Raw genomic sequence first — 144179 nt, 5'->3', positions numbered from 1 at the left:
GTCATCACTCCTGCATACATGCCTATCTTCTTCATGACTGAACATCTGCAGCTTCCATTTTTGCAATACAAACGCTACAATTTTCAAAATAAAGGTCATTTTAAAGCAGCTACAAGGAACTTTCCTTTTGTGTTGATTCCTGCGCCCCCTGTGGTCAAAAGTGGTGTGGACACCCCTACGTCATATCTAAAGATCTTGATGGAGCAAGCTTGTGCATTTGAGTTAGTAAGTTTATTTATTACAGCATCTGTTTCTATTTTTCTACTGGGTGCAGCAGGAATGAATGGGAAATGGAATGGGTTTTCGGTTAAATGCCTGGCAAAAGGCCTGTGTTTAACACAAGCTGAAGAGATTGTCACATTTTGTTCAGTAAACACCCTACTATACAAGATTATTAACTGAAATATACTACTGATGAAACAAAATAAGCTGCTATAGTGCCGTTCATACACCTAGGTTATCTCACATGTTGCTACAGCGACCAAAGATTTTCTGTTAGCAGTGGCTGCCATTATGAATAACTATATATAGGCTAAATAACCACTCACTGATGTTTTCATTCGCTTATACAACTCATATAAAGGCATTTTTGTATAAGTGCTCCTGAAACGCCTCGTCAGTAGTCTCACCTCTAATTCTGTGATTTTATGACATTGCACTGTGTGCGTCTAGTTTGGCATGTAAAAATAAATTCAACACAACTGCTCTGTTGTTGTTGTTAACAGTACTGGTTCAGGCATGGGCAAGCTGACCAATCAGAGCAGACTGGAGATTTGGGGGGGGGTGTGTGTATGCACAGAGTGCTTCACACAGAGGGGGAATACAGTGCTGCAACACTGGACAGTAAAGAAAACAGGTGTTTTTTGAGTATGTGAACATTAAAAAAACAAAAACTTGTGATACTTTATGTTTAAACACGTAAGTACTTTACTTTGTACTCCAGGGAGTCTAAGCTTCTACTCCTGCATCTGTGCGGGGCCTCAGTGAAATCACCCAGGAGTACAGTGTCAAAGGTCAAAGGTCAGGGGTCAACAGTGAGCACTCTGGCTGGACAGATCCACTGCACATTAAAGAAAATCACTCTCTACAGGTTAAAGTCGCTTAAATGCATGAGGTCACTCACTCTTCACCTCACACACCCATCCACGCCCCCACTGCACACACACTCATTCCTCCCCCACTGCACATGCACACACACACACACACACACACACACACACACACACACACACACACCTCAATATATGCACACAAAACTGCTTAGTCAGCTCAAATTACCAGAGAGGAGAACAGACTAGGAGCTGTGACACACCAGTATCAGGTTCTCACACACATTTACTGGCTCTGATTAGGGGGTGAGTGGACAGATTGGAGCAGGTGTGGTCATGGTGGATTTTTACATTTAAGATGTATGTTAGTATAGAAGAAGGGACAGTGGTGTGTGTGTGATGCGTGTGTGTGTGTGATGCTCACTTGGTGGAGGCTGTGCACTGCAGGCCGCCGTTGGCAGTCAGGGTCCAATATTTTCCAGCGGCGGTCCTGAAAGCACACTTCCTGTTTTCACGACAGATCTCCACCTGGAACACCTCCTGGTCGCCCTCCTCGTCCTGATTGGCCGACAGGTCCATACCTGGATTAGGTCAGATGATGGGGGGAGGGGTTAGCTAAAAATACAGGCTAGTGGGTCAGTCATGAGTCTACAGAACAGCCATAGAACATGATCCAGATGCACACACACACACACACACACACACACACACATCCTCTGGTCAGGATCAGACGTACTAAATGAGCAACATCAGATGGTTTGGATTAGTAAAGGATTTCACACAGCTGCACACCCACACACACATCTGTCAAAGTCCAGACAGACCCCACTCGAGTTCAAAGGATTAGTCGTCATGGTGGACGGTTGAAAAATCAGGAAAAAAAACCCACAAAGGTCACAAGAATCGTCATGGAGATCAACCCTGAGTGTAGAGCTGAAACAGTTAATGGATCAACACATAAGCAATGCATTGTTTAGTTTATTGAAGTAAGTAAAAGTAAGACTGTGAGTCAATTAAGTTATGAAAACAAACACAAAACACGAAAATGATAGCAATTTGTTAGATTCCTTAATCTTACAGGACTTGCGACATGGAACAATGCAGTAGGACATTTAAGGTTCCCACTCTGAACTTGAAAATGGTCACCTGATGAATATGGTGTCAGCTGTTGAGATGTTGAGTCTGGACATCAGCTCAAAATCCAGGAACCCTTGACTAAAAGTTAGAACTATTGGTTGCAAGCTCCAACAACAAACACTAAAATTATAGTCCAAACAGCTAATGTGCATGCAAGTGTTTGTGTGTGTGTGCATGTGTGTGTGTGTGTGTCTGTGTGAGAGAGACGGAGAGAGTCCATAAACGCCAGACTGTGTGTGTACACAACACCAGACCTCATTAAAATCCCATCAACCCACTTATAAACTTCAGTACAACAAAGAGGTGAACAAACAAGAGGGAACTATAGGATGAAGGCCTACACAACCCTGTAGTGTAACTCTCGCACACAACCAGTCATACACACACTTCGCGCGGCACAATGTGTGCTATTGTATATGATGAGGTCATGGTGTGGACGGCCCTATAGCTGGAGGGCAGAGAGAGAGAGAGAGATGGACTGTGTGTTGGATGGCTGTGTAAATGTGTGCAGAGCGAGACGGGCAGAGAGAAAGAGAGATGTGTTCAAGAAAACAAACCAGTGCACTCATGTGTTCCCCCATCCGCCTCCCTCTTAATGTGTGACCCCCCCTATGTCATTTGTTCCATGTTTCTTTGCTCTCTTACAGCCTCACGACTGGCTACAGTGGTCACATTGGATTTTTTTTGTCTAAAAACGGAAAATTTGGCCAAGATGACGTTGATAATGAAGAATAATATGATCATGTGTGTCAAAATTGGAAGCATGTCTTGTGGTCATGATATCTTTAGCTGAGTGACTGTATGAACATTATTGGAGGGGAGGGTTATGCATTTTTCTTTCTCGTGAGAGGGGTGCTACATTTATGTTTCCTCACACCACATTCACATCCTAATTGATTGATCGGTGTCATAAATAAATGCACTTTCATGTAAAGAGGAAAATATCTGTTTGATGTTTAGTCATAATCAATAGAAACAAGTTGCACCATTGTCAGTTTTGAGAAACACAGAACACACAAGATGTTTATGAATAAAACACACATTAATGTGCTCCCACCTTCACAAATATTAGTTAAAAATGTTGTTAGGTGTGGGACAAATTTACGATACGGCAATATAAGGTGACACTTCTTCTTGAGGTATGATTATCAATACAGTGTTGTTTATCAAATTATACGGCACACTGGAATGGTGGAGCACATTGTTTCATACCAGTGTCAAATTCTGTGAAATTGACAACAATGCAGTGAATAAATCCATAATTCCTGCACTTTTTAGGGGTATTCTGTATTCTTCAGTTAGACAGACACTGATTTATCAGTAGATGATTGTCATTCACTGGTCATGATTATCATAGAATTGCAGCTTTCTATCGAGTTGTATGGAGATCGTATGTTATCATGGGCAATGCATCTTAGATCATATCGCATCATGAGTTACTCTGTGATTCCCGACCCTATTTGTTGTTGTAAAAGTTTATAAGTTGGTCCATAAAGTAATTCATATTGGACCTAGGTGGCAGAAATCACTGTTTACTTACCACTTTTGATTACTTATTACTTTTTATTAGCCATTTTAAGCTATATGGACTTGCAGCACTTTTCCAGTCTACTGACCGCTCAAAGTGCTTTACAACACTTGTCACATTCACACAGTGATGGCAGAACCTGCCATGCAAGATGCCAACCTGCTGCACATCAGGATCAATTTGGCGTTCCGTCTCTTACAGTATTTTTTTCTTAAGTGGACAATCCAAGGAATATATTAATGACTTTTCTTAGCAAGTCAGCAAAATTCAGCCTTACTCCTCAATCATATTTTTATTGTTCACTCCCTAACAGTTTCACAGCACTCTCAGTCAGTATTCTTTTGTCCTTTCACATAACACATGGCCTCTCAGTACAAGCTGTACAATGTTCCTGTCCAACTGAAGCCAAAAATGTTCCTCAGAAGTAACCAAGAAAAGTATTATGTAAGGTGTTGGTCACATTAGAGTTACTGCTCACAATGTGAGTCTGAAAAACAAATTTTAAAAAAAAAGGAAAAACACACTTTAGTCCTCTCCTGTCGAGTGCACAAAGTCAACTCGGGCACTCTGGCCTCTGAACAGATTGAGTTTCTGCAGAAATGTGTGTGGATGCACACGTACCAACGCAGCACACACACACGCTGATGATTGAGAGGGAAAATATAACTGACCATAATGGGAACCACATGGCGTGGAGAGTGGGGGGGCAGATGATGAAATGTGAGTTTAGCTGCAGCAGACAGGAGGGTTTGAAGGCACACATTAGAGGAGGAGAACAGGAGGAAAAATGAGGAGAGAAGAGGGTCAGACTCTGCACGCCTCCGGGACCATCAGTCACATTACTGCACTCTGCTCTAATCCTCGCCGCTTCCTGCTCGGCCAGCGCCGACGCTCGGTACAGTAGCTCGGGAGAGCCCATTTGTAACTGTGGCAGGAGGGAGAGCGTAAAACATCTGCTGCTACCCACCAGGAAGCTTGCTGTGGGATTCCTGACTCACCTACGTCATGAAGAGGCTTATTACACACTGCTACCAAAAGTCTGAGGACAAATGATCTGTGTGATCGCTTCTTTCAAACCAGTCGATCGATCGAGGACTCTGTGCTGTTGATTATCATGATAAAGTTACAAAACCTAAATTAAACATTTGTGATTAGCTCATTTTAAAGAAAAACTATATAAATATAATCTTTTTTGGATGAACTGCTACCAAGGTTGCAGTGAAACCCTTTCTGAGGGTTGGTGACCTTTTGTTGTGGTACGAGATAGACAAAAAGGTGTTGGAAAGCGGATTTTGTTCGGTTCAGATAAAGGCAGGGTAGCCCTTCACCCTGTTTCCAGTCTATAGGTTTATATTTATTATACAGACATTAGGGTGGTATCCATCCTTTCATCCAACTTTGATAAAGAATGCCATCAAGCTCATTTTTCCCATTTTAACCCGTTTGTCTTTTTAGACCTTTTTGCATTAAGACGCGCAATATGTAAATTCAGCTGCTGTCAGTCTCTCATTCAAAACAAAACACGGTTGCCTGGTGTTGCCTCTGACCCGGCCCACTTTACTGAGGGGAGGAGAGCTCAGATATTACTTTTTGAGTTTTGGGGATTCAAATATCCTCACTGTCTGTTTATCAACCTGACTGCAGAAGCGATCTGTGGGGGCGACCTGCAGGTGTAGGGTTACGGTATAGTCTGTGATGCTGACTGCCGACTGGAGGTGAAGGACAAACAAACAAACATTATCTATTGAATGTAACAATACAGAGAGGAGGGAAAAGTAAAGTCAGATCTAGAGTCTCTGGTGAGCGCTCAGTTCAGTGAGAGTTGATCCTGCTCACTAGTTTACAGCTAATGTACAGTAATCTGTGACTCAGGCAGCGATGTTCATATATGAAGTAATGTTTTGCACATCATATTTAGTCCTCATTCCTCACTCTAACCCAGAAGTTACAGCGTCAGACAAACATATGTAAAGCTCCCTTTCCTTGGTTCCTTAACTGTGGATTTCTCCGAGTTTGAACATTGTTGGAAATATTTGGGACGAACTTGATTTTTAAAAACGTAATTTATCCCTGCAACACTACTGCTACAGCTACTAACTCACTCTACAATAATGGAATATGTACAGGATTCAATGTGGAGATCCATTTGTTTCATAAGGAGTTCAGCCTAAAAATAGCCAGAAAAGAGCAACATTTACTTAAATAAATAAATCCAAATATCAACAACAACCAACCAACCAACCCATCACAACTGTGGGATGAAGTGAAAAACTCCACACTAGTCCATTATGATGGGACGAAGGGAAAAAGATGAATATCTACATATGCAAATAAAATTAGAGAGCTACCATACACTGTTTATTCCACAACTGAGCTGCTTTGAATAGATTATCCCCCAAAATGTTTCGCTTTCATCAACTTTCATCAGCTTTCCAAAGAATGAGGCTGATATTTGACTAGCTGTCTGTTGGGAGGAGGAAGTGCTTGTCTCTTCAAGCAGAGGCTTAGTCTCTCATCCCCACCCACCCACACACACACAGCCACAGATTGAAACTGGTCACAAGTTATCACATGGAAAGAAAAATACTGGTGGGTACACACAGACACACACACACACACACACACACACACACACAACATGAAAATACAAGACTGACAGAGACAAAACACCCACCCTGAGGCCTGCAGAGCCTCTGTGACCCAGGGAGAGGCCGGGGTTGCCTGTCAGGGTTCCTCTTTGTGTGTGTGTTCCCAGATATGTCTACACTGATCACTTTGTAAAGCTCGCGGGGTCAGCGGAGGAGGAGTGAAGAGGGTCCGCACTTAAACACACCAAACCACACCAAGAGTAGTGACCACACATACAGAATCCACCCAAACCACACCAAACACACAGCGCACTTGAAAACAACCCCCTCCATCTTCCCATCCACCCCACCCACCGCATTCAGCCTGATGGCGGCAGGCACAGATTGTTGGCCCCGGTTGCTGTGAGCCAGCACCAGAGGCCTGCTGTGAACACACGCGATTGTATCAAGTGCAGTTGCGTGTGTTTGTGTGTGTGTGTGTCTGCTATTGTTCAGCAGGCCTGACCGAGGAGGCGACCAGCTGGGGCACAAACAGGGAGGCAGATCATCGGCCTTTGTTCTGATCCAAACACACACACACACACACACACAATGAGCTAGCCGGCCTACACACTGAATACTGTGCTGACTGTAACACCGCTGCTCGTACAGTATGGACACTCTGATGCTCCCATTTCCTCGGACAAATGAAAAAAAAAATAAAATTAGGTCAGACATGCGAGATTCAGTATTGCGCCTGGGGATGTCCCAAATCTTTTGCTGAATTGATTTCTAACCCAATTCTGTGACCAGTGTGTTGCAAAAATCGACTGAGGAGCATTCGGACTGTGAGTTAGAGGGCATTAGTGAGGAGACACACCCAGAGAGCAGCTAAAGCCTAACCTATAATAAAGTAGACGACATTAAGGAGGAGAGGTTCCCTGGTGCTCCCTTGGCACGCTACGAACACACACAACCACACACACACACAGTGACACACAAACATACTGAGGGTCTTTAAACACATTAAACATTGCAGCCAGTAAAGACTACCAAGGACGCATAAATCCACTGCATCCTTCTTTTTTTTTCCCTTTATCTGATGAGTGAGTGTGTGAGTGTGAGTGTGAGTGTGAGTGTGAGTGTGTGCAGCTGATGTGCAATTCCTCACCCTTTACCCTGCAGCGAACAACACACACCAGCCAAGGTCGGAGCTGTGTGTCTCATGTCTCATTTCCTGCCAGCGATGGGGGGTTGAAGGATACAGAAAGGGTGTCAGGGCCTGAATCATGGCCAGACACAACATGGAGCCACAGTTTCTGTCTCCTCCTCTAACCACACGCGACTCGGTACATGAATCAAAGTCTGATTATGACTGTGATTTAACGTGATGACTGCTTTTGAGCTCGTCTCCAAAACAGCACAGCCACACTCTTCTCAGACCAGTCTAAACTTCACACATCTTTATATGAAATCAGAATCTGAACGCAAACGTTGAGCTGTGACGTCTTAATGTTACTAGCACATTGGTAATACATACTCTAAAATCCCTTTACCTTGAAAATGATCATCAAGTTTTGCAGGTATTTTTAGACCATATATTTTTGGAATATATGGGTTAATATTTTACATTGCAGTATAGAAAAACGCTAATAATCTGTACATTTATCAATAAATAGAGAATATATAATTTGATATATTCAGCAATACAGTACATTATCAAATATCATTATCATTACAATGTTAAATTGACACAAAGAATGAGAAAAAATAGACTGTGAATATGAAGATGTGCATGTATGGAATATATTTCTGATGCCTGGCATTTCACAATCGTGTCGTGTGGCTTTAGTCATGTTTTATCGGACTTGCGGGAACATTCATACCAAGTCTCTTAAATCCAGTTTCCAGATAATAGAGAGGAGGTTAGTCACAGGCTGCAGGCAGAGAAATTCCTGGTACACTTATTTATTTCCCAATCATCATATTTGGAAAAAAAAAAAAAAAAAGGCAGCCCAGTCCCAACAAGGGTTAACAGCTCACCTCACCTTTATGTCTCATGGGCAGATAAGACCATCAGATACAAAGACCAGTCAGCACCCAGTGGCCACACCAGTAGCCAGTGGGAATATGATGGGCTTTCATCCTTTTAGCTGATGAACCAGAGCTCAGTGTCACAGTTTAGGGGCAGAACAGGCCACTTAAAAGGCCATTGAGCTCGGGGCTAACTGACTGATAATTGCGTCTCGTTCCGTATGAGGGTCGTTAAACCGTCTCAGAGAATTTGCGACCATCTCTGTTACCAGGGATGACAAGAGTGGATGTCGAGGACCGGAAACAAGGGGTCAAATTAATGACAATTATGACCGGTCAGAGCAAAAATTAGCACAACGGAAGCGAGAGGACCCGACATGACGACACAGCAGACTGAATTTAATGGATTTACTAAAGGGTTTTGGTAGAAATTCAATCCCGCTTCCCACACAAGAGAAGCACTGTGAGCATGTCGGCCTAATTAAAAGCCTTCCCTCTGGTTATTATTGGATCAGAAAGTAAAGAAGCGCTGATGATGGATGTGGCAAGAAGAAATAAATGACACTAGAGAGTTAAAAAGCTGGTGGTGCTATCAGTTAATGTCCAAAAAGTCATGATAAATGGCTGTGACTTTAGAGTATTATATTATCTTTAACATTGAATCCAATTTGGACCAATAAGGATTATTTAATAATGTCAATTAGAGCAAATTCAAGAAAATGTCTCTTGCTCTGTTTGTGCAGCATGGGTTTCACCCGCTATGGCAATCATTTCCACCTGTTAGGGTAGTTTTTGTGGAAACATTTCTACTTAAAGGACGAGCTGTCTGTAAACACACAGTTACAACTGCAGAAACCCCTCACAAGTACGATCACCAATCCTGAGTCTATCTACTGACAGGACGTCTAAACTGGATTCGATCTCGACTTGACCTTTAAAAATTAAGTGCAAGTCACAAAATCCAGTTATGATTGAGCAAAGCAGCTTTTAGGCCGGCCCACTTGCATCAAAATTCTAACAGTAAAGCCAGCAGACTTCAGCTGCCATCTTGGCTCTGGTCTGAGGGGCAAATAGCAGCTGTTGGTATAAAAAAAAACATGTGGAATCGGTTTAATTCCTCCCAGCATTTAAGCCGCATCACAATGATCCAGTTGTTGGAGGGTTGAACGAGGTCTTCCTCTAAAGACAATTTCTCAGACACAGACAGATTTGGGCAACAGGGACGACACAAGAGCGTCCAAGTGTTCTTCAGATTGGGAACTGACCTCTGATTAAGGGTGTAGCAATGCAACATGTTTCACTTAAAACCCTGATATCTCAGTCAAGGTATCCAACAATAGTGAGTACTGATCTGACATCAGCGCTGTCCTCTTCCCACATCTGTATAAGACCACTGTTTGGGACTCCATGAACTCATCATCATTATTGAAGGTCTAATCAAAGAGTGTCTGCTAAATGCTTCGCCACCGGGTCAAGTAATAGCGGAACAATGATTGATTTATAATGTCATCCACAATAATCCTTTAAAAAATGATGCCCTGTTAATTTTTATTTGCACTTAATCGATTGATTAATCAATTAAGATCAATACTAAAACTGATCCTTAGTTGCGAGCCGAATGTGTTAACACGTGGGTCATTGTTTTATTTGTATTGTGCACACACAAAAACGAATATGCACCACATTTCCACTGCAACTGTCACACTAATCCAGTGAAAATTGGCTCGAACATGCAAAGTTATGCAGTAATACGCCAACAGAGGGGAGAAGATGGCTGCAAGCTGGCAAACATGGATGTCAAAAATGCGCAACGTTGAAGACAAGAAGATAACTTGTTGGTTCTTTCCACCAACAGGGAGCTGGTTCCATGTAACGGTTCAGACACTTACATTTGGACTGTGTGGAACATTTGCATCAAGGGTTAATTGGTCCTGAGCTAACCTGCCAGGGAGACAGTTTTCATAGTGACCAAACTGTGTAATTACGTGATGCACTGTGGCCCAAAAATACTTTTTGCCTCATTTGTAAGGAAAGTTTTGAATTTTTAGTCTCATTCCCAACTTGTTAAATACTGGCCCCTTGGGATGGTAGGTTGGGACGGTCTGCACTCCGAAGTGTCAGTGTTTGACGTGTTGGCAATAAGACTCAAACATTCACTTTCCTTACAAATAGGATCTCTAAGCTGACATTGTGAAAGAAGCAGCTGTAAAAACGGCAGCATCCTCTGCATCACAACCTCAACGACACTCCTCGTTTCACCATCATAAATTTGAACCATTTGGTCCATTAAGTCTAAAAGAGCTGCACAATTAAATCACTTAATCTACACTCAAAAGGTAACTGGGCACTTTTTTGTCTTCAGGCATCACTGAGCAGCTTTCATAAGAATGAACGGAGCTCTGCACTGGACACTGTGTCCAGGTCATATTATACCTGTAATGGAGTCTGTAAAGTTTCTTTCCCAACAGGAGCCAAAAAACTTAGCAGGTTTTCCTTGAACAGAAGTGGGCGTGTCCATTCTACAGATTGTTGTGCAATATCAAACACCCCCCCGTTGATGACACAACCTTGATTACAACAGTTCAACTCAACACTGGTGGGAACACGGGCCATTTCACAGGATAGCATCAAGGTTCCCAGAACCAGAGCTGATTCAATGGTAAAGAGGCTATGTATTTTGGAGAGAAACACTGATGTAAACGTTACTTGTCAACATGAAAACTCCTCAGAGCACCTTTAATGTGTGGATAGATCAGACCATGACAGATACCTGATCAGCTTTATAATGTCAGGAACAGCACTGATATCTATCCGGCCTATTGGAGCGTTTCCACATCTTTGGAGGCAACACATCATACGAGCATCACCCAAGTGACAAGAGCTGCATTTGATGGCTTTTATTGTTGTGACTAATGTTCCTTAAAGTCGGCAGAGCTAAACCGATTCCAGCCATAATGTCTTGCTTAACTCTTAACAGCTACAAAGCCTCATGACATCAAATGAAAATGCAAAAAGGCTGTGAAAAGCAATTGAATGCCAATATCTAACCATAAATTATATGTCTGTTCCAGAGCAGTACGTTTCTGATTCAGGATACTGAAACGCATCCAGCTAGTGTACTAAATGTGATAGTTTTAGTGTTCCAGAGTGAGCAGGATGAGCTGCACTCTACTTAATAAAAAAAATTTTAAAAACATGATCCGATTTAGCAAAATATCTCACGGGCAGCAGTAACGTTTTTTTGTTTGTTTGTTTTTAACCCGGGATTATTAAACTGCAGTTCATCCTCGCATTACAGATGACGTCATCATCTGATTCCAGCACATCGGTTTAGCACTCATGTCTCCATTTCCTGATCCCCTCTTTTATTCAACCTCCACCTTCAAAAAAAAAAAAACGGCCTCCATTTTGTGTCCGGGACTGAGCACCACTTGTGGAGGAAGAGTGACTGAGAGGAAAAGTAGATTAAATATTTTGGTGACGAGTAAACAAGGCAGGGATGGAAAACAAACAGGAAAACAAAAGGATAGACAGATCGGACTTTCTCAAAAGGAGGAAGAAAAGCCACCGAACCGCACGGTGTTCTGCCTGGTGAGCTCTTCTGACCACATGCTAAATATAGATTTAAAGAGCATCAATTACTATATTCCTATCATTCATTACAGCAGACAGTCACTGCCACAGTGTCTCTGCTTCCTCGGGCCTAAATCACACCAGTGACTCTTTGTGCTGACTCAGCGTGATTCACACGCTCACTGGGGCCTTAAATTCAACGTCTTTCAATTAACTAGAACGTGCTTGTTTCCATGTTGACACCCGTCAACCAGATGAGTGATGCCGCTAATAATGACCCGAGACACACAGCGGCCAGCGCCTGGAGGCGGGGGGAGGAGGGGGGAGGGGGAGAGGTGATGGGAGAGAGGAAGGCGTGATGGAGCAAAGGGGTGAAAGGAGGCGATGGAAGGAAGGAAGAAGGCGGAGGGACAAGTTTGTGTCTCGGCCCACTCTGACAGCTGTAAAACAGACACACATGGGCAGAAGTCGCTATCACACACACACAAACAGTGACGTAATGTGAAAAAAACCCCTATGTAAGCCCCCCTGAGCGAGGTCACATGTGTACTTCATCATTACTCATACACAAACCAGTGCATTAACCATGGAGTACCATGGATCTGTCTGGAGCTGCTTTCAAATGATCCAACTTCAGCTTTTGTAGTCAGATTGAAGAAAACACAGTGGAGAGGACCTAAAAATGCTGATGATGGAGTTCTGTTCGATGGCTCATTAAAGTTAATGGTGGTGTGAAATGCTTCAGCGTGGATGAAAGGATCATAAACCTCGACATGTGAGGAACATTTCAGGCGCCAAGTAGCCTCTCTTACAAAACATCTGGATTAATTGTGCCGTTTTTGAGACGTCTCTCCTCTGAGCCGTTCTGCTTCGTGCCAGTTCGGCCTCTCGCCAGTTTAAGGCCGTTTTACATTTGAATGTTGGCACACGTGCACACGGCGCCGCATGTGTGTCGAGAGGGCCGAGGGGCTCTGTGCCCCTTTGTTACACTCTTTTCATGCCAGTTGTCGAGGAAAGTCCAGTGAAAACACTCCCAGCCGGCATGGACAATGCTCAGGGTGCTTTCATCGGCTCTGATTGTCTAACCTGTTCAGATTAGTGTTGCCTTTGAGAAGAGGAGATATTAAATGTGATGGATTAAGCTCCAGTCCGTGATGGTGTGCATCACATACTGGTGCCCTGCGCTTCAATATGTCACAGGCCTCACATGGGTTTGGGGCATTTCCATGCAAAAATCAGGACAAAGCATTGTTTAGGCCATTTACATGTCCTATATCCTACCTTTTAGTGTGTGTTTGTGTGTGTGTGTGTGTGTGTGTGTGTGTGTGTGTGTGTGTGTGTGTGTGTGTGTGTGTGTGTGTGTGTGTGTCTGCTGGAGGGGGGATGCAGTCTGACATTCCATCACTTTAACCCTTCCTCTGCCAGAGGATGACACACCAACAGACTCTCTCTCTCTCACACACAAACACACACACACACACACACACACACACACACCTGTCACCCAAGGTCACACACACTTTGCTGACCACCACCACCACACCCACCTTGCCGGGTGGAGACGTTCCTCTCGTTGGCGGCGGTGAGCACGACCTGCGGGTGGCTCTGCTCCAGCACGAACAGCTCGTCCTTGCCCACGCGCGCGCTCTTGCCGGACTTCATGGTGCCGGAGGGCCCGGAGGGCGCGAGGTACTTGCCGCTACAGTCCCTGAACGCCACCTTGCCGGAGCGGAACTCCAGCGTGTAGCCCGTGCTCTTGTCCGTGGTGGCGACCAGCGCGCCGTCGTTCCGCAGGAAGCGGTTGTCGGAGGTCTGCAGGTGGTAGCGCTGCTCGCGGAACACCAGCGTGATCATGGAGTCCACCCCCCACGGGACGTCCCGGTCGATGGCGATCTCGTCCACCTTGGAGCTCAGGTGCGCGTACCGCTTGCGCGTCATGCTGAAGATGTTCACCTGCGGGTGCATGGCGATGTGCACGCTCCATTTCTCCGCCACAGATGCGGTCTGGGCGAAGCAGATGATCCGGTCCTCGGTGCCGCCCAGGTAGCGGCCGTGCGCCTCGGACTGCAGGGACCAGCGGCCGTCATCATGGGCGGTGATGATGAACCGGCACTCCGGGCCCGGGCTCTCGCTGTCCCCGGTAACGTTCCCGTCCTTGTCGGCGGCGATGTACCGGCCCAGATGTGACTTGAGAGAGAACACGTTCCCGCTGGACTCGTCACTCTGCTCCAGGGTCCAGATCTGCTTCTTCTTCATGCTCGTGGCGGAGGCGTTGATTTTGAAGCCGAAGGTCTCCGCCGTGAGGTATTTGTTCCCGCAGTTGATCAGACCGAACTGGATCTGCAGCATGTCGCTGGTTCCGTTGGACGCGCCGTTGGTTGTCATCGTCGGTTGTGTGCGTGCGCTTGAGCCTCGGACCGGACCGGTTCTGTTCCGTGTGAGAGGGATGAGGGGGGGGCGGTTCTGCAAGTGAGCTCGCGGCTGAAAGGGTGGGATGCTGTGCTGCCTCGCGTGCTTCTCTTTGTTTGGGGAGTGTGTGTGAATGTGTGTGTGTGTAGCTGAGTGGGAGTCTGTGAGCGCGCGCCGCCGGTCCTCAGTGCTCTGCCTGTCTCAGCAGCGCGAGCCCGCCGCCACAGCTGCAGCCTATATAACCATCAGTGACGTTGCACCGCAGGCCACGCCCCTTCGGATGGAGACAAATCTGGGAGCTGAAGTCAACTTTTGTTTCTCCGTTATTTGTCCTTTTAAAATGAAACCCAGCTTCTTCTTGTCGTCTCTCCTATTCTGTTCTCTTTTATTCTTCTCTTCTCGTCCTCCTCTTCCTCTTCTTCTCTTGTTAAACATTCTTCTTCTTTTCTTCTCTTCTGTTGTCTTACTGTCTTCTTCTTCTGCTGTCCTGTTGTCTTATCGTCTTCTTCTTTCTCTGTCTTTCTTTGCTTTCTTGGTTGTTTGGTGCTGCTGATGCACTTTTGTTTTTGAGAAAAAAAAACTGGCAGTTAATTTTGAAGTAAAAAGAAAGTCTTCCTCCTCCTCTTCCGTCTTCTTCTTCTTCTTCTTCTGTCATCTTCTTCTTACTCTTCTCTTTCTTTTTATGTCACCTTCCTCTCCTCCTCTTCCTCCCCTTATTTTCTCTTCTCACCTCAACCATCTTTCTCCCCGCAGTAAAAATCTGCTGTGCCAGTGGTGTAAAGACCAACACTACCTTGGTAGCTGCACAGCTAACTGAGCTAACAGTTGCTACAGGCACCCCCCCAGCACCCTCAGCATCCCCAGATAAGCATCCCCTTTACCCACATTCACGTATAGGTCCTCAGCATCATATCACTCCCACTCATACACACTCTCTCTCTCTTGGACACCGATCAGATGGACTCAGCATTCAAATCATGAGGATGGGCTGTGTGTGTGTGTGTGTGTGTGTGTCCGCACACAAAGCTCCATTCATGGCTCGAGCACGCACAACATCAGAGGGCAGGAAAGGCCCGGTTCCATAAACAAAGAGGCCAAACAGATCACCCTGGCATCTTCTCAGTGTGTGTGCAAGACCGTGCACGCAAACACACACACAAGTATACAGAGTGTGGGGGTCATACCAGCAGCAGCTGCACGCTTTGTGCGTCTCTTTATATCAAAACACACACTCACACAAAGGTCAAAGCAGAAGTGGTCCGTACCTCATTTGTCTCCCGGTGAATGAGTGCTGATCCAATATGGATGACGCTCTGCTGTCTGTCTGTGTGTCTGTAGACAAAGTGAGAGATGAGAGTCGGAGTGATGGTTTAATCCTCCACCTCCATTACATCCCACACATTATTCATGTCTGCGTCACTGAAGGAAGTATCTAAGATATAGGATTAATTTGTGCTAACCAAATGTGAGCCGCAGGACTCAAGTTCAGCTGATGAAGTCTCCTCGAGATCAGTGTTTGAATTGTATTTTTCATCTTTAGCAGAAGAAAACCAGAGCATTCTTTCTCTGTATTATTGCGCCTCTGCTCTATCTGGAGTTGGACAGTTAAACATGAGACAGAAATAAAGCAGAAGTCATTAAAACAAGATGCGTTGATTTCTCTTGTGAATAAATAATATTCATAGATTCTGAGTGGCACAATCATCACGCATCAGGAAATCCTCGCCTTCGCCTGCATGCATGCTGGTGGGTCTGCACAGGGAAAGTAATCTGAGCCTGACTTGTAATCTAATCATAGGTAATCTCTCCCCATCTCTCTCTCTCTCTCTCTCTCTCTCTCTCTCTCTCTCTCTCTCTCTCTCTCTCTCTGTCCTGCAGTCTGATAAATCCAATCTCCAGTCCGAACATCTTCAAACAAATTCAATTTCAATGTAATTTCAGCTCCAGGATCACACAGTAATGAAATCCCCAGACCTGTTCTGATACAGATTCGCTTCTCTGTGTTGTGAAATGTTTGTTTTTGATAGTTACAAAACTGAATTGAACCCTCTCACACCACAAAAACAGCAAAACTGCTTACTCACACAAACCTGCAGCTTTATATCGAGCAGACAAATGTGTGAGTGATATTGATCGTCTCATAGGTCTGGACAGCAAAGCAAATAAGTGTATTTCCTGTCTAAACTTTTCCTTTTAAGGGTGCAATGTGCAAGAATTGGCCACCTGTTGAATTTCTACTCCAAACAAATATGGGGCAGCATATCACCAGAGTGACTGAGAACTGCTGCTAACTGTAATATATACATCCATGACTGCCGTTAGCTTTTTAGCTCAGTTAGCCATGCAGCTAGTTAGACCACTGGAGGAGTCTTGGTATTACATCGTTAGTTCAGGAGCTTTGGATCACAGGAAAAGGAGGTTTTCAGGGCCAGCTGCTAGCTGGTTAGCATGCTAACTTAATTAGCTATCTCTGCAACACAGTGCATGGACGTCTTTGACATAACGTCCAACTGTTATTTCTTCACTTTTTGTTGTTAATTTTAGTTAGAATTTGAAACCAATTGTACAGAGTGCACCTTTAATATATGATTTTAGTCATCCTTAAAGTGGAAATAGACACATTTTCAACCTCCCGGTGTTTGCCTGTGGTATTGTTGTTAGCAACATGGCTATGACTAGCAGCCTGGCTACTGTCCACAGCAAAAAACCATCATAAAGCCAGTGACCTTCAGAAGTAGAGTTAAATAACTGGTCTTTTTAGTAAGCAGGCTGCTTTGGTTACCTACTGATCTAGTAGAAAGAATGCCAGTTTTAAACTCTGAAACGAGGGCATCGCTTTGTATAAAAATGTGGTGAGGACATAAGAAAAAAAATGTGGTCTTCAACATATACCAGTACATATTTTTTGTCTTTTGCAGAGTAGGGCTTCCACACTCATTCCAGCCGTTACACCGTTGCCTGGGGATTGTGGCTGGGGAAAACACTCTCTCTTCATGTTTTGGCTGTGCAATGGCAGATGCACCTGATTTTCAAGGTAACGCGAGTGTCATTTCTGTGGGAAGAATTGATCCCGGTGGGCAGACCAAACATAGAAGAGTCAAAGAGAGGTTTAGGGTCATTTTTCACAGCCATTACATTATGGAATCAGTATTTACTTCAGGATGATAAGTAGAAGCAAATGTGTTTTCTACTGCAGTTTAAAGACAGTGACAAGGCCTCTGCAGCAGACCTTTGTATGCAGAATCACTGCATACTGTTCCTAAAATGGAAGGAGTCAACGATTTAGGATTGATTGACAGGGTCCGGAACGGCGGCGTCAATAAACTCTCTCTGCAAAGAGCAAATCCCTCACATCATCCTGAGCCAACTGCTGCACAAATTAAGAGGTTCCAAATAAATAATTGATTCAGGTTCTTGTTGTTGGATTAACGGACAGGCAACACTCACAGATGGTCCTCTGTGAGTCTGTGTGCTGGTCAGGGGAGGACGTCCTCATTACCAAACCTCCCCAAAACACAATCAACTGGAAGAGTTTGTTTTCCAACTTGCCCACAGAGGGATTCCAACAGCTCTGAACTAACGGGTGTTCAGTCTGTGAGATTCAAACTGAAAGACAAACTCAGCTTTGTTTGTTTTATATACTCATGAACTGGTCCAACGAGACCGATCGGAGACGTGAAGAGCTGAAGGGCAGCTGAGTCAGAGATCTGCAGGTATATACGAATGAACTCACTGCACTGAACCACCGACTCGTCCCTGTTCACCTGCACTTCAGCGAGTGATTCACTGTTCATACTACCACACTGCTGAGCTCCGAGACATTTTGCTGGTTCCAAGCTGGGACATAATGTACAGTGACTCACAGCTGAGGTAACAACAGCTTTATTCCCACACTCTGACCCAAGGGTTCCCGGTTTTGCTGCTTTGTAGTAAAAGCTTTTAAATGCCTAAATAACAGTGGACTCTCATTGGGAAGAATGAGCGCCGAGGACTGTGTTTCCTGCTTTCTGGACATACTGAAAGAATGAAAATGACAAAATAATGTGTAAAATGCAAACAACGTTAGACCAAATAACTTTTTTTTTAATTATTCTTAGAAAACACGATTAATTTGCCCTCCAGCATAAAGTAACGTTCATTTCTTTTTAATTTTTGCAATGTCCTTTTAAAGCCTGTCCATTAGAGAGTCTGTGCCCCCGAGTTTGTCAGCCTGGCGACTGGCATCGACGTGCTGTGCCTTGTGATTAACAGCAAAATTGTTTTGGCAGATTTCACAGATCTTCTTTAAAACTTGACGTATGAAATGTGAATACTTTTCCCAAGGGTGTCTGAAATTTGTTCAAATATTCTTTCTCTCCTCTCCATTTCTCTGAGGAGGACGAGGCAACAGTACAGCAGACTGCACAGCGTAGTCAGGAGTATTGTCACCCCTGGGAAAGGGCGATGAAAGCGAGAGTCTCCCTGGAAAATGGGCAGGATTGGCAAATATGCCAATCAGTCACCAGTGACAGCGCTCCACTGTGATGGGCTACTGGTTTAGTCAGTGATGTGAATCACTATTACAGTTAACGTAAAAGACTCACTGTATAAAAGTGTTGTGACTGCAAAGTGATTCTTAGTGTGTGAGCTGAGCAGAGGGATCTACACACAGCTGTCATCGCAACGATTCACATGAGCTGCAACAACCACAAATAAATGACATAGTGTGTGTGTGTGTGTGTGTGTGTGTGTGTGTGTGTGTGTGTGAGTGCATTCATCTTCATCCTTCCCTCCACACGGGCCCCTCCATTGTTGCAACTTGAAATTAATTTGTGTTTTAATGAAGATGCTCTGTCACGCACGCACGCACACACACACACACACACACACACACACACACACACACACACACACACACACACATACACAGTTACCACTGATTTTGCATCTCCTACAGAGATTTTGACAATGACATAAAATGAGATGCTGTATGATGAAACCACACCAGACACAGATGCATTATAGCCTCTGGAGAGCCATCGCCATAGAAGTCGCACACTGCTGGTCCAAAGAGAGACAGAGGGGAGCTATCTTTGTTCACAAGCCCAGCTTCCAGGGCGGTTGCCATGGAGACCAGCCTCAAATCTCTTGGTCTGCTGCTGCAGCGAGCACACACACACATACTCACACACACACGCACACACACACTGACACACTGACACACTTGCTGCACTCAGAACACCTGCAGACGGCGCAGCACTGCTGCACTGCGTCAGAAGACACACAGTCAACCAATGTCCACCCTCGCCTTACACACACCTCTGAACCGGAGACCAATCAGAGCGTCTTTTTTCCCAGCTGCATTATAACACCCACCAATCAGGGAAACATATCTCCAGATGTGTCTGGAAAAGATAAGCCAACCAGCAGCCAGGCTGTTAGAAGTTTTTAATGAGATGGAAAGTCCAGGGATTTATTATTCCTTTTTTTTTTTTTCAAGGAGGTCTGAGACTGATTACTTTAATGGCCAAAATGTCCTCTTTCTTTGTGTTTAGCTGCGGCTTTGGAGGGATTGTTGCAGCTTTCTTCGTGCCTGTGAAACTTTATTGAGGAACAACAAATATGCATTTGAAGGGAGAAAGAAAACAAAGTGGAAACATCAGCTGAGGAAGAAGAGAACCCAACGAGGGAGGAAGAGTGAATGATGCGAACGTGTGATGCAGAGAGGCGGGGAGTAGCTGCCTGTATCTCCTCTGACCTACATTAACTCTGTCAGCCATTACAACCATGAGCTGAAACTGTAGAGAATACTGAGCGATGAGTATGTGCTCCCTGTCAAAATGTCCTTAGTCAACATATGAGTGTGTTAGATCTAAACCCACAGGAGATCTGGCTCACAGTAGAGTGATTACAGCAAACATGAGGGGTTAAGAGACTCTGTCTCTTTCCCTTACATCTCTGTCTGGCCGTGAAGATCACGTTTCCTCAAAGAAAACATCAGGAGAAGTTCTCTGAAGCCGACCACTTACTGTGGGACATTTTTGTCAAATCTAGTTTAAGTTGTGTAAAAGTTCAATTTTGACACTACGGATCTGGTCTTCTCAGAGATCTGTCCATGAAGATCGAGCGTGTCTATTAATATCAGCTGAAGCATGAGAGAGTCACCTGATGAAGCTAAAAAATGTCCACTTGCAGTCAATAAAAAAACAGGCATAACTAGAGATGAAGAATTTTAATTTAAGACATTCAAACACATCTATTGGCATTAGCTAGCTAACCGGCATGCTAAATTCTCTCTCCCAGTTCAAAGCTTCTGTGCTGGAGGTGTAAACACCAACACTCTCTTTGTAGCTGCGGCACTAACTGAGCTAGCAAGCTAACATTCGCTACAGTCGTGTAAAAAAGATGTATAGTGATTACAAGTTTTGAAGGTTAGGTCTGTAAATCAAATTCAAATCAAATCAAAACTGCTTTCCCATTTCCATTAAGATTGTGAGAATAATAATTGAATTTTTACTCAAGTAATACTGAGTAAACGTTTTTAACGTCTCCCTCAGCTGTACTTTGTGTGTTGTGCTAAGTAGCAAAAAGCATTCTTATACTGCAAACTGAGATGCAGAACATGCTAAACATTACCTGTCGCTGTGAGATTGTTGCATTGTTAGCATGTTGGTGTTAGCTTACAAGAGCTGCTAACATGGCTGTGGTCTCAAGAATAGTGTTGGACCTTTCAGTTAGCATTTAGCTTGTCTTTAATTTGAAATTATGCTTCATCTCTGTAGCTTTAGCATTTCATTTTCTCATTTATTAGCCTTCTAAGGTTTCTTTGCAGCCTACCAATTTATTGTTTCTAGTTCTGTAATCTTTCTATTTATTGTGAATTTCATTTCATTTTTAGTGTTATATCTAAAGGGGCTCTGTGGAACTTCTGTGTTGTGATAGAAGCCAGTCATGTTAGCGGACTCCATTTCTGAACCAACAGCCTTTTTCGTGAAGTGGGGAGCGGCACTAAGATGAGGAACTTGAGAGCATGGATAAAGTCACATCCTTTGGACAGTCCAGCAGCAGCATTTAAGAAATGGCCACCTGTTGAATGCATACTAATAACAGATGGAGGGTGGGGGGGCAGCATATTACAGGAGTAGACACTCACTACTGTAGCTGCCATTAGTTAGTTACCACTAGGACTCCACTTCTTGGACAGGCTGGGGCTCACTGGTCAGCATACTAACTTCCATACATATATTAGTAACACGATACAAAGATGTCATAAAATCTAAATTTTTTTCTAAATTTTATTTCTTCACCTTCAGTTGAAATTTATTTTGATTTTATTAGTTTTTTCAACCGAAATCTTACATTTTGCACATTTGAACAACTTAAACCAATTGTCCAAGGGCTTGAAGGTAACTGATGAGGAAGGTACCATTTTTCTAACCAGTGCACAAGTACCAGATCAACTTATTTGGAAATATAGCTCTAGGTCTTTTTCAAACGTGTTGTGTAACAATGCTGAAAGTGTGAAACGGCTGTATGATCGAATGACTGAGTGAGCTGTGTGTGTGTGTGTGTGTGTGTGTGTGTGTGTGTATGTGTGTGTGTGTGTTTGGTGTCTCTTGCAATCACTAAGGAATGTGTGTGTGTTTGCTTGTGAGCATGTGTGTGCGCACAGCTGCAGCCCTACCAAGGGCCTCCTCTCCACCAACAAAGAGCTGGAAGCTGGAGCCACTGGGGAACACCACGCACTCCCCTCCTCGCCCTCTCCTCCATTCTCAGCACAGCGGTCAGGTTAAAGGTCAACGTGTGTGTGTGTGTGTGTGTGTGTGTGTGTGTGTGTGTGTGTGCGTGTGCGTGTGTGTGTGCTTTGGGGGTGCCTCCAGCCCCTCCACCCTCTCATTGTCATGGCAACAGCAAGGCAGTTGAGCCAAGATCAGCAATCACTGGAGCAACTTCGTGGCTCTGTTTAACACATTATGAAGTGTGTGAGTGTGTAGCTGTGTGTGTGTGTGTGTGTGTGTGTGAGTGTGTGTGTGTGTGTGTGTGTGTGTGTGTGTGTGTGTGTGTGTGTGTGTGTGTGTGTGTGTGTGTGTGTGTGTGATGGGGGCACAATATGCCTGTAGCTGACATAAAGATATAGGTCAGTCAAGAGAAACAGAGCAGTGAGGCGTGACTGGGACACTGCAGGGTGTGTGTTTGTGTGTCGGCGTGTCTCTGTGTGTGTTTGCATGCTAGTGTCATGTATGTCTATATGTTTGTTTCTGTGTGTGTGTCACAAATAAATGACACAGTAGTGTGTGTCTGTGTGTGTGTGTCTGTCTGTGCATGATAGCATGAGGCCAGCTATGTGTGCAACTGTCACATCTCATTTTCAAGTCCCCCATCCCCCCACAGCAGACGCACTGATTTGAGATGTAACGAGACACTGATTTTCCTCTCAAGGTCATGAGAGTGTGTGTGTGTGTGTGTGTGTGTGTGTGTGTGTGTGTGTGTGTGTGTGTGTGTGTGTGGTTGTGTGCATGTGTGTGTGGTTGTGCGAGTGTGTATGCTTGGATTGATCGTGGTGCTTGATTGGCGCCCACAGTACTGACTACAGGGAAACTTGATCAGGATGCCACCAAAAATACCTCTTCCTGCCTCTCAGCGAGGGGCCTGTGACGTCACATCCTGTCCTCATGAATGAGCACTGTTGCTGTGGTCAGTTGGCTGAATGTCCCTCCTTCCTTCCCTCTTACCCTCTTTGTCTCAACACTTTATGCAGCTACTTTGATCCCGGAGGCAGTAAACAGCTGCAGAGTGTTACATGAATCTATTTCTATCCTCTAAAAAGTCTGTTTGTCTGTATAATACGAGACATTAAAACTGCATTACCTGATGTTTAAGCCAAAATAGCCATAAACACAACATCGTCATATAATCTGGCACACTTATAAAGTTATGGCTGCCATTTTTGCAAAAAGTGGCTTCACTACACATCAGGCAGACACATAGACATATTAGCATCATTTTTTTTTAGCTCTGTTTTGGTCTCCACCAGCTCATGAGGGAAATTTCTGGCTTTTTAGCAGTTGCATGCGAAACACTATGCTCACCAGTAAGGCATTAGCTTTGTCTGTCTGTTGAGCAGATAGTACACAAAGAGTTTAATGAGGGCTTTTTTTTGCTGAAATACAACAGTGAGAGTGAATCAGAATGATAGGACTATTGGCTGGAAACACGAAAACAATAGGATGAAAGATGGTTCATTCAGGCAGTCCTCTAATCCATAGTTAATATAAGAATGTCAATCAGAGCATCTTTAAACGTGATCACGTGCAGCAGTGATCCGTAATAGAGGATCTTCTCAAAGATTTTATACATTTGGTCTTTAAAAGTGTCTGGAACAACTCTGTTCAGTGTCTTTATAAACCTCATATAGTGATGATAGTTATTTGTATTTCATTGTACAGAATAAAACAAAAATATATATTATAGCATATGGACAACAATACCTGTAGACAACCTAGTTTTCGGCTCCATAAATTCACCCAAAAATGACAATTCAGTCATTATCTATTCATCTCCATGCTGATGGAAAGTCAGGTGAAGTTTTGTAGTCAACATAACATTTCTGGAGCTTCACAGTAAAACATCATTGTAGTGTTCTCCGGAACAACTGAATTAGATGTGGGAGAATAAAAAAGAAAAAAAAAAAAGAAAGTGGCTCCATACAGGTTAATAATAGTATTATTATAATGGTATTAATAATAGTATAATTCCAAACGCCTCAAGCCCCTGAGATCCCAAAATGATTCAAGTCATCATTTGCACCCATGCTCAGGTAAGTGCTGACACTCTAAGCTCACTAGCTACAGTAAAGCTAGAAAAGGGGTGCAAATAATATCCTCTGAAGTCTATTTGGGGTTTCTGAAGACTGAAGATAAGCTGTGTGGATCTATTTCATCTAAAGGTGTTGTGGACTTCACCAGACTTTCCATCAGCATGGGGGTGAGTAGACAATGAATACTCACCTTTGGGAGAAGTTTCCCCGTAAAGGTGCTTTATGTAGTTTTGGGAATTAGATTTTGATAAAAAGAGAAAGATCTTCATTTGATTGATTGTTTATGCCTAAACAAGCTCTTTGTTTTTCATGACTGAATAAACAAAATAAACAAACTGACCTTAAAGGACGACACAGTTTCATACTGTCTCACTTTGTTTATATGTGGCGGACCCTGCCACCTTTTCTAGCTTCAAACAGTGTTCTGGTGACCTTATTTTCCTCAGAGAACAGCTTGTTTATTTAAAAATACATATTTCTGACTTTGTATTATGACCTCATTAATATTGTCAGCATTGAATTTCCTCTCCAAAACTGCAAGTTGCCCCTTTAATGGTGCACACTGTAACAAACGCTTTGCAAGAATACAGGAATACACCTGCATCTTGTCATCCATACATTAGTGAAATGATTATAAACTATCAAGAACTGTAACTACCACTAGTAGTCTACATAACTTGTTATTTTATTTTACAGTGAAACATGTACTTCTATAACTCTCTTTATAGTAATACTATACTCTCTACTATACTATCTTTTACATTTTGTTATATGTTTTATCATGGCATTTGCTTTAATTTCAATAGATATATATAAGATATATTACATAGCATTATATTGTTATTTTGTGTATACATCTAATATACTGCACATGACATATTATGTATTATTTTTAATGCTTACCAAAAGTACACACCTATATTTATATCTATTTATATAGTTGAGTCATTATGGTTGCCAGTTCACTTGTGTGGGGTGTGTTAATGCACAAACTGTTCCTCTGTTCACTTGTCAATAAAGATTTATTTGATGGTGTTTGATACAGTACTGTGAACTGCTCTCAGGTCTGCTGCCTGTATGTACATTCTGTTCTGTGTCATCAGGGATGGAGTCTAAAGGAGCTCTGTAGCTCCACCCACTGGCTGCAGCGGCAAACTACACCGCTCAGAGCATCCACCTCCTGAGTCAATTACCACTGTCACACACCCACACAGCTACACTGGGAGCAGCACATGTGTATCCACAATGGATCTCTCACACACACACACACACGCACGTGCGCACACACTAACACACACACACACACACACACACACACAGAGGGTACATTTAGTTTAAACTGGCAGGTGTTGCTGGTCATTGCCACCAATTTCCTGTTGTATCCCCTGGGTTCGCCTCTTCCTCTCCCTCCCTCTCTCACCCCCTTTCTTCTTCTCTGTTTCTCGCTCGATCCCTTCCTCTCTCCTCAGCTTTTCATCTCTCGTTCGTTCTCTTCATGGCAATAAGGAGTTTTAGATGCTAATGATATGGCCCCCCCTGACAACAAAGGTTTGGAGGCCCCCTTACAGAGCCTCTTTTGGACACACACACACACACACACACACACACACACACGTCCTCCAGCACAAACACCAGCTGTTCTCTCCTGGCCTCTTATTACACAGACCCTCTGAAAGATTTAGCTGCTCTGGCTTTTTCATTTTACACACACATACAGACAGACACACACTTTTTGTATTAAAAAGTAAGGGCAGACACAGACTCAGAGAGTCCAGGTTTAATCAGTCCAAAACTCTTTTGTAATTTTGAAACTCTTATATCATGACATGTGAATGGATTTGACTGATTTTACAGTAAATTAGTTTTTTTCCTGGTTGGTTTCAAACTCCTGCTGTGAATAATTTATGTTTGAGAAATGATAATGGAAGACAGCATGTGTGTGACAGACACACACCATCTGCTGACACACACACACACACACACACACACACACACACACACACACACACACAGGGGGATCATTAACATCTGGCACAGATGGTCATTTTAAACACATACACTGGACAGTTATTCTTCTGGGTCGAACCAGGGGGTATTCTGGTGTGAGCCCGTTTTGCAGACAGATATAGTTGATCTAACTCATATAAGAGGTTAATAATAAAGCAACTTTTTCTGAAGAGATGTCTGTAGTGTGTTGGCCACCACCTGTGTGATGGGTGCTGCTGTAAGAAAATGGAAACTGAGGAAAACGGCTTGAAAGATCCTTGACAGTCTTATTAGATATGTAAAAAGCATGACGAAATGTTCCATGTCTTAAACATGCGGATACTGGGCTCTCAAGTTAGAGCAACAGCAAAATGCAGAAACTAAAATCTCAGTGGCTCCTTCCTGGGAAAATCTGAATCTAATTGTATTTCACATCATATCTGTAAAAGTTGAAATAGATTGTTAATCAAGAGAAATTCAAGCAATCCCCAAGTGACATTTGGTGAGGTTTAACCCATCAACATGGCTCGGTATACGTAGTGTTATTGCAACATGTACGTAAACCTACGTTAATGATATTCTGATCTGATGTAATGCAGTCCCTGTGTTGTTAGACAGCTGTTACAGGCTGCTGTAACTGCCGAGGCACAGTGCTGTAAGCACGCTTTCTCCCGTCTTCCTCGGGGCTCTGTTGGATTTTGTAGTAACTGCGGTTGTTCTACATTGTCTTTTCTCTAACATAGAACATCTGAGTTTTGTCAAACTGGAAGGATAAAACAGACTTTCCAGTTTCGGTCATAGTTCAGTTTTGACCAATATTGTCAGCTACATTTTAATGTAGTGCTATGATCTGCAATAACTTACACACTGGCATTGGGTCATGTATTCAGCGGGGATGCATAATGTATATCAGGCTACATTAGATTCGACAAGCGCAGGGCCCGAACACTTCCATTAAGGCTGGCAGCATGTATCTTTACAGTTGGTTTGCGCTCTGCTTATTAGAGAGGCGATGAGGATAGGAATTCCCGCTCTGTAACATCTGTCAGATGTAATGTGGGTGCTGACTACAAACGAAACTCATGACATCATAACAATGTTGCGCATTGAAACCTTGTATGATGAAGTAGACATGTATGTGACACGGTGATCCTACCCTCTCACTGAAGTTACATAGTGCAGAAAAAAATTGATGGATGGTGATTATTATACTTATTACAAGACACTGCACCACCAACATTATATTGAAGGTGTTATTTTAAGGTAGCAAATGTACAGAATGTTGTTCAAAGATATATATATAAAAAAACACGTTTTCCTCTGAACTGTTGTTCTTGAATGATCAAATCTTGCACGCGAGCGCATATTGCTGCCTCTCAGTGTGGGTGTAAGTGCGCACACATGTATTTGCCTGCTGCTTTTCCTATTAAAACAAATATTTCAGGGTGTTGTGAGTGTTGTGCCGCCTCTGGTGATGAACAGTGTGTGCTCACTGTCGCTGCTGACTGAAAATGAAAGAGGACTCATCGGGTTTCCCATCAGGGCCAATAAAAAACTTTCCTCTGATTTATTAGTCATTAGATAAAGTGCAGTGCGGTCATACAGTGCTTACGTTTGACACATTATCTGCGTACTGAGCTGAACATAACATCTTTTGTTTCACAGTAAATAACCATCACACTGTAGGTTTTTGTCCCCACTTGTCGACGGTTGCTCAAGCTTCTCTTTGTCGAAGTAAAAAACACACTCAGAATGGGAATCAAGGGATATTACGTTGTTTTTTTCCCCTGTCAAAGTTTTTGCTTTTAATAATTAATGCAAACAGCAACTTCCCCCATTAAACTCCTCCCTGTTTCTCTTCTAAAACGATCCAGATGAGTTTACAGGATTCATCACCGCATGACTGTGCAGGACATGTAGCCGTCCATAATGTATGAACAGGCAGTTCCCTGCTGCAGCGTGTATATGGTGATATAATGTGAAATTAGGTCATGCTAAGGAGCAGGAATTAAAGCCAGGACACGCGCGCATGCACACACACACACACACACACACACACACACACACACACACACACACTCAACATGTTCCATTTCCTTTCAAAAAACAATGTGGTTTCTTCACACACACACACACACACACACACACACACACACACACACACACACACACACACACGAGAACCAGAGATACAAGCAAATTCCTTTTACAGAGAAAAAAAATGGCAGTGTGACTAACCCAGTTATAGTGCGTTACCAAAGAAACGGGGGGAAAACAAGGGAGTAATGGGACTGCTGCTCACTGTCTCTCTCTCTCTCTCTCTCTCTCTCTCTCTCTCTCTCTCACACACACACACACACACACACACACACATACGCACACACACAGGCTATCTCCCTTCTCTTATGTAACAGCTTGCTGGTGCGCTCCAGGTTATCAGTTTACAATCAGATGAGCTGAGAAAGGTGTAGCTCCCACTCTCTCAACCCCCACCTTCCCCAGCCCCTCTCTTCTTCTTATGCATCTTCTTCTTCTTTTTCTTCTTCTTCTTCTCCTCTTGTAATTGTCGCTGAGAGCGCATGAACAGAATCAGAAAGACTTTGCAGAAGCATAGAGAGAAAACTAGACAAGGAGAGATGGAATTAGAGTCTCCTTCAAAGGTAATCCAGTCCTGGTGATTACCTGCAGCCCTCGGCCAATGGCTGCACAGCAAGTCATCTACCTGCAAAAGCCTAATCTCTCTAGTCTGCTACTACTACTATTACTACTACTACTACACACGCACACACTCATACACACACTGTACATTTTCATATCTATGTGAAGAGCCTGGCACTAGCAGGGATATCTGCAACGGACGCTTTCATAAAGAGCTTTTACGGTTGCTCACGCTGGATGTGTTCCCTGCACATCGGCCTCACATTGTGTATCTCGGCTGTGCGGGAATCTAGCTACACACTTTTCATATTCTGTGTGTGTGTGTGCATGGTTACGCAACAGCGCAAAGGAAAACGCGGTGCCTCTTGACCTACATTTTGGGGTTTGGCTCCTCGATCCAGCTGCTCAGGGAATCCCACATCATTAGCTGTAACACACTCACACACACACGCGCGCACACACAGACATCTTCTCATGCTTCATCCTGCCTTTTCTCTTCTAAGCTCCTTTCTCCCTGTATCCTTCTCCTGTGAAACAAACGTATAAAACAGGCTTTTTCCACCTTACAACCCCTGAACAGGAAGTGAGGTGGGGAGGGAAAAGGTCAGGCCAAGGCTTTGTGCAAATCTTCTGGTCAATGCAGAGGGAGAAGAGAAGGTGTGGAGAAAATGGAGGGAAGGAGGGAGGGGTGTTTTATCTGGACGCACTGCCAAACAGGCTTGTTAACCTACACACACACAGATGGTGGAGTTAATTGCCATGCCAGGGAAACATACCAACGTCTAGGAGATGACAGGGAGGGAGCAGAGCGAGTGAATGGAGGCAGAGCGTCTGATAGAAAATGAGAGAAAAAGAGGAGCAGCCCATTCTCGAGGAGGACCGGTCGGCCATTACATCACCTCCTGTTTCCTCTGGGATGTGTGTGTGTGTGTGTGTGTGTGTGTGTGTGTGTGTGTGTGTGTGTGTGTGTGTGTGTGTGTGTGTGTCGGGCTGCTGCAGGCAGGACGGGTGAGGCCAGGGGAGTGACGGCTGTAGTTGGTAGGAGGAGTGGGAAAGAGTCGGCGGAGGATCATGCCAGGCTGCTCTCGTTCTCACCTCATTTCTCCTGCATTTATCTCTCCCTCTCCCCCCATGCTCTCATCTCTCCTTCTTCATCACTGTCTCCCTTTCCCTTTCTTTTAAAAGCCTGGGGGTGGAGGTGAGGTTGTGGGAATGAAATGAGTCAGTGGAGGTCATGCACGCAGACGAGAATCTGCCAGGGGATGAAAGATGCTCAAATTAGAATCTGTTTATTAATTTCCCGGTTCAGAGCAGGACAGCACATTCCTCAGATGAGAAGCGGACAAAGTTCAGCAGAAGAAGACTTTCATTCAGAGTTTGTGTCTCACTTCTGAAACATCACTCCTGAAACATCTCAACAACTGTTTCTAGAATTACCATTAAAATACGTATTATGATCCCCAAGGAACGAATCCTAATGACAGATTAAGTGATCCCCAGATTCTTCCTGTAACACCGCCAGGAAGTTGTCATTTGGGTTTTTATCGACATGTCCCAACAGTCTCTTCTACCACCACCGGCAGGCCGCTAATCCACTAAAATATCTCAACATCTATTAGATGGGTTGTTTTTAAATTTATGGCATTCATGGTACCCAGAGGATGAACCATGTGACTTTGGTGACCTCCTGACTCTTCCTAGCACCGCTAAGGAGGTAATATTTGGGTTTTTAGTTTTTAGTTTCTGGAGGGATTGCCATGAAATTAGATTCACATATTCATGGTGCCAAGAGGATGAATCTTAAACACCACCAGCGTGTCATTTATCCAGTGTAATATCTTAACATCTATTGGATGGACTGGAACATTTGAGGGTAGCATTGGATTTAGATGTTCATGTTCCTCTCAGGATGAATTATAATAACTTTTCCTTAAAGCTGCTGTGTTACTCTTATTAAACTGAATGTTAAATAGCTTTGTATTCCAACAGTAGTCACTATGTAGTCAGCTGTATATGAGAACTTGAAGTAAACATGATCCTCCCCTCTCGCTGAAGTTACACAGAGCAGAGACAAGTGACAGGGGCTGAGACCGAGACAACTATAACCCTGTTACAAGACACTGTACCATCAACATGATTTTAAAGCTGTTACTTTAGGGTAAAAAGGTTACATAATGTTGCTTTAAATAGAGCTTACATCGACACATTAGCTGTTAAGACGGGCTGTGACAACCAGGTTTTGTAAGGAAGTTTATTTTTGAGGCTTCATGTTGGGGCAGAATCAGGCTTTTACATTTATGCAACACTGATATGAAAATTCTCAACTCAGGAAAATTTAAATGTGCAAAACAGGAACTCTTATGCTGAAAAAAAAAAAAAAAAAACAGAAAATGGTATGCTGATGACAGCTAAACAGCCTCACCAGCCCAAAGTTTCCGGTCCTTATGACTAAGATGTACGCTGACAGCGCGGCAGACAAAAGGAAAGATGGTACAAACAGTCTCACTTTGCCCTGAAATGGCCTCCCCCTGCTCCACATCTATGCCACTGTCTGAGCTTGTGTAGTAATGTCTATACCTGACTACTGTTAACCTTATATGGTGCCTTATAGTGAATAAAGAGGAAGTCCCTCTCCCTGTGTAGTGAAAAAAAGAGTGACAGCGTTGTGGTTTTAGTTGGTGGCTATAGGAGGCAGCAAAGAGCAGCATCAGCTGCAGCCCACACAGTGGCTTTTAGCTGTAGGAAGTGGTCTCAGTGCTGATTTTCATTTCAACATCTTCATTACACACACATGACACATACACAAAAAAATAGAGCATTGTTTTATGCTTAATTGTGCACAAAGCTATTAGATAGTAGAACAGGAAGTAGGGACTTTTATTTTGGTGTTTCTAATAATAAAAGAACATAGCTATGTGTTGATCCTGATTGACCTCACTCACACACACACACACACACACACACACACACACACACACACACACACACACACACACACACACACACACTTCATCTTCTGTCCAAGAAGGAAATTAAATATCTTCCTCTGCATTTTCCAGTTACTGAAACACATCTGAAAGAGAAGTGAAATCTCTCGAGCTGTGAATTCCCCTGTAATCACACACACACACACACACACACACACACACACACACACACACACACACACACACACACACACACACACGCACACACACACACACACACACACACACAGTCACTGAAGGACACATGCACATTATAAAAAGACAGAGAGACAGACTGTTCATTGCTGATACATTGACACATAAATAGAAGTACTGTAGGTGCTCACAGATAGGAAAACACACACACATGCACACCTAATGAGACAAACACACACATCTACACACAAGGACACACACTTAATTTCGCAGTCCTCAGGGGGTGAAGCTGATTTCCTTGAGACAGCATCCCATGTGACCAGTCTTGCATTCCTCAGATTGTTGTCATGTGACAAACTTAAAGATCTCCTTTTATGGACGTCAGCGTTAACAGGGGGGCGTGGCTTCACTAATACACTCCTAGGTCAACAAATACACACACATACACAAAGACACATGCACACACACACACACACACACACACACAGGAAGAATGCAATAGCTGTACTCCATAACACCTCACACACTCTTGTCAAATCAAACAGAAATAAGCACAGAGGAAGACAAAGGGGTTGGCAGAGTTTGAAATCACACTGTCCTCCTCCTCCTTGAAGTCACAGGTTCAGCCAGCCTGCTGCTGACAGACAGTTCCTTGGATCACAGCACTGTATCTGCTATCACTGAAAACCAGTTTAACTTCTAGACTGACATCAGTGTTACCATGTAAAATGGGTTGGTGGTAAAGTCACAGCTGCTGAAGATAAAAACAACTATTGTAGTAATAAATTTACTAACAATAAGACAGAATCATGGGTCTTATTTCAACTTAAGTCATCATAAATATCAAAACCAACTGAGAGCATGAATATCATCAATATTACTGATTTGTCATAGAAAATCTTGGATTATTTCTTTCTAGCAAGGGTTGACAGCTTCAAGTCCGAGGCTGAGTTGTTAGCATGGTAGCACGCTTTATTAGTGTGTCATCATAAATTTCACTGTGCTTTCCCTCTTTGAAAATATCATAAAGCTATGCTTTTGTTTGCTGGTTACATGGCTGCAGTCAGAATGTTAAAGAAACACGGAGGACGGGAGCTCCACCTAAAAACATTTTGACAAGTTTGACCTTTTTTTTCACATCTGTTTTGTTAAAGGAATGGTTTGACATTTTAGGAAATACACATATTCTCCTTCTTGCTGAGAGTTAGATGAGAAGGGTGATATAAATCTCATGTCTGCACATGAAGCTATAGCTAGCAGCTGGTTAGCTTAGCTTAGCATGAAATGGAACGGTAACAAAATTCACCCATGCTGTAAAGGAGTCTTGTTGTCATTATGAGTTTGCCATGTGTCCCCAATTACTGTCCTGGTGCTCTGCTAAAATAAGCTCAACTAACTGTCTGCTGCTTCTAACCTCATATTCAACATACAAACATGGAAGTGGTATCAACTTCTGCATATGATTTTGTGCATGTCAAAGGTCTTTAAAGTTAAAAAGCCCAAAGTCGTGTCATACATTTACATAATTCAAGTCTAAATTCTTGGTAGAAGTGAACTGGAAGCTGAAAACAGTGTCGGCTGGCTCAGGCGTGTGCGCGCTGACCAATCACAGCAGACTGGGTATTCAGGAGACGGGGCTGTAAAGAGACAGGGGCCAATACAGAGCAACTCAGGCGGAGGAGATACAGGGCCGCTGCAGTGGACATTAGAGAAGATCAATGTGATTTCTGAGCACTAAAACAGTAGTAACCCAAAACCAAATTATGAACCTGAAAAATCAGCAGAATATGTCTCAACAAGAAAGCAGCAACATATTTATTTAAACGAATGAATCGAACCACTCCTTTAACTGTTCTGTTATACTTTCTGTAAATGTATTCCCCTCTGCAAAAGTCTATATGCTGTTTCATAACTCTTTCCATACTTGACTCATCCATCCAACTTCCACCACCTATTCTGGCCTTGTTTGTGGTGGCAGCTGACTAAGCGTGGCAGCTCCTTCTCCAGAGCCATGGATCCCCAAGGCATTTACAGGCCAGATGTTTCTCTCCAGTGGCTCTCTCCATTGTCCCCTCACGGCTGGACGTGCCTGGAACACCTTAGGGCGTCCAGGAGGGATCAGGACACCTCCCCTGATCCCCTTCAGCTGACTCTTTTCAACACAAAGGAACCCACCTCTTCACCCTCTGCAGGCATATAATGTGCAATGTAGTGGTCAAATTAAGTAAGCTAATGGAATCTACTTGTGAAACATCCAGTACATGCATTTTTTTAATCATAAATCCAGCCACCCCCCCCCCCCCCCACAAAGTCACGCTTTGACACATTACATCATGCTGTACTCATATAACAGTCTGCTGCACAAAAGCAACATGTGCCGCTGCTGCATAGCTCCAAGTGGACTTTGACCGGCCCTTGGCTGTAAAGTGAGGCCAGTGTGCTGCACTAAGCTGAAAGATTGCTGCCACGGGCAATTACGAGGCTTCCAGTCACACACTCCGAGCACACTTATAAATTCAGCAGGTAACAGACAGGAGCGACTGGCTCGGCACATGTTCTCGACTGTGCTAGCTAGGAAAGGATGCTCAATGAGGAGGAGGGGGGAAAAGAGCGAGAAAAGAGAGGGTGATGAATGAGAAAGGAGACAAGAGAATATGTCAGGAAAAATGAAGAGATGACATGTTGTAAACTGAAGAGAAAAGACTGAGAAAGAATTGAAGGGAAAGGTGTGGCAGTGTCTCACGAATCCTCCATAGGCTGCACATTCTCTGCTGCCGGTCTCCGAGAGCCGGCTCCCCACTTCCTCTTTACCACACTTCCTGCCTCTGCTGCTGGCCTATGCCCTTATATGGCAGCCGCCGACAGCCAATCGGCGCAGAGCAGGCAGCTCATTCAAACGGCGAGTGTGAGAGAGATGAGGAGGGTGGGAACTGCAAACAGAAATGAACTGCATCGCACCATACAAAACAATATAGCCCACGAGCACACGCACGCACACACACACACACAAACCTGCTGGCTGGCTTGAAACAAAAAAGAGGTGCTACAATACAACAAAGCAAAGCAACGCATGCAAACTTTACTCAGCATTTCAGGGGCACTGGGTGCATGCTGCAGCGCCGCATTGGAGTTGTTTTTTTAGGTGGCAAATGGAGAGGGGTGGGCTCTCGGTTTCTATGCAGGGGAGAGGAGAGGAGAGGAGAGGAAGATGTAGACAGAGAGGAGAGGAGAGGAAGATGTAGACAGAGAGGAGAGGAGACGAGAGGAGAGGAGAGGAAGATGTAGACAGAGAGGAGAGGAGACGAGAGGAGAGGAGAGGAAGATGTAGACAGAGAGGAGAGGAGGATGTAGACAGAGGTATGATTTGGCAAATGTCTGATGTTCATCAGAATAAGAAGAAAGACAGTGGCAGGAAGAGAATGATACAGAGATATGAAGAAAATGAGGAAATTATTGACAAAGCAGGCAGTCGGCACGAAGGGCTGTAATGTTATATAAGCGACGTCCAAACAGAGCTGACTGCCAAGGACTGCAGACCAAAGTGCATGGGCGTGTGTGTAGGTGGCTGACCTCTCTCAGTGCACTTGGGCTACAGCTGAGGGGGCGGCCATTGGAATAAGGAAGATCAGGAAGTAAAAGCAGGGCCGGGACCAGTCCGTGAGGCTCAAAATCCCCCCCAAGCGAGCCAATCGGGAGGCTGGCAGCTTGTGAAACGAACCAATCTGAGGGGAGGAGCCCTCCCACCAGACAGAGACAGATGGCAGAGGATAGATAAGCCTCCCTGGGTTCGACACCATGCAGGGGGTCAATAAGGAGCGTGTGTGCGTCAGTGGGAGAATTAGATAAAGAGATAGATAAGTCTGTCACTCTTCTGAGCTCGAAGATTTCTTTCATGTGTCACTCCCATCTCCCAAGTCACATGTGTGCTGCAAAGTTTTTCTGACTGTGACCTAAGAGTGTGTGATCGAATATGCAATTCTGTCTTTGCATGCATCAGGATCTCACGATGTGCTGCTCTCAGCTCAGACTTTTCTCCATTCATGGTGAAGGCGATGGAGGCTGTCAAAGTCCCCCGTGTGCACGTCACCTGAACAAAACCTTAAAAGGCACCTCAGACGTTACGCTGAGCCAATGAGAGGACAGATCAGCGGGAGGAAGTGAGGTGGGTGCACAGGAAGGGGAAGAGAAGAAGAAGTGGAGGACAGAGGGCCTGGTGTGTGTTCACGAGACCAGAAAAAAACAACATCCAGCCTCAGGCGCTGCATGTGGTTATTACATCAGTCCGACCACAGAGAAGCTCCTTGTTTGACAATTAAGTCTGAAAACTGGGTTATACACTTCCAGCTCTTGATCAGATGATCAGATTTACCTTTATTAATCACACAGAGTGGCGAGAACCAGCTTTAGACTTTGATCGATTGTTAGCAGAAGACGTTTGACATTTGTGTGCAGCCAGCGCTAAACAAATTACATTTGTTTTTGGAGCTCTGTGCCAGTGGCTGGAGTGAGCCCAACACAAGCTGTGACACAGATTTAAAAAAAAAAAGTAAGTGCCGAGCCTGTAGGTAAAATGTGTTTGCATCCTCGCAACCACATGTGTGTGGTTATCTGATGCCGACGCCATATGAACTCGTCTGGGGACCAAAAAAGAGAGGTGTAAATGATTTGTTAAAATTGTGTGAAGTTTGATGAATGCAGATATACTGGTGAGGGCTAGGTGTGGCCAGTTAACTCTGTGTGTGTGTGTGTGTGTGTGTGTGTGTGTGTGTGTGTGTGTGTGTGTGTGTGTGTGTGTGAAGAAGTGGGGGTTGGAGTTAAGGATCCATTTGGGCCGTAAATGGGAAGCTAATCCAATCGGAGCACGAATAGGCCAGCTGGCAGGCACAACACACACACACACACAGCTGGTGACTGGCCCGTGCCTTGGAGTCAGACTGTCACCACGGCGACCCACGGATCAATGACGCTGCAGTCGACCAATCTATTGGCTTAGGGGAGTGCAAAGAGGAAGGAGGGGGTGAGGCAGGAAGGGGGTGAGGGGAGGACGGTGAATAGGGCTTCCCTCTCTGAAACTATGACCAGTCACAGATGGCAAACAATTGGTCAGCCAGTCACTTTTCAACAGGCTGCAAAGAGCAGAGAGAAAGAAAGAGAGGCAACATGTCATGAAAGAGGAGAGGATGGACATGCCTGCTTAGCAAGACTGGGGAATAGAAGACTGAGGAAAGGAGAGAGAAAGAAGGGGTGTCCCGCCGACAGACAAAGCTTATCCCTGCATCCAAAACTAAATAGTCTGCATTTTAAAGTAAAAGTTCACCTCGTGGTGAAGTATGCTCATTTGCTTTCTGGTGCAACTATTTGCATCGTAACACTAGAAACATCTCAAAGTGAGACTGTTTTCAGTTTTCCTTTTAGAAATGTTTTTGGAACAGAATGCTACAGACCACAGCAGCTTAGCTTAGCATTTAGACTAAAAACAAGGAAACACCTCGCCTGGCCCTGTACAACTGTAACAAAATCTTAAATCATTTATATTGCCCTTTGCATAGTAACACTGGCAATTTTCAGAACTTTATCTTTTAGATGTATTAGTCAAATATAAGGCTTCAGCCCACAGCTAATTAGCTTAGCATAATGACTGAGAACATGAGCAAAAAGTTGTTTAAGGATTATGTCCTGGGCTATTTCTTATTGCAGAGACTGTGGGGAAGGCACTGGCCACAGAATATTCATCCAAAAAACATCCTCCCAAAAAAAATGTATTGTTATTTTCATATGTTTTTTTGAAGATTAAATGAACAACATATAACGTAAGGGCGGCTGTAGCTGCATGTCGAAGTGTCCAGCAGCAACACCCTGCGACCCCATGGAAAGGGATAAGCAGCTATGGATAATGACTTGACATGACATATAATGTATACTGTTTTAGTGGTGGTAGTGGATGGAAATTTCACCTTTTCCCAGACCCAACCTAGCTGTTGTCAACGATCTTTGTGCTTCGCTGATCAGCTGCTTTAATTCTAACAGACACACATGAAAGCAGTTGCAATCTTCTCGGGAAACACTCAGCATAAAGCGAATTGGTGTACTTTACAAAAAGTTTAACTACTCCTTCAAACTTCCTGGCTGTAAGTTACACTTTTACACACACATACAAAGAGTCAAATGAAGCAAGAATGAAACTCCTGCGGGTGACACAAGAGATGCATTTCCAGTATGACATTACATACTTCCCATCATCTTCCTCTTCTCTCTCTGACTACATCTTCGCTCCACTCAGATGCCATTTGAGGGTTTTATCTCTGGCTCTCATCTCATCGTCATTGTTTTTCTACCCCTCTCTTGATGTCCACATTTCGAGGCCTTAGCTTTCAGCCTCACTCAAGGCTAATTGCGACTAATGTTTTTTGTATTGAGCTGCAGCCTTGCAGTCTAGTTGGAGTTAGATTCCAGGCAGCAGATGTTTAACTGTGACTGTGTGTGTGTGTGTGTGTGTGTGTGTGTGTGTGTGTGTGTGTTTGTGAGGATAATAGATATAGTATTCATGTCCACCCCCTATGGCCAGCTTCAGCCATTAGCAAAAGGCCTTTCATGGTTGTGCTCCCCTCCCCCGCAAACACACACCCACATACACACCAGAATGCCCTTGTTTATGGCCTCAGCTAGCCAGTGCCATGAGTACCAAATATCAAATTCCCCATTTTAAAGAGCAGCAGAAGAGGAAGACGAGGAGACACCAACAATGTAGATACAGGGAAGAGAAGGGGAGGTGTTGGGGGTGAATTCGTCAGTGATGGCCTTCTTAGGTCGCAAGTGAAGAGAAACTTGCGGCATCTCAGCTCATTAGAGGAACAGGAAGCGGTGGTGGGATGGGTTTAGCAACGCAGGGAGTGGCGAACGCAGCAGAACAGACTGTTTGTTCTGCGATGCTACTGGCTGGATGGCTGGTTACCTTATTTGAAGAAAAAAACCTGAGCTAATGACGTCACACGCGGGTGTCACAACAGCTTTAATTCACTGGTAAACAGGGAGTCCACAGAGAAACATACGCACGCTCAAAGACACACACGGGGATACTTTAAAAGGTCGTGTGTGCATGTTGATGTCACTAAACTATAAATCTAATTTGTGTAGTTGAGTAATCACTGAATGATCACTCTGATCATATATCCTTATGAAGCTTATCACTGAGCTATAGATTACTCATATACATACTTGCACTGTCATCAAAGATAACATTTGGTTATGATTAGATGTTGTCGTTTTCTTTGACCTTTGAGTCTAACACATGAACACATGTGCTGCAGTGGTCAGTGGGTTACTGATTGACTTATCACATGGCAGTATTGATGTTTGAAAAAAGCAATAAGTGCAAGTGCTCCTAATGGTGTAATAAAGGATAGTTGTAATGTACTTCAGCTGGACAGATGACTTCACAACTACATATTCCTTCATTGAAATAGTTCAACATTTTGAGACATTTCATTCTTACAGAGAGCTAGATGAAGACCTTGATACCCATGTGATGTGCTTACAGTAAATATGTAGCTACAGCCAGCAGCAGGTTAGCTCAGCTTGGCATACAGACTGAAACGGGGGGAAACAGCTAGTTTGGCTCCGTCCCATTGTAATAAATTCTGCCTCGTAAAGTCAGCAACATTGAGGTTCACTACTGAACCTGTGTGTCTCTGTTGATTGCCAGGCAGTATCCAAGAAATAGTTCAGTACACAGTTTTCTGTAAAAAAAAAAAAAAAAAAATACATAAAAAAATCAACAAGTGAAGTCACATTATATTAGTTTGTGGCCTTAAGACCTGTTGATAGGTTGATTTTGATGCCTTAGGATGTGACTAGGCTACTTGTTTCCATCTGTTTACAGTCTCTCTGTGCTTTGCTAAGAAAAGCTAAGCTAACGGCATCTGCCTCCTGCAACACATTATTTCTACAGACTAGACTGGGTATTGGTCTTATTTTTACTACTACTTTGCTTTTAAATGTCTGTCAGAAAATGCAGACTTGGGGTTAACTTTGCTCCAGAGGTGAAAGACTGGGTTAGCCCACGTCACAACACATATTGTTATCCTGAGGCTTAGAGATGACCCTGGGATAATTTAGCCCCTTTTCATACGTTCATTGTTAGCCCAGGGTAAACCTACACTCAGGGCTACATGATTCACATTGCACTTTTACTAGCCCTGGGTTAAATGGCTGTTTAGCCATGCAGCTATATTAACATTTAAGGATGTAATGTGACTACTCTGTTTACTCTAGCCCTGTTTCACACTGGCACATTTTAGCTCTGTGCATAGTTGATTTTCTTTGGCACAATCCTGGCCCATTCCAAAGTGGGCTAACCGCTCCCTTAGCCTGGGAGTAGGAGGTTCTAAGCCCTGAGCTGAGTGCAGTATAAAAAAGCTCTTGTGAAATGTGCCGGGATTGTGCCAGTGTAGGGCTTTTCACACTGCACTTAGCCCAGGGCTATCTCCGAACCTCTTAGCCCCAGGGAATAAGAAGCTGATAACCGCAGGTTAAGAACACTTGCACAGTCCTGGCACCTTTCAAAGTGGCATTCTTGGGGACATACAATGAAGATGAATATTTTAAATAAGGCCATATAAGGTAATAAGGTCCACAAAAAGTTGCCTCAACAACAAAAGTTGTTGTGCTGCATGGCCTTCAAGTGCAATGGACGCTATAGGTGAGTCATACTGTCAGAGCACTGTGGATTTCAACTGCATTAGGTCCATGTCACTGTGCCACTGACATGTGTGGGTGATGATATTCCAGGTTGAGCCCTCGGCCTCTTGTATACCACACAGAGAAAAGGTGAGCGGTAACAACAAGCATTGAAAGGCAGCTGAACAATTCACCTGGCTGAAAACCTTTGTGACAACTGACTCCCCCCAGCCCCACGTTGGCTTCCACCAGAGGCCGCTTGGTCAAGCCACTGAACACTTTTTATATATATATATATGCATATACATATATAAATATACACAGCCTGTACATAATACAGTAACAGTGTTTTTACCTTAGGGCACATGACTTTAACAACTAAATTACAGTTATTTGCAGGAGCTCCATAACTCTAAATGACCGGTTTAAGCCCTGAGCTTCCACTTGTTGCTCTCTTTAAAGTGTCACTTAGTTTGACAAGTGGTCTATTTAGATAACCACGACTCATAGTAACAGTCATTATACACAACACCTCAAGTGCCTGTGTATAAACTCTTGTCTGGATGAAAAACCCTCCGAAATATTCATTAGGTGGCTCTATTGCGCTAGGCAACTTGGCAGCGAGGTCTAGGTTCAGGGAGGCTGCATTTCACTGGCACCCGCGCTGTAAACACAGACACACACACACTGTTATGACACATGAGAAGAGTCTTCCTGGGACAGTATTCCAAGCACTTGGATCGTAGGAATTCCCAGTGAGGAGTGTTGACAACATGCCACTTAACCAGAGACCTCTCACTTACCACCAGTGGTTCATAAGCAAATGCATGTCCAAAGTCCTGCTTACCTAAACTGACTGACACTTGAGCTCCAGTGTCACTCTCTATCCAGGATGTAATAAGAAGTAGTACATCATGCTATCAAATGTTTTTCACCTGAATCACAGTGGGCTGGGCCGGAACAATGAGTCAGTCATGTAAAGTATGTGCAGTCGTATAGCTATAACACACACTGTGATATGGAGGGGCACTCCCTTCAGGCCAGATAAAACATTTCTCAGCCAATCCCTGTTTGCGCCCTTTACAGCGTCAACACGCAGTTCACTTCAGCTTCTTTTTTTTCTTTTTTTTTTTACATTTCCTAATCACAGAAACGCAACTTTATGACGAGAATAAATGAACGGATAGGTCAGACGGAGACAGAGAAAGGATTGTGATTTGACCCTTAAAGCAGCTTGTTTATTCAGTCATGGAAGAAGATAAATATTTCTGAGTTTGTATTGTTGCCTCATTACTATTGTAGGGATTTTAAGTCTGTGTTTGAATTTCTTCTTCAAAAAACTACATTGCGCCCGTTGAATGATGAGGTTTGAGGCCTGTAAATCAATAAGTGGGCTCAGTAGACCTTTGATCACCTCGAACGCTCTTTCTTCCATCTGTAAAAGCCTCCGGCAGCGTCTATATGAGACTGTCAGGTAGTAAACTGATAGTTCTAGCTCTTATTGCTCACTTTTATCAAATAGTTATTTAAGTCTAGGAACAGGGCTAGAATGAAACCTTGCAGAATGAAACGTCCTGATTAACCCTCCTGAATCTGCCAGCTGAGCCAACACAATCTTCCTGCACATTCGAGGACTGCTTTTTTCATGCTGTCCATGCACCCAACTGCAGCTAATTCATATGAGTCATATGAACCATGTGAGGACGACAGTAATCTCGATTTAAAGTCATGTTAACAACAGGAATCAACGCAAGGAGGAGAAGACAGGGCAGAAAGACACATAGGAGTTGATGCAACTGGGAGAGGAAGAGGAAGTGGTGAAAGAGGAAGAGAAGAATTTGTCTCGGTGGCCACAGCTTTAAATGGCACTGAGGACGCTCAGTCGTTCCTCTAGCAAGTACGCTCACCGTTAAGGAGCACAAAATTAACAAAAGAGCGAGCCAGATTGTTTTTAAATGAAGGTGAAGATGGAGGAAAGAGGAGAGAGAGAGAGGAGGGTTGAAGAGAAGAAGAGAGAAGCGCACACAAGCGGGGCGGCATAATTATTGAGTGTGGTCTGAGTGTGTGTGGAGCCTTAACATGGCTGTGAATCAGAGGTGGACATTGTATCAGCCTGTAGGCCCATGGCTCGCCAAAAAATGTAAGTCTGAGATGGTGTCACGTGGGCCTCATTAGTCAGGACGTGAATGAAGCAGAGGGTGAAAGCCCCTGAAATTTCCACTCTTATGGTAATGATCAGGAAGTGGAACGCAGAGTGGTGTGTGTCTGGCATTCAATTAATAAAGGTGAACATGAGAGGATGGTGTGTCTGATAGAGGGAGGCATCTTGGCACTTCCTGCTTCATGCGTGCAAAAGACAAACAATAGCCAAGGTGTTTTTCGACATGACTGAGGGGCAGTTGAGACGGCAACTGAAAGCCCCTATGGTACCTTCCCCATTTTAGGGATTTCTGTGTAAGTTACACATTTTGTGCACTGCACGCAGAATGCAAACTGATCCTGTTCTTTCTGTAGACGACACACCTTTGTCAAACCATTGTACTACAGGCAGAGCAAGAGAGAGAGAGAGAGAGAGAGAGCAGGCAGTCAGTGACAGGATATTCAGGAGGAGGCCAAGACCATGTAGCCACAAAGCATGAACACTTGATCAAAATGAACATTATCAGCGAGCAGTATGGGGAAGGGGTGGCCTACATAAGTGGTCATTCCCCGGCTTGTGGCAGGGCAGCTCCAGCATGCTCTGTGTGTGTGTGTGTGTGTGTGTTATGTATGTCATGTGTTTGACCTGGTGATGCAGCGGCTGCGAGGCCCACTGAGCTCACAGCCCGGGGCTTTCAGCAACAGTGGACAGCGACACCGACACCGGCATCGCCACCGCCGTCCTCTGTAATGTCTGAAATACCGAAACAGAGTCAGGTTTATCTTGGGAGAAGAGCAGTGAGTGAGCACAGCCTTCGGAGAACATGTCCCAGGCCTTTGCAGCCCTCACAGGGAGGAGTCCTCGGTGCAAAGCTCTGTCAATTATCATATTAGTTTGTGATCAACTGCTCGGAGCAGGTGTAGAAGAGATATCTTCACACATGTGAAAGTTTAGACATCATTAAAGAGGTATATAAAGCAGTACATGAGGAGATTAAGCTTACTAGGCCTCACAACATCAATCCCTTCCCTTTTATTTTCTCCAATCCTTTGCTATTATCGCCTCCCTCTCTCTCTCTCTCCCTCAAATCGCGAGCGCCCAGTGCACCACAGTGTGCACGCGACGTGCCCCAGTGAATGACGCCGGACCAATCAGAGGGCGCCATTCCGAAAGTTTACCTTTTATGGCTAGAGCCGGGCAACTGGCGGAGTATATAAAGCCGGCGCCCACAGCTAGCAGATTCACTCTGAGCGCCGTTACACGCAGCTTGTGCGGGATATCATTTGCCTGAAACCGGTTCCCTTAAAGCGAAAAGCCCCCCACCCAAAGGTAAGAAAACTGAAACTGTTTTTGCATATTTCCAATTGTTGGGTAATATTAGCAAGTAAACAATGAATTGATTTGTTTTTTTTGTTTTTGATGCTGCTGTCTGAAATTTGTAATTTTTGAAATGGAAATATGGCAGAGACCACGAGGTTCTTTGTCCTGCCATTCACCACTTAACTGCTAAATTAACTTATTGATTTTGAAAACGGTAGTAATTATAAAAGGGAGTTTGCTTGTTTTAAATGTGTGCATCAATAGTGATCAGGCACCGTTACTTTGCGACAGGTGCCTTTGGATGTTGCCGGCTTATGTAAATTATAATTGATCAGTTGACAGTCTCTGTAAAACTGGGTTTGCCATCGTGTAATTGTGCAACATTTGTTGCCATCGATGTTGGCTAATATATCTCACCCAGCAGGTTAGACTGAAAGAGGCTTTTGAGTCGAGGTCGTCTGGATCCCGGCTGCTCCCTTTGTGCGCCCGATGCGGCGGGGTGTGACCTACTTTAGCACATTAGCCTAGCCACGCCATGCTAACACCGCCCTTCAGACTTGCATCAGTGTCGGTTTTAATCAGGATTTTTTTTTTTTTTTTTTTTTTCTCCTCGGACACTTTTGCACATTTCTTGTATAACAAGGGCGTGTTAAATATCGCCTTTTCATCTGAATAATTTGCATTTATGAGATGTCCTCTAATATAGAAATGGCAAAGAAAAGGAGGCCCTGCCAAAATCATTTATTAGTTAATAGTAAAGTCCTGCCTTGCCGTGAGTCATGTCTTTAACTCGCACACAAGGAAAGGGGGAAACTGCGGATGACAGATGATCCAGCCTGAGTAAAGGCGTGGCTTTCAGGAAATGGAGCATCAGTCAAGGACTTGTGGCCCATTAAGCCAACGTATGACTTCATTATGCAACTTTTATTTCTTGTAAAGCTAGAGTCCAGTATTTAAAATTTTGGGGTGGGGGCGGCTGAGGTTTCTGACAATAGTTGAACAGGGAGAAATGGAAGTGGCGTGTCAGACGGCCGGTGGGTAACGTTAATGAATGAAACGGTTGAGGGCGATGACGCAGTGATATTGAAGCTTTCGTTCGGCATAAAAACCAGTGCGACTGGGCAACAATGGGAGGTGGCGACGGAAGGAGTCGCAGTGTGGCGAGGTGGAGGGAGTGGTCGCGGGTCTGACGGTGTCGAATGTTCCTTTTTTCTTCATGTGCTGTACCGTTATCTGGCCGCGCGCCATGGCGCCGGTAGCCGCAAAGCTGCTCAAAACCGAACCATGTCCTTATATGGTAATAACAGAATGCAGCGCCACTTCCTTTTGTCTGGCTTTGGTCGGAATGTGGGGCACGAGCTCCACCCAGCGGCCAGCCTCGTGAACTGCGGCTGAGTTTAACAGGAAGTGAGATCTCAGAGTGTACAGCGGGCGGAGGTGGGGAGGGAGGTGGATGTGAGACTCGAGTGTTTAACGGATCTTTCCCCCCTCTTAACAGTTCAGCCATGGAAGATGAAATCGCCGCACTGGTTGTTGACAACGGATCCGGTATGTGCAAAGCCGGTTTCGCCGGAGACGACGCCCCTCGTGCTGTCTTCCCCTCCATCGTCGGTCGCCCCAGGCATCAGGTGAGATTATGACTTAAATATTTGATTTTTATTTTTAATAAATACTCAGGTCTAATATAATTTCTCAAGCGCCAGTTTAAAATGGCATTAGTTTTCAATGATCAAAATATAAACTACACATTATGACATTGTAATTTCTGCCCTTAATTATATTGCCTGTAGCTAGATTTGGCTGAACGTTTGGGTGCAGAATCATATTTACTAAACAATCTCTTTCATGTGGTGTTCAGGGTGTGATGGTGGGTATGGGCCAGAAGGACAGCTACGTTGGTGATGAGGCCCAGAGCAAGAGAGGTATCCTGACCCTGAAGTACCCCATCGAGCACGGTATTGTGACCAACTGGGATGACATGGAGAAGATTTGGCATCACACCTTCTACAACGAGCTGAGAGTTGCCCCTGAGGAGCACCCTGTCCTGCTCACAGAGGCCCCCCTGAACCCCAAAGCCAACAGGGAGAAGATGACCCAGGTACACACCCTCCTCATTCACATGCAGAGTTTAGAGCATATCTATTTTAAACAGACAGCATAATGGAGTATTGGCAGTTCTAGTTGCCTCATTTCCTTCCAAGTCTCCTTCTCCATTCCACTCTCACTTGCTCATTCCTCCCTTTCCTCCAGGGCTTCTCTCCTATAAGATGATCTATCATCAACAGGTCTCTTGACTGTGTGCCTTTTTATCTGCACTTGTGTCTTAGCTGAATCAATAGCTCAGCACCTGTTGCAACATCTGACATGCACAAGTGTGAAGGGATGTTGACTTTCTGCACCTGTGTTCTACTAACTTGAATCTCAGCCTCACTGTAGTGCATGTAGCGAGTGCAGTGGCCACAAAAGTTAGACTCATGCTGTGACTTAAAACTAATTTTATTTTTTTATTTTTTTCTTGCAGATCATGTTCGAGACCTTCAACACCCCTGCCATGTACGTTGCCATCCAGGCTGTGCTGTCCCTGTATGCCTCTGGTCGTACCACTGGTATCGTCATGGACTCCGGTGATGGTGTGACCCACACAGTGCCCATCTATGAGGGCTATGCCCTGCCCCACGCCATCCTGCGTCTGGACTTGGCCGGCCGCGACCTCACAGACTACCTCATGAAGATCCTGACAGAGCGTGGCTACTCCTTCACCACCACAGCCGAGAGGGAAATCGTGCGTGACATCAAGGAGAAGCTGTGCTATGTCGCCCTGGACTTCGAGCAGGAGATGGGCACTGCTGCCTCCTCCTCCTCCCTGGAGAAGAGCTATGAGCTGCCTGACGGACAGGTCATCACCATCGGCAATGAGAGGTTCCGTTGCCCAGAGGCCCTCTTCCAGCCATCCTTCCTCGGTAGGTTCTTTACTTGAGCTAAACTTGCAACACTCACTGAAACATACTGAACTCTTATGGTTGCCATCACTTCACAATTTTCTAACAAGTCTTTCACATTTGCTCTCAGGTATGGAGTCCTGCGGAATCCATGAGACCACCTACAACAGCATCATGAAGTGTGACGTCGACATCCGTAAGGACCTGTATGCCAACACTGTGCTGTCTGGAGGTACCACCATGTACCCTGGCATCGCTGACAGGATGCAGAAGGAGATCACAGCCCTGGCCCCATCCACCATGAAGATTAAGGTGAGCTGACATGCTATGGAGCCAGCAGAGTGGCATTTTGTCTGACTGGTTTGAAGGTAATTTGAACAAAATGCTCTGGTATCTAATGCTTTTTTTTGTTGTCTCCTGCAGATCATTGCCCCACCTGAGCGTAAATACTCTGTCTGGATCGGAGGCTCCATCCTGGCCTCCCTGTCCACCTTCCAGCAGATGTGGATCAGCAAGCAGGAGTACGATGAGTCCGGCCCCTCCATCGTCCACCGCAAATGCTTCTAAACAGACTGTTCCTCCTCCCCCTCCCCAACCAAACGCCCAACAACTTCAGCTCTGTGCAAAACAACCACACCACACATTTCTCATACACACTCAGGCGCAGAGCCTAGATGACCAACTCATTGGCATGGCTTCAGTTATTTTTGGCGCTTGACTCAGGATTTTAAAAAACTGGAACGATGAAGGATACAGTAATGTTTTTGGCTAGGTTTAAAAAAGCACCCCAGGGTTCTGCAGTTGCATCTGGGGACTTAAAAAAATGTACATTTTGTTTTTTCTTTGAGTCATTCCAAATGTTTGTTAACTGCATTGTTCAGATACATGATTCCAAATGTTAACTGCATTGTTCAGACACGTATTCGCCTCTGTGAAGGCTGCCCAGTGGTTGGCGCATACTTAAACATGGTTGTAGTATCGCTTGTATGTAAATTATGTCTGGGTTTTTTGTACTTTCAGCCTTAAAAATATCTTGGTCCTGTTAATTTTTTTGTTTTTGTTATGCAAAACCCAGTCGTGACCTCTTCTTCCCCCTGTTTGGAGGTTTCATCCCCGGGGTGGTGGGGCAAGGGGTCTCGAAGTGATGGGGTTACATGGGGTGCCAGACCGGTGGGGCCAACCTGTACACTGACTGAAACAATCCCAATAAAGTGCACATGTGTTCCGACATGATGTCTGACTCTTGTCCTGATTTATCTATAATGGTTCATTTATCTTTTTAAATATGACTTCTACTAGCTGAAACACTACCTGGACTTGAATGAAATTACATCTTTATTTTTGGAAAAGTGCTCTACAGAAACATGACGGCATGTATCAAGCTAACTGAATTTGTATTAAAAGATCCAGCTGCTTCTCCCTCAAGCTGCAAATTTAAAAGACTTAAAATGACACTTTAGACTTTACTATTACATCACTAACAGGTTGTGCATTTAAACCTTTAGCTTAGTCTGGAGGAAATGTAATTAAGTTACACTAGTAAAAGGGTTTGTATTACAGCACTAAGATTTGGATTCTAATCTCATGGCTCATTAGTGGATGAAGACAGCTGAACATTTATTTTAGGTAAGTGTGAAGACTTTTTTCAATTACAAAGGGACTATAGATTAGTTTCTGATCCTATAGAAATGATTGAAGACACCATTCAAGGCAGTATGGCTAATCCTGTTTACACCTGCAGCGCAGCAGCCTCACCTGTTCACAGCTTCTCGGTCCAAGAATTGAAGGAATGCTTTTTCCTGCCAGAAACCTGATGACATCTTAGTCGGAATCTTTTCCTTTGCGCAATCAGTTCTAAAGGACAAGTCATTACATGAAAGTGTGCTTGTAAACCTGAGATAAGCCCAAACCTGCTGAAAATATCAGCATCAATTCACCTGTCTGTTACAGAGCAATCAGATGTGAACAGAAGCTGTATAAATCCTGTCACAGGACATAAATGACTTCAGTCAGGCCTTTATAACAGTATTTCACAATGGCATATCTTAGATTACACCTGGTTTGTGCTGCGGCCTTTCAAAGCGCCTGAACGAATCCTATTAGAACCGACTTCATATGCACAGAGTCTCCTCATCTTTCATTAGTGCTGCAGACTGATAGGGCTGCTATCAAAAACTATTGTATTAAAAGTATGAAAAATGTATTTTATGAGGATCATATAGTTTAAATTTATTTTATGAAATGAAATACATTCTTATACTTTCATACTGTGTCAGGAATTCATACATTTCCAACACAGGCAGCAGAGATCCTATAAAGACTCCTTCCATAGCAGAACATTCACCAGTGTGTTCATCTGCTTCAGGGTTTATGCTGACCTTATTTGCTGCAGCGTTACCTGTCTCAGCTGAGCAGATGTGACATTCTGACATCAGAGGTCAGGCTCGCTCAGAGGACTGACCCCAGTGAGCTCAGTGAATCACTCACATCAAGAGTGATGAGCAAAGCGCTCAGGTCAGTCACTTATCACACAAAAAGCCTTTTTTTTTTTTCTATCCTTGGGGAGTCCGGCCTGTGACACCATCTGCAATCACGCTCTCCTCGTGGGATCATGAGATCACAGATTATATGTCTGTTTATCAGCTGGATAGGCCTTAATGATGAGGATGCTGACGTGAAGCACGAGGGGAAATATCTCTCCAGTACGATTTTCCTCGCTCAAAACAATGGATCTCCATTATTTTCCATGATTCCCTTCCAAAGACACAAAACACAACCACATTAGAGGACATGAACACAAAGCAGTGTGCAGTTTGGTCCTGACCTGCAGTCACATCTCCACTCATGTTATCACAGACTGGCTGTGGATTCGCAGCAGTTGCGCTGTTTGGACAGCAGGTGGCAGTGAAGGTCCATTTATCCTGCTGTCCAACAGTGAGGCGTGTCTGTGCTGAGTGCTCCTCATGCCAGCCCTCTCTCTGCACTCACCTCATATTCAGGCTTACAGCACTGAGCTGAGTCTGATATGTGTGAATCTCAGTTTTTTCCTTTTTTTTTTTTTTGTATTATTATTTATTATAAAGTTACATTTAATTCCATTTCCATTTGATTGGCATGGAAGTAGCAGTACATCACAGCAGTAAAAAGACCGTGGAGCCAAGATGGAGCCATTAAAAAGTAGCCGAGCTGGTGGATGTTTTCCATCAGTTTCCCCGGAATGTCATTGAAAAGACCCTCTGCTGATCCGCGCACATTTCCAGCCTGCATCTGCATACCGCACAGATGGAGGAGGATAAGATGGATGGTGCATGGACGGTGCTGCTGCTGCTTGCCCCACCCTCATCCTCATCCTCCATGCATCCTATCCTGTTTCTGTGTGTGTCGCCACCCCGTCAGATTCAGAACCAAGCCCAAAGTCATGCGCGGCCCATTAGTCAGGCTGTCCCAGTTTCGCGCAGTATTCTGGGCTGCTCGCAGGCGGCCGGTGATGTATGGCGGGCCCGGAGGCCTGTGGCACATGCCCGTGGAAGTTTGCGTTGATGTGTATTCATATATGCACGCATTCTGCCTGCTGCTTGCACATACACACCGAAGATCAAGTGTGTTTGGTATTGGAAATTTATTCCATCTCGCCGCAGCGCCCACCCGCCTGCGATTCTGCTGAGACTGCTGCTCTCTGATATCCTTTTATTGCCACGCCAGCAAAACACTCGCTGGCGAGGAAGCAGTGCTTGGCATCATGTGTGTGTGGCTGGCTCAGTGTGTGTGTGTGCAGAGCCATTTTTTTTTTTTTCTGTGCTTGCCGAGGGTTGTCGTGCACGACGCGGGAGCGCGCTGCCTCGTGCAGGTGTGAGCGCTGCAGGTGTCAGAGCGCGCGGCGCTCCGGAGACGACACAGAGGGGGAGCAATTTGTCTGAAAACGAGGCTCCCTGTGTTCCTCCATTCAACCACAGCTGTGCAGATTTACTGCGGCTCCGTTGGCCGGGTCCGCTCGTCCGCCCCCGCCTGCAGTTCCCCTCCTTCTCCGGCAGGTGGCGGTCGCGGCGCTGCGTGAGCGTGCGACCCGGGCCTGTGCGGCGGGTGAGAGGCGGGCAGAGAGGAGAGGGGCCACCGCTGCTGACAGAAGGAGGCCAGGCAGAGAATCATTGATCACGGTGACACACAGAGGAGCTCCTCTTCTCGTGTACGCCTCAGAGAGCCCAAGCATCCTGCGCACGGCGACATGTTCACTCGCAGAGCTACCCCCAGTGACTCTCATTGTGTTTTATGGACTGACAAGCACATGCGGAGTGCAGTTTCTGACAGAGAGGCGCCGTCTCACACGAGGCTATAAAGCCTTAATCTCACGTCTCTCCGTCACATCAGATATATTCTGCAAACAAATGTGTAAATTGTCCCTCCTTCTACAATCCTCAGTAGGAGAGTTTGGTTGTTTTATGGTCTGCAGCGTCAGATGTGACAGCAGATACTCAATGAAAGGAAAGAAAGCCAGAGAGAGAGAGAGAGAGAGGCGGTGTCTGGGGTGTAAGGAGGCGTGCAGGCCCCTGCAGGCATTTTGTTGAGGTTTCAGTGACTCTGACACATCACCGCTGCACATTTACTCAGCAGGAGATGCATCTGTTGCATCAATGTTTCCTTACGTTTGCGGAGAGGCTGTCTGGATTCTCTCGAAACCCCCTCCCAAACACACACACACTCAATTTCTCAGCTTCTCTGACCACATTACTCAAGCACAGGAACCGGCACCAAAAATACACACATCCTGTGCGTTGCAGGTTTGCTCAAGCACCCCTGCATGCACTGTTGACAACCCAACCCCCCTCTTGATTCTAAGCAGTGGCAGATGGGAATCACTTTGCTTTGGCTTCCCTGCGTGTCCTTGTCTCGGAGCAGTTCTTCCAGAAATCAACATGTTTATTTTGACTGCCTTTTGGCTGTGTTTTAATGATTTGTTTGAGACAGACAGCTCACGTATATTTACATGAGGGGTAAGTGGATCCTGGGAATTCTAACTACAGGTCTTGCATGTGATTAGATGGGGATGAAATGTGGGTCAGTTTATGTATGTTACATTTTCCAGCTACCCACAATGAAAAAACTCAAATTCTTCCCAAAAATGTTTCTTATTTCAGGTTAAAACAACATGTCACACTTAAGGGGGCACTACGAAGTTTTGGAGAGGAAATTCAAACTCAGGATTATATTCTAGAAGTATGTAGAAAATATATTTTCTTCCTATAACTGAATAAACAAGCTGTTCACAGAGGGAAATAAGGTCCCCAGGACACTGTTAAAAGCTGGAAAGGTGGCAGGGTCCGCCAAATGTATACAAAGTGAAAAAGTGTGAAATTGTGTTGTTCTTTATGGTCAGTTTGTTTACTCAGTCATGAAAACAAAGAGAGTTTATTTAGTTTGTTCAGGCATAACAAATATTTCTGATTAAAAACTTCCCCAACACTACAAAGTGCACCTTTAATATAAGATATAGTGACCTAGAGTAGCATTTCAGTGAGATAAATGGGACTGGGTTTTAGACTATTTTCAGATTTTTATTCATTTAATATATTTTTAAGTGGCATTTTCTCCAGTGCAGTTCTGCTAAATGAATACATTTCTATATGTGAAATGTATGGGAAGTACAAACATGACCACATATGTGCATGACTGTCTCTGTCCATGATCCAAATACAGCTAATTTTCAGAGGGAAAAAAACCCCAAGAAATGAAAACCATCGCCTGATCACAAAAGCCTGAAAACTGTGAATATTTGCGGTGTGTGAGCCAACAGACAATGTGTGGATCTGTCATTGTGTGTTCCCGAGCACTGCTGCTGACTACATTCAGGCTGGTGCGCATGTGGCCGCCTGTTTGTCCTCCAGCAGAGAGCTCCTCGCCCTCCTCCTCCCCCCACCCTCTAGTGGTCCACCATAAAACCCTGCAAGGCACTGTCTGATGATTGGCAGGTACCCCATGAGAGCTGCATGTGTGAGTGTGTGTGCTTCAAGCACGGGGGGGTTGGTGGTGGTGTGTGTGTGTGTGTGTGGTGGTGGTGGTGTCAGTCACCCCAGAACCCGGTGGTGTGTTTATTGCACATGTTGTGTGTATTTGTCTCTGTATGCATGTTTGTTTCATTCCAGCAGGAAACATGACACCGCCATTAGCTTCCTTCACAAACATGTTGTGGATCTGTCTTGCTGCAGTGCAGCAGCCGTAATAACAATACAGTAGTTGTGCGGAGCATGGGACAAGGTATGATGAATGATTTAGGCCTGAGGGCATGCAGGCGCTCTGTGTGAGTGTGTTAGAGCTGACTGGGGTTGGGAGGGGTTGCATAAAAAAAAAAAAAAGGCTGGAGTTATTTATTCCTGCTTCCTGTGTTGAATACTGTCGGAAATGATGTTTCATTGGGAACATGGTCATACATGCAGGCTTTATTAACAACCCCCCCAGCCCCGAGTTGGTGTTTCAAACTGTGTTGTTGTCAAAGGGTGGGTGCTCATGCAGGACATCTTTCTGTATTTATTTATTTATGTATGTCTTTTCCAGAGAGGAGTGAACCCCCAGCTGAATTAATCAATGCTGTCTTCTGGGCTCTGTCCCCTGTGGGTTAATGCAGCCACACGCCTGGGGGGAGGAAAATCAGATAGTCTGGCCGCCAAATCAAATCATTACCTGATCCTTCAACTGATAGGACAGAATTATCCCAAAACCCCCAACAATGATATTTGGACAGCCGAGCGGCAAGAGGTTGATGTGAGATATGGTGCTCGGGCAAAAGATAAGAGGCAAACAACGAGGGGAGAGAAAGAAAAACACAACCAGCCTAAAACAAGAGTCTGGGATAACAGATGTTCTCATCCTGTAATCTTTGGTCCGCAGAATAAAAACAGTGTTAGCGGAATGAAAAATTGGCTGCGGTGTTGTATTGACTCAGCAGCGCTTTGGGCTATAAATCACAGTTTTCAGTACTTTTCCACTCCAGCCCCACATAGAGGACAAGCTTGGAGCTTTATGTTGGAGCAGCCTCAAAGAACCCAGTTGGTGTATAGGCTATAAAAAACATAATCTACCAAATGGTCCCATCTGCTCCTGGGATAAGCCTAACCTAGAAATAAACAGATATGTCTGTGTTGTTGCCATCGAATGAGGGTTGAGAATGTGCACATGAAGCGAGCGCACACACACACTTATGGGCTGGTTGTTGTCCTGTAGGTGGAGGTCAATAAAGAATGTTTGAATTAATCTTTATTGAGTTATTCTGGCTGATCAACTAAAAGCACTGGTGAAATAATTTCATCAGCGTGTCACATTATAATAATCCGTAAATGACTGTTCTCCTTTAAATTCAATTCACAGTCAAATGCTGGTGATAAAGCATGCGCAAAAATGCTGCCTTGTGCATATATTGTGCGTTTTCTTGTCTGAATGAATCATGAGTAACCCGTTTCATGAAATTACATGAATACCACCGGAGTCGTCTCAACCCACACGGCAGCTGAACTGAACCCACCTCAAAGTGCAGATAACCCCCCTCGAAAGCCTCCGCATTTGACAAGAAAAACAACAAGGAGAAGATGAAACCTGCCTCCTGCTCAGGGGGAGAATAGACGACAACAATGGGGCCCTAATGTAAAGGCATTGTCTGAATTCCCAGTCGGAGCGATTTGGAGAACAAAGGCCGGCTTGGTCCCCTCGGACGGCACATCACTCTAGTCTCCGCCTGGTAATTCCCTCCCCGGGTCCCGTCAGGGGCGACAGGCTCTGCGAGCAGACGGGTCAGCGGGGCGAGAGCCGTCGCCGGGCGGCCTCTTCTGTTAGCTCAGCTCGGTTGCCATCCGTACGGGCGAATAACCACCGAGGTGTGACCACCGAGCGTACCGCGAGCTCACCGACTCGCCTGACCACCTCACAGCGGGGTCATCTCTCCGCTGCCGGTGTTAGCATGAGTGCTCCGCCGCCGCCGCTCGCACAGACCCCGGCCGTCCTCTCTCCTCGCGCTCCGCGGTTTGCGCTCTGTTGCGGAGCTTTTTACTTTCCCCTGCCAGCGGGGGCGCCTTGAAACAGACGCGCTGTGCGCAGGAGGGGGTGGAGGAGTGCAGAAGGTTGACATGGGCAGCTTGAAACCGCCTCAGACTTTTTTTAATCAACATTTTTTGCAACGATGTAACGCGGAGCGGCTCACCTCCGAGGAATCGTACGGAGTGAAAACCCGCGAGAGTTAGACACGTCTGTGCGCGAGGTCGTGTGAGAGAGTTTGAAGAGCCCTGGTTCACGTCAAAGGTCGCCTCCCTCTTTTTTTCCTGAATTTTAGCATAAATGAGCACGCCACTTTTTCCCCTCTTCTAATGCAAATGTGTGCGTCCCCTCTGAATCCCGACTGAGATTATTCGACATCCAGCGTTGCTTCACCTATACAGCCGGTTCTGGGCATTTGCATACCAAGAGCTGAGCATTATTATTCCTGGTGTGGGAATAAAAACTGTAGAAAACAATGATGAGTCTCAGTGCTTTCCTGGCTGATAGGATAAAAGCCCAGGGTGTCTTTGACCAGTGAAATCTGCCTGCATGTGCACTGAGTGAGGGTCCGCTTACCAACAAACTACATAAAATTGTATTCGATCAATCTAATCTGCCTCACTAAGTTAGTATTTGAAGGACTACAGCTGCACATTAAAAGACCACTACGTAGTTTAGAGAGAGAAATTTTGATCAGAAGGGAAAGATCTTTGTTGATTGAATTTGTATGCCGAAACAAACTGAATTAAAAGAACCTCTTTGTTTTCATGACTGAAAAAATAAACAAACTGACCTTAAAGGACAACGGGGTTCCTCTGAGAAAAGTTTGTTTATTCAGTAAAGGGAAAAAAATAATATTTCTGAGTTTGTATTATTACCCCATCAACATTGTAAATAATAAAATTCTTCTTCAAATCTACATAGTGCCCCTTTAAGCCTTTGGCTCGTTTCCCCACTCCCTTTCTTCCTCTAACCATAAATAAACCCCAGAGAATTGGCCTGACTTGTTTGTCAATGAAGGGGAGGGACATCCACATTATGGATGCCCCAAAATAATTAGAATTAAGTGGGAGACTGCTATCTTAAGTTCTGATTTTCATGTTGGTGTTTGGAAGAGGTCTTGGGTTGTAATGGACAAAAATACTTACTGGAAAAGGTAATTATCTGCTGTTTCCCTGGAAGGAAAAGTAAACTGAAGTCCACAGTTCATTGGAAGCGAGTGCAATATATTTAAGGGTTATGACGCCCCCTTACTTTCTGCTTCCCAGTCTTCGAGCGCCCATTACTGGCATGGAAATAGGTGGAGTGGGGGGTTGGAGGTCGCCTTAAAACTGGCCCCACCACCACCAGCAGCAGCAGCAGCAGCAGCACCATCCCTACTAAAAACAGAAACCCACCGCTTGTTTTGATCACTCAGTCTTGAAGGGAGAGGGGACCTTGAAACGGCTCAACCTCCTTGCTCCATAATTGGTTTTATAGTGCTGGCGAGCGGCCAGGGTGTTTTTTTTTTTTTATTACGCTGGGAATTTTGATCGACATTGCGTGCAGCCAATAAGACAGCGGCTGTGAGAAACGTAAAGGGCGGGGCTAAGGGTTGGGTGGTAGTGAGGGGGTATGGGCGGAGCTTGCAAAACAATGCTGTGTTTCATTGCTGAGGAGCTTACGGACGCGTCAGGGGCTGTCTCCCCCCTCGGCTGATCCCCCAGTTTACCTTCGGACGAGCCTGTAATGGACTACTCTAGTTCTCCCAGCAACCTGGACGGATTTTGAGAAACGTTTGCATTTTTAGCTCCTTCCCCCCCAGACTTTCCACATTCAAGTAAGCGGTGGGCATGTTGTTTTTTTTTCCGTTCCTGTCTTAGTTTGTCCTTCCAGCCGAAGTGTCAGACTTCATGGTGTTTTAAAACATATTTTAGCTTGTAAATGCGAGTGAAAAGGGCGCGGAGGTTCTTGCGTGCGACATTTTGGATTTTTTCCGGGGCTACCGTCGGTGTGAGCGGGGCGACTTTTCGGAGACATTTCCGCCGAGAAAGTTTTGCGTGTGTCGTTTAGTGGAACCGTGAAAAGTTTGAAACGTGGCTGAAACGCCGTGCTGCTCCGCTGCCGCGCCGCATGGATCACAACGGGAAAGCACACGGTCTCCCCCAGCTTCCCAGTTTGTTTCAGAGAGCTGGGGGGCTACATTTGTGTCTGCTGAATTTTTCTGAAGTGTAAAAAAAACAAAAAAGAAAAAAAAAAGAAGAGGGTTTATTGTGATTTGTGAACGAGCCATTCTTCAGATCCCGCCCGCCTGGGTATCACGAGTCATTGCTGTAATGTGTTCGCTTGCAGCCTTTGAAGGTTAACTCGACTTTCGGCTTGTTTTAAAATTCAAATTCATCAACTTGGTGTTAAACTGCTGTTCTTATCGGGCAAATGCTACAAAAAATAAAGACATTTGGTTTCCATTAGATAAATTATATCCTTGTTTTGATAAAGTCGCGATCGCTTGTTGTTCTCCTTAAAGTAACTTTTATTCTATTTTTCAGTTGTTTTTTTTAACATCACACAAATACCCATCTGCGAAGGTTGTCTGTTGTCATCTATTTTTCCCAAAATGATTAAAATCGATCCTCTTTTAACAGATTCAAGTCGCTGTGCTCGGATCGTTACCGATATAAACAGAGTATCCGTCGATTTATGATGAAAAACACAGCGATTTATATTAAATGCCAGATCACATTTGGTCCAGGTGGTAAACCGTCGACAAGCTGGACATTTAAAGAGGTTTTTAGTTTCCAAACACCGGACTGAAGTGTTTACGGGCTGGGTCTTGATTTCTTTTCGTGGGCAGCACCCATGTCCCTGAAGTAGCCCGGGACTAAATTCGCATCTGTGGGCAACAAAACACCGCTAACCCCGCTGATTAATGATGCAGGCTTTTGGAGCCTTATTTATTTTTAACCCGTTTGAAATTTATATTTGATGCGCCTCCAGTATTTATGGTGTATTGGTTTACAGGGCGACTCGGCCCATTGCCTACATTGCTGGTTTACGGTTTTGGGAAAACAGCTGTCTAATCGGAAAAAAAGGTGGAATAGGTGTTTAAAATTTGACGGTATGTGTTTCCATCGCGGGATCGCGGCTTGTTTTCATGGCCGGGGCAGAGCAGCTGGCCGCCCCTCTCCTGGTTGTGTTTCCCTGGGAAGCGGAGCCCCGGAGCGGCTGCCTGCTCGCCGTGCAGTGGGGGTGGAGTACTGCTGGTCTCAAAACCATTACAGCATAATATTGTAGATATAAGTTAAAGCTGCGTAGAGAGCTACACTTAGGATACACCGGGAGCAACTCATATGATCCTCACGTCGACCAGCTAATATTCACCGTTTAGTTTTGAAGTGGTTTTGCAAACTGCGTCATTGCACGTATGGACCGCCTGGTCGCTGGAAAACAGGAGAAATCTGAAAACTAGCACTTCCAAACACTTTGCTCAGTCTGCCCTTAGATTGTATATCAAGCGATTTGTTTCTTGTTGTATTTTATAGGTCAGCAGGATGGCTGAAAAGGAGCCCGAATCGCCTGGAAAACTAAAGACATTATTATAGCCAGAACTGGCTTTTTCGGAATAGGGGGCCTATCCGAACGGACTATTTCTTTTCACAACTTTCCCTTCTGTGGATAATGGATGGCAGAGATTTTGGACCTCCCCGATCCGTCCACGTACCACCTCCGCTGTTGGCGGGGCTCGCAATGGAGTCTCACCGGCTCGGAGCAGCAGCAGCAGCCGGGAGGATCCCTCCCTCGCCCGGTCACTTGGGCTCGAGTCATCCGCCGCCTCTCCACTCCGGAAAATTCTTGCCATCGGCCATTAACCTACATCCACACCACAGTAAGTACATGATGTCAGACTGTGGAAATGCTGTAACATGTCTGCCTGAAAGGCACAGCCCCTAAAACGATATAATATTAACTTGAAGTAACGCTGCGCAAAAATGCGCACAGTTTGTGGCTCCCGTGGCAGCATGTGCGGTCATCGCTAGGATGTCGCTACGGTGTTCTGGGAGAAATGAACCCAGATGTAGATTTCTGAGGAGGAGTGGCTGCTTTAAAGCCGTGACAAGTTGCAGATCTAGAAGTACGGGATCGCGTTAAGGATCCCAGCTTTTGGCGACGCATTAGCGGAAAATTACTTGGCAGTTTGCAACACACACAGCGGCGGGTGTTGTTGCAGCAGTCTGCAGGTCAGGGTGCAATGGACTTGGATTGCATGTGGACCATTACACCGTCATTCCGCTGAGAACAGATGCAGTGTGCGAGTGTCCGTGTTTGGGCAAGTGGGGGTGGTAAAGTTGTGACCTAAAAGGCATGACAGACCACTTTTTGAGGGGAATTTGCTGGGGTAATGAATGGCCGTGGTTCAGTCCCCAGCACTTGGAGTAAAAACCACTCTCCTGGAACATTCGGCAAATGGCTGATGCTGCTCTTTTTCCTGCATTTGTACAAATTCTGTTGGACATCCCCGTTGCTGCTTCAAGTACATCGGGGAGTGTGTGTGTGTGTGTGTGGGAGACAGAGAGAGAAATCATGTGTGCACGCTCAAATAAGCACATTATGGGTGGAAACTGCATGTTGTGATGCCATTCAAAAGAAGATGAACAGGCAGTGGCTCCTTAAAGCCAGCCCCCATTTGTGTTTGTTTACATTATGTAGGTGTGTATGTGAGTTTCAGTATTACCCAACTGAAACCAGTAGGTCATCTCTAGTATATGTTATTCCCCGCTGAGTTGGTGATTTTCCCTTTTTATTTTCACTGCCTGCACAGTGATGTCTGCTCCTGCTATTAGTAATCGGAGCCTTGAAATAATATTTTGCATGAGAGAAAACATGGCATGTTTGCATACAGTTTTGTGGTCAGTCAAAGGGGGAAGTTGGAGTACTGTCATCTAGGTTCAAAACCATATGTTGTGTGTAGGAAATATGGGTCTGCTGTGTCTTTTGGAAAATGGAAAGTCTGACAAACGCTCTCATCGAGTTACTTACATGCCCCTGAAGTCATGAAGCTGCAGACAGAGATACAATTACAGTTCCTCTGGTTTCTCTTTAGAGGTAAACCCCGGAGATAATAATACTCCAGTTAAGCTGCGTGCGTTTTCCCCCCTCGTCCCCCTTCATCGTCGAGCGTGGGTTCAATGCAGCACTTGTCATTTGCAGCGCACGGTACTAGAGGTCTAGTAAAAGGCAGGGCAGGGCTCTGATGAAGCGTTAATTCGACACACACCGGCAGAGCCCACACACTCTGCTCACACACGCGAATGAAGAGCTGTCAGAGATGAAATCAACTCACAGCGGGGAGTGTGAGGATGATTGATGGGTGTATGGCTGCAAAGAGATGTGCCAGGGCGCAGTTTATTGCAGCGAGTTGAGCTCATTTTGTGGCTCTGGGATAACAGGAATGTTTTCAGGTGCAGCGAACACATGTGTGGATTTACTGTAGTTTGCTAATATTATTTCTGCTGAAGAAGTGTCTTCTGCAGCAGCAGTAGTAGCATCAGTCTGTGTATTCCAGTTGGGATGATGTCTCCTCCTGTGGCTCTGCAAACGAGCAAAAAATGAGTATGGTGTGTGTGTGTGTGTGCGCAGACTTGATTGTGTGGAACAACTTGATGTGTAGCCAGAGGGGGGTTTCAGAAGTGGAATTGACCCAGCCACAGTTCCAGCCCCAGATTGGCTGTTTAAACACTCCTTTAAAAACGGGATACATTTTATTCTGCCCACACACTGACCTTCTCCATGCCTGACTCTCATCTCCCCTACACACTCACTCTCTGCAGCCTCCACCCACTAAAAACACACCACTGTACGATGCAGGTCATTTAACTTTTACGGCACTCCTCCATATCAAATCCCCACGCATCACTTTAACCAAACCCAACTGAGATCCTAGTCCCGTGCTCATAATAACACCACACAGCCCCTGTTACACGATAATTACCTGCTAATTGCAAATGTGCACATTGTTCCTGTTTAATTGCAATAAACAGCATGAACCCAGAGCTCAAGGAGTGTGCAATCAGAGGAGACAAGGTCGAACTGCTACTGTTTTTTGTTTACACGTGTTTCACGGAATTGGAGATTTGTTGTTTTTGGCTGACCTCGTGGCTGTTTATAGCTGCCAAACACACACTTATTTCCCATGAGACTCCTGTATTTTAGTTCAGTTTTAATGGGATTTTCACCTGACTTAATGGAGCAGAGTGTATGTTCACGACTAAAGGTTGGTGTGTGTGTGTGTGTGCGCGCGCGTGCACGTGCACAGCTCAACATTTGTTTTAGCCGCACTGTGAGGCTGCAAATCGTTTGTTGATATTTGCGCACTCCATCATTGCAAAAAAAGGGAGCTTCTGTCAAGAAATCCAGCAGTACCTGCCCCTCCTCATCCACACAGGTTAGATCTAAACAGGATGAGGTCTTATAGTTATAGCTGTTTATAGATGTAAAATGGCTGTAAATGGTCCTCTGTCTACTGGAGGTCTGCCGGATCCTCCACCACCAGATTGAGGCCATCTGTCCTCTTCCCTCCCTCCCTCGCATCCGAGAGCAGCAGAGGTAGGACCTGCTGGAGTGTGACTGCACAGAGGGGACGAGGCCGGTAGAGCTGCAACTATTGGTTGTTCCAAAGATTAACTGTTACTGTTTGTTATTAACCATTTTGATGACAATCAATTATTGTATGTCCCTTTTTTCATGCAAAAATGTCAAACATTTGCTGGTTTTGACTTCCCAAATGCGAGGATTTGCAGCTTTGTGTTTAGGATTTTGGCAGTTGGTTGAACAAAAGAAGCGGTTTGAAGCCGCTACTTTGGGTTCTGGGAAATTGTGGTGGAGCATGATATTTATTGGACTAATTCATTACTGGTGTGATATTGGAAGTGCTTATCCACATCAGTGAAATTCAAGCTGGTAAATGCCCCCAATAATGCAAAACCAAGATGCTTTATTGACTAAACAAGTGCAGCATTTACCCCCTCTGATACAGTAGCTGGCTGTTGGTTGCTGATACACCAAAACCGCAGATTCGTATCCTTAAAATTAAAATGATCTGTTATCTTATTGGTATTGACTATCAAATGGGGGAAATTATCTGTATTACTGACCAAAAATATCTAACATGCATCCTCTTTTTTGTTTGAAATAATTGTTATGGTTGGCGTGGCGGGAGATTATTTTATTGTGAAGGGTGTATCAAGAATCAAATTATGTACATGGTTGTGCAGGGAAAGATTTCTTTCCATTTGAGCAACATGTTTAATGTCAAGTGCTCTTTTGCCCTCCATTCCTCTGAGATCATGTGGCGATCGGACAGCGCAACTAATGTGTCTCTGAGTTTTAACCAGTTGATCACTGTATTCTTCTTCCAAACGAACAGAACATGTTGCTGCAGCTGTGGCAACATAAAGCCCATCACCTCCTGAGTACCTGCGGGCATTGAGAGCAGTAGAAATTGTAGATGCATGCACAAACTGGGTGTAGGTTGAATCTCTGCTGTGTTATATCCGTGGCTATTGTTGTAGATGATCGCTTCAACTGTATGGAATGACCTTACGGGAGTACAGTACAATCCAGTTTGGAACAAATGCTTGTTTAATGAGGCGAAAAATGTCGTTCAGGGCGGCGTCCCTTTTCTGTTCAACTTAAGGGATAACACGCCTGAACCAGCAACTTTTCTGCTCTTTTGTCCCTTTCTCTCTCTCTCACACACGCACTTTGATACACTTTTCAGCACTCACTAGGGAGAAGAAACCGATAGGAGTGAGACGCAGAGGCAAATGTAGGTGTTGTCGCGCACGCAGAGAAGGGAAATCAATAGATGGAGATGGAAGCGGCTCAAGACAAATGGAAACGGCAAACTAAATGTGCGCAATCCCTAAGGTGGAAAGCAGTGTTTTGTTTTCAGGGGATAAGAGCTGATGCTGGTGTTTGTGTGTGACCGAGAGACAGGGTGTAGATGAGAGGATTGAGGTCTTGTGTATGGGAATGGGAGCATGTGATTGTGCTTAGTGCCGTTAGAGACGGGGTTTCCCCCCTGGGACTCTCTGCAGAGAGAAGGGAAGAGATTTATCCTGACCACAACACATTCAAGCACGCTTAGATACATGTGGAGGCCCTTCATATGTTCCCTTTTTCAGTCTTGCTCTCATAGACTCACGCACGCATACACACACACGTGCACACACACACACACACACACACACACACACAGGGCTGTAAGTGTTAATCAAGCAGCATGCTATTCAGGTCAGAGTCATGTCAGCTGATACCAATTTGTCTTCCACTCCACTTGCCTAGTGTGTCTGTGTATGTTAAAATTAATGTGATGAGTGTGTGTTTATATGTATTCAAGACACAGACCCCTACTCCTATGTGTGTATGTGTGGGTGTAAGAAGATATGCCTCAGCTCGGACACATCCCCTCTCAGATTAATTGAATCCTTCAGGAGAGAAAACAGGCTCCTTAAGAGAAAGCACAAGGCACTGCTGCCCTGCCACAATAAACCTGTCAGAGGTAGACAAAGTGCACAGACACACACGCACACAAATATATATAACGCACACACACACAGCTGTCAAACATAAGAGTGATAGGCTTGTGTGTGTGTGTGAGAAAACGAGCATGCTGTGGCATGTTGAAAATACCCAAAGCATTAGCTAAGTGGCCCTCTCTGCCAGAACCCTCCCTTAAACTCAAACAACACACAAAGGTCACACACCGTGTTCTGTCTGTCTGTTTGGCGGCATGTTGAGTCTCTTACGTGTCCCATTAAATAAGGTTCATCATACTCCTCCAGGCACACTTACAACTCCAAATATGTAGTGACATGATGTGAGAAGTCAGATTTAACTGTGTTACACCTGAAATTTATTTTAAAGCCTTCTAAGATTGGATTCTTTTGCATCTAAAACTGAACGAGGAGCAGACTCACGGTGTCATTTCAGTTTTTTTTTTTATCTACACGAGGATGCTGGTGTGTCATCTCAACATCCTGATAACATTCATCCCAGATCAGACTGTTTCCTGTCAGTCAGCACCTCAGTAGTCTGATGTTCAAGCCACTTATTAGTTTAAGATGCATGTTCCACCAAAAGGCGGACCCACCCTGTGCTGCAGGCATAGATGTAGTTATCACTTCTGTGTGTGTGTGTGTGTGTGTGTGTGTGTGTGTGTGTGTGTGTCGCTGTATCCATGTTACCATGCAACTGTGCATTCCATTCGGGCCGTGTGTGACACGTCTGTTGTGAGCACATTTCCATTTGCTGGTATGGAGGAGTGTGTCAAAATAACACCTGCCGTCTTCACAGGAGTGCACCAGCATGGTACTGCGAGGTTCAAGCACACGTGAAGCAAGTTTAGCAGGTTTCTGAGAGCTGCAAGAACAAAACTAACTTTGTGACTTTTCTGTCCTTTTAGTTTGGAGTGAAGTCAGCATTGTGTGGTGGACTGCTCTTCTGTTTACCTTGTTTCAGCAAAGATGGCTGAATTTGCTCAAGTTGCTTCGGTTTCACTGTCTCGGTGTCATGTCTGAAGGTTACCTGATGATGAGTAAATGGTCATTTGGCCTCTTAGGCCACAGAGATACTTGTTTTTTAACCATGTATTTGCATAGACAGTGTGCATATTGCATCATGCCGATGCATTGTATTAATATTTGAGGATGTGCACATTTGTTGTCAACATATGTGAAGTCTGTCACTTTTCATTTTAATAAAGAAACAAATCCAAGGCTCGACAGTAATGGTTACCAGGTTGTCATAGGAAACTATTTTTAGGTAGTATATAAAACGGTATTAAAAATTGGGACAGTAAAACGAGCATCCCAGGATAACATCTGTTAGATTACTGATATCTAGATATTGCTCTAACAATCGAAACCGGAACCAAACATCACTGTAAAATAGCAGATAAATCAGAAACGAAGACCTTTTAAACAATACTATGATGTCACATTTTCATTATTAAGCAGACCTGTAAACTGCACGGCATCTCAATTACTCAACATACAAGGTGATTGAAGAACATATATTTTCAGTCATTTTTGTTGACCAAAAGCTGGTACCTTATCTCCAGCCTGGCAACCAGTTTGTCAAAGTTCCCTGAAAAAAGATCTGATTTCCTTTACGCCTTGATTGTGTAATCTCCTCATCAACAAACTGAAGTAAGTCAAGACACGTCAGATTTTAACACATCCTCCCATGGTTTTGCAAAGTTTGACGTGTCGTAAGGTGAATTTGTCAGAGACATTTTCAAGTGAAGTTAAAAAAAAATGTTTGCTCAACTGCAGGCACGTAAACAAAACTGTTTCCTCTCAACACTCCAGAACACAGGACGAACCAGACATGCACATTTTGAAATCATTAACTGACACACACGTTTAACCACATGCTCTCAGCCTGAACCAACACTTACACACACAGACAGATATGTGTTTCCAGACGTGCATGCCAAATCCTGCACATCCATTGCCCGTGTGTGTGTGTGTTTCTGCTTACCCGTCAGGATTAATGGTTACCAGTGTGCTGGTTTGCTGTGGCAGAGACAGACAGTGCAGCAGAGTTTTACTGTGTGAATGTTTTTTCTTTTTTTTTCTTGCAGGGAATAAAAACCAGAGATCAATAGAGATTTCTCCCCCTAAGCAACTCTGCTCTGAGTGCCACTGATGGATAACAGATGGGTTCATGGAGTGTGTGTGTGTGTGTGTGTGTGTGTGTGTGTGTGTGTTTGTGGCAGACATTTAAACCAGAGATTTTTTTCTCTTGTTTTTTGTACATGTTCCAGTATTGTTGCTTTTGGATTCTGTTGCCTTTCAGCCCATCTTAGATCGATTTGCGATATCAAGACTCTTGGTCTTGAATTTGATTTCACTGATTTTCTGTGTGTGTGTGAAAGAGAGAGAGATTTGCAGTGCCAACTCTATCAGAATTGATCTCCAGCGGGCCTTTTCCTCTCTGATATGGAGATACACTTCTTATGAGGATCTGAAAATGGAGGCTTAGAACGTGTTGGGGAGTCAGAGAGCGTGTTTCTTGGCAACTTGCTTATCCCAATATGGCAAAATAACTGTCTTGTGAAGTGGGAGCCAAAGTGTTTCTGTGTGTGTGTGTGTGTGTGTGTGTGTGTGTGTGTGTGTGTGTGTGTTGGGGGGGAGAGCGGGAAGGCGTTGTGAAGGGAGAGGGAGGAAGGAAGGAAGGAAAGGGCTGAGAGAAAGAGAGAGCGAGGTAATGAAAGCGTAATTCCACAACATTTAAAGAAACATTTCCCTCTCAGCTACCATTTGGATGTTGTTTCTGGAACGAGGAGTGCAAATGTTTTCCCTCGCCCCAGCCCTCCCTCTTCTTCTTCCCTCGGACTGTTCAGGAAGGGGAAAAGGGAATTGGGGATTGTATTTTTTTTTCCTGATCACTGGCACGAAGCGTAACTATGGACTGCATGTAGCTGTGTGTGTGTGTTTGTGTGTGCGCGCGCATGTGTGGGTAAAAAGGGCCTGTAGGCTGCTGTGATGCTAAGATTGATCCATACTCTAGTGAGGCTTCTGTGCCTCTTGACGTGTGTGTGTGTGTGTGTGCGTGCGTGTGTGTATGTTTGTGTGTGTTAGTTAGAAAGACCCTGGTGTTTGGCCTGAAGGAATGGAAAGTGCTGACATCCTTCCAGGACCTCAGCATCCTTGACAGGTGGTGTGTGTGTGTGTGTGTGTGTGTGTGTGTGTGTGTGTGTGTGTGTGTGTGTGTGTGTGTTTGTCAAGGGGGTATGTCTGGGATTTTTGCTCCACACACAGACACCAGGTAACAATTCGAACATGGATTTTAGGTGAGGATAATTTGTTAGAACAACATTTCTTAGCAATGTTCATTCTTCATTAAGTTGGTTTATCCCGCACGACATTTTAGTAACAATGTCTAAATCAGTTTTACAGTAACCAAATATCAGTGTCAAAAAGTGAGTACACTTTAAAAACAGGAAATATAAAGGCAGTTTAACTGTCAGCAAATGTAATGGGTTATAATTTGTATTTTTTGTTAAGATGCAAAGATGGTTCTAGGATCCCAAATCATCTCCTGTATAGTGTCACTCTGCTCGCCAACATCATTTTATGAAAAAAAAAATATAATAAGGGATCCTACATATTGAGGATAATTTCTACCTCACAAAAAAGAGCACTGCATAAACATGAGTGTATGTTGTTTTTGTTTTTTGTTTTAAATGTGTTTTAAAGCCAGTTTTCTTGTTCTCTTGTTACTCAAGCACTAGATTAATTGTCTTCACATGGAAGTGAGGAAGCAGGTAATCCAGCATTATTGCGTGTAGCTCTCTTGGACTGATATCACCCTCCGACCTACAGCCATGGCAGCGGCAAACCCAACATCTCCTGCTGCTGATAAGAAGAGATAGAATAGAACTTTTAATAATCCAGAAATACATTCTTGTGTCAGAGATCGCTCCATAAGAAATTCCAGTACAACCAGTAACAACCAGCAGGTTCCCAGGGTCAGTCACACACTTGGCAGAGTTTCTATAAGAATGAAGTATAAAGCCTAAATGAAAAAGTAACAGTGCTTGATGGAATGACAATAAAAGTAAGAAGTTAAGTGCAAGAGGAAATTAAACATGAACTAAAATAGAAAAGGATATTATTGGCAGTGATATTGACAGGTAGTTATTTAAGTTATATTGCACCTTATGATTTAGTGCAATAGTGCTCATGATGTAAAACATTATTGTATATGATAATATTGGAAGTAGTATCCCACATGTTGTATAAGTACACATAATATTGGTATTATTTTCATGAGTGTCAGTTCACATTAACTGGCAGCAAACTGAGTAACCTTTTATTTGTAATCACTGGAGCTGACAAGACAATGGTCACTTTCGGTATTTTCTGCTAGTGAATCAGTTTTGATTTTTCTTGGTAGAAACGGAACAAGAAAAGTTGGTGCATTGAGCAGTCGGATGGAAAACCACTTGCACTATGTGCTGAGTGAATTTAGATTGTGACCGCTCGTGACATGATGGGGGGAAAAAAAGACAAATTATTGACTGAATGTATCATTAAAACCGCATGACTGTGTTTGGCTGCACTGTAAACAGATACACCAGCCACTCCTTTACTGTAAGTCTGTCCATAGTAGCTGCTCAACGCACGTTTGCTGTACTGTTAAAGCACACTTGGTTTTATCACCACTGGTTGAAACTTTAAAATGTAAAAGAATATTCTCAGACTCTGAAGAATTCAATCCCACAAAGTGTGTGTGTGTGTGTGTGATCATTAATTATAAATGGGACTATAAGTTGTCTCTTAGGGAGGTGAAACCCTGCATTGTGTGGCTCTTCAGCGCTCCACACAGGACGGGATGTGTGTGTGTTTTCCAGCAGAGTTAATGTACTGAGACTAACTGAGGGTTAATCACAGGCTGTGTGTACATGTGGCTAGTTGTTCATGTTGCATGTCTGTATGTTCCCAGCAATTGGTGTGACAGTATGGATTCATACATGCACGTTCGTGTGTGTTTTGCACATATGTGTATCTCTGACGTGTATTTGTTGGCGCATGTTTGAAGCTCCACCAGTGTCTCTGACTCAAAGGCCATTCACTGCAAACCCACACACAACTGTTTGCACATGTCAGTGGTTATACAGTGGTGCAGTGCAGCCACTTCAGCTATGCACACAGAGGACCCCCCTCCCGTACACACACACACGTAGCACACACATACACACACACACACACGGAGAGACTTGAAGAGATCTGTGTGATCAGGCTGGGTGTGGAAACATCCACCTACACAGTAATTTTTAGAGCAGAAGAAAAAGGCACACCACTGCATCTGTGTGTGTGTGTGTGTGTACACAGTTTGTGATTAATTAGAAAGCTGCATTTGCTATTGATTTAAAATGTGCTCTGTGTGTGTGTGTGTGTGTGTGTGTGTGTGTGTGTGTGTGTAGGCGCTGACGGACTGCGGTTTTAATGTACTGATTTAGATGCAGGGGGAAACTCAGCGAGCACAGCATGTCTCTGAGATTCCCACAGGACTAATACAGAAACGCACACACACTCAGTCCCTTCCCCCTCACCCGTACACAGAGAGCACCCTTTCCCCTACACACATGGTTAGTTTTATCAGGGTAATGGCTGTGCGGTGCGTTCAGTAATGGGCTGGGTGGGGGCAAACCTCAGCTAAACATGAAACCTCTCCCAGCTCTTATGGAGGTTGTGATTGGAAGAGGCAGTGATGGTTCAAAGGTTCAAAGTTTACCAATGGTTAGATAGCACACATGCAGGGAGTGGAGTCTAATAAAAACAATCGATAGCGGCATCATTTCGAGATATGAACTGTTTTAAGAGGGATTACTCAGTCCATGTTTCCGCGAAGGAGCTGGTTTTAATGGTGACATCAACATGCTTTGAACAGAGTACACACACATCACTGTCCACACACTGGATTGTTGGTTCAAATTGATTAAAACTAAGTGATGGTGGTCAGTTTTCATTTGTTGAAGCAAACATTATTAGGTTCAGTGTGATTCTTTGGATCAGCGGTTATGATTTTATCACATAAAAAAAATGTTAGTGTCAACCAACCATTAAGAATGTGTCTCAGTGCGTTTTCTGCCTTTGAAGGATCGACAGTATGTAGAACAGTAAGTTTTGTAAACATTAAGAAAAGTATAGCTGAAATGATGCAACAGTTATATGACAGAAAACTTACTCCTGGTAAAAATTCGCACACACGTTCAGGTTTAATCTTCTCAATTGAGAAGATTTTTTGCTTCTTTGTTAGCATGCATGACATGCAATATATCGGTGTCATCGAAATTATAACCCATAAAAATTGCAGATAATAGCAAGCCAATATGAAGTCATTTTATTCATGACAGCTTTTAACAAGTGCAAAACATGAGAATTACGTCCACTAACTAAAGACTTTATATTTAATGGATATTAAACCAACTTACTGTTTAAACTGGCAGTGAAAAAACTTAGTGGCTTAGTGTCTCGTATATCTAATCTAATAGATTTGTTTTATTGCAGGAAAAAATAAAGTGTCAGAGCCCGAAGTGATGTCATCAAGTTGTGCCCAAACCCACACACGCTTTATCTACTATCATAATGACAAAGAAAAGCAGCACATCCTAACATTTAAGAAGCTGGAACCAGAAAATGTTTTAATTGGTATGACTGAAATTATGAACCGTTTTTAAAAATAATTTTCTCTGAATCAACTTATTGATGAAAACATTGTTGCAGCTCTAGATCAACAGATAAACAAATGAAATCCCTGAACAGGGAAGGATCTGATTATGTGTATCTATCGAGAGAGCATACTTGCTGATCTGATCCAATCCAACTGTGCACGAGTCCCTTAATGCTTTGTCCAATCAGTGCCTCCCAGAAGAGCGAGTAGCCTCATGACTTCCCCTCTTCGTTCTTTCCTACTGTGACAACTGTGGTTTTTAGTCAGTGGTTACATTAACTGTCCTTTTCTTCTGTGTACAGTCTGTCTGTGGTCTGTCTCATGGAAACGGAGTGCATGGTGGCTCAGTAATAATGTGATTACAACAGACTGTTTCAGCATAGAACCATCAGCATGTATCGATTGCGCACAACACATGCACATGCACACGCGCACACACACACACACACACAGTGGACAGTGACAGCATATACAGTTTAAATCAATAGTGTTTGTCGAGTTTGGTTCTCTTGGGTATGAGGGTGACTGACGGCCTTCGTTCTTCCTCCCAGGTGATGCCTTCCCGGCAGGCTCCAGTCCCTTCCTATCAGGTTATCCCGGCCCCTCCCCCTTGACCTCTGACCCGGCGTACAGATCGGCCAATCCCAGTGGTCTCCAGATGGCTCAGCTGTGGGCATCACATGCTCATGAAGGTAAATCACCATTCTCCTCGACAACACTTGCATTTCTTTTGCTTTCTCCTCCTGTTTCTCTCCTCTTTTCTGTCTCGGTGCATAATTCAGATTCTGGAAGACACAGGCGACATCGTATTCTCATGACATTTGTCACAGTGAGCTCCTGTCCAAAGCCCAGGAGGCTCGTTCCTCTCTGTTTCATTGCTTACACCAGTGGGATCCTGTTCCATTTCTGTCTCTCTGCTGGTGGCTGTGCTCCCGGCTCTGTCCTATATGCGTCTCGTTTCCTCCGTCCTCCACCTGTCTCTTACTTTTGCCTGTCATGCGTTACTGTAATCTATCTTCCTCCCTCTTGTTCTTTTTTTGAGCTTCCTGTCCAGCATGCACTTTGTCTCTGTCTGTGTCTCTCACCTGCCCTACTTTTCCACAACATCTCTCTCCTGACCTATCTTATGAACACAGTTTTAGACACACACAGGTGTGCGTGTGTGTATATATAGTATGTGTGTGTGTGTGTGGTTTTTTTTTTTTTTTTTCGTCCTTTCCTTGGACCTCTCTGTACTCTTCTTAAGGTCTGTTCAGTAAGTGATTGAATCTCTGTTTCCTCTTCATTCCCTCCTGTCCTTTTGTGTCCTGTTATCAAATCTCGCTGGAGTAGAAGGTCAGATGGGAGGAAACGTATCCCGCAGTGCATTTTGTCAAGGTAAAGGGAGAAGGACAAACAGATTCTATTTAGGATTCATTTAAAAGCTGATCGCATCGTCTGTGTGACACAGATCTTGTTCAGTGCTTTTCCAAACACGGCAAATCAGATTGTGTGCGATTCCGGCACGTGATTGCACCTATGATTATCTGCAATAGTCTGAGTAGTAACTTCTGATGGTTCCCCGACAACCACTCAGAGAGCCATAAAACTATAAAAAGGATTAAACAAACATGATATAATGTGTGAAGAGGTGACCTTTTGGAAGTGCTGATATGTGCACTTTACTTTCAGAGCCAGGCTAGCTTGTTTTTACAGATGTTTTCTACTAATCGCAGGCTTCCATATATTTCGTATATAGGTACTCGTGTTTAAGGAGTATCTATATACAAATATATGGAAGCCTGCAATTCAAATTAAACTATATGCATGCCTTCTTCCTGTGAACCCCCTGTGTGTGTGACAGCAAACCAGATCCTACACAGGAATGGCGGACTCCGCCACCAGCAATCACAGCTGTTAAATTGAGAGCTAATTACAGACTGTAAAAACATTTAGTGGCTATTGTAGAAAAATGCTAAACATGAATAGTCCAAAAACAGGCATTTTGCAATTCTGAAGGGTTGCACCTTTTAAATTATACATTTAAATACACAAGCTGATGTCTTACCCACCAGCTCTGAGCGTCAGCCCAGCCAAGACACATCCTGTTTGACTTTAAATTCAGCCGAAGCAGGAAGGATAAAGGATGGATGGACTTTGGATGCTTGACTTACTGCAGCCTCAATTCAGGCTAAACTGTATCTGAAGTTAAAGAAGCTCAAACTTCCTGCTGGCTGAAGGCGCAACAGAATCCACTTTCACTGATATGAATAGAAATCTTCACAGCCTAAAAACGGTTCTTAATACCTGGTGGCTGGATCTAATAGCAGCTAAAGTTACTAAAGCTGGAGACGTTTTTGGGCGGCAGCCTTTGGATATGCCTGGGATTCACCATGGCTGCACAGGAACCCTGAATCAAAGCTGTGGTAGATCAAGGTTAGCTGTTAGCCGTGGTTAGAGGACGCTTTGCAAGAAACCTATCCCGCATGCCTTTACACCCGTCACATCGTTCTTCTTATATTTCTGTCTCCTTGCGCCTTCCTCTAACCACTGACGCCCCCCACCTCCCGCCTCCTCTGGCTTCTCCAATTCTGCCTCTCAAAAAACAGAGACTGAGACAGATTTATACTTGGGCTATGCTCCCCGGCACTCTGTGCTGGAATGGGTGCGGTGTCTTTGATTTTCCTTGGAATGGCCAGAGTGTGTGGGAACAAGGAATGTCTCACCCTCTCTCTGGGTGGGCACAGGTCTTTCTTTTATTACATGTGGCTTGACGCAATGACACCGGCCAGCATTGGGGTTGCACCCAGCTCAGGCCTGACACAGAAATCCAAAGCATTACACCAGGCACAAGGCTTTGTCTATATTAAGATCTGGTCTCTAAGAGCAGCAGCTGGCTGTCAGGCAGACTCTCAGCCAGCATCAACCTCAAGCTGACCTCATGAACAAAACTAACTGTTGCAGGTGATATGGGGTCGACTGGTACCGCCAGTGTGCAAAGTTTAGTATGATTTCAAAGCGGTCCGATCTGGTTTACATGTGCTCACATCTGTTGACTTGTCTGAGTTGGAGCCCAGGGTACAAGTTGAATAATCTCTCAGATAATCAATCTAAAATGAATTGCCAATTTTTTGGATATCACATTCTTTCAAATCTGACTATTATTGTTTTTCCCTTGTTTTCTGTAACATAAACTTCATAACCTCAATTTGAATGTTATTATAAACTCTTGGTTCAGGGTTAGGGTTAGTGACAGGCTGTTGTTAACATTTTTGCTGACATTCTGCAGACAAAACAATTAATATACTGAGAAAATAATTTTTGGATATATCAATAAAGAAAATAATTATCATTTGCAACATGGGTCTGAATTCCCCTGTGATAATAAATCCCTCAATATAATGAAATACTTACATACAATTCAGTCGACACACCTCTAAAAATATACGTTATAACCTTCAGTTAGTTATGATCTATTGCAGGACTGAATTTTGATAAACTGACAACTGAGTATGAAAGCCCCAATTTCCCACCAGTAACCCGGGGTGACATGCATTTATTTAATAGGTGAGTTGCTTTTCTCCGTATGATGCAACAATCAGCAATCCAGCCTCATCCTCTGTTTATGGCTCTGTTCAAATGACTCAGTCACTTCAGGAGGATGTAAGTGGGGCTTCAGTGACATATTTTGTTTCATTATTAATTACTCTGTCTGTCCGTACTTGTCTCCACAAACAATTTGGTCTGTCAATCAAATGTTGGAAAAAAGTGAGAGAGAAAAATCAAAATTACCAGAGTTTATCAACACTCAAACACATTTAGTTATCATTTAATAAAAACTAGACGAAAGAAGCAAATCCTCACATTTGAGAAGCTGAAGCTTTCCGAGTAATTGCCGGTTAAATTTCTGCAGATAGCCTCATTCCTGTTGCCGATGTAAGTGCCAGTATTCTGTTTGTGGCTTGACTACTGGAGCTGCTTTTAAATCCCAGGAGTTGTTCAGGAGCTTTAAATAGAAGCCATAGTATTTGGAGGATGAGCGATTGCATAGTTTAATTTCTGTGTTAACTAGATTGTGTGACATGTTCTGTGTTTGCGTGTCTTTAGGCTACCCTCCTCTGCCGAGCAGTCTGTACTCAAGCCCCTACCTGTCTCTGGGGCACCTGGACCCACCCTCGCTCTCCCAGCACCCTCTCTACGACTCACATAAAGGTCAGTCGCTGTCACCATCCACATTCGCAGAGACAAGTGGCTGAATTAAGTGTCCACACACACACACACACTCCCACATGGGTTCATCTAGGGTTTGCTTTCATTGAGTGAGAAGTATGTTGTGGAATAGGGCCACAAATGGGCAACATTCAGCTGACAGGAGGACCAGTTTTAGTGTAATGTATAGCGCTTTTGCTCCTCCTGGATGTGATTGTTGTAGATCTATTGTCAGCTTGTGTAACTGTTACATTTTCCTGGCAAGTCGACATTTAGATATTTATTATGCTCACCTCTGCCTGCGTGCAGCAGTGCTTTGAATCTTCATCTGTTTGTGTTATGTAAAGTGTGTGTGTGTGTGTGTGGTTTTTTTTTTGTTTGTTTTTTTGTTTTCGTTTTTAGACTCACATGACATGTATTTTGTGTCTTTTTAGATGGATTTTACCTGCCAGCCTCCTTGAGCCAATTACCCCTCCATCCCCCATCTGCACCGCCGACCGCCCCATCCAGCTCCACACCCCCTCAGAGGACGTCCCGAGACGGGGGAAGAGACCGGCATTACCGGGGGGAGAGGGAGAGAGAGAGGGACAGAGAGCGAGAGCGGTCGAGAGAGGAACAGAGGCCGCACAGCGTGGTGGACCTGACACAGGACGGGAGGAGCGAGGAGGACCGCAGGGCGAGGAGTGGCGAACGAGAGAGAGAGAGGGACAGGGACACCGAGAGAGATATTTGGTCCATCCATCCTCACCACCACCAGCAAAAGTCACACTCCCAACCTTCAGCAGAGCCCAGACCCAGGCCGTCACCTCCACGGCCGTCCTTCCCTTCGGGTGGCGGTGGGAGCAGATTTCATGGAGCAGAAATGGAGAGAGGGGTTCGGGATGAAGAGGGGGCCTCTCGGCACCACCACAACCATAACTCTAACGCGAACTCGAATAACTCAAACTCTCACTCAGAAAGACACAGGAGGAGCGACGCTGCAGCCACGTCGACCGGAGGCCTCCACATCTCCTACGCCCATCCTCCTACGCTTCAGCCCTCTGCCGTTGGCCCGCCCCACCCCTCCACGCCCAGAGAGCCTAGCAGAGAGCAACGAGTCATCGCGCCGACATATGTGCCTTCTGTGGAGGTATACGAAGAGCGGGCCGGGCCCATCCAGATCGCCTCGCAAGCCCGTGACAACAAACACGGTGACAAACACAGAGACCGAGAAAGGGACAGAGACAGAGACAGGGACAGAGAGCGGGAGAGAGAGCGGGACAGAAACAGGGAGAGCTACAGGTTTCCTGAAAGGAGCCTTGAGCACCCTCGACTCTCCCAGTCTGGCGAATCAGGCAATCAACGAGAAGAAGGCTCTGTCATTTGTTCCAATGGTTCCATTGGTAAACGAGGACAGGATGCGTCTTACTCCTCCAGTCAATCAAGGTTCAGCCCAGAAACCAGGGAAATCCCTAAACACTCGCTCCGATTGGGCATAGAGCGAGGGGGGGCGGAGCCTAAGTGGAATACCATCAGCCCATTAGCCAACTATGCCACGAGTCACATGGCCGCCCTGGCGGCCCAACACGGACATACAATCTCCTCCCCCCACAGCCAGCAGACGCACACACAAATGTCCCATTCGCCTCACACGAGCCACCGGCCCAGTAACAATACACACTCCACCCACAGTCATTCCCCACAAACACACCCCTCCCAACACGGACACGGGCATGTAGTCGAGGAGGGGAGTCAGAGGCGCTACCTGGACCCATCAACACTCTACCGACCTGGAGGGTCAGGTGGTGGAGAGCGAGGCGGAGGTGCAGGTTCAGAGCCCACAGAGGTTTCAGCCATGCAGAGTCTGATTAAATACAGTGGAAACTTTGCTGCTGAGGGTCCCGGGTCCACAAGACACGCTGCGGACGGCCGAGGGCCCTTTGGGGGTCTTGGTAGCATTGTGACAGAGGCGGAAAGAGAGAGGGAGAGGGAAAAAGAGAGGGAGCGGGAAAGAGAGAGGGAAAAAGAGAGAGAGCGGGAGAGAGACAGGGAAAGGGTTTCAGTTGGATCAGGAGCTTCAGGGGCGTTGAGGGTGCCTCCTCAGCTGAAAAGGGAGCAGGAGCGGCCGGACAGCGCCCGCTCCTTTGGCCGAGAGGGGGAGGGAGAGGTGCGCCACCCTCCAGTTGGTATTGCTGTGGCTGTGGCCCGGCAGAGAGACAGTGTGAGCACCAGTAAACAGACCAGTGGACCTTCAGACTCACAAAGAACCCTGCTGCAATCAGCAATTAAAGGTAACAATCTCTTGTATGTCAGAAATTGCCAGAAAAGTCACTGAAACACTGCTATTAATGCTACATTCATGTGTTGTTTTTTCCTAACGTTCTTTTTAAATCTTTGTTTCCCTTCATGTGAATCATTTCCATTGTGTGTCATGTATGAAAAGAGCACAGTTTTATAGATGCATTTTGTTTGAACATAGGGTAGAAAGACTTGCCCAGAATCATGTGGTGACATTCACTCAATCAAAGAAGTCATTTTTATAGTTTCGGGCAAGTTAAATCAAGTGCACTTCCCTTATTGGAAACATTTTGTAATGTATTTTTGCTTTCAGCTCTCTCTGCTGTGGCTTCGCTCAGAATCACACTGCAGGGAACGTAGATCCCCTTAGTTAAATGAACCGAGAGCAAATGATTCCTCATTTCGGTTCCCATGAATAATGGAGGATTCATTTTCTTTCGGATCACAGTCATGTTTCCACAGTCCTGTTTGACTTTGAGGTGTTCATGCATGTAACGTGATTGGAATAGTAAAAACAATCCCCCCACCCACCCCTTCTCCCCAAATTACTAATTATGTCATGGGTTGTATTTTGTTGAAAGGCTCCCTTTTTGGCGAGCGTGTTGGCTCTCTGCGCCGCATAGCAATTCCTGCCATACAGCGCTCTATTCTCGTACGTCAAGGTCATTCAGCTACTGTGCTCCCTCTCCATCGCTCTGTCTTTCTCCTTGTTTCTGTTTCTCTTCTCTTCTTTCTCTCTCCGTCCTCCCACAGTTCACCTCTCTGTCTCTCTCTCCTGCTCTTTTCATTTGGCTGAATGTCTCTCGCCCTTCCTTCCTCTCTGAGAAGGTCTCTTTGTGGCGACACTCCCTCCTTGTCCCACCTCAGGCCCCCCGCTCTTTCTCCACTCTTTTCTTCAGCTCCACCTCCCCACCCCACCTCCACCCTCTCTGCATTAAACATGTCATTACAGAGTGCAGCTAAAAGCTACAAACAAGCCTTGAATTACAATAAGACCATGGGTGCGTTGCTAAGCAATGGATCAGTCTTGAGAGTGACGGACTGTGTGTGCGTGTGCGTGTGAGTGAGTGTATATGAGGAATTGTGTGTATCAGTAAAATACTGAAGGTGTATGTGTGCACGCACTTGCATCCCTGATGGGGGCGTTTATTCATTTCCGTGCTGGAGCAGAGTGATTGGTCTAATAGCATCAGCCCCTCGCACTAAGAAGAGCTCTAAATACACAGCAGAGGATTTACACAGAAAACACGAGTAGATGGATGAATGGATGAGTAGATGGAGGGAAGCAGGAAGGAGAAGAAGAAGGATAGGTTAATGATAAGGGACGGACGTAGATCGATAGGTTGATAGACGGGAAGAGAGAGGTATGTCAGGAAGTAAAGAAGTGAAAAGAGAGTGTGAGGTGGAGGGAGGAGCGGGCAGAGAGAGGGGGCGTGCAGCGCTAATCGCTGGCTTTCTGATGCAGAGAGGATAGCATGTGGGACAGACTCCCTGTAACCTTGGTAACAGTCTTGAAACCTTTCCTGCGGAGCATGTCAGGGTTTGTTAAAGTCTCTTGTCCCTTTACGGGCTGCACACACACACTAGAGCACAACTGAAGGGTTCAGCACACTTGTATAAAACCTTTCTGCAGCTCTGGGACCTTCAGTCAGTGTGGATGGGATGGAAGAGGGTTAACGGGGGAAGAGCGCAAGGAGGAGATCCTCATGTTTATTCTGGATTGCTCGGCTGAGTGCTGCTGCTGCTTCCCTTCTTTTTTTGTTCTGCTCTCCATCTCTTGTCTTTTGCCATCGGCCCTCATAGTAAGCAGGATGGGTTTAGGGCTCTGTGTGTGTGTGTGTGTGTGTGTGTGTGTGTGTGTGTGTGTGTGTGTGTGTGTGTGTGTGTGTGTGTGTGTGTGTGTGTGTGTGTGTGTGTGTGTGTGTGTGTGTGTGTGTGTGTGTGTGTGTGTGGGTGGTAAGGCAGTAGTGGTATGTTCACACATCTCCTGTGGCACTAGACTAATAACTGATAAGAGCTGACACTCAGAGTGAGAGCTGTCACTCCATTTGTGTGTGTGCTTGTACAGTATGTGTGCACACGCTCTGTGTGTTCAGGCTGTGGCCCAACATTGTATTTTTAGCCTCTCCTCTCGTTTTGACATGCCGTGTCATGTCACCATTACATAGCCAGTGCCACCTCCCCCCGCGCGCCGTCACCCACTTCGTCTCATCTCACAACATATCTTTCCAGCATTGCTCCCATCCGTCCAGCGTATCGTCTTTCACAGCTTGTATCCTTTTCTTTAATGTATATTTCATGTGGGATCAGGGTTTAAATACTCAAGCCAGCGATGCAGCGAGTGAACATCTTTATCTAATCTCTTTCTCCCCCCTCTGTGCCTGAACCCGTCACAGATGAGGAGCGAGGGGAGGAGCGCGCTCGTCACCATGATGACAGACTGTTGGCCGGCCGACTGGAGCGCGAGCAGGAGAAAGTGCTCAGGTAAGGGGGTGTGGCTTACAGTTAATCCACATTGACCGAAACCTGGAAATATGCTCTCAATTTTCCATTGTCAGTCACACTTGTTTAAAGAAAGTGTATTTCTTTTCCTTCCAGAGAGTCCAAGGAGCTGGCAGAGTTTACTCAGATGCACCCGGCCCCACTGTCTAGCGGCCTGACACCCAGTATGATGACTCCCAGCCTCATGACCCCCAACCTTATGGTGACAGGCGGGGCTGCTCTGGCAGGGGCGGGGCGTTGGCCGCCTGACCATTCAACTCTGACCTCTCACCCCTGGATGCCCCGGCCTGGAGCCCCTCCAGTCTGGCTCTCTAGCTCACCATACGGTACGCTGATGTGCACGTGACTGACGACACTTGTTAACTGCTACAGGCGCATGTTTAGATGATCCACAAATTCTTAGCATTCCTTGTAACACGCGTCATACAATGGCTATATTTAATGGCTTGTATCGTGACAAAAATGTTAAGATTATGGGATTGCTGATTTTATTTTGTATATGTGATGGTTATTTGAATACCCATTGGTTAGACAAAACAAGTAATTTGATGATGTCGCAAAAAGCTTAAATTTTTGTAATCAGCAATTGATCAGAAACGAATTGGCAGATTAACTGCTTTTGGGGAAAAAATGCTTAAAGCTTATAGTATTGCAACACAACATTGTATTAGTTTAAGATTATATTTCCAGAATATTTTTATCACAACATCACTAAATCTAGTTTTCAACGTGCATGAACAGGTGAGCATGTGACACAAAGCAGTAGTATTACGGTAGTTGTCAGTGTAATACATGGAGCAGCAGTTCTTTCCCTTTTATCTAATGTGGTGCTGTAGACTTGAGATTCTAAATCAGTTCAACACCAGCATGTGGCATGCTTGCAAAATTCTTCATGTGCCTGTGTAGCCTGTTCTCATCGGCGTAACAGAAAAGGAGGTGTTGTCTAACCGTCAAGTGGCTAGTCCAGCAGCAGCCTCCAGGGGTTAAGTTCCTCAGACATTCCTGATCTTTGCAGGACATTCCTGCTCCTCCAACAGCAGCAAGACTCACATACTTACGTGAGCGTACACATAACTGTGCACACAGCAGAAAATATGGAAACCACACATGTGTACACAGATTTCCCCAAGGACCAACTCTGTCTAGACAAACGGGGCAAAAAAAAATTGAAACTGCTAAATTTAAGTGTGTTCTCACTGGGATAACTCCATTGTGGCCACAATATGGGTGTGTGTGTATATATATATATATATATATATATATATATATATATATATATATATATATATATATATATATATATATATATATATATATATATATATATATATATATATATGTATATATATGTATATATATGTATGTATGTATGTATGTATGTATGTATATATATATATATATATATATATATATATATATATATATATATATATATATATATATATATATATATATATATATATATTGGATGAAGTATGTAGCTGAGTAAATGTTGGCTGAGGTTTCTTTTTTCTCATCTAACTCTCTTAGTCTCTAACATTTTTCACACATTTTCTTTCCACTTTCACCCAATTGTCCCCCTCCTGTCCCATCCAGGCCTCGGTCCTTCCTCACTTCACCAGACCCTCCCACCAGGCTACGCACCCTCTCTGCCCGGCTCCTTGCCCCCTCCGTACCAGTTTGCCAGGGACCCACAGTCTGGACAGCTCATAGTCATTCCCACTGAACACCTGCCACACTACGGTATGAAAGCCGCTCCCTCTGTGTGCTTGTATGCATTTAATCGAAAGTATTGGTACATGATGTCAGTACTCCTTTTCTTTTATTTATAGCATTTGTTGCATTTTGGCATAAAAAAAGGATTTCCACATTCAGTTTGAAACAGTTGTTGGGATTATAATTTTGTTAACAAATAAAACCATATCCAATGGTATCGACAACTTCCATATGTTATTGTAGATGGCATGCCAGTAGTTTGTTGCGCGATATTGCTTTTTACCAACTTGGATTGCAAAAAATGCTTCATAAACATGACAAGTTTAAATCTTTTGTTCTTTGTTCCCTGTGCCCTTGTCCATTGCTCTGCAGGAGGTGATGTGCTGGAGCGTGGAGGCTCGGTGTGGTCAGGGGTTTACGGTACGGGCAGCTCGCTGCAGCACGCAGCCCAGCTCCAGCTCCTCTCCCAGCAGCAGATGCTCCGGCAGCAGGAGCTGCTCATGATCCAGCAGCACACGGCGCAGGTCTTAGAGCTGCAGAGGAACGCACAGCTAGTTGTAAGTGGACCTCCCATAGCTACAAAGCAAAGCAGTCCTGCAGCTGTATGAGATGTTTGTGTGCATAATACAACTGTCTTTACAAACAGATATGACAACGAGCAAGTAGAACTCCAAATGAGATAAAATACATACAAAAATGAACCATGTTTTATTCATGGTAATGGTAATAAAGGAAGATGTCACCCAGTGTGGCTCCTTTATGTGATATGTGTGACAGCAGCAGAGCTCTATGGAGCAGAGGTGTAAGCTACATGTGTATTGCATCAGATACACACACAGTACTTGTTATTTTGATCCATTCGTTGCTGTTCATGGGATTTGCTAATAATCATAAAAAAAAAAATAGAATATTACCTGACGGTATATACAACCAGGAGACATATTTTTATGAGAAAATAAGGTGTGCAGCATATCCAGTGAACAGCTCTGGAAGTCTAAACAATGCAACCACACAATGATATTTATACCCTGAAGCAAAGTATGTCACATGACACACACAGCATACCAAGCCGTCTCCTCTGCTGTGTTTCAGGAGCGTTTAAAGGCCAGCGAGCACCGGCCAGAGATGGAAGACAAAGCAGACAAGCGGAACGCCGACCCCAAGCCCTGCCCCTCCTCCATATCTTCCCCATCTCCCTCACCTGTCCTGCACCCACGCAAACCTCCCCCTCCCTCTCGCTCCCCAACCCCATCTACCTCCTCCCTCACCCCGCTGCCTCCGCTGCCCTCACCTGTGACCACCCTCAAGTCAGAGGATGGTGGGCAGAGAGTGATGTCTCACCCACCGACGCCCCTGCCTCACACACCTTCCCCCCACTCGGCCTCTCCACTGACGTCCTCCCCGCGGCGGCCTAAACAGGAGGCGGCCGAGGAGGTGGAGGTTGGGCGGAGGGAGCAGAGGGGGGGACAGAAGACCTCCTCAGCACCCTTTCAAGGAATCTACTCAGGTGAGTCCTGAGGAATCTTAACCAGAGCTGCTCGGCCTCATTTTAACCCGGTCTTTATATTCATGACTAATTCTGTATTTTCTGTTTCCTTTTAACGCCAGATCTCCCTCCAGGTTACCCTTACCAGTCCATCACTGCCCCATTTGGCTCACCTTTCCCCTCCTATCATATACCAGCACCCACAGCGGCCAACACAGAAGTCATCCCACCCCACCGCTCTCGCTCTCCTGCCTCTGCTGCCCCTTTGCCCTCAGCCCACCTGCATCCACGACTGCAGGAGGCAGACATCAAACCACAGAAGCTAGAGCAGTCAAAGAACGGGTCTTTTCTCAAGCAGGAACCCGGTGTGGAGCCGCCTCGGCTTGACATGACATCAGAGCCTCTGGGTCCTCTTCGTCGGAGCTGCAGCCCTGTGCTACCCAGCCAGGACAGAGATGGAGACAGGGAAGCCCCTAAGCCCATGCCTCAACCGCTACCTCTGCATGTCCCCAGCCCTCCGACGCAACAAGATGACAGACATGAAAAAGTCACGGAGGAAGAGAAGGAAGGAGGGCAAATCAAAATGGAGGTGTCATCCTTCTCCTGTCAGGCAGCATACCCCATGCCTCCTCCGCTCCTAGAGGCCGAGCCTAAACCAGAGATCATCAAGGATCCAGAACGATATCCAGCGTGCATCACAGCAGATTCAGACAGCCAGGAATTGTCTCAAGTGTGTGCGTTGCGAGAGCAAACGGCCAGCGCTGCGTGTGAACAAGAACGACCTGATATTCCAATCAACCTGCTCACTCCCGGTCAGAAAGAAAGTGTCACGGAAACTCCAGTTTGTCCTCCTCCCACCTCCATCTCGCCACTCCCGCTGGTCTTCGGTCCCGACGATCCCATGGCGGGAATGCTGGCTCTGCTGACAGCCAGTGAGATGGCCCAGGCCCGCCCCAGCACCCCACCTGCCCCGACACTCTTGCCACAGATAGAAAACCCTCCAGTGGATGCAGGTGCTCTGGAGATGGTGGCCCTGGAGGGGATGGCCCTGCTCAGCCAGATGGCCCAGCAGGAGATGGAGCACATGAGCCTGGAGCAAGGTGAGTAGACATGAGGGTCTAAGAAAAGAGAGGAGGGGAATGGAGACTTACACTCCTCTAATGTTTTAATATCCTCTGCTACACATCCAGAACTGACGTTGGAGGGTCTGGACTGTCTTCTTGAAGCGAGCAGACAGATTTTGTTGGAGGCCATCGAGAAGCAGTCGCACATCGATCTGCCCAGAACACTGGACCCTGACAAGAAGTACAGCTGGAGGCAGAGGAAGGAGGAGCCGGTAAGACAAAGAAAAATGTGATGACGACGTAAATGTGACCATTTGAGGAGCGTTGTGACACTTTTCCCTTTTGTCTACAGATTTACAGCAAAATGTCCATGGACGTGTTGGACGCAGTGGAAGTGGAATACCGTGTTCGCCTGGCCGAGCTGCAGAAGACATACAAGGAGAAACAGAGAGATCTTAGCAAGCTGCAAAGACGGCGAGACAAGCGGTGAGTCTTACATCACACAGCTGTAAGAACCACATACAAGATTAATTAATCACACCGCTGCTATTAATACACACTGAAACACACCTGCATTATGATGTTCCCACATCTCCATCCAAGACAAGCACACACCTTTAACTCTTTTCTGCATGTGTTAGTGAGCGGCAGCAGCAGGAGGATGAGAGGCGGAGTCTCACCAGACGGGGCAGAGGGCGACCCAGGAAGAGGAAACACCTGACCACACCTCCCAAACTAGACAGTAGGCCTGGAAAGTGAGTGAAATCTTATTAATTTTTTTTAGCTCCTCTGTGTCGTCTTTGTTTTTATGTGGTTTACATGAAGTGCAAATATTCCAATGTCACAGGGTTGGTAGGTCGGTGCAGTACTCTGAGGACTCTGAGGCTGGGGATGGACAGAGGAAGAGGTTCCGACTGTCCAGAGAAGAAGAGGAGACAGAGGCTGGCAGTGGAGGAGTGAAGGTGAAAAAGAAGAAGAAGAAGAAGAAGAGCTGGAATGACCAGGAGCCGTCCACCAGTCATGCTCTGGAGGTAAGCCACCTGGAAGGCCATGTTTTTAATTTTGCTACAGTATTGTGCCATTGCTGTCATGGACTAATAAGGTGTCTCTGTTTGTGTGTGTTGTCAGGTGTTGAAGGCGAAGCGCGGCCAGGTGTGTGAACAGGAGCAGCTGGCGTCAGACCTCGACAGAGCCCTGTCGCTCTCGCAGCTCAGCTCACTTGGCGCATCGCGCAAACTTTCCTCCAACTCCAAATTAGACAAGTCCAAGAGCAAGTCCACAGACAGTAGGATGAAGGAGCGCAGCATCCACTCGTCTGTTAAAGGAGGGAAGCACAAGGTGGCAGCCAAAGCTTCTGTTTCGGACACCGTCCGGAAGGTGAAAGGTCAGAAGAAGACTGCTTTGTTCTCTCCCATGAGATCAGAGCTCAGCAGCTGCTCAAACAGTGAGTACATAACAGCTTTTTTCTGATGTCGTCAGATGAGAACTCATAGAATCCAAGTAACTGAGCTGCAGGTGACGCACGTTCAAAGTGACACAACTGGCACAGGACTACATTTCCCTACAGCAGGAATGTTTGTTAGATGTTGGTAACTGTAGTTTGACAAAATAATCTTAATTTAAAGTCCATTCTCTAGTTTTCCAGAAAAAGATGCTAAGTGGAACGTAATGTGGATTATTTTGTCAAACTATACTTTTCTTATTGTCAGCAAATAGCATGAAAAGATAGAAACCAATAATTAACTGATCCTTCTGACAGTACTATATGTTTGCATGTCCAAAGCCTCATATAGCTCATTCATCTGCTGTAGTGCTCAGCAGCTCTCCAAAAACTATTTAAAAAATCCATCAATGAGCCACTGTGACTCACCAGACACCAAATGAGTAACATCCACAGCTGAAAAGTCCCCCATAAGTACACGTTTTGATCCTGTTCATGATCATGTTTTCTGAAAGTTTCACAACCCAGCTGAGCCTTTTTTTACTTTAGATGAAAAATATGTGTAGTTTCTTTTGACTCAGTTTCACTTTCACAGTCTTAATGCCATTATTACTCACCAGAAAACCAAATGTGTGTTCATGTGCTGAAAATAGTCCCCAACAGCTGCATAGTTTCCTAACATCGTAGTCCCATTTTCTAAAAACTGCAGTTCCCTGCTGTTGAAGTAAATGATTGAACCTTTTTAAGAATAAAACTAATGGTCACAGAGCAGGAAGGGAAGTGTGGAAATGTTGAGCAATGGACTAGAAAATTGTTGGGGGTTTTTTCATTTGATTTGTTGACATTAAGAAAAATATAGACAACAGCAGACTCAACCTTTAAAAACATAATTGTAGGTTAGTCTGGTGATGTAAGTATTGTACCTTGCACTCGAGACTGTTATCTTGTTTATGGAGAATATTTTCTTGTCTGACCTGTGAGCAAGTGGTAAACCAGGACCAGCGTGCAGCACATACTTGGTGATCGTACACAACTGCTTCTTGAGTGGTTGTGGTGCTCAGCTGTTTAACAGGCTCAGACCCATCAGGTTATTAACTGTACTCTCTCTGCACCAGACTCAGATTCAGAGGAACACAATTCTGCTCGAGGGGGCTGGCCCCCTCTCTCAGGGACGCGTTCCCACGGCAACCTGACCAGGAAGAGGCGGCCCGCATCATCGCCGACATCCCTGCTGTCCAGTCAGAAGTCTCAGAAGAAGAAACACAAGCACTTATCCCTGCTGCTGGAGGAAGCGGGCCTCAGCTCCTCTGACGACTCCTTCGACCAAGGTTACTGACCAAATCTTACAGCTCCTCGCCCCTCGCTGTTGAGTCAGACAAAAAAAAAGTGTCACAATTTGAGCCTCGTCACAGCTTGTGTCTTTGTTTGCGTTCCGCTGCGTTTTCAGACTGTGCTTGAGCGCGACCATCTCTACCTCTCTTGCTGCTGGCTTCTCTGCAAAGTTGCCTTTGTTTTTTAAGAAGAGTTTATACTGATTTCTATGGTGTTTTTTTTATTGCCTGGATTGCAAACCGTTGTTTTGTAGCATTTGTACATTGAAAAATTGTGTGAATTGTGAGATTTTTTTCATAAAGTTGTATTGCAGTTTGGTATCTATAAGCTTTATTAAAGGTGTTGATTTGATTGGCACAGAAAGCAAAGCGCTGTGGTCCTTGTGTCTGCTTCATCTGTCTGTCTGTCTCTGTCAGTCTGTCCAGCTGCCACTGCACCTCACACATCCTTTAGACTGCTCTGTTCGTCAAATATCCCTTCAGTTGTCCTGCGAAAAAAAAAAGTTTACATTTCGGAAACTGAATCCTCATTTCAGAGCACACAAAGCTGAATCTGATATCTTTGCTTCCTGGTCATAAAAAAGATAAAAGTATTAAAGGTTGGCTCTTTTTTTTTTAGAATGATTAGTTAAATTGACATCAGGCTAAATGTTATTGATGGTGTGGTCTATTGTTTTGGTGATGTGGGGGAGATAAATGCAACACTTGTCATTCTAAAAGTTTCAACGGCACCAATCCTCTTAGACGCCGGGGATATTTGGACAATAGAGCTCCTCCTGTGTCTACTAAACCTTCAAATAACCCTTCTCCCTTTTATGTTGCTCTCTCAGACACCTTGCTCTGTCTTCTCACCTTCCTCCCCTCCCCTTCGTCCTACCCATGATGCTTTGAGTGTCTCTCAGCCTGTTCCATGTGCTTGTGCTACTGCTACTGCTGCTGCCGCTGCGACATTACAGAAGCTTGGCGAGGATTAGCGCAGCCTTGAGCCTACGCTGCCTCGCTACGGCTAAGTCTACGCTGCGGCTAGAGCTTTGCTAGAGCTTGACTGTGCTATGGCTAGGCTGCGCTCACGCCACCACTCTGCCCCGCCCTGCCTGAGGCCACACCCCTGTCACCTGCTCTGTAAGTAGGAAGTGCCCCTCCCTCTATTCTTTATTGATCGCTAACACGGGCTATGCTGAAATTGAACTACCATTTTTTTTTTCCCATTTCTTTGGTTTTTATATATTTATTCTTCTCACAAATTAAAGCTCAGTAATGAGAGCCGTGGTTGCTCCCGCGCTCCCAGCCTCACCTCTCCTGATGGCTTGTTAAAGTTCAGAGGTAGTCTTGATGCTGGGACAGAGGACGCAACCACGTTTACTCAAAGCTCATGCCAACGCTAGGGGCCTCACAGGGCTGTCCTCTCAGTGCCTGCCTGTTGTAATGTCTGCCTGCTACAGTTAACACATCGTGGATCCACAGTACAACACAAGCACCCGCTTTGGCTCCTAAGACTACTTGAAATTGATTTTGCCGTCCTCTGTTAGTTTGACTTCTCAACATGCCGCGGTGGCGCACAGTGACATCACTGCATCGCTGTTACAGGTGTGAAACTATCAGCCAGAGAGGGCGGCAAAATGCTTTTTTCACCAGGGTGTTAAGTTATTAGTTAAGTAAATTTTTTTGCAGACACATAGCTAATTTTCTGACATTTTTGGACATTTGACTCTTAAATGTCGGTAGGACTGGAAAAAAAATCTTGTACTGTGCATCCACCCTCACTGTTAACACTCTAACCCCTGAGGAGACGCTCCTCCTGCTCATCTGCTGCCATGGATCTAACTGCTTACTACCAGCAATACACAGCTAACCTGCAGTTTGCTATTGTTTGTGAGTGAGTGTGTGTGTGTGTGTGTGCGCCTCAAACGGTCAGAACTGGAGGAAGAAGTGCAGTTTTTCACTTTTCTCTGTTAGTGTAGTCTCTAAAGGTTTTTTTTTTTAAAATAACAAATGAAGTCTGAGTCAGAGTTTCAGCTCACGTGGTGTGTGTGTGTGTGTGTGTGTGTGTGTTTCGTGCGTTTCGTGCATGTATGTGGTAAATCCCAGTTTTCCCTTTCTGTATCTTGCTTACACAGCATTGCAGTGTGAACATGGGCTGCAGTGGTTTGGAGAGTCTGTCTCCTCTCTCTCCACTGTCGTCTCTGATCAGCCTACATGTGAAGGAGTGGGATTGAGTGTGTGTATGTGGGTGTGTGTTTGTGTGTGTCTGTTAGATGTAAGTTCCAGGCTGCTGTATCCTTTCACGCAGGGCTAAAATCAGCTTTGTATTCAGTTCCTCGTCTTCAGAAAGTCCCACCTAGATTTTTTTTTCTTCAGTTGAGTCATTGTCTCTGTGATGCAATGTTTGTGTCCACAACCAGTAGAAACAGTAGGGAGTCATTTGACCCTTGGCCCAGACCCGCCCCACAGCCACATTCCTCTCTGACCTGAAAATCATGTCTCTGACACAGAAACCTCAGAGGACGAGGACGAGGACGTGTCCGATTCGGACGCCGACGGCGGCTGCGAGGAGAGCGGGCTGGGTCTGCTGGCCAGGTTTGCAGCGAGCGCGCTCCCTGTCAGCTCCACGCCTCTGAGCCTTCTCCATGACGGCAAACACCACCGCAGCAGGCAAAGCACTCTGGGTAAGACAAGAGCTACAAATGGGTTGTGTGTGAGACTGTGAGAATGAATATGGATTTTGTTGAAAGTGGAGAAAAACAGAGGTCAAGCCTTCATTGTATTTAAAGAAAATGGCCTGTTCTCTGCATAAACTCTCCCGCTCTCACTGATGTCACAGGTTCCCCTGACGGCGCTCCTCAGTGTGATTGTAATTTTTGTGGTTGACCAGGTTCTCCGCCTGAGTGTTTCTCCAGGACTGTGTTATTGATTCAAAGTTAAATATCCATTCATTTCTAATTGTCACATCAGGCTGTCTGTAATGATTCAGTCTTGAATTATTTATTACACTCAAATTGATCAGTGGTCCTGTTCACAGGGTTATTGATTGCAGAGAGTCTAACACCTGAGTTTATTACTTGCTGCATGTTTATGGGAGGAGTCTGTTTTTTTTCCCCCCTTTTCTGTAAAGTGTTTCTACATCATGTGACTCTCTCCTCTCCTCCGTCAGGGTCGTCAGAGTGCGAGTGGTCCGACTCTGGCTCGGACTTGCGGCTGAGGAAGTTCCCTTCGCTGCTGCATGGGAAACGCTCCGCCCCTGAGCTCCCCCTGCTGCCCCCAGCGACCCGCCGCATCGACCAGACCAGCCCCACCAAGCGAGATGATGCGCTGCCAATCAAACGCAAGCCCCTGCCCAAGCCACGCCCCTTGCCCCGGTCCCCTCGGCGATTCAGCTTCGACCTCCCCTCCAGCTCCGGGGTCGGGGGCTTCAGCGAGGATGAGGGCTGGACCAGGCGGCGCAGCGAGAGGATTTTCCTCCACGATGCCACCACCACCACTACCACATCCAGTCAGACGCCTGCACCCGCCTCCACCTCCTCCAACCAGAGCTCCTCCTCCTCCTCCTCCTCTTCATCCTCCTCCTCCTCCAGCTCTGCCCCACCTCTCACGCCGAAGCCAGCCTCCAGACCCAAACCTGCTCCGCCCAGCAGAGAGGGGAAAGATGTGGTGAAAGTACGTCAATAATTCATCAGCTTGTTCTGCACCAGCTGACACGAGGCTGGAAAAACAAAGAGGCTGTTTTATTTCCTCCTCCTTTCTGTGCTCATCTTCCTCTTCTGTTCCACTCGGCTCCTCCTGCCTAAAACTCTGGTTCCTTTACATCCCCCTTTTTATCCCCGTTGACACCTCAGTGTGTGAGAGTGTATGTTTAAGTGTGTGTGTGTGTGTCAGAGTGCCAGCAGGGTTTCCCAGTACTTCAGTCACTGCAGCACTCCCCTGCTGTCTTTGTCGTGTTGCTGACAAGAAAGGACAACTGCAGGAAGCCTGGCAGCATCCCACCCTCAGTGTGTGTGTGTGTGTGTGTGTGTGTGTGTGTGTGTGAGTGAATGTAAATCTGTCCAGTAGTCATTCATATGCATGCTTTTAACTCTGTCTGTTTGACTTTTTGAAAACCAGAAAAAGAAGCTGAAGGACTCCCCTCTGCCCGTGAGCCCGTCCACGCTGTGCGGTCCAGTCCCTGACGGCCCGGCGCCTCTGAGCCTCAGCCCGTCACGCAAGAGCCAACCAAAAGCCAAGACCAAGGCCAGAGAGGTCAGTGGGATGATGGATCTGCTGCAAAGCCATTATGGATGTGAACTTAATTATCTTGGCAAGGACAAAACCGGAACCTATTAGTTGTTAAATGTGTGTGCACACACACACACACACACACACACACACACAGTTGACGCTGCTTTGTTCCACAAACACATGAATAAGTTGCAAGAAATGAAACTGATAGCTTCTGTTGCAGCTAACACTGTTTTGTTCCGTCAACGAGAGAAAAAAGTAAAACCTCTTGTATCGCGCTATTTTCTGCCAAAGTGTTGCATTGCTCTCCATCTGCCACCAGCTCGAAACTCGAGTTTGTTTTGGAAACAAGAAAGGCAGCTAAAAAGTGTGTGTGTGTGGAGCGCATTGTGGTGGCGGAACAGCAGAGGAGATTGTGTATTCAACAGCATAAGTGTTGTAATATGTTGCTGGAAAGTTAATTTGCGGTGCGTCAGCCTGGTAGTTTAGTGGGCGGCCTCAAATTAACCTCAAGGAGCGGGATCATTTCATCATCATCATCTGGGTTTTTGGAGTTTAAACTAATAGATTTCAGGCAGTTTTTTCCGCTTAAATGGATAATTAGCGCTCTGAAATCAAAGCCCTTATGTGAGTGTTTGTGTGTTTGCAGCCTTCCAGGGGAGCGGTGAGCCGGCTGATGGAGAGCATGGCGGCTGACGAAGACTTTGAGCCCAACCAGGACAGCAGCTTCAGCGAAGACGAGCTCCTCCCACCGCGCAGCAACAGCGTATCAGAGAGGTCAAACACACCTGGTCAGTATACAGACGCCATCTGCCGCTGCAGGCTGCGACACTTTTCACAGCGACATGCTCATTTATCGCGCGTGTTGTTGTGCTCAGCTCCCGTGCAGTGTGTGCTGGACAAAGACTCCCTGGTGGATGGACTCAGGGTTCTGATCCCAATGGACGACCAGCTACTGTACGCAGGACACGTGAACACCGTCCACTCCCCTGACATGTGAGTAGACGCCAACAGGACTCGGCGGTGATTGGTTGTGGAACTGCGGATTCTGGTTTGTCTGTTTGTAAAAGCAGCACATCAAGCCCGCATGCTCCAGTTTCCTTCCCCTCTAAAGTTAGTTGTCCTTGAGTTTCAGAAACACCTGATTCAGCTGCACACAGCTGAATCAGGTGCACAGAGAAGCCCCAGAGAATTGTACTGGAAGAGAAAAAACTTGTGGGTAGGAACCACAGTGACCTGTTTTTCAGAGCTTGGTTTATTTTTCATATTCACAACACAGGGCGAGGACTGATCACTCTATCTAAAGCCCCGCTTGAGTGAAAGCAAAGATATCGTCTCAACATATCACTCTGGTAGAAGTGACAGACAATTAGAAGTTGAGTAAAACCATTTTTGAAAGTAACTAAAATGATCAGCACAATTACCATGTGAGGAAATAACAGTTTTGATGTCACGATGTCTGTGGTGTGGTTTTTAAGAGATATCTACTGAAGTTAGCATGCTAACCAGCTAGCCCCAGCCCATCCCCGTCCAAAGCTCCTGTGCTAGCGGTGTAAACTGCAACACTTTCCCAATCCCACAGCTCCCAGTCCATGCCGCTAGCTGCACGGCTAACACAACTAACTAGCTAACAGCAGCTACAGTTAGCAGCAGTTATATGCTCCCCCCAGTTGTATTAATTCTGACTTAAATATAGCATATTTTAAAGGGATAGTCTGTCATTTTTGGAAATCAGCTTATTTGCTTTCTTGATGAGAGTTAAATGAGGAGATTGATATCACTTTTACATCTGTACGTTAAAGTGGCTGATTAGCGTAGATTAGCTCAGCATGAAGACAGGATGCAGAGCTGGCTCAACTGCGAATGAAGGAGATGTAAAATGTTAACAGGTGAGCTTTAGAGGAGCTGGCAGGCAGTAAGCATTGTGCAGAGCCAGGCTAACTTCTGTTTTCAGTCTTTATGCTGAGCCAGCGACATGAGAGTGGTGCTGATCTTCTCATCTAACTCTTGGCACAAAAGATAATCGCATTTCCCCAAATTATACCTGCAAAAGTACACAAACAAGAAAACATAGAGCGCTGTATTTATTTTCTTTTTTCTTTTTTTTGGTCATTTAGCTGAGGCTCAAATCCTCAGTGGTTCAATTAAGGGAAAACAAACAAAGTAAAGCCGTGTTCAGACAGGATTAATATTCCAGGAGGGATTGTCCATCCGCGCTCTGGACAACATTTTAGCCTGAGCCAAAGTGCTGTAATGGCAGTTAGTAAAAGGCAACACATTCCCTGGCTTGTCACACATCAGAGCAGTCAGACTCAAGATAAAGACTGAGACAAATGTCCTCCCCACAGATACAGCGTGGTGGTGGAGGGCGAGAGAGGGAACCGACCACACATCTACTGCTTGGAACAACTGCTGCAGGAAGCTGTGAGTAAACTGGAACACATGTAGATCCTCCACGTTAATGCTCCTCTCCTCTCTATTTCTGGTGACACGTGAGATACGGGACACTCTGAAGTGTGAGGGAAGAGAGAGTGTAAAGTCTGGCCTGTGAAATAATGCATGTGTGTGTGTCTATGAGGGTGGCAGCGTCTGCCGTGTTATGTTGACGTCTCAGAAGTTGTTTCGCTCTTTCTGTGCAGATCATCGACGTGAAGCCTCCCTCGGTGCGCTACCTCCCAGAGGGCACCCGCATCGCTGCCTACTGGAGCCAGCAGTACCGCTGCCTCTACCCCGGCACTGTTGTCAATGGTACACACCCACACACACCCACACACGCACCACTTACATGATTTGATTCATAATCCACTTACATGGACAATTTAATTGTAGCTGGCAGCACGAACAAATGTAAAAGATCTTAGCAGAGCCTTCAGCGTGCGACGCAGCAGAGTTTATTAGTTTGAAGAGCTGATGGTAATGGGAACATAACTAGTCTGGGTTCAATTCAATTCACTGAGCTTTACTGCGCTGAGCAATAATAAGAACCTATATTGCTTTAGTGTTCTGCAAACTGTCAAAATCTAATGCTCTCTGTTTACCTGTGACCGTTTTATTTATTTTTTCTAAACAGGAAGTTCAGACATTGACGAGAACGATGATCTCATCACGGTGGAGTTTGATGACGGCGACACAGGTCGCATCCCCCTCTCGCACATCAGACTGCTGCCGCCAGACTACAAGATCCACTGTGAGCGCGCACACGCACAAACACACACACACACAGATTTGGTAGACAGTTCTGCAACAGCAACATCTCTGTCATGGGAAGTTTTCCAGAGGTGGCAAAAATGCACACATTCTTTGCTCAAGTAGAAGTACAGATCAGTGTAGAGTGTAAGTAAAAAGAAAAATGAAGAAGAAGGTGGATTGAAATCAGTCTTGTGATGTTGGGAAGGCATCGTGCGATGAGGCTTGCAGGCTTGTCTGCCTGAGTTTGTGTGTGTGTGTGTGTGTGTGTGTGTGTGTGTGTGTGTGTGTGTGCATGTGCGTGTGTGTGTGTATGTATGTATGTATGTATAGCTGTTCCTAAGTGGACATGTAATCCAACACTAAAGCTTCATTCTGGCTTCATGAGTGTCCACATCAAACACACGTACAAGGAAAGAAACAACATGAAGCACTCTCAGGACAAAACTGAACATATTTATGGAGCACAGAGCTGAAAATATCTTGAAGATAAAATATCATGAAGGTCTTCGCTCTGTGGGCACTTTTGTTGCTTTCCACACATCAGAAGCTGGTATAAATATTTATCTTTTTAGCAAGCAAGGTGTTTCCACACTCAAAAACACATCATGGCGTCCAAAACAGCCGATGACCTTGGCTCAGCTGAGAGGTTCATATGTGGCAGGTAGCAGAAGCACAAAGGTTCAAATCTGCAGAACGAAAACACTAAAGCCTGCCGGCTCTGTGCCTCTGTCCAGGCGCTGAGCCGTCCCCCGCCCTCCTCGTGGCCAGCTGCTCCAGGAGGCGAGTCCGAAAGTGCAGCAAGGAGGGCAAAGAGGCCGGAGCAAAGCCGGAGGAGACCACTCCTAAGATTAAAGGGAAACCTGGTCGCAAACCCAAACCCAAACCAGGTGAGACATCACACTTCTTCATCTGCTGGAATTAGTCTTTAAGAAGTCTTTTGCAGATTGATCGGGGCTTGAATCTTGAGTTGAGCATTATCATCATCATTATCTGATCAATATATAATATCCTCTGAGTCTAATTCTACTGACAGTGTTTATCATGGAAGAGAAACATGTTCCTCTTGACTGATAGGAATAATTAATAATAAAGTGAGGACCGTACAGTTTGCTGCTGTCCTTATTTGAACATATTTATCATCCAGACCACTAAAGGGCCAAAACCAAAAAATGCTTTTGTCACATTCCTCTTCTGATGAGTCTTTTTAAAACAACAGAACCAACAAAAATAGCTCAAAGCTCAGGCAGATCTTTCATCAAACATCCCATTTTTGACCACGGCTGTCATCTCTCATGTCAGTTTAATGAATTTCCTCAAACAGCCTCGTTGTTGTTCGGGTGCTCGTGCTGTAATATACGGAATGTTGCTTGTCTGATTTGCTGACGCTGGCCTTGTTTCTCCTGGGTAAGCAGTTCTTTAAAGGCAGTGTTTTCATTTCAGAATAATTTCTTTGCTGATTCGTCTGCCGTTCTCAGCATGTGAGGCTGCAGACCACAGACATGATGAAGCCACACAAAGAAAACGTCAGCATGTCCAGTGTAAATTCAACTATGGTGTAGCTCAAGTTTTAAAAAAAAAAAAATGTTTTTCTTCTTTCAGAGACCTCTATGAACCCAGATGGACGGGATAAACCTGATCCTCCATCCTCCTCCACCCAGCCCTCAGAGAGACCCCAGGCTCCGGCCAAGCCTCCCCAGGACAGGACCTCGTCCGTCCAGAAGGCGGCTCAGGATAAGCCCCAGCCTGCGTCCCGGCCCACAATGGGAACCCAGCCGAAACCGGCCCGCAAGAGCTCCGCCACGTCCCCTGTAAGCAGCCCTACCCTTCCCAACCCAGTGCCCAGGAAGTCCAGCACAGCCCAGCCTACTCCCTCTAAACCCAGCCGCCCACTTCCTCCCTCGCTCTACCCCTCCACTTACGGGAAGGTGCTGACTGTGGATCTGTACAGCGAGCCCAACCTCAGCTCCTACAACAGCCAGCGCAGAGAAAGAGACAGTACCAGCAGCGTCAGTCCCACCGCCAGCAGGCCAATGTCCAGGTCCAGTATGTCCTCTACTGCACCCAAGCCAAGCGCTTCATCCACACCGAGGCCCGCGTCTGCCTCCACGCCCAAAACCAAATCCTCCTCAGACCATCACAGCAGCTCCAGACCCAGTCTCAGCTCCGGACTCATCCCCAGCCCCATCTCGAGGCTTTCAGCAGGTAAACCAAGCTCTTCACTCACTCCCAGACCTTCATCATCATCTTCGCTGTCATCCTCGTCCACCCCAAGGCCCAAACTGAAGATGCCGTCCGACCAGATATCCTCCAGCGCCAGACCCAACGCCATCTCCAGACCGAAGCCCAGCCAGGGGCAGAGTGACGCGGGCTCGGTGGTGAGGCGCAAGCCCCTGCCTGCCGAGCCCCTCGTCAAGCTCGACCACGAGGGCGTCACCTCCCCCAAGACTAAGAAGACCAAGGCTCTGATGTTGCTAGAGGGTCGGGGCGTCAGACGAGATCCCACCCCCATCGCTACAGCAGCAGCCAGTCCGAAGCCGGTCACAGCTAAACCGAGAGCCCCAAATAGAGAGACCGCCCCACCAGAGAAAGACTACAAGGCACCTGTGATGGCGAAGGAGAAGGCAGAGAGTCGTGGGAGCACTGGCACAAGAGGACAAGAGATGGATACGAGGGAGGAGAAGGGTAAAAAGGAGGAGAGGAGGGAGGTGGAGAAAAGAGAGGAGCGGAAGGTGAAAGAGGAATCTCAGAGTAGCAGCAGCTCAGAGTCCGAGGAGGAAGGACAGAAAGGGAAGATGAAGAAGAAGAAGAAGAAATGCACCTCAAGTTGCTCGTCCTCCTCTTCGTCCTGCTCTGGTTCCTCCTCGTCATCTTCCTCCTCGTCCTCTTCGTCGTCCTCTTCATCCACCGATGACTCCTCCTGCAGCTCGGATGAAGAGAGGACCCCTACGCCTCCACCGGGCCCCGTCTCCCCACCTCCAGTGCAGGACAAAGTGAAAGAAGAAACAAAACAGGAAAAGGAAGAAGAAGAAGAGGAGGAGGAGGAGGAAGAGGAGGAGGAGGTGAAGATCGAGACGGAGGTCAAAGTGGAAGAAGAAGAAGAGCTGTGTCCTCCCTCAGAATCTCCCTCTCCTCCAACCTCTCCGACTCCTGCCCCCACTAAACCTGCTAAACCAGCCACTGGGAAGGGCTCCGGGCAAAGGGGTCGTCCCCCGAAGCCGAAGCCCAGCGGAGGAGAGGGGAAGGTGGGGAGACCGAAGCGGAGAGAGGGGGTCCACCTCCCCACAACCAAGGAGCTGGCTAAACGGCAGAGGCTTCCCAGCGTGGAGAACAGGCCCAAGATCTCCGCTTTCCTCCCAGCTAGACAGCTGTGGAAGTGGTTCGGGAAACCTACTCAGGTGAGGAGGACAAAGTAGAAAGAATGACGGTCAGAGTTTGCCACTGTGTTCGTCCACATGCCGCTCATTTCCCCTCCATGACCAGTCTGTCCTCTTCTGACCTCCGCAGAGACGCGGCATGAAGGGCAAAGCTAAGAAGCTCTTCTACAAGGCCATCGTGCGAGGACGAGAGATGATCCGCATCGGCGACTGCGCCGTGTTCCTGTCCGCCGGCCGGCCCAACCTGCCCTTCATCGGCCGCATCCAGAGCATGTGGGAGTCGTGGGGCAGCAACATGGTGGTCAGGGTCAACTGGTTCTATCATCCAGAGGAGACGAACCCCGGCAAGAAACTCACCGACAAGAAGGTAGGAGTCCTGGAGAAAATATGGTGAAGTGGCTGATGGTGTAGTAGAGTCTTTGCTGTTAAACGTTAAATCACAAGACTTTGCATCTTGATGAACTGCTGTCGGAGAATTTAGATTTTTCATTCAGCTACAGGTCATTTTGTTTCTTGAGTTATTTTGCCTGAATAACAAACGATCTCGTTCACAAGTGTTATGACACGTATTTAATTTCAGGAAAAGTAATTCACGGAAAAGAATATGATTTAGTTCAGTCTCAGAACTAATAGAACCTTCCAAGAATCAATTTTTCTCTCGTCTCTCCTCATTACAGTATACAGTATGAGGCTGGAGTGTCATTAAAAAACTGTCATGGGTTCATAATGACTTTTTTAGTTTGTATCCATGATTAATTCATAGCCATTAAAGAAACGTGTCAGACTGAATACATTGTTGTGTGTGATGAGTCTGAAGCCTTTTCACTTCATTCCGCTCCAGAACTGGGATCAGATGTGTGGTCAGTCTTTACCAGCAGCTCTGCACTCGTCCATCCAGAGGAAAGACTTCATGGAGGTGAGACAACAAAAACAAAAACCTGTGTACTTTAGATCTGCAGAAGTGGCAGAAGTACACACATGCTTTACTCAAGTAGAAATACAGATGCTTTTCCATTCAGACTGCAGACAGCTGTGGCATCACTGTGTATACATAGCTAGAAAGCTTATGATCGCAAAGTAAACTAGTTAGGCGGATAGAAGTTGTTGACATTATGAGAAAGGACACATTAAATCACACCTACAAATCACGCTGACGTTTAGGATTATTTCCCCTAGACATGAAAATAATTGGCGTCTGTTAACTTCTAAATGGAGTTACCTCGCTAACGTTGTCCGTGTTAGCTTTACAGCTCTACACGGCCATGATAAGATCAGGTAAACTGGCTGGTGTAGTTCTTGGGCAAGACACTGATTTTCAGATAGCTCCAGATGGTCAGAGCAGCACCCTGCGTAGTGCCTCGCTGTCAGCAGTGAGTGTGTGCGGGCCACGGCTCAATGAGCAGCGACAACCTTGTAGAGCACTTTGGATAAAGGTGCTGTGTAAATGTAGCGAGGCTGTTTAGCATTTTGAGGTACTCTGTTACATTTTCGACTTGGCTGATAAAGTTCTGTCATTTTCGGGGCTGAGCACACCGCGCGACAGAAAAGCAGGTGTTTCGCTCACAATCCACAGAGTGCAGTAGATGAAAAATAAAACCCTGTGTCTCTGCCACAGCGCGCCCTGTACCAGTCGTCTCACAGCGACGAGAACGACGTGCAGACGGTCAGCCACAAGTGCCTGGTGGTCAGCGTGGAGGAGTACGAGCAGATGACCCACACGCGCCGCTACGCCGACAGCGAGGACCTCTACTACCTGGCCGGCACCTACGAACCCACCACTGGCATGATCTTCAACACGGACGGAGTCCCAGTCATCTGCTGAACGAACACAGAAACTCACCCACAAGTTGCTGAAACCAAATCGCGACCCGACCTCGGACGCAGCCCGAGGTCTTTCCAAGTCTAATCACTGATCTTCGCTCACGGTGGATCTTTCGCAGCTGCGACTCGACTCCGCTCCGATCCCACCATACACTTAAACCAGACTGTCATGAACAGCTACTACTACAGAGACTGGAGACACTATAGACAGTATTTGAAGGAACGAGTCTCTTGAAAACTTTTGCACACACAGACTCCATTGACACACACAAACACACACACACACACACACACACTGCTTGTCGTGTTCATGGGAAAGCTTCTGAACACGCACAAGCACTTTTGCCACCTTTTACATGTAAATATGCCCTCCATACACACTTATACATGCACAGACACGTGTAAATACTCACCTCCATGTAACACACACACACACAGTTATATAGAGGAAAATATGAGTGTTTTATTTTCATGTAATAGATTTATGTCAGAGTACTTTTTTCTAAAGAGGTAAACAGTCGAGAAGCTTTAATGAACTGTGAACGGTGATACAGGAGAGAGGCCTGACAGACACACGCCGGTGATGTGACGTTGTGGTTATGATGTTGCCGTGGTGATGTTACAGTCATGTTACAGTCCATATATAAATGTATCTACAGAACAGCAGGAGCGACGGACAGTCGTAAAAGGAGAGACAGAGATGCACAGAAAGAGAGAGGTAGAGACTCCTTCCAACAGAAAGCACTTAAAAAAAATCAAAACACTTAAAGTCTACCCTCCTTTAATTTAACTCCTCGAAATCCCCCTTGACAATCCTAACTCGGACAGGCAGGCTGTCCGAGTGCAACTAAAACTTCTGACTCCCTCTGACACTCAGGCTTGAAGAGAGAGAGGAAAAAATCTTGTACTTTTAAAAGCACTTGCCATTTTCACACTTGAGTTCCTTCACTTAAAGGAAAAATCCACCCCGAAAAACACTATGAAACAAAACAGCAGCTGCTCCAGTCGACACGTATCTTGTATGTTGTTCTTCGCCCGATTTATTTATTTTATTTTTTTTGCCCCGAGGTGTAACAACAACATGAGGGGAAAAATAGATCCTGGAGGAGGCAGACTTAAACCTCACCCGCCATGAGATTCAGGTGGTGTCTGGGGCGATGTCGAAAGGCATTCTGGGAAACGTAAGACCAACTAAGCTACAACACTTGATCGCAGTGACTCCAGGAATGCACTGAACTAGTAAAAACCAATGTATCAGCAGTGTAGGAGTCCCAGAGGGTGGATTTTTCCTTCTATTTTTTTTTTCCATTTTAGGTGTTTTCAGGGTTGTAAACATTGCAGTCAGTCCCGAGATGCATCAAGGTCGCGGCACTGACAGTCGGCATGCAGCTGCCAGCACTGATTAGATCATGAACGTAATTCAGTTTTAACAGTCATCCTCCACAGTTTGGCGATTTATTTTGGCTGCAGCGTTTCCAACCTCTAAGCGTCCTCTGTGAGATGTGTTTTATTTTCCTTTTGCTTCCGCTGTTTCATGGAACGTCTGTCTCCGACCGCCACTACTTTGAACACACACTTCGCCCCTCCAGCAGTCATCTTTGACATGAGTGCACTTTGAAAGAGCTCCGCCGCAGAGGAGACTCTGTGACCGGGAGTCTTGGACGTCTTCCTAGAGTATTTTCAAACCCCCCTCCACCTCTCATCTGCACGATGCCCCCTTAAGACGAACAGACACACGCCGCCACGTCCTTTATTTGCTCGTTCTTCTTTTTCATAGCTGCTTATGATTTTTTTTCTTTTTTCTACGTGCCTAGTTTGAACTGGTTTTTTTTAGGGTGAGACTGTTGAATGTCATGCTCAGGGTTGTGAGCGTTTGGGCGGCCTTACTCTCCCAGGCCTTATGATGATGATGATGATGATGATGATGATGATGATGATGATGATGACGACGATGCGCCAAAATCTCACTTAGGAGTAAATCAGATCCCCCCCAGTTCGTTGACGTTGAATTTTTGTGATATACATTTTTAAACAACCCTCCGTTCCTGAGCTCTTAACTTACTTAGCTACACTATTGTGTAAAGAGTTTGTATCAGTATCTGTATACAGTATATGGTGTACTGTATATGTAGTATGTATCTGTGATTATCATGTTGATTTTCTTGTACGTTTCTTACCACGTTGCCCTCTCTCTGCGTCGCTGCAGAGACTGAAGATTGTCTTGTTGATATTCAATAGGTTTAATATTTTCTACTCTTTCGAGATCCATTGGTTATGTCTGGATTTGTTCTGACTTTATTATTTTTTACTCACCCTGCAACGGCCGCAGGACGTCCCAAGATGCTAACGTCATCAATGTAACCTTCCCCCCCTCCGATATCGCAACAAAAGACACCTGCCAGTAAAAGTAACTTTTCTGTACGCGTAGAGTCCAGACCCAGGAAAGGAAACGTTTGAAGATGTGCTGCTAGTCTGTTAGTATTGAAACCAGGTACAGATTGACTTAATATGCTGTTTTTTGTTTTTTTTCTGAGATTATTTGAATTGATCGACGGCAGAGAAATTCTTATCTGCTCAAAGCCCCACCTGCTCGCCAAGCTGCCGCTCGAACATCTTACCCGCCTGACAAAAAAATAAAAATAAAAAAAAGTTTTGAGCGACAGTCGGCCAAAATGGATCTCGGGCCGATATCTCGGCTGTGGGAGTGTAGTGGGCACACAGGTCGTCCCGGTGTTTGCAGAGTGAACAAGTTAAAGTGCCCGTTATGAATGTTTGTTTACCCCTGGAGCTGCTAAAGCACTTTTTTTCTGTGTGTGTGTGTGTGAGAGAGGGTGGGAGACCGATAAGACATCACACTCTTATCCCCTGGTATTACACACACACACATGCACACACTCACACACCTTTGTAACCCTTTAAGGTGTGTGTTATTGCCTTCCAATCTCTGTTTGCCCCCCCCCCCCCATCTCCATCCAAAGCCCAGCCTTAGGCCTTCAAACAGGGTCCAAAACACACACACACACACACACACACACACTTTTTGCCCACTTCGCCTTCATTTTCATTTGGTGTCTTATATTTTAAGAGCCTGACTTTGTATTTGTTCTTTTTATCACCATCTTTGTTGTACATTGGCTTGACGTTTAAAAGCTGTTTTTTGCTGTGATTTTTTTTTTTCTTTGCATGTTTTCCGTCATTTTTTTTTCTTCCCTTTGCTTCCCCTCTCTGAACAATCGTCCACGCCTCTCAAGCAATACTGACAGGCACTGGGAGCTAGCTGCTAGAGAGAGAGAGAGAGAGAGAGAGAGAGAAAAAGAGAGGAATGGGAGAGAGAGTAAAAGAGAGAATGGAAGAGAGAGAGAGAGGTGGACTGGAGGCTGGTTCTTCGTCTGCTGTTCCTTCAGTATCGTTATCGTCCTGTTACAGAAAAAAAAAGATTATTTTGAAATAGAAAAAAAATCATCTAAGTTTTGTAAATGATCCTTCACTGTCGAGGGGAGAAAAGCTATCAGAATATACTTTGTACACATGTCTAATCTTGTAAAAATGCAAAAAAAAAAAAGAATACATTTTAGAGATAAATCTGAAACCAGATATATTCTGTCACCCTATACTGTATGTGTAAGGAAATGGTTTTTTTTTCTTTTTTTTTTTTTTTTACAGACAGCAACCACGTTTATCAGTGTTTCTTTTAAATTGTTTTAGTAACTCAGTATTTTATAGTTAATCAATAAACAGATGGAACTGTACCTCTGGTGTTCTGTGAGTGTCTGGCATGAAAATCAAGCTCTTTCATGTCTTTGAGCTTTCTTTGATATCTCTGGATGACATTTGTTTTCCATTTTAAACTGCTAAAATGCCTCACATTTCTCTTTCATCCCTTCCTTTGGTTTTCTGTCAGTCGTGGAGGGAAAAAAAAAAGGTGCATAGTTTTTTGATTCATTTTGAATTCTGAGTTAATCTAACGTTTCATCCTCACAAAGCAGCTGAAAGATGTTTTAAAAAGGAAGTTTGACTTTTGGGGAAATGGCTTGTTTGCTGTCTTGTTAAGAGTCAGATGAGAAGATCGATATGACTCTCATATCTCCTGATTACATCTGAGGCCTCAGCCGACAGCTGGTTAGCTTGGCTTAGCATGAAGACTAGAAGCAAGTGAAACTGCCTGTCCAAAGCCAATGCAATCCACCTACCAGCCACTTATTAACACATTATATGTTTTTTTTTAATTTTATCAGAGATGAAGTATGTTGGATTATGTACAGGAAAAAGGCTCTACAATAAATAAATAGTTGCATGAGCCACCATAGCATCACTTAGTGGTTAACGGACTACAGAGGGGACCGTACCTGGATGAGCAATAACAAGGTAGCCGTGCCCTGAAGCTCTCCCTGTTGTATTGTCTATTTTACTGAATGTACATCGTGCTGTACTGACTTGAAACGAGCGACTGTGACCATGAGCCAAGGTTTGAAATCAGGTTAGAAGTTTGGTCGTTTTCTCATGAACTTGCATACAATTCTTTTGGAGCCAGTTGATTCACCTCTCAGAAAGAAAACACTGGCTTCACTTCTCACACCGCTCATCATACTGTCTGTGGTACGGGACTTTTTGACTGGTGCTGTTGCCAGGCAACCAGCACAGACTCCAGGAAGTTTCTGCTCCCGGCATTCAAAATTTGAATCTGACAGCCCTGCCAGATGTTTCTCCCCGTTTCAAGTATTTGTGCTAAGCTAAGCTAACAGGCCATTAGCTCTAGCTTCATATTTAACCTTGCAATGTGGAGAACATGGCCAGAATTTTAGTTGTAAACATTTAAGAAGTGAACCAACATTATCAACAGAATTTAAAGACGTAACAGATGTGAGTTTGTGTCAAAGATGTCTGCGTATTGTGCTGCAGAGATTGCCTTCTGAAGTTAGCATGCTAATCAGCTAGGCAGATTCCAGCCAGCTAATAGGACCACTAGCTGCAGGGCTAACTGAGCTGACTAGCTAATGGCAACTGTTGGGTATAGTGAGCAGCAGGTCATATTTACTGATTTGCTGGCCCCTATTTGTTTGGAGTGACCTCTGACAAGCAGCCGTAAAGATGCTGCACCTTTTGGGCACAGACATGAGAGTGGCGTCGATTCTCCCGTCCACTGAACGCATTTCCTAAAATCTCGCTGCAGTTTTCTGTTTCCACTAGAAGAAGCAGCTCACTCGCCTAAATTAGAATGCCCTTCTGTTTTTTTGTTTTTGTTTTTTTTTTTCCTTTGCTTGTGCGCCTGGGTTCTGTTTGTGTGGACTGCCCCTTTAATCAACAGTGGACTCCATCAGGCCTCCATTTTGGCAGCCAAGTAATGAAGCTGCTGCTGCTGGTGGTGATAAAATGGAGGAAAGTTCAGCTTCCTCTGCTGAGCTGGAGAGCTGACCACAGGAGACACATTTTCCGCCGCTGACCATTCATGACTCTGCCCTCAAAGAGCTGGCAAAGGTGTGTGTGTGTGTGTGTGTGTGTGTGTGGCTTTTGAATTCCTGTGTGTCCACATGTAATTAAATCTTTGCTGACATGAACTGAGTGTGTGTTCCTGTTTCACGGTGAGAGCAGCAGTCAGGGGTTCAGCCGCCTCTCTGTTTCCCCCAAAGGACCAACATCAGCATAAGATCAGAACCTGCTGGGAGCTTCCTCTTACACACACACACACACACACACACACACACACACTCATGCATTGATACAGTACACCAGCACAGAAAGGTGTCCACACAACCTAACGCTGGTGCACACACACGCTCTCTCCATCCTACCTCAGCAGCGCCCTACACACCCCTCATGTGGGAGTGACAGCATGGAGGGTCCTGATTGGCCGGCATCACGTGAAATAGAGTTGTCCTATTGGCTGAGGCTTCATTGCAGCTTTCACAGAGGGACCAGAGGGAGCTGAGATGTGTGTGTGTGTCTGAATGTGTTTGAACTCATTACTGTTGAATCCCTCCAACTCTCTTTCTTTCCTTACTCCTCAGCTCTTCCAAGCAGCAGTGTGCGTGTGTGTGTGTGTGTGTCACACACACTGGTTTCCCAGGAGACAGGTATCTAAGTGAGGGGGCGTTCAAACGCACACTGAGCACAAACAGTTTGAAAGGGTTGTTATTCATATTGGAGTCTGCTCTCAGACTTCCAGAACACTATTTGTCCTTCAACTCTGTTTTGTTGAAAAAAAAGAGTTTTCTGTATCCTTTTCTGTCCTGACTCCACCTTGTCCTCCTTCACTCTTTTCTATGTGTCTGTCATTCTTTCATTCTCATGTCCGTCCCTCCCGGATTACTTGAATTAAGGACAAACTAGATGTCACATATAGCTCGCTGACCTGGAGACACCAGAAACCTTAAATTATCAGGTCATTGTCCCTCTGCTTCATGGCAACAAACACATCAAGACTGAAAGGTCTTCGTCCGCCTCGGCGTGGAAAATGATCTGATAACATCGATACTGCTCCCACCTGTGTGTGTGAGCGGCCCTGTACGCAACATGTTTTAATAACAATGGATCAAATGACCACATCTGTCAGGGGTCGCTCCTCCTGCAGGTTCCCTCGGCTCTAATAAGCTTTCTAACATTAATTCTTTGTTTGTTTTTCCAGCCTGCAATTTAAACATTTGGTTCACTCTCACGGCTTGGTTGTTTTTGAACGCAGCGAGCGGCTGTTTTCAGTCACTGTACACTACCTGTTCACAGTGGAGCATAGGTGGAGACCAAAATCAGAGCTAAAAGGAGAATGTAGATATGACTTAGGTTAATCAGGTGGATGAATCGCAATGAATGTCAAAAAAGTGAAAATATGTCAGTGTCACCCAGAGGCAATGAAAAAGAATGAAAAATAGTTAAAGGTGGTTAGTTAAGCTTAGCATTAAAGGAGCAATATGTAAGTGCTGGCCACCATTAGCTAGTTAGCTCGATTAGCTGTGCGTCCAGTGGTCCAGACTGCTTTTACACCACAAGCACAGGACAGGGCGAGCTGGTTAGCACGCTGAGTTAAGTAGTTACACAATACGTAGATGTCATGACGTCAAAACTGTTATTTCTTAATATTCCTACTGTTGATTGGTGATCAATGTTATCAACAGAATTGTTTGCATATTGTACCTTCAAGGTTAGCAGCATGGTGAAACAGCTGACACGGCTCTGCTCAGCCACCACCAGCACCCAGAAAAGCTCTCTGATTCATTTGTTGTTCCACATTTGTTTATCCAAACGGAAACATAAAATCAAGTTGAGGTTTCAGGAAGAGTTATGTGCTTTGACTGTTTCATCAGTGAGCAGTGAACAAGCTTCCTTCTTTCAATATGAAATGCGATCCAAAACCAAACCAAACACAGCTAGTCACTCATTTTTGGTTCGTTTTCATTCAACGGAATTTACTGAGTCATATCTTGAGGCCTGCAGAAGCATTAAAGGATGTTAAAATTAGAGGAAAGTTACCCATTTCCTGTCGTGAAATTATTACACAACACATTTTCTTCTTTTTTCCCATCCTGTTGATCACCTTATGACCCCTCGAGTCTATCTGGGGACCCCTGAGGTAAGATGTCCTCCCAGATGAGGCATTTCAGAGTGAGTCTAGTTACTCTGAGACTGATGCTTTTACAAAAGTAGTTTTACACTTGTACAGGGATCTAATAAAAGGTTCTAATCCAATAAGAATAAAGCCACTCAGTCACAGAGACAGGAGTAGTTAGTCATTATTTTCACTCTTTGCATTTGTGTGTCTGATATATACGTACCGTGTGTGTGTGTGCGTGTGTGTGTGATCGTGTGTGCTTTCCTTGTTTCCTCTGGCTTTTGATCTCACTTTCTCTGTCGCGCCCCTCACAGAGTCTCTTGTTCTTTTTACCTCTTGTGATAAATTTGAATGCGAAATGACAACTGAGCCTTACAAATATTAGTTCAGAGTGAGATCCCACATGGATGTGTGTGTGTGTGTGTGTGTGTGTGTGTGTGTGTGTGTGTGTGTGTGTGTGTGTATTTGTGAGTGATGTACTGCATATCAATTAGCTATCTATTATTCATGCTGACAACATAATGAATGAAACATCACAGTCTTTGAATTTCAGGCATGTTTACTCCTCTCCCTGTCTCTCTTTCCCTGTCAGACACACACACACACACACACACACACACACACACAGAGCTGCCGTTGTGGGTATTTAGACAGAAGTGACAGTGTGAATGAAATCCCACTGTAGCTGTGAAGACGAGGTGATGCCCACTGAATACCTGACAGCTGAATGCAGCTCCTCTTCATTTACACTGAGGATGAGGATGGACATGATGATGAAGACTCACTTCACAGTGTCTTCGACTGTCCAGCTGCCAAGATCCAGTTAAGAGTTGCAAATAACTGTGATGCCCTCACCTACTTAGGCTTCATTTGCTACCATGTGTTCACAGTAACAGGCTTGTGAAGGCAGAAGACTGGGGGGCTTCTCCTCTCTGGGTGTCGCCTCTCAAGCTGTTCAAGGCCGGAGACAATACTTCTACATCCTCTTCAACTGTGGCTAGAAAATTACTTTATATTTAAGTTTAAGATAACGCCAAGATAAAGCAACCAGTGAAATAGCCTGAAGATACAAAGACACCATTATTTACAACTAATGCATTCAATCAACAAAGATTTCTTTTTTCACTACCATTATTAACATGGTGGTCATCTGGTTTTGTGCTTAGAGAGAACGACAGGGTTCCACTCCTTCAGGTTTTACTGTATCCCTGTTAATGCTCTCTGCCTTTGCAGGTCAAAGTGTTGTATTACACAGTTTATTTTTCTTTATCCACATTGTACATTGTAAATAGCTCAGTACACTGTCAGCCTTGACCAGCCTGCTTTGCCACTGCTTGAATAATGAAAAAAAAAAAAAACCAGAGTGGAGTCATCTCCAGCTCAAGTCTGCCACCTGTAGGAGAGGCTTCCTCACTCAGCGCCTGGGAAGTTTTCTGTCATAATTCATTTTTATGTCTTGTTATACAGGGACACTTTTTATCATCCTCCATCCATCCTGCTTACGACACGTACCTGCGCATTGTGTCACTTATCAGGATGCCTGCGTCTGTACCTCTGGACGATCCCTTCTTCTCTGGTTATCTCTCCTTTCTCCCCAGCTCATCCATCACCTCTCCCTCCTCTCCCTTGTCATCTCTCCATACCTTCATGTTTCTGCCATTTTTCTTCATCTCGTCTCTCTCTCTCTCTTTCTCTAAATGGCCTCCTCTGCCTCTTGCTTTGGTTCTTCCACTCTCCCTGCTCCCCTCTCTCTGTCACTTATTTCTGACCTTAAAATCAAAAAGTGATGCCCTGATTAGAACGTTCAGGAACACACTGTCTTGAAATGTATCTCCCTGCACGTCCACCCGTCCTGCGGGGCCTTCTCCTCTGCTCCCTGTCCCTCCTGTTGCTTCTTCTGCTTTTCTGTCGAAGCCATTTTTCTTGAGCTGAATCAAGTGTCTAAAGGCGAGCCAGGGCACGTTTATCTGTACGGCACAGTTCAGACACGAGGCAACTCAACTTGAAATTGCTTCAGTGAAAAGGCAGTAGCAAACAGAGAGGTCCTCAGCCTTGAGTCAAAAGAGGTGAGAGTCGGAGCAGACCTGCAGTGTCCTGGGAGTTTATTCCAGATGTGTGGCGCGTAAAAGAACTGAATGCTGCTTCTCCGTGTTTAGCTCTGACTCCAGGGACTGACAGCAGACTTGTATCTGACCACCTCAGAGGTCTGTATGGTTCATAACACAGCAGCGGATCAGAAATGTGTTTTGGTCTTAAACCGTTCAGCGCTTTATAAACCAGCAGCAGGATTCTGACATCTGTTCTCTGACAGACAGGAAGCCGGTGTAAAGATCTGAGAGCTGGAGTGATGTCATCTACTTCTTTGGTTCTGGTAAAGGGAGGCTGTCACATGTTTTGAAGCTGGTGGAGCCCTCTGAGACATCCATTATAGGCTACATATTTAAAACTGACTTGCCTTTAGAGAAGAGCGAAGGTGAATAAATGACATGATGATGAGAAAGAGAAAAACAAAGACAGGGTACAGATGCAGATACTGACATCAGTTAAAATGTGTGAAAAATAAAATATTTTGACATAGCCCTTGTACTTTCTCTCACAAAGGCTCCGTAAATGGACAACACAATATATGACGCCATGGCTGACTGGCGCAGATCCACACTCCTTTGCTTTTTAACAAGAAGTTGTGAGAAAAGAATCCAGTCTTTCGAACTAAAATGTCTTAATTCGAAGTACTCTGAGACTTGTAGATGTGTATTTCCGTAGCCTATTTACATCTTTGCCTCTGCATTGCTTTATATAATGTATTGTGTTATAATTCATTAAGGTGATATCCTTGTTTCTAATCACTCTAATCACTATAAACATATACTGTATATCAGAACCACCAAAGAGGTTTTGTTTTCATACTTGAAGAGTTCATTTGCAAAAGCAGATAAGATACATTCTTACACCGGTTAGATTGATATTCCTTTGTGTGTGCATAGTTAAAAAATAACATGATTCGTGGAAACATAACATTTTTCAGATATTTTATTGAAACAATACAACACATGTCAGATTGACATTCCCCAGAGTGCACGAAAACAAGGACAAAAACCAGAGATATCCGGTTCTACAAATGAACCCTTCACTTGCCATTTGGTTTGTCAGATTGTTATGTGAGCAGGACTGCATGAAATCTACAATGGAGGATTGTTCTTGACCCAGAATAATCCCCTGTTAACTTCTGGTGCTTTTTCTTTAACATTGCAAGATTGCATCTTTCACATTTTGGTTAAATTCCTGATGAAATAAACCTTATTTTGGTGGCTGGTACCTTACAGTAAGTACAATAGGAGGACCATTTGGCCCTGGCGGAGGTATGCGCTCTACAGACTGCCATCCAAGTTTCTCAGCTCCGTCACCGGGATACGATGTCAGCAGTCAACCATTCTGCAATCCACAGATGTGTCCACAGTTGACACATGTAACAAACCGGACATCACATTACATGCTTATCAGCCATCTTTCACATCAGGGGGCGTTCAAGTCACACCTCTGGATATCTGTAAGGACGCTTTGGGACTCCTCCAGCTGTTTACGTGGCCACCGAAACTTCTGCTTTTTTTCACTGGACGTCGAACTGTCTCCGCCCATGATTGGCAGCGATGACGACCACTGGGGCCTCTCCTCTCTCATCACCTCATGACCAAAGGCCACGTGTGATAATTATGTAGAGAAAAGACGGTGACTTCCTCATCCAGCTGTTTCATAGGTCATTTTTCAAAACACATCATCCCGGTGTTTAAGAATAAGTCTTCCGGATGTGTTCTCACTTCCTCCCTTCTTCATAGAATTTGGAAGAGGAACATCATTTAACGATGTGAAAATTCCACATGCAGCACTTTCACATCAATAGCTGTCCTGTATTTATGCAGACAAACAAGTTGATAACAGAAGTGATGGTTTATGGCACAAAGCTATGCTGATTTATGGCAAAAAAACAAAACAAAACACTCATTTCATCCTCACAGATGGTTCTGCAAGTGAGATATACTGAATATCTAAAGTACATTTGAAAAGCATATGGCAACCTTCGAAACACGGCACCATTAAAATTAAGACGCAGTGTAAAGCAGACTACTCTTCCTCTCCCTTTCCACCTTCCTCCTCCTCCTCCTCCTCCTCCTCCTCTCTACAGTATGTGGAGCAGAATGACTAATGATCAGTTGCTCAGTCACACACCAGAGACTTTCTTTCCCTGCAGCCATATCCAAAATTAGCGCGCGTGCACACACACACACACACACACACACACACACACACACACACATGAATACACACAGGCAGAAATGCACACAGACAAACAGCCAGATATTCATTGGTAGGTCCACACACACACACACACACACACACACACACACACACACAGAGACAAGAGAAGCAGCTCCACCAGAACACTTTGACCTGTTTAACACTGAACAAGACAGAAAATGTTATTGTTGTCCGGCCTTGCGTGGTTGTGTTCTGCTTACAGATGCTGTGCTGTGACAGAAAGGTTAGAAAAGGAGAATTTCACTTTATTCAAAGCTTTTCCCTTCATCCTCTGGAGGCTGAGGAAAAGACACAGCCTCTGATCACTGATACAGACGCTGCACAGCAGTAGTGTCCATTTGGACCTCAAGTCCTCTTTCTGCGCAGTCCTTGACGTTGTTCTCTGGGCTGCAGCTCTCTCTGCTGGATGGACACAGTCAATACATTTCATTTTTAACTGGGCACCCTGCAGGGAGAGAGCAGCCGGATTCTTGCTCAAGGACACTTCAGCAGGATGAAAAACAGGATGCATGACTTCTTGGCCGGTGCAACCTGCTCACTAATGGTGGAAAAAAAAAACAAGCTCAGAGATCAAACACTTTCATGTTTCACACAGACCCAGATAACTCTCAGTAATACGGTGATCAAACGTTTATAATGAGGGCTGTGTTTGTTAAAAAAAAAAAAAAAAAGCTCAGAGGAATAAGATTTTGTGAGATGTGAGGTTTTGCGGTGCAGATCTGCTCCGCTCACAGCCGTTTCAACAGGATAAAAACTGACTGACTACACGCGGTTGCTTCCTGTTTTGACAGTCACAGATGAGCCCTGATCTAAATCGTAAGATGTAGGAAGATAAAGCCTCGCCTCCTTCCATGTAAACACACGTCACTGCAGAAACGGCAACAACACGCTGAAAGAGAGGCAACGGAGAAAGCTGTAAACAACTGTTTTATTAAGCTCTGATGATGGGACAACGCTGATTGAACATATTTACATTAAAACAACAATTCAGTTCACATGGTTGGTGAGTTTTGGGCTTACTCTAACAAATGAGCATGTTTTGGTATTAGTTGCATTAAAGGTGCAATGTGTAAGAATTTAAGAATTAACTAAGCTCATCAACAAAATCCATATAAATTAGGGTTATCACGTAATTTACATTACTTTGATGTAATGTGTTGCAGAGATGTCTACTGAAGTTAGCATGCTACCCAGCTAGTCCCAGCCCGTACCTCTTCTGAATACCCCTTCCAGCTACCCAGTTGGAACCACTAGCTGCACGGCTAACTGAGCTAAATAGCTAACAGGAGCCACAGTCAGCAGCAGTGAGCGCTTACTCTGTAGCACTGAGGCTGTGCCTATTTGTTTGTTGTTCTAGGGGTTTAGGATTCTTACATTTTGCACCTTTAATCAAAGAATATCATTTATTCAGATTGTTGAATTATCTCCATCCTTGTTGATGCAGCTAAAGATAATTGTCCTCCCACTCCTGAAACAGGCAGGTCTGTTTGGTTGTCGAATCCTTTTGATATATGCACATATTTTGAATTTAAAACTGATCCGACTCCCACAGAAAGGGCCAAATTTAACTGCTTATTGAGAAGCAACAAAACTTCCAAAGTATCTTGTTGCTGTAGATATATACAAATAAACAGAGTAGAGTCCATATGCTATCTTTCACACCATCCTGATATTTCACAGTGTGCAGTCACATGAGGGTTGAGTCTAAAATTATCAGAGATGGTTTCCGACAAAATTCTGATGAAGTCTGTGGCAGATTAAAAAACTAGAAACTGGAAGTCAAACGGCAAACTGACACATATCTGACTGCGATGATGAGGATTATTATGAGATAAAATGTAGTTAAAGATTAAAAAAAAAAAAAAAAACAGGTCAGTGACTTTTACATGCAGCTGCACGCTCAACTCAAAATGGAGAGCAAACTTTGTGCCCCAGCGGTGGAATAACCTTCAAACTCCGTAGTTGCTTTCCAACTCCCATCAGAGGTGAAAACCTCGCCTCATTAGTGTCTCTCCTCTCTGCTCTAGTTCACTCTAATTGCTATCCAAACATTCCCTCTGCCGCTCGTTCCATGCGTTTCGTGACACTTCTCTCGCGTGGAGATTCTGTTGGAGTGCCTCGGCTCTGCCCTTTGGTTCGATGTTTTTTCGGTGATCTCATTTTGAGGAAGCTTATCCTGTTAAACTCATCATAAGTCGCTCCGGACGAGAGTGTCAGCTAATGCCAGAAATATGTTCTCAAATGATAAATGATTCGTCGGCAGCGGAAAAAAATACGGAGCGAGCAGTAGGTCAGGATTTTATAATGTCAGTTTTAAACAGATCAGAATGTCATTAAGGTCAAACTCTGCATGAATCATTCTCTACGGTGAAGCTTTAACTATTTATTGCACTGGCAGACGAATGTGCTGGTTTAAAAAAATAACACCGGTGTCATGACAGGACAGCCTGCTTAGGATACCTCATTGTTTTATACATCAACTACCACTGCAGTGAACTACTAGTTATTTTAGGCAATATGTTTGGTCTCATCATGCTGAGGGTCAGATGAGAGGATTGATACAACTCTTGTCACAGTAAGTACAAAGCTAGAGCAGCAGCTGGTTAGCTTAGCTTAGCATAAAGAATGAAAAGGGGGGGAACAGCTGGGCTAGCTCTGTCCGACTGTATCAAAATCCAGCTATCAGCACTTCTAAAGCTCACAAATAACTAAAGTGAGAGATATAATATGTGAATGTATTAACTTTTAAGGTGTTGGTGGATTTAGACTGAGCTAGGCTAGCATTCTTTGAGCTAAGCTAACAACCATCTGCAACCTGTAGCTTCATACCGTACAAATATGAGTTATCTCCATCTTCTCATCAAACTCTCACAGTTCACCCAGACATGAAAATTCACTATCTACACAAGTTATTTACACCTGTTTTAAAGCCTAATTTTCACTGTAGCTGCTAAGCTATAAGTGTTAGCACATAGCCCCTCCAAGGTAGTTGGGTGTCGTCCATTCAAATCAATTTGGGATCTCAGGACTTCTGGAGACTTTGCACAGGTTGAACTGTTTGGAGTCACTTTGTGATTTTTTGGGTTGTTTTTATCGTCCCCATCTACTTCAGTTGTTTGGGAGAATGCCGCAACGCTCTTTTAATGTAAAGCTCCAGAAATGTTTTGTGGACTACTTCACTTGCCTTTTTGATCAACATGAGTTTGATTGATAATGGCTGAATTTTCAAGTGTGGGTGCACTGATCCTTTAAACTAGCATGAAGGGTTGGATTCAACATAAAGATGCAATTTTGTGCAAAATGGACTGTCCATTCACTGAAGAGCGAGAGATGGAAAGTGACTTTCCATGTCCTTTATGACGCATCTGACCAAAAATAACTAAAAACACCTTCAAATCTAGCAGCTCGCTGAGAGGACACAGGCCTCGGGCAATATAGCACCGTCAGCACAGCGGGACATACATACAGTAATGAGGTCAGCTCCCAAATGGCACCCAACCATTCTTCAAACAGCGCCGCATTAGGCTCCATTTGAGCCGTCACCTACATAATGTAGTGCACTTCATGCCGTTTTCCACACCAAGGCTGGGCTTTCTTCATAATGTATCAGCTCTGAACTCTGATGTGGCAGGAGATCCTCTTTATCGCTGAAAATTTAATCAAATCCAACAAGAAATGTGGAGGGACTAAGAGGCTGTGGAAGCTGCTCAGTGCTGTGTTGACAGAATAAAGGCAATAGTTGCTTTCCGGATCGCCTCTACTAGCTACAAAAAATATGAATCTGATATATTCCAGAGGCTTCCGCATGAATAAAGTAAGAGCTCTTCACTGCCTTGAGTGGATTTCATTCTGTGTATTTACATTTTTTTATCCTGTTAAACTTTTTTTTTTATACATTCACTGTTTTCTCAGCTACGGACACTGGTCAGACTTTTTGGCACTATTTTTGTTTTTCCCCATAATATCCCACATCATTACATGTTACACACAGATACCGTTCAGAGGGACCCAGAGGCGACACAAACTATTAAAAAAAACAACTGCAACACACAGCCAACCAGCGTTTTGTTCTCTTTACAGCCATCAGAAGGAGCAGGAAGGGATGTGAAGATTCTTATTACTCTCGTCTTCTTTTAGCATTACTGGAAACACAAACAACAGGGGGAAGCAGCTGCTAATGCAGAGAATCATAGTGACCCCATGGAGGTTCATCATTATAAGGCTCATGATGCTTTTTGTAATTTGAAATTAATATGTATACAAGACTGGAGCTTTGCCAATTTACATTAGCTGAAGATGGACTGGAAAGATTTCACTAAGTTGCATTGTGGGTAATGTAGGCAACAGGTTTTGAAAAAGCAAGAAAAATTAATCAAATAAAAAGGTTGATACCTCTGAAGCTGCTGAATAGCTTGACCATTTGTTTTGATACTGTATATGTTGAATCCAACATATTTGTAGCGTACATTACCCACAATGCAACTTTCACTGGAGGCAATTAAAAGACTACATTCAGCTTCCTCTGGAGCCACAAAAGGCTTTACACTACTTTCACATACGCAGGAGTGCTCCCCAAGACCTGTAAACACACTTTAATGTGTACAGTTGGTGGAATTACCCTTTAACTGCTCACCGCTGATATGTTAAATGTTAAATCCCTCTCTTTTCTCGTCCTATAAAACATTTCAGCCATGTACATAAATGTATCTAATCAAATGTTATTTTGGATGACTTGCTAACATTGGCTTGTGGGTCACAGCAGCTAGCGTAGTAATGTTATGGGTCAGAGGTGTTTGGGGCTCAGCTGAATGATTTACATCCCTCTCATAATTATGCTAAGTCCACATATTCCATTATACCCATAAATGTGTCACATTACAGGACCTGAACGTGTGCTAGCTCATGTTCAACTGTAAATTAAATGGGGTTCCCTTTAAGTTGCTTTTGGTGCAGATTTCAGTAACATTAGCTGAATCAAATCACCATGGCTGTAACTCACCGTCCAAATATTCTGACAGTATTTTCGTCAGAGGCAATGATAATGAGCGAACAGCTGATCTAGAAAACTCCACGCTGATCTGCTCACCTCTCTTTTCTGAGTACCAACAGTTCTGAGGAGTCATGAAACGCAACATACTGTGGGCGACCTGTGACACAAGGTCCCCTTCGTCCCCTGCAGCAAAACATCACTTGACTTTACACTGTACAAATGTCAGCCCATCTGTTCGCACACGCATGCAGACGATAATTTCACTGTAGAGACACCCAAAGGGCTTCTTGTTGGCCCGCTGAGCTTCCGTTCTTCAGCTCCGGGGAAAAGTTCATCACATCAGAGGCGAGACATTTGAAGGTCACTGGACTGCCTGGCTGGAGAGTGAGAGAGTGGAGAAGTCTGCTACGTTTTTTTTTTTTTTACTGTCTAACATAATTTTCTCCACTACTCAGTCCAATTTCTTTGTCTTCTTTATCCAATGTGCCAAATCAGAGCATGTCTCTCAGAGTATAAACAAGACCCTTTTAACACTTTTTACAGATGTCTTCTTGTCCTCTGTAGCTGGACTCGAGTCTGCGCTGCCCCTTCTGACCGGGCTCTTATGTGTGAAAATGGCTGCAGGTGTGTGTGTGTGAGTGTGTGTGTGTACATCTATGTGTGTGTGTTTTATTGTATGAGGACATTCAATACCCAGTACCATTTGCATGTGTGTGCATGCTGAGTGTGGATAAGCGCGCGCCTGATCCGGGAGCGGTGAAGCTGTAAGCCGCGTACGCCACCGCCGAGCCCACCATCAAGCCTGTCATATAGGAGACCGTCATGGTGTTCCCTGGAGAGAGACACAGGGAGCAGACAGTGACTGTGGAGCTGATACAGACAGAGAATAAAGAGCTAGCTTATTCAAGGTGAATGGTGTTAACAAAAGACACCCCTGGGACAGAAAGCGTGAGATGGTAACGAGACTAAGCAGCTACGTTAGCAGCTCTGTCAGACTTAGTTGCAGCAGCTAAATGCTAACGTCAGCAGTCTTACATGCTCAGAATGACAATGCTAACATGTTGTACCTTATTGAAGTTATACTGTTTACCGTGTTCATTATTCTAACTAAGCGCATTAGCATGCTAATATTTGTTAATTGGCAGTAAACACAAACTACAAGTTGCAGTTACCGTACAGTGTGTTTTTAAACTCTGATTTAAGCTCTTGTTGAGAGTTAGATGATAAGAATGATATCGCTCTCATGTTTGCACAATAATCCTGAAGCTACTGCCAGCAGCCAGTTAGCTTAACTTTGCTATCTTAAACGGTAACTCTGAAAATTTGACAGATTAATTAAAGTGTGTCTGCTGGTCTTGAGGAGTGCCTCTGCACATGTGAAAAGGTAGTATAAAGCCTCTTGTGGCATGTCTGATAAATTGCCTCTGAGTTGCATTGTGGTTAATGTAGGCGTCAGGTTTCAAAAAGGAAGAGGAATGCATGAAGGAACAAGACGTTTCTGTGTTGATTTTGATCATGTGTTTTTAAACTGTTTATTCTGAGTTAAAAGGAGTGCTAGATCAGTTTACTGCTTCTCAAAACCTTGTGCCTACATTACCCACAATGCTATTTGGCCACTGAGCAATTCATCAGATTACATGCAGCTGGTGTTTGGAGCCACTGTTTTTATGCTAAAGTACTCCCTAAGAGCTGTAAAGTTGGTGGAGGGGTAAACCAGCCCAGTCACCAGAACTGGCATTTTATGTTCCTGGATATTTAGATATTTTTCAGGAGAAATCAAACCAATCTCCAGTTCCATGTTTGTGGGGACGAACCATGTAAGCCGAAACCCTTTTTTTGTTTTTTGTTCTAACCCAATGCTGTTACAACATACAATCGAAAACCTAAAGAAAGTTGCAAAATAATAGAATAGAAAAACACAATGAAATATTTGTTTGTAAAATGTCAGAAAATAATGAAAATGCCCGTTAAAAATGTAGCCACCCAAAACAACGTCTTTAGAATGCTTCATCTGACAAACCAAGAGTGCTACACATTCTCGAATTTGAGAAGGTGGAAGCAGTGAAAGCTAAATTATAAGGTGACAAAGCAATCAAAATCTTTTCAGCGTTTCCTTACGCTACACATATTTTTCCCTCAAGGGGAAGAGGTCTCACCTGCCAGCTCCCTCTGTTCAGGCGGCACTTTGCCAGCAGCTTGGATCATCGGCACTGACCCAAAGTAGCCGTTGGTGACTCCCATGAGGAGAGAGAAGAGACAGGGCCAGGCGGGGTGTGACAGGGTTGGAGCGCTGGCCGGGTACACGCACATGACGAACAGGGGGATGAAGACCACCCTCAGACAGGAGAAGAAGAGCAGGCGGCCTCCAGACCAGTCGTACGGCAGAGCTGCCAGGATCTGAGGAAAGAGCAGGGGGGTGCTTTAGTGATGCTGGGGGTTACATCCTCTTCTGCTTTCTTATGAATGCGTAAGGTTTTAGTTAAATAGTTTAAATGAAATGTGCACTTTTCTTAGCATAAGTCCACATTCTGCAGTTATTCTCCTTTGGTCTACTAGTTGCTGATGGCACATGTCAGAGAGCAACAATAAGTTAAAATGCCACAGAAACATTTTTTTCTTTGTTATTGTTCAGCCCTTAAGCTACCTTAATTTTTCTTCCCTACTTTCAATCTAATTCGTCTTCTTATCTTCTTCCCCTCGTTTCAACAAAATGCTAAATTTGCCATGAGAACAAAAATTCAAAGAATAAAATCAGAATAACTTTCATTCAGCTAACTTTTTTCCCTTCAAAGTCAAAATAATGACTTGAGGACACCAGATAAGGGTTTCATTTCTGAATATTCAGATAAAGCCTTTGAGCTAAGTGCAATTATCCAAAAATAAACCAGGCTTTTCTCCCCCCCATCCTGCGCTCAGGTTTAATAAATGGAGTGACTCCTTTAACAATCTCACAAGGTCAGCTGCTGTGTTAGAGTGTGACTTTGTCACTTTTCGGCTTCTTAAGTGCTGACAAGCTTGACGTACAATAAAATCCCAGGATCTCAGTAAGTGTGAAATGAAATAGGGTCATTACCATATTTTCTGTCAAAAACTACTTGAATTTTGACAGAACATAAAAGACGAGGTAGCAGCAACAAAATGATGGATGTTGACATCCCATTATTACAAGTGTATCTTACACTTGAATGCAACAGCATGATTTCCACGGGGGGATGGAGTTGGTTGCACGCCCTCCTCGCTGTTCAAAATCCTATTTATGTCTGCCTCACTTTTTATAATTTCAATTTGATTCATTCTTTAGAAAGACCTCTAGACCCTGTCCTCTTATTGTCAGACCTCCGAAATCCAGTTAATCCAATCAGAATGTTAAAATGTTCATCCGAGTCGCCTTCAGTAATTACAATGCGCTCACAGAGTTGAAAGGTACCGTATTAAACTCACTTAAAGGTTCATACTCTTATTTTAGGTGTCTCTTAGAAAATGTTTACATGTTTTTAATTTTTAGGGAACACATTTGTTTTCTAATGCTGTCCAATGCTGCAGCACCTCTATTCACCCTCTGACTGAACGCTCAGTTTTAGTCCCTGTGTCTTTAAGACTCCCCTCCCCCCAAAAAACCCAGTCTGCTCTGATTGGTCAGCTCTCACAGGCTTGAGCAGGGTGCATGCCCATCATGTTTGCATTTGCAACCAGGGCCATCTTAGTGGCACGACTGAGGGTGTTGTGACATCACACCCTTACAGAAGTTCCGATGGCTCGTTTGAAGGCACAGTTTCTGAGTTTCAAGGTATCATAAGTAGCTTTCAGTTTTTCTGTGAACTGAATGTTCCTTATGATACTTTCCTCCTATCTATATAGCATCGAGACCTGCTACGTAATAAAAAAAAAAAAAAAAAAATGGATATCTCACTTTCAACAACAAGGGTCCTTTAAGTTTTGCAAGCAGCAGTGAGTGATTTACAGACTTCTCTCACGGAGCAGACTAGCTTCCACTACCTTCTTGGTGGAGTTTGGGGGGGTTGTATGCATTTTTTGGGGAAGGGATGAAAAGGACTACCCAAACTGGACTGAATTTTGAGGTAAGAAAAAATCAGTTAGCTGTTTTTAATTACAGATAACTCACACTAAAATTACTCTACAACTGATTATCAATCACGCTGTATGCTTATGGATATTTTTGGTACACCAACATTTTTAGTGAACCAGGATGACAAATGTAATCATTATCTATTATTTGGCAGATATGTATGTATATAAATGAAGAAAATAACAATGATTTAACTTCTGTTATTGAGGAACCTCCGGCTTCATTGTGCAATTCTTAAATTTGTTTTTCTTTCGCCACATGAGGGCAGCGGAAACAAGCAGTGAACACAACGCTGACATTTTCCAACCCTGTTAATGGATGTGGTGACTCTGTTTGCACAGAGATGCCTTTTCACACATCCAGCGGTCCAGTTGTCTGGGTACCTGATCAATTAAAGTCTAATATCAACCCTCTTCTGAGTCTGTTTTTGGTCTGTATATGGATGTCATTGTAAATTCAAGTTTAAATGAAGGTTTGAGTGAATGAACAAACAAATGTGTTAGGTCTCTAGTGACTCCTGAGGGAAATATTTGGTAAGTAGCTGCTAAATGCTTTGCTATGTTCAGCACCTTGTCACTGACTGTGTCTATCTACTATTTGAAGCTGAGCAGGTACTGTGAGAGTGGCTTTTTAAAGCTTTTTCACATATAACTGTCTGCTGAAGCCAAGGACAAAGATACTATTACAGCCATGGGAATTAATCAAAACTGTAAAACTGTGGTTAAAACAATGAGCTACCACTCACTAGAAAGCCAAGGGGAGCTGACATGTATCATATACGTGCAGTCTTGTGATCCACTGTTGAAATGGAAATATTGATTATAGCTGCTTTAACTTTGTCTTTGAAACCAAACTGGAGAACCCAGCACAGGATTTTCTATATCAATTCTCTTTCATTCTATTTTTAGAATCAAAGAGAATTCATCCGAAGCTATACCATCACTTTTATAAAACATAGGACCTGCCGACTGAGAACGTATTGTATAACATTTATGGAACACCTGAAGGTCAAAAAGGTTTCTAAGGGTGTGATTTTGTAAACGTAAACACCATACTGAAAGAAACCTGCATTTTGTATTCATCTGTAGGTTTGGCACTCTTTATTTTTTACGGCTGATTAAATCAGATCAGGTTGAGGTCGGGTGGAGGAGTGCTGGGAATTACATGAAGTCACGGGACTCTGTGTGTTAACAGGAAAGAGACAGGTGCAACAAAGACAGTCAAGGACATGTCAATCAAACACAGTTGGTACACGCCCACACAGATCTGTGTGTTCACCATGGGTGTGCGGGGACTTTAGAGCAGCCATTGTTAGTTAGCATAACCATACCATTTGTCTCTAAAATCACATCCGGCAACATAGATGAAAGAGTATTTAATTTCAGAGTTGATTTTGATCATCTGTGACGTCGAGCTAAGCTTGTGAAACGTAAGGACTGTGACTGTTGTGTATCTCCGGGCTGAAACTGGCTTCTTGAGATACAAAGTGTTACTATGAGACAGGGTGGGGCGAGCAGGTTAGAACTACACATCTACACAACACAGTACATACACACGTTTTCCATTCAAAAAGGCCATTCATCTCACCTTGCCAACAAAGTCCGACATGTTGAAGGTGGCCATGATGAGGATTGGGAGCCATTCTCCTAAGGTGGGGTTTTTTATCTCTGACTCCAGGCCGGGGAACAGACACAGAGTGATGCTGTAGGTCACTGCTATAGACAGCATGTAGGCCCAGATCACGCGGGACACCACGTAGCGATGCAGGATCATGTCTGGTTGGAGGAGACACAGACAGGTTGATGTTTAAAAAAACTCCCTCTTGAGCAGGTTAATTCACTGAGAGCCTCCGCCCCTCCTCCCTGTAATCACCAGGGGATGCATTTAAATTTCAAATCCATCTGTGAGAGTCAGAGGGTAATTGAGCAGTGAGTACACGGGATTAAAAAAAGAGAGTACCGCGGACGCCGGGCCAGCTTTTCCTTATCTTGGCTTTCGGGGCGTCGAATCGCACGTACGTCCCACCCGCGATGTCCTCGACGCTTTCCTCTGCGGAGGGCGGTCCTGTCCCACCATTTCCCTGAGAAAGACACAGAGATATTCAATATTTTGAAAACAAATTTCAAGGCTTTTTAAAGGACACGAACAGTTCATTAAGACAACACTAGAGGTAGCCATCACGCAGTAAATAATCATATTCTCTTGCAATGGTTTGTACTTTTTAAGCTTTTTTTTTCTCCACTCATAATGGATTCCTGGCTCCATGACATCAGCTTTTTATGAGGATGGCTGTAAGTGGCTGCAGGTTGACGTAATGATGAGACTGCAGATCATCCCACACACAAACACACACACGCACGCACACACACACACACACACACACACACACACACACACACACACACACACACGTCTACAAACATTTCATCTTTATCAAAACGTAAAGACACATAGACACATCCTTCTTCATATGTCTCTGTCCAAACACACGGCACTTTAAATACGCACAAGCACACATGCACACACACACACACACACACACACACACACACACACACACACACACACTCCAATCCATTAGTTGATTAGAGGGACTCGCGGGCCAGCAGGCACTACTCCTCTTGATTATCTCATAATATAGAGTGCTGCCTCGGTTTCCCCCGGCAACCAGAACAAAGAGCTGCCTGAATCAGCCCCCAGACTCAGATCCACAAACACACAAACACACACCAACACACACGCGCACATCACTGTAGAACACTGGGGGGACGACTTCCCTCGCGCGCTTGTCTTTTGCGTAATGGCGCTCAAACACAAACGTGCACTCATGAAAAGATGAGAGCCTGAGGTGATGTGTCGCCCTTTGTTGGCTCTGAACACACACACACACACAAAAACACACGCACCACATGATACACACACACGGTCTGATGATCCTCTCCATATCTTCAGGCTACAAAGTGCTGCTTCACCTTCTCTTCTGTCGTTTCGTTCTCTCTTTGCCATGACTGATCCTTTCATTCCTTTCTTGCTCTCCGTCTGTTTTAACTCTAATTTCTGTGATGATCCCTCACGCTTTCTCCCCCCGGCCGCCTCTGTCTCCCTCCCCCATCCTGTTTCACCTCTTTTGCCTCACCAGTTTTCTCCCAACCGTTTTATCCTCCCAGTGTCGTGACTCTCATTTTCTCTCTGTTCGCTGGAGGCCTCAACCTCTCCCTTCCTCTCTGAAACTCCATCTGTCTTCATTTTCTCTGCCTGCATAACAACTCTCTACCTCCACGTACTTCAACCCTACTAACCCCTCCCAAAAATCTCTTTCTCTTCCTCCATCAATATTTCTCTTTCTGAGTGGTAGCCAAAAAGGCAGCACGCATCTTAAATAAATGATACTGCATTTTAAAAACGCACACAGCCCTCAATCTTCGTGAACACAGCCGGGCTGAATCAGGCGAGTGGCGCTCACTGTTCACAGAAACCAACAAGGAAATGGGAGTTGCATGACACCACGGTTTAGAGACCTCCCAGTCTTGGTTCAGAAACAGTTTGTTGGTGCAACATTTATGAAGGCTTTAATGAATGAAACATGTACGAGAAACTGTACGGAATCAGCTCCTCCACGTGTACAAACTATACGCAGTAAGCTGCAGCTAAATGGATGCTAATGGGGGAATGGATGATGGATTTTCAGAGGTGGACCACTAAAATAAAATAATGGAGGTGGAATACAGTGCACTGTAATGTAATTAGAGAGTTTTTGGACATGGATGGTGAGTCATGCAAGAGGTTCTCTGAGGCTGTTCTTACACACAGGGGTGCTTAATACTCAACATCCACATTAAATTAGCTAGCATGCTAAAATTAAGTCAATATGTGCTTGTATGGAGCCAAATGATTGTTTTGTTTATCTCTGTGTAAGAAAACTGACAGTTGGTTCTATCATCTAACAAGGTCTGTCAGCCAATAGCACAACTGCATTGGTATCACATGGTATCTGTGTTTCAGTGGTGTTAAAGAGTCTTGGTAGTTGCCAGTTTGTGAAAAAAAAACCCTAAGGAATGGTCGAGTTACGATACCGTACCATTACTGCCCTACCGTTAGCTAGTAGCTAGCCTTAGCAACGTTAAAGTTAGATTGCTATAGCAACAAGAGGAACGTTCATGTTGGCTAGCTAGCGGTGATAACGTTGGCTAGTGCACAACAGCGCAGTTGTAACTTGAATGCAACAAAAGAAGGTGATGAAATGTGACATGTAGATGCTGAACACCTTTAAATTTTGACCTGATTACGGGGCAAGACAAAAAGGGGATGATCCCCTCCACAGATGTTTTAAGGCATACTTAAAATTGTATGGTTTTGCAACTTTAAAATCCTTAACGTGACACCCTCTCCTCCCTCATCAAAAAATCCTGTATACATGAATATATATTCCTATGTGTTATAATATCATAATATTCACAACATGTCTCCGACATCACTGTTAAGTCCATGCACAGTGTTTGGTTTCCACATCACACTTGCGTTTGCTGAGATTGCCTCCCAAACTATTTGTTATGTAACAAATCGTGTTTAAAGGTACGCCTCTTGAAATCCAATTTTCGATGAACACAGAAAAACTGTGCACTTTAAGCAGCACTCTGTCCAACTCTGCACAGACACCATTTACACAGTGATGCTCAAATATTCAACTGTTGGAATAAGAAGAAAAAAACATTTTGGACTTGAGTTGGACTCTAACATTATTACAATTCATCATGATGGAGACATGAATGTTGGTATTAATGTTAAGACATTAAAAGCATAATGTGACCCTCATGGTGATGCTAGAAGAAAAGGGAAAGGATTACTAAAGTCCGTTGGATTCATCCTCCAAGAATTGTAAATGTCTCTACAAAATTTCAGAGCAATTCATAATAAAAATATCTGTCTGGACCACAGGAGAGGAGGAGCCCACCAACTGACAAACCAGTATTGAGCCAGACTAGTGACATGACTAAAAATAAATGTTCAGTAAACTGACTGTAGTCAGGATCCTGCCCACAAACTTACAAATCTTACTTCCTCTGCGGTGACATCATGGTGAACGCGGTATCCGGCCCCGTTGTCCCGCGGGTCGTGACACTTGCCCGGACCTTTGCCCGGGGTGTGGCTGGTGTAGTAGCGGACGAATCGGGAGCGGCGCACCAGCAGGTGAAGCAAGAAGCAGAGCATCTCCATGCTGATGGAGACGAGGAAGAAGATGAGCGTGTTCCTCCTCTCGTCGTTGATCAGCAGCTTGGTGAAGATGCGAGACAGCGAGATGATCACCCCCGCTGTACCTGGGTGGGAATAAAAGAGGAGATTAAGACAGATGAAGTGATGAGAAAAGGTAAAAGTGAGAAATACATGGAGAAATGAAAGCAGGGGCATTTTTGTGTGCATACTCACTCTCTCCAGTCATCACCCCCTGTGTGTACCTCTTGGGCAGCATCCCCATGTAACCATAGAAACTGGACTGCTGCACTGGGGAGGGAAGAGGAAGCGGTTATCAGTGCCCAACAGTCAACATTGTAACAACACCATTTATTTGGAAGCACAGCTTCCTGAACCTCCACACGGCGCTCAAGCAAAGCTGACTGACCTCTGGACCTGAGCTAATTAAACTGCTCCGCTGCTGCTGGCTGACAGGCTCTGTGTTCACACTCGCAGTAACAACAGGGAGACCGGCTCAGTGTATGCAAGACATTAGCAGCAGCTGAGGGCTGAAGCCTCGACTGTGTTTGCCCTGTCACTGTTGCTTGTTTGTTTGACAGCTGTGATTGATATTTCATTGGAACAACAAAAGCCCCAACATTTTCTAATACACTCTGGATGTATTTTTACAAGAGGTGCATCGTAGTACAATAACGTCTAAGCCGAACAAAACGCAAGTTGTTGTACAGTTACATTACTGTCCCAAAAGACATGAGCACATTAAAACAATTACCTTCATTAGAAATGTAATATTCATGCATCACTCAAAGCATCTTTTTCTGCATTATAATCTCCAGATGTTGTTCATATCGGCCCATATCGGACAACAAATACGCCAATACTGACTCATCTGTGATTGGCCAATACCAGCTGATCGGGGCTCTACTCCTGAGGGAAACATCCGACTCTTTCATTATCATGTCCACCAGCTAGACGCTAACTTTGTCTGTCAGCTGTTTGGCGCTGGGCCGGTGCCACTGTTATTAGTAGTACCTGTGCATCCGAAGGCCACCACTCCCACGGACACAAGGTTAATGATGTATGCCTGCCTGGTGGTGAACTTGGCCAGCCACACATCAAACACACTGACAAAGACCAACGGCCCCAGAGCGAAGATGTAACCTGCAGAGAAAGAGACAGACAGACAGACAGTGAGGACAATCCACTAAACCAGGCCACGTTCTGACTGCATGACTGACCATATTTTTGACAGGCCAGACGTGCGGAAAGTATGGCTTTCATCTGGAGTCCGATCCCGAGTTTATTAGCTCCAGAGACAAGCTCTCGAGCAGACAACACACTTCAAAAGACATTTCCTCAAGGATCCAAGAGGAGCTATTTTAAGCCGCGGCGGGTACGATAGTGGAACCTTGCTCTTACACGCCATATACGTGTAGAGCTATCAAACATTTTCCTCTGGGAACATACATTTTTAAAGGGTTTTTTTTTTTTTCAGTTTTGCTCAAAAATATTTTTCACGCTGGGGCAGGTTGAGCATCTTGAATGTTTTCATGTTACTCTCTGATATCACAGCATCTTGCTGAGGAATATTTACACTGGCCATATTCAGATTTCCCCAGTGTCAGGCTTGTTCTTTCACAAGCTGAATGCGTCTCTTATATAGCGTAATAAGTCCCATTTCAACATGTTTATAAGGCTGGAGATGACACAAGATTTGAAAAAGTTCAAAGAAAAAAAAGGGAAGGAAAAGAAAAATACCCACACTCTGGAAAGACGGCACCCTCGTGAATTCACAGTCTCTGGCAAAGTTTGTTTGAAACATTTTACGCATTAAAAACCACGGGAGAATTATGGCGGAGTGTGTTTTTCTCTTCCTCTTTATGCTGTCTTGTCAGCCTTGAGGTTCCCAGAGGGCCATTAATAAATGAGCAACAGCACAAGTTGCCGGAACGAGAAATTGTTCACAATTAGAGCTCCCTCTGTGAGCGGCTTCCTGCCCGACTTACCCACGGTGATTCTGGTGTGCATGCTTAGTCTCTCCACCAGCACGTTGTTGAGGATGACAGCCAACAGAGCTACCAGGATATACGTCAGACTCATGTCGAACACGATGGACGTCCCTGAAACACACACACACACACACACACACACACACACACACACACACACACACGCACACGCACACGCACACACACACACACACACACACGAGAGCAATGATTCCTGGGAGCTGGGTATGGATGTGTCTGTAAAATGAATGTCCTCTGTCCACTCTACTCCTCCATATTCATACCTTTAAACTTGTGGTGCAGGTAGTCCACATCAGTGATGAAACTGTTGTAGGGAAGCAGGAAGCCCACCCCAGCCAACAGCATTGCAAAGTAGATGCCATGGTAACGGTCGTCAGGGATCGGCTCCTCAAAGTCTGAGCGGGAAGAGAGAGAGAGGGAGAGAAGGGTTAGACAATTTTACACAACAGTGGGGATGAAAAAAAAAAACTGACTTCAAAACATCTGAATTAGGTCTGGAGCCGACTCATTCGATCTTCATTAACGCTAATCAGGACGAATGGAGCTGTGGGGGCAGCAGCGACGCCACTGATGGAGCAGCTAACGCAGCGCAGGACCTCGTTCCCGTTGTGTTGCTGGTTAAATTGATCAGAGAAAGTGCTGATGGTGGACTAGCTGCCCGAGTGGTTTCAGCTGAAAGCTGGACTTTTGTGTTCCGCAGCTGAGTCAGTTTAATGGTTAAAGGGTGATGTGTAGCTTCTTTATATAACTGCTCATAATCCTTTTTCTAATCCTGTGAGCCAACTATTAACGGCTCCTAACCATTTCTGGGCATTTATATTTTACTGATGACGAACAGGGGGTAAGAAAACATGAATCTGTGACTGTTTTATTTCTTGATGTTTATGTAATTTATTATTATGGTAACAGGGGCTGATAAATTATTTTCATATTTGTCTGCCGTGGGAGTTATAACTTGCACTTAGCTCTTCTGCAATTTTACATCATTTTCTTATAAATAAAACCAGATTTTTTTTAACCATATATGCAGTGGCAGTGCATACACAACACAGCTCCTGGAAGTTTTCCCTTTTCTGCTGTTCTGGTGGCTTTATTTATTTATTTTTTTTCTGGGGTAAGTAAAGGAAGTGAAGCAGTTCAGGCTTTCAGCAGCAGGATTGCTCAGAATGAAGCAAACTGTGGAGTTAGCATGAGCGTCGAGCATTACCATGGCTGCAAAGACGGAAGGAAAGATCACCGCCTGCAGAATCTCAAACCTCATTAACTGAAAATCCAATGAAGGCTCAGCACCGCCCACAACGTGTGACAGAGCAGAGGCTGCACAAATTTTGACAGTTTGGAGGCGTTTTATGATTGATTTTTGCCTTTCTGACGTTCGCATTGAGGGACTGTACAAAAACTATATGGATGTGTGAGGAGCGAGGAAAGCCAGATCCTCCACAGGTTTATTCACGTTTTTTTAAAAACCCTTCCCTTAAACAGACAGTACATCATTTCTGCCTTTAGGAATCTCTCAATCAAAACCAAAGATGTAGTTTGATGAAGTAGTGAGGGATCATGGGAGCCGTTGTCTCAAACAAACCACCGTTGTAGATGAAAACCAGAACCAAAATCTGACGCGACTGATGCGATTATCAAAGGTAATGTAATAAAATGATATTCACATTATGTTAAGTCATGTTGGTGGACTTCCTTCCTCACTCTCTAAACATAACAAGTGGCAAAATGTAGCGCACAGCTACCATGAATGAAATGACTGATTCCTCTAGGTCTGAACATTGTTGCAAATATTTGAAAGAATGTGAATACCCAACTCAACTACTCAACTACTACAACCAAATTTTTACACATTTCAACGTGGAAATGTTACACATTTTGTCTTTAAAGTTCATATTGATAATATAATTGGGGGACAAATTGTTTTTTTAAAATACAGAGCTTGTGGAGGATGTTTTTTCATGTCACTCTTTGATATCAGTGTCTTACTGAGAATTATTTACCCTCAAAGATGGGTAACAGCTTTAAACTACAGCTAGTTAATGAATAACCTTTGGCCATATTTCGATTTCCCCAGTGTCGGGCTTATTCTGCCTCAAACCTGATGCAAAATCTGACTGAATGTGTATCTGTAACAGCATAATGAGTTCCCTTTCAACATGTTTTGAAGGCTGAATGGCACAATGTTTGTGTGACTATAAAGCAAGGGAACGCTGAAATCAAACATCCTACTCCTGTCTTACACCGCCTTTTCCCTTTTCTGACCCCCTCATACTGTCCCTTAATTTAACCACAAGATTGTTGCCTGTACATGCAGAACAATAAAGATAGTCTAGGATTAATTCAGTCTCTGCCTCTTCACTTCTGTTCAGTCTCTGTGGAGAACCCTGTGTTGTTGTCTGTATGCTGAGATACGAAGACTGACGGTGTACCGCAGAAAGAGAGAAGGAGCCAAAGGATGGAGAGGCAGAGAGAGGAGAGAGGGCCCTCGCCGTGCATCCTTGGTCACTTGTGATCTGATTAACATGCCCTTTGTGCAACCTGAGTATCCAGGCAACACAGCAATTTGCTGTTAACAAGGCCTGCATCCTGTTTTTACATACACTTCTCTCATTCTGTCTGTGTTTTGATCTCTCAGCCCCCCACACTGTCTACAAAGATGCTGAAAACACATCTTTAATATGATCCAGCCTGACTTATGTTTCTTATTAAAATGACAGTATGTAAAAACATGCCAATGTGTGACTGGTTCTCTGATGGTTTTTCCTGGGATGTTTTGAAAGTAGAGCTTTCAAAGCATGTGAATTCTCCTCACTTCACAGTAAGAACACACAAACATTAACGCAGCTATTGTCTGTAATTTTCCGCCTTTTCGACAGAAGATAAAACCATTTATGGACGTAATTATGGAAATAATGGCTTCAAACCTCCGGGTGGGTGTTTCGCATGGTGGCTGCTGACTGACATTTAAACACGGGTGTTGCTAGGAGAGCGCTGCGCACCACTCCTTTTTCAACAGAAGCACCCACGGCTTTGTTTTTGTATCAGGTCGTATTCTCACCAGCTGTCTGTCAGTCCCTTTACAACACTCACAAAAAGGTAGAACTAGCAAACTAGGCTGACTAACTTCCACCTGAAAAATAAGACAGGTTATCCTAGCGTGCTAATGTTAGCGCTGGTTCTCACATGTTTACACATTATTGTTTGGACAATACATACGCCGATACTGATACATCTATGAAAGGCCAATATCACCTGATACTATCAGCCCACTAACCACTCCTAAGGGATATATCTGACTCTGTAGCTTTCAACTGTGTTCACCAGCTAGGCTAGTCACTAACTGTGACTGTCAGCTGTGTGCTGCTCCAAGGGTAGAGCACAATGTATAGGTAGGGGTTTTCAGCAATGCAATGAAGTTGCAGCTCAGGAAAACCAAAACAATGAGCTGAAAGTAGCTAAAATCTGCCATGGAGCTGTGGGAAACTGCAGAGGCAAGTGATTGTTATCTTAGCATGCTAATGTTAGCGCTGGTTCCCACGAGTTTAGACATGACTTTTTGTTCAGATAATTTCTACACCTGCTGAGTCATCAGCGTAAGACCAGCATTATATTGCCTGAATGAGAGCGGCTAGCTAGCATTAGCTGTTTCTTTGTCAAGGGTTCAGTTGTTGTTGAGGCTAAATCACATATGGGACTGTAAGCAATGGCTAACAACCTCAGCCTCAACCCATGGAAAACAACCTGAAGTGACACTATGAGCTGTTTTGGTGCTATCTATCTATCTATCTATCTATCTATCTATCTATCTATCTATCTATCTATCTATCTATCTATCTATCTATCTACATCCATATCTGTGTGGGATTTGTTTTTCACTTTGGTAAATTGTTGTTGTTGTTCTCTTTCCTTCCTTCTGTCCTTGTGTGTGTCTGTCTATTTATAAAACCAGTACACACACACACACACACACACACACACACACACACAGTGTGAATAGAAACTCCCTCACCGGGCTCGGACAGAGCCAGCACTCCTCGCTCCGGGGCATCTTTACTGATCTCCTCCTCCTCCAGCTGGTACGAGTCGAAGCTGTAGCTCTGCACCACGCCGCTCTCTCTTCCCTCTCTCCAGCCCTCCCTCCCTCCATCCCTCCATCCAGCTCTTCCTCCTCCATCCCTCCACACATCCCTCTCCTCAGGCGTCTGGACCGGCGTGGGCCTGCGGCGCTCCGCTCCCACTGAGCCCATCTTTGCGACTGAAGTATGCACACAAATACACACACACACGAGCTACACACTTCACTAGACACCGCAAGCTACACAATGTTGTGAGCGTGCATTTTAAAAAACAATGGCAGTGACACACAGTGGGAGAGAGGCAGGAGACCTTCAGATGATGGAGGATCTGCGGGGGAAACAGACGCAGAAGCAGAATCAAAATGTAAAAGACGGAGGGAGATTAAAAAAAGAAACAATCTGTCTCGGTAAAAGTGACGAGAGTCAAGGTTAGACACCCCAAAGAAACATAGCTGGCTGTGTGAAGTGTTTGTGCGTGTGAGAGGCATATTAAATGGGAGGAACAGAGTGACAAAGGATGCATGACTGGGTGACAGACAAGGTGAGAGAGAATGCAGCTCTGCATTCAATAAACAGGCACTGCAATATACAACATATATCACTGAGCAGTGCAGAAAAGAGAGGAGGAAATCTATTAGTCAGCTGATAGAATATCATTCAACTGTACTGCTGATGATGAAATTAACAAAACATTTACTTCTACGTGAGAATGTTCTGTTCGTTCGTATTTAATAACTTTGCATATTACATATTTTGAATTGTAATTCGGACACAACAAGCAACCTGAAGACTTCATTTTGGGCTTGGGGAAACTGTGATGGGTATATTACACTATTTCCCTGACTAAACACAAAAAGTCGTCATATTCATTGATAATTACAGTAATTGTCATGTGCAGCCCTATGGCATACATAACAGTATTGAGATGAGTCATCTGTTTGAGTAAGACTTGTAGTATAAAGGGTAATGAGCCAGAAAGCTGAACAATGAAGTCTTTTTAAATAAATCAGCTGACTTAAAGCCATTTCATTCTGGGAAATTCAACGTGGAGGTAACCAATAAAAACCAACAGCGTGTGATAATGATTACATTTATCATGACGCATCTATTGATGCAGCTAAGATTAAGAGGTCCAGGGTGTACCATTTACTGTCATCGTCTCGCCCTCCCCTTCAGAGGATGAAGAAGAATACAGCAGCCACTAAAAACACCAAAAATGTAAAAGACCTCTCTAGAGCAAGTGGTGCTTGGTTTGATCATTCTGGGCTACCGTAGAAACATGGCCGATTCAGGACCTGCTACCTCTGTGGACAGAAAAAGCTCATTCTAAGAAAAAACAAAACATACATTTCTAGCAGTTGGTTGGTTTGTGAGCAGAATTACACAAAAACTGCTGAACAGATTTCCACGAAACTCGGATGCAGGATTTCTCTCAGCCTAGAATAGACCCCATTATCTTCTGGGTCAGATCGGGATAAAGGGATGGATCGTGTAGTTTTCTGTCACTTCCTTTGACATTGCAAGGCATGTCTAGGCATTTTTAGATATTGCCTTCAGTCTCTCGAGAAATATTTCATGGTTCTTAATGAAAAAAAAAATCAGTTCTGTTACAGTGGCTGATATCTGAAGATACTGTATGTTTTCAATGACAACATTCTTAAATTCCCATTGAAATCATTCTGGTTGAAGATTGCAAGACAACTGTCTACGTGGGATGGGATCAGTAGGGCCGGGTGTTACATGCAACAACAAATGACCGATGTTAAGTCATGCATGCCTCTTCCTCATTGGATATTTTGTTTGATTAGCTCCCAGTCCTGACGACAGATATCTATAATTTTTTTTAAATTTTGATTTAAACCAGTTATGTTCAGAATTTAAGCCTAACGAGTGACCACAAAAGGGGACTGTTGGGCCTTGGCAGATGTTACGTCATAGTCGCTTGTATTCCATTTGCATTCACATAATTGAAAATATCAAGAATCAATGATAAGAATAGTTAATTGATCATGTCTCTGTGGATCAGACGTCTAACTGATCCATCGCGTTCAGCTCTGTCATGCACCATCTCTACCAAACATGGCTGACAGCGTATTCTCCCTTCTGTCACTACAGCAGCTGACACACGGCTCAATAGCCTGCTTTCATTAACTGCAGTCAACAGGGAGCAACTGTTGAGTAAAATGTTATTATTGCCAGCTCGATCAATAGAAATGAGTATTGACACTGCTCCATATGCAAACACAGACGGAGAGCTCGCCTATTGTGTGCTTCCACAGAGCTGCCACACAGTTCAGCTCGTCCACCGTGTGGCCTCTGATGACCTGAGAGCCACATTTCAACCACTCGGAGAGGAACTGCTGTCTTGTTGTTGTTTTTTTCAGAGCCGAGAGCTGAGATCCTATTTTAAACCCGCAGCTGTGTGGAAAGTGGCAGGAGGAGATGATGTAAGAAGGTTATCATCTCTGCGCTCATCCTGATGCTGATGCGGAGGAACAGGTGATTAAACACGGCCTTCCCTACTGCCAGAGACGAAAACAGTGGAAGAGCTGCTTATTGAATTGCGAGCTTGTTTGAAAAAAATCAAAATAAAAAAAATAAAATCATAAAGCCAGATTCACTGTGGTCTCTGCGGGGGTTCCGTGTCCAGCCTCGGGGAGGCGCTCTCGGCCCTCCTCGGTTAAATTAAAAAGGCTCCAGTCACAGAGCCATAATTGAATTGCGGTCTATAATATCACAGTGCAGTTTCTAAAGCTCACTTACGGGATAAAATAAAAATAAAAAATGAACATGAAGACTGACAAAAGAGCACTTTCGCACCTTTATGTGCAAACACACATCTGGGTCAAACCAGATGTTTGGTTTAAAATGCGTAAATTCCAAATCAATTAAGCTCACGTGTTACTACACAGGCTCGCGTGCTGATGATAAACGGCGGTTAATTAGAGGCGAAAACACGACGGTACAGCTGCGAGGACGCACACAGCTGCTCTCTCTGTTATTCTTCTCCAAAAACCATCATTAAAAACGACCTCCAATCAAGTCCAACAAGCTTCAAAATGTCGCTTTCTTAAGACAAGGAGGGGGAAATCCGTCCTCGTGTTTTTGTCTGCAACGCCCGCGACCACCGCTCGTCCTCCCCTCATGATGATCAACACAAACACACAAACAACAGGTTACTGATGGCCCCGTTACCTCCGGTGTCTCCCCTCTCGCTCCCCTGTGTCGCGTCCGCTCCTCCGGCTCTCGCGGCAGCGGGGGGAGCGGGAAGTCCTTCCTCGCAGGGTCCTCGAGAGGTGGGCTCTGCCGACCGGACCTGATGGTCTCTCCTCCTCCTCCACCTCCTCAGCCCGTCTCCATCAGACGGAAAAGGGAAGCCCCCGGTGCCGTCCTGCGTGCGCTCCTGGAACGCACCATCCAGCAGCAGAGCAGAGGAGAGGAGAGGAGAGGAGAGGAGAGGAGAGGAGGAAGCGTGGATGGATGGATGAGGAGAGCGAGGACAGGGGGGTGAGGGAGGGAAGGAGGGAGGGAGGAGGAGGAGGTGGGGGTGCTGCCTCTGGCTGCTCGTCTTTTCCAATCAGTCGTTTTCAAAGGCAGCATGAGAGCGGAGGATGGTGCCGTTGGAATGAATGTGAAGCAACTTTTAGTTTTCTTTTAGTGCAGAAGACACTTTTTTTTTTTTTTTTAATTATGAAGAGTATTTTTGTACACGCTGTGAAGAGTGGACGTGATCACACCGGGATTGAAAAATAAATAAGAATACAGGAACGAAAGGAAACATGGCAAATCCGTGACACTTTTAAAAATAAAAAAACTTGTGATCAGCAGCGTTTAATTCACCCACACAGACACACAGAGAGAGGTCTCATCTTTGTGATATATTTATATTTAAAAGCTTGTTGCCACTGCGTTGTGACAGAAGTTCCACACATAAATCCCAGGAGCTCCCACAAGAACACCATGGAGTGTTTTTTTTTTTCTTTTGAGATCTTTTATTTTTCATTATTTTCCATTTTGTCGGCTTTATTGGAATGAATGTGAAGCCGTGTGCTGCCGGAGCTTATAGATAAGGAAAACAGTGGGAAGAAGAGGAAGAAGAAGAAAAAAATAATAATAGATGGGGGAGTAATCTGTGATTGACACTTTTATCAGTTCAATATGCTAATGCTTTATTATTGGCAGGAGCTCTGTCATATTGCACACCCCCACTGTTTCCACGGAGGAGCGGAGCCAGATGGGAATAATCTAAACGGTGGAGCTGGATTTCGAGGTGTGCTGTCAGTGCGGCACAACAGACCCGCGGCCTGCTGCTGCAGCTGCATCACAGGCTGCGAGCGAGTGAATCTGAATCTCAGTCCCGTAGTCCCTTTGCATACTGCCTGCTAAAATAAATGAATAGATAAAAAGGCTAGATGTGTTGACTCCACTGATGCAAAATTTAGTAACTTTTGGCTCAGCATCACAGAGCGCATCAAAGATCAGCTGTGTCAAATGATGTAGCGCATCAAGGCAAAAGGTTTGTCTCATCAGGTTATTAAAGCTGCTCCTCAGTGAATTGGAGTTTTCACAAGTAATGTCACGCTGATGTTTTAAAGAGGACGTACAGCGAACGTTTCCTCCGATAGGCTGGATTTCTAACGCCCGTATTTGCAACTGCTGTCACTCAGTGTATGGACGTGCGAGCTGTAGGTGACAATACGCAGGACAAGTTCACCTACTAATGAAAATTCAGACATAATCTACTCACCCCAATGTCGATGGAAATTCAGGAAGCGTTTCTGGAGCTTCACTGCAAAACAGAGTCGCAAAACATCCGCTGAAGAAAGAAAACATGAAACGGCTCCATACAGCTTGTCTGTCGTCTTTATTTGTTAGGTTTTAAAACAAGTCCCCATCTAGTTCAGCTGTTTAGGAGAATGCTGCAACGCTGTTTTTCCGTGAAGCTCAAAAAATGTTTTGTGAGCTACAAAACCCGAGTTTCAGTTAGCGTGAGGGGCGGGTAGATAACAATTTGAATTTTCATTTTTGGCTGAATTCCCTTTAAACCGTTTCGTTAACATATGACAGTCGCTTTATAAATGCAGATAGCAACTACAGAAACAAACACATTTCATGGTTCATTTTCTTTTTTCCACCACACCAACAGTGACACACACAACTCAGATCACATGACAGCTTAAAACCAATGACAGAGCAGAGACAGGTTCGTGCCGGATAAAGACAACCGGCATGTCTTTATTATACAGAGTGTGCTTTACTGTTGCATGTATACGAAAGACAAAGAATCAGAGACAATGGGAGAGCAAGAGACAAAGATGTACTCTAGCACTGTCATCTCCTCGGAAGCCATCACAGCTTTGGACAGACGGCAGACGCTTTTTTACTGAGTGTGCTGTTGTCACTGTTCCTCAGCGTGCAGCAGCCTCATCCTGGCTGCATGCTTCATTGTTGTCTCTTTCACACTCTGAGCACAGATCTGGGTTCAGCGTTCTCTCAGTTTGACGGCAGATTTAGAAGCAATAAGAGGCTCACCTCAGCGGTAGTTTGGGAGTTTTACATCATTGACCTGAGGCTTCAGTGTAGAAGCTCCTTCAGAGGAGCACACACTGTATCTCACTTGCTGCGGCCTAACAAGCAGCTGTCTTCCTGTTTGTGGCTGACTCTAGATATGGCAGCGCTGGTCGGTCAGGATGGATTACTAGACAGCTGGATGGATTCAGGCCGCCCGCAGAATGTTTTGTAGTAACTTTGGATACTTCATATCAGCCTATTTTGTTTTTCTTGTAATGATTGTGATTGTGACAATTTCTGCTGCTGCTGATCAAAATAAAATTACTCATTCATTCATTTCATTCATTTACTATAAAGTGCTTCAAAAACATCGTGTGGGAGGATAAGGCTTAAATTGAAGAGAAATACAACAAAAGACCTAATTTTGAACGTGTCCTAGAAACGTGAGAATATAGGAACATAGGGATGCATGCGTAGGGAACTACGTCACCCGTGTGCCATGCAAAAGAATGGCAAAACAAAATGGGGACCCACTCCACAGCCCTGCTGGAGGTCTAAAACTACACAGGGAACCTTTAACTGGAGTTCTGGTGTGCTTACTATGTGAAGAATTCACAAAAACTGAACTTGCAACTGAAATAGTAATACTTCTCAATTCACCTTCAGTAATCATCTGGTCGAAATACCAGTGACCTCCAGATACTTTTCTTTTTCCTAAGTCTACTCAATTGAATGGAGCACAATCTAAAGTAACAGTGATGAAAAGGCACAAAATTGCAGCGGTGGAAGACAAACAAATCCTTCGAAACGCCAACCGGTCTTGAGACAGTGCTGTCCGGACAATGAAGCAACACTAATCTGTGATTTATCGACTGAGCTTTTCTTTATGAGACACACAAACACATCCAGGGACACAGCAGGTGTCTTGACGCTGGACCAGAAACACGTTCTTGAGATGAATTTAATCCGCGTGAAATCCTCTGGATCAGGGGGTGCGATGTTTCTGGTTGTCTGCCTGCTTATCTCTTTAGCTGGCTGTTTTTTTTTTCTTCTCTTCTTCTTCTTCTTCTTCTTCTTCTTCTTCTTCTTCTTCTACCTGTCTGCCTCTCACTTTACCTGTCTGCCTGGGTTACAATCAAGTTGCCAGATTTCTGTCCGTCTATCTGCTTGTCATCCTGCCTGCGTAGCTCTCCATTTGGCTGCTTGCCTTCCTTTCTATCTCTCTCTCTCTGTTTTTATCTTCTTCTTCTCCTTCTTCACTGCTCGGCTTTTGAGGGGGGGCTTGCGGCTCTGGATTTATGCTTCGTGTTGAATGGTAATAGTTTGTCATCTTCTTTTAGCCCACAGCAATCTGTCCAGAACAGAACGAGTCACTGTTGATTTTCTGTGTGTGTGTGTGTGTGTGTGTGTGTGTGTGTGTGTGTGTGTGTGTGTGTGTGCGCGCACGTCCCATAACCGTGTTCCGGCAGCTCTCTGTTATGAATGTGTAAAAAGGTCAGAACCACGTTACGCCTCCTTCACTCAAACAGAATTATATTTTTCCGTACAACCTACACCCTGCAGGACTGTACTGACGGACGTGTGCTGCCTTTTCCGCCATTTCGTGTTTGTGCCACTGCATTAATTTCATAATGATTTATTATTTGTGCGTCCTCTCTGTAGTGTCTGGCGTTGCTAACAGTTGTGCGCGTTTGTGTGTCTACGCCTCCATCCGCTCATCCATCCCCCCCTCGCAGCGTGGTAAAGATGCTGAGCCTCGACGGTGTCTATATTTAGCTGCCGGTTCAATCAATGACGGCAGAGCCACAGCACCATGACTCTGCATACTGATAGTACCACCGCCCATCGCCACCTCCGCTCACCTCTGGAGAGAGAGAGAGAGATTAAAGCGAGACGGAGTGAGAAGTAAAGGGAGAGAGGCAGGGAAACGGGCAAATTAGAGAAATGACGACGAGAAAACGAGAGCAAAGCCACCAAAAACCGACCCCCCCCCCAGAAAAAAAAAGATAATTCAAAGAGCGAGAGAGGGAGACAGATGGGCCCTTAATCCTATCACACGGTTAGAGGAAGACAGGAAAAAGCGAGAGAAGTAGGCAAAGGAGGGAGAAGAGGAGGGTGTGATGATGTGCGAGGCAGGCAGGTGAAGAAGAAGAAGAAGGGGAGGAGGAAGAGGAGGAGGAGGAGGAGGAGGAGGGATGAAAGGAAAGAGACAGGTGTAAATGCAGAGGCAGAGGTATCGAGGGATGGAGACAGATGGAAAAGGGGTGCGAGTGGAGGAGGGGGTGTGAGGGAGAAAGAGGAGGTTCACACGGGCAGAGATGAAGACGTGGGGAGCGAAGGGTGGACGAAGACAGACAGAGAGAGAGAGAGAGGAGAATAGCTGCAGTGTCTGAGAAAAGAGACAGAAGTGAGCTTCTTACAAACGGAGAGACCGAGGGAGGAGAGAGGGAGAAAGAGGTTCCAGGGCAGGGGAGAGAAGGAAAAAAAAGGTCACACAAGAGCGAGTAGAGAAAGATGTAACAGACTGCAGTGTTTTTCTACAGCGAGAGAGCAGAGTGTGCTGCGAGTGGATGGAGGGAATGAGTGTAAATAGGCGTACAGAGGAGGAGGGAACAGGTACGCTGAGGGAGGAAGCATCAGGGAGAGAGAAAGAGAGAGAGAGAGAGTCTATTGACACTACTGAGCTGTGACAAAGAGACATGGAAGATAGAGAGACGGGATGTGCAGTGAAGCACTGTGGACCGGAGAGAGAGGTCAGGACTGAGACACTGCTCACTGTGCTACATCCAGTTCTGCATCCATCAAATTCTTTCCTTGAAAATGATTACTTTATCACATCTTTTATTTTGATAGCTGCCGCCAAACATGGTCTCAACAACATTTAAGGAATAGTTTAAGATTTTGGGTCATATTTGTGCATTTGCTCCTCTGCTGAGGGCGGGATGAAATAAAATCAAAATTCATGCACAAACAAGTCAGAAGCTCACGAATGAACTCTTTGCAGATACTGTTTGTTTACAAATTACAGAGACAAAATGTGAATAAACTGCTAATTAGTGAGTTGTGAAGATGTGTTAGGATGGAAAATGATGCAGACTGTATATGACAGAGGCGTCCGCACAAGCTGAAATCAAAAGCTCTGTGCTCAGTCGCAGGGCTTTGTGAACCTGCTTCATGAACGTTAAGACAACAGAAAGAAGTGGAGATCGGGGGGAGTTCTGGGCTAAACGCAAACACACAGGCCATTCACACAGGTGGGCCCATGTAAAGAGAGGTTAGGCAAGTTGTGAACGTGTCAACTTGAGCAAACCTTTGTGCTTATCCCAGTTTATTTAAACTGCCTCATAAACCTCGAGAGACAAAAGGAAAAAGGAGACAGACTGGAGGGAAACCTCAGAAAGAACTGCAGATCCAGGTGAGCTCTGAGCTAAGAGGAGGAACAAGAGCATACAGGTACACGCACATAATTGATCGGTATCTATGTTACCAACTAAAGTAACAGCCGTTGGTACAGTTTGCTATAAAAATACAATATCTGTAAAAACATTTGCAGTGGTAATACAGTTTAAAATCCTAACTGCGTCACAGAATCTGATGGGTCACACAGAATTAGTTTCAGGACCAGCTTTTATCCCCATCACTGACTGTGGGTGCAAATCTCTCAAAATACGCATAAAATAAGTGTGCACAGGCAGACACGCACACACACACACACACACACACACACACACACACACACACACACACATACAGTTGTGCTCTTCCTATTTCTGTATACAGAGGGCTGCACAGATACACACTTGCACATGGCACATAATCTCTTGCATGCACAAATAATCTCTGTATCTCTTTCTCTCCCAGGACCGTGCGCACAAAAATGCAAACACACTCAAACGGGAGACAGACACAGACTCCCGTGCACACACACGCAGGCACACTTTAAGTAGCTGTGAGAACTAGAAAGCGCCTTAAGCACTTGGAAAGCGCTCACTGTAAATCCACACTATTGTTATGTTTGGCTGTGATCTGTTCTGGGCTGCAATTACATGACAACACAGGCGAAGCCCAACATCTCTCTCTGTCTGTCTCTGACACACAAACACACATACATGTATACGTAGATAGATAGATAGATAGATAGATAGATAGATAGATAGATAGATAGATAGATAGATAGATAGATAGATAGATAGATAGATAGATAGATAGATAGATAGATAGATAGATGTGTGTGCTTGAGTTCTTTTTTTGTTTGTGTGCATGTGCTTTCTCTCTTACTCTGTTCAAGCTTTTAGTGCTTTGTTAAACATGCTGCATACTCACGCACACACTCACACACACACCCACATACACATGCAAACACACATCCATAACAAATCCCGGCTCTGAAACTCAACACTTTGTCACCAAAGCGTAGTGGACTCAGAGTTCAATTACTCGCTCTGTGTCTCTCATTATCACTGTCTCCATCTTACAGCCGTTGTTTATTAAAGGTTGCTATGTAACCACCGGCCGCTTTACCGTTTCAATTACACAGCTCTGTGTGTGCGTGCACAGAATTTTGCCCTCAGTGTGTGTTTTGGTGTGTATCATAGTGTGTGTGTGTGCACTGTAATTTTATTTTTCTCTGTCCTCAGCTGCAGTATTTCACAGTAAAGCAGTAGCACCAATCTGTGTCTAATCTGCTGCAGAGGCTTGAGGCCAGGTCGACTTCACCTTCCCCTGCCATACAGACGACGCTCTCCCAGTTCATGTTGTCCTGCAGTGTTCAAATAGGAGACAAGAACAACAACACTCCGCTTCAGACTTTTATGGGAATTTGTCGAAGTAAACAAGAAGAGTTTCCAGCCATGCTACTAGCTTTGCAAAGCTGCATACACAATAAGGCAGTGCTTGTAGCGAGATGCTAATTTAAACAAGCTAACATGCTCACGATGGCGTTGCAGCACTTGCCCTACCACTTTCATGCTAGGATGCTAACATTTACTAATTAGCACTAAACACAAAGCATGGCTAAAGCTGATGGGAATATCATTAGTCTTGCTAGTATTTGGTCATGAAACTATTGGTTGAATTGAAATTCTGATCTGATTTCATGGTTTTATGGTTTATGGTTCAACAAAGAAAGTGCAATTGATCCTGAGGGGCATATGAATGTTTGAACCAAGTGTCAAGACCATCCATTCATTAGTTGTTGAGACACTTTACTTGAAACCACAAATGTGAAAATAATGATCGTGTTTGAGGGGAAGTCAGGGGACCACTGAAGTCATTTGGAATAATCCTCTGGGTACAATGAGTCCATTCAGTAGTTATTTGTATATTATACTCTAGACCAAAGTTGTGGACCGACTCATAAACACTGCCATCCCTGGAGCATCGACAAAACTGTGGATTTTTAATTTATTTTTTTTTTAAGATCACTGTTTCAAAATAGAGAGTTGAAATGGGCTCCATTTTTTCTTCTAGGCTGCCACACCTGTCTCAATGAATGCCTGTCATAAACATAACATTCATATTTAGTGATATATTGTACGAAAAATCAGTGATAGTATATCCAGATTTGTATCTAATGTTCTGTGAAGTTGTGTTTTATAGAGCTTTATAACTGCATCATTGCAGTATCAACAAAAAAATGATGTTAGGTTAAGGAAATAACAGAGCAAGGGCATCAAAGGGCCAGAGATACCGCAGACAGTTTTTGCTCAGGATTTGAGATGGTCAGATCAGCTGAAACTGATCTCTGAGGAAGAAAGTAGGAAGCATAATCCCAGGGCAGCTCTACGTGTTGATGCCTCCACTGTGGTCTAATATGATTAAAGCTGTTCATTCTTTCACATTTAAACAAAAAAGGTCATTGATCACTTTGAAAACAAAGGGTGTCTACTTGGAAAAGGCCAGCAGTGACAGGATCTTGATGCGTGTATGAATGTTTAAAACTAGAAGGAAATGTGGCTACAGAATAATTGATAAGTATTAAAGTGGCTCTGCTATTAGCCACTTTGGGGCTTTGGTTAAATCATGACTCTTGATATATCCTCTGTTGAACACTTAATGCAAAATGTAAATGCGGCCTGCAGCGATGGAAGTATCAGCTCCACCGAGATGCCCTTGAGCAAGGCAGGGTAAGTATACAGTAGCTGTACGACTGTGAAGAAGGACTAATCACATTACAGCATACACATTCCTTCATCATTCAGTCAAGTGTACGTGATCTGTGCCCATGACAGTCATACTTGGATAAACCCTCTCATTGATCAATTTGTAAATTACAGCAGCAACAATTGATATTTGTGACAAGGACAGAGTGTCAAATTACTGTGTGTAATGTGAAAGTGGTCGCTCATCATGATGAACGCACAAAAAAGTTATCAAACCGATTATTCAGCTCATTTTATTGTGGATGCCACTGGTTTTCTTGCAAGACCCATCCTTCTCCATCTCTGATCAGCTTGATCTATTGTTATTGTATGAAAAATGCATCAACAGATTTATGGTCCTTGTACTCAGTGCTAAAGGTTTTTTAATGGGTCAAGGTAAGAAAGGCGGCAGAGTGGATTGTGAGCTGTAGTTTTCCTGGTAAACACACTGATCTCCTCAGCTGTTACAGCTACACTGTCTCTAGGCTAGTTGGCAGGCTAGCAGCAGGGCTGGTCTGTCTGCTCAGCCTAGCACAGAGACACTGGCAGCAAAGGGCAGCTCTCTGGAGGATGAGACACCCCAAGAGGGGTGGCAGAACACCAGGAAGGATGCTGAAGCCCCTCAGCTCTTCGAAGCTTTATAGTATCTTTCAGCACATTGTTTTGTTTTTTTAAGCTCAAAACTGAAAGGTACTGGCACTTATAACATCATATTTGCGAGCTGTTTCCCCCTACTTCTACTATTTATGCTGGACTAAGCATACCCCCTACTGGCTTGAGCTCCTAATTAGATTTTTATTAATCTAAAACCATAAAATGCTTCCACAGATAGAGTAAGGAGGCTTTGTGTATTTAAACAATGTCAGGTCATTTCAAGGGTGAAATGAGAATTCAACCAGGTGTCATTTCAAATGAATAATTAGAAGAAAAAAAAAAATCTTTGCCCAACTGAAGCAAAGTTTGAGCTGTACGGTCAGTCTGCTCTTCATTACGCCGTTTCATATTCTGCAGAAGTGTAGCCTCGATTCGTCAGTGTGCCATAAGTGGCCATTACATTTAAGTGTGTGAGTGAATGTGAATGGGAAAGTTTGATTTAGTGGCTAAAGCTATTATCGTTGAGGAATGAAACTGTCCCTGTGGTGTATTTCCACACACGTGATATCTTCTTTCTCTCTCTCTTTAAACCTCTGTGTGTGTCTTAAGCACACGCACACACTCATATCTCCTCTGGGACCCTCATCAGGCCAGCGAGCTCCTTTTAGCGGCTCCCCTGGTGATCTCCATATCTCTAATGAGATTATTGTAGTAATAGGAGAGCTGATAAACCCATTACCCACAACCCATCCCTCCTGTCTGCCTGCCTTTCTGTTTGTCTGATTCTTGCCCGTCAGTCCTCCTGCGAGCTCTCCAGGACGGAGAAGAAGAAAAAGAAACATTCAGGTCACTGAGAGGAGAAGGAGGAGGAGGACGAGGGGGAGGAGATGACATTCATGACAAGGAGGTAGTTGGGAAAAAACAGAAGAGAGGG

At 44.6% G+C, this 144179-nt stretch overlaps 4 protein-coding genes and 1 long non-coding RNA gene across 8 annotated transcripts in view; 3 read left to right on the top strand and 2 right to left on the bottom strand.

The window, feature by feature from the left end:
• fscn1a (fascin actin-bundling protein 1a) overlaps window positions 1-14523 on the bottom strand; it is a 19553-nt gene extending 5030 nt beyond the window's left edge. The window contains exons 1-2 of the mRNA XM_037089387.1: window positions 13436-14523; window positions 1474-1630 (exon numbers count right to left, since the gene is read on the bottom strand). Coding sequence (XP_036945282.1) covers window positions 1474-1630; window positions 13436-14273 — 995 coding nt within the window. The 5' untranslated portion in view covers window positions 14274-14523. The remainder of the gene's footprint in view (window positions 1-1473; window positions 1631-13435) is intronic.
• A 29325-nt stretch (window positions 14524-43848) lies between these two features.
• On the top strand, window positions 43849-48167 carry actb2 (actin, beta 2). The gene is made up of 6 exons (XM_037087864.1): window positions 43849-44004; window positions 45494-45623; window positions 45854-46093; window positions 46517-46955; window positions 47065-47246; window positions 47358-48167. The coding sequence occupies exons 2-6, from the start codon at window positions 45501-45503 to the stop codon at window positions 47499-47501; spliced, it is 1128 nt and encodes a 375-aa protein (XP_036943759.1). The 5' UTR covers window positions 43849-44004; window positions 45494-45500; the 3' UTR covers window positions 47502-48167.
• An 8412-nt stretch (window positions 48168-56579) lies between these two features.
• tnrc18 (trinucleotide repeat containing 18) lies at window positions 56580-102522 on the top strand. Of its 2 annotated transcripts, none has more exons than XM_037089715.1 (30): window positions 56580-56769; window positions 58472-58815; window positions 70724-70864; window positions 74259-74363; window positions 74795-76630; window positions 79034-79121; window positions 79236-79465; window positions 80736-80882; window positions 81228-81412; window positions 81948-82362; window positions 82464-83441; window positions 83532-83677; window positions 83758-83891; window positions 84047-84160; window positions 84253-84436; window positions 84534-84849; window positions 85962-86174; window positions 88670-88843; window positions 89329-89831; window positions 90276-90410; window positions 91039-91180; window positions 91268-91385; window positions 92738-92813; window positions 93029-93137; window positions 93460-93576; window positions 94313-94465; window positions 95178-96973; window positions 97083-97319; window positions 97794-97868; window positions 98568-102522. In XM_037089715.1, exons 2-30 carry the CDS (start codon window positions 58608-58610, stop codon window positions 98772-98774), a joined length of 9282 nt encoding a protein of 3093 aa, XP_036945610.1. In that variant the 5' UTR covers window positions 56580-56769; window positions 58472-58607; the 3' UTR covers window positions 98775-102522. The 2 variants fall into 2 exon arrangements, with proteins under 2 accessions (XP_036945610.1, XP_036945611.1); XM_037089716.1 differs by having other exon boundaries at window positions 56580-56776; window positions 98568-98774.
• Window positions 102523-110876: 8354 nt separating this feature from the next.
• slc29a4 (solute carrier family 29 member 4) lies at window positions 110877-134593 on the bottom strand. Of its 3 annotated transcripts, none has more exons than XM_037089718.1 (12): window positions 134196-134593; window positions 130934-131328; window positions 127188-127319; window positions 126901-127014; window positions 125927-126055; window positions 125129-125203; window positions 124760-125019; window positions 121664-121784; window positions 121292-121479; window positions 117774-118014; window positions 116318-116449; window positions 110877-111165 (listed from the first exon to the last, which is right to left on the bottom strand). In XM_037089718.1, the coding sequence occupies exons 2-12, from the start codon at window positions 131169-131171 to the stop codon at window positions 111113-111115; spliced, it is 1683 nt and encodes a 560-aa protein (XP_036945613.1). In that variant the 5' UTR covers window positions 131172-131328; window positions 134196-134593; the 3' UTR covers window positions 110877-111112. The 3 variants fall into 3 exon arrangements, with proteins under 3 accessions (XP_036945613.1, XP_036945612.1, XP_036945614.1); XM_037089717.1 differs by having other exon boundaries at window positions 110879-111165; window positions 124751-125019; window positions 134196-134592; XM_037089719.1 differs by lacking the exon at window positions 110877-111165 and having other exon boundaries at window positions 111536-116449; window positions 124751-125019; window positions 134196-134589.
• On the top strand, window positions 117278-120117 carry LOC119014491. Its single transcript, XR_005072982.1, has 2 exons — window positions 117278-117434; window positions 117759-120117. It is a non-coding gene; the product is annotated as an uncharacterized LOC119014491 (long non-coding RNA).
• Window positions 134594-144179: the final 9586 nt, after the last annotated feature.

The sequence above is a fragment of the Acanthopagrus latus genome, chromosome 23, assembly GCF_904848185.1.
Source record: "Acanthopagrus latus isolate v.2019 chromosome 23, fAcaLat1.1, whole genome shotgun sequence".
NCBI classification, from domain to species: Eukaryota; Metazoa; Chordata; class Actinopteri; order Spariformes; family Sparidae; genus Acanthopagrus; species Acanthopagrus latus.
Note: the sequence above shows the minus strand (reverse complement) of the source record. Positions and strands in the feature narration are given on the sequence as shown.

Excerpts from the sequence above, each read along its gene's own strand:
- actb2 (XM_037087864.1), top strand. The coding sequence starts at position 45,501 with ATGGAAGATGAAATCGCCGCACTGGTTGTTGACAACGGATCCGGTATG. Across the intron at positions 45,624-45,853 it reads TCGGTCGCCCCAGGCATCAG|GGTGTGATGGTGGGTATGGG; the intron begins GTGAGATTATGA and ends TGTGGTGTTCAG. Across the intron at positions 46,956-47,064 it reads CTTCCAGCCATCCTTCCTCG|GTATGGAGTCCTGCGGAATC; the intron begins GTAGGTTCTTTA and ends ATTTGCTCTCAG.
- slc29a4 (XM_037089717.1), bottom strand. The coding sequence starts at position 131,171 with ATGGGCTCAGTGGGAGCGGAGCGCCGCAGGCCCACGCCGGTCCAGACG. Across the intron at positions 125,204-125,926 it reads GGTGGCCTTCGGATGCACAG|TGCAGCAGTCCAGTTTCTAT; the intron begins GTACTACTAATA and ends TTCCCTCCCCAG. Across the intron at positions 125,020-125,128 it reads GGGGGTGATGACTGGAGAGA|GTACAGCGGGGGTGATCATC; the intron begins GTGAGTATGCAC and ends ATTCCCACCCAG.
- tnrc18 (XM_037089715.1), top strand. The coding sequence starts at position 58,608 with ATGGATGGCAGAGATTTTGGACCTCCCCGATCCGTCCACGTACCACCT. Across the intron at positions 84,161-84,252 it reads CTAGACAGTAGGCCTGGAAA|GGTTGGTAGGTCGGTGCAGT; the intron begins GTGAGTGAAATC and ends CCAATGTCACAG. Across the intron at positions 92,814-93,028 it reads AACAACTGCTGCAGGAAGCT|ATCATCGACGTGAAGCCTCC; the intron begins GTGAGTAAACTG and ends CTTTCTGTGCAG.